Below are 144,179 nucleotides of genomic sequence, written 5' to 3' on the forward strand. Positions count from 1 at the left end.
TGGAGACAGCACAGTTGGAGAGGGTCCCGAGCACAGGAGCTTCTGTTCTCATGGAATTGGGGTGAATCAACCTCCTGGTATGTGGGTATATTCACCAGGGTGAAAAGTCTTCAAACCCCCTACAGTTGGGGTTTTACAGAGGCTTCCTCCTGTAGGCATAATCAATTACTAGTTCTGTTTCTAGCCCCTGTCCCTTCTTCTGGAAAGTGGGGGAGGGGTGGAGCTGAGAATGGCAACTTGTCATCATGGTTTGGTCTTTCTGGTGACCAGCTTCCTTGTAGGAGACCATCCAGAGTCCCCTCAATAGAATGATCCTGTAAGGTTTGTAAGACTTGTTTTGTGGTAAGACATGATCTATCCTAGAGAATGCTCCATATGAACTTGCAAAGAATGTGTATTCTGTTGCTTCTAGGTGAAATGTTCTGTGTATCTCTACTAAGTCTATCTGGTCTAATGTGTCATTTAAGGTCACAGTTTCCTTATTGATTTTCTGTCTGGATCATCTGTCATTTTCTCCCTTTAGGTCTGTTAACATTTGGTTTATAGATTTAGGTGCTTCTATGTTGAGTACATAAATATTTATAAACATTATATGCTTTTTTGGATATTATTATTTTAGATATTATTTTTTAGATATTATATATTTTTGTCTCTTCTAGAGACAAAGAAGGGCATTAAATACCGATACGGGGTCAATCCAAGAAGTCTTGGTTTTAAAGTTTATTTTGTTTGATATAATTATAACTACCCCAGGTTCTGTTGGGTTTCATTTTCATGGCCTATCTTTTCCCATCCCTCATCTTCAGTCTTTAGGTGTCCTTATATATGAATTGAGTCTCTTGTAGACAGCCTATAGATGGGTCTTGTTTTTGAACACAGTCAGCCACTCTGTGTCTTTTGATTGCAGAATTTAGTCCATTTACATTTAAAGTAATCATTGATAGGCACATGCCAGCAAATATAAATATCAACTAATGCTTGTTGTGTTCATGTCTCTCTCTCATCTATCATTCTATCTACACCAACTTACTTTCTCTTATACTACATAGTTAAAATAATTTTTAAGGTAACTCATGATACATAATATACAAAACAAAAAAAAATAAATTTGAAGTAGAAAAGAAGAAAAAAGTAAACTTTTTAATTTCTTAATATTCCTCTTTTAAATTTTGTTCTCAATATGAATAAGAGGCAGTCTGGATCAGTGAGAGATTATTTATTACTATGTCCAGAATAATAACTGTATTGCTTCCTTTGTCCCAACTCCTACCTGAGACAACACAGTGAGAGCCAAATGGGAAAATGTATTAGGGGAGCCAGGTACTCCCTATGCAAGGGCCAGAAAAAAATGGATTTTTTTTTTCCTGCCTATGTACAGGACAAAATACAGGTGTCTTTCTCTCCATTCCAGAGAAAAATCCCTTGCTTCTTAGAGACAGAATGGAAAGGATTTTGGGTTCTCACTCTAATCTTTTGGAATGTAAATACATCCCTCCAAAATCCAGCTATGCCCCCAGACTTTCAGGCTTTAGTGACCTATAGGAACCTCTCCCGTTTCCAGGCCTCATTTTCCCTTGAAATATAAATTCATATATATGGTGTAAATTAACTTCTCAAGATTTGTTCTTAAGCCAGGGAATGAAATTTCTGCAAAATTTGTTCAGAAAACTATAGATCTGCAGAAACGCAAAATAGTTACATTCCTCAGAAATATAATATTAAGGTCATAAAATGTGTATTAACCAGAAATGTAAAAGAAATTAGTGCTAGTAAAGTCCTTGAAACTGTCCTTTTAAGTAAACTCCAGAGATCTCAATTAGTTTCTGAGTTAATTAACTCTCTTTAGAGTAAAATACAGATAGAAATAGTCCTATGCATGTACACACACATAAAATGTATAAGCAGAACAAACCCATTATTTTTATTCCAAAAAAAAGTGACTGTTTTTTTTTTTTTGTTTTGTTTTACTTCCACTTGGGAAATTAAAATAGGCTTCACAGAATTAGAGACCCAAAATATTTTATTGTAAAATGGGTGAAAACTCATTAAGTTGATTTAAATGTTCTTTTAGTGATTTTACTCTTTCAGATTAAGTGCTTTTGCCCAGGGCATGTGGCTGAAGTCAGATTTCTTTATTAGGAACAGAGCATTTTAGAGCTAGCAGAGACTTTCAATATCTAACAACCCTAATGGATTCAGAGCTAATTTTAGAAAAAGATATGTCTGGCACACATATTGATTTGCAGTACTGATGAAGTTTGTGTTTCTCCAGAAATATGTACTTCCAGTTATTTTTCCATTTTCCTATCCACCCAAATGAGATTTCTAAAACCTTGAATTATAATGCTTGACAGGTGATAGATGGTTGATACTCACCTTTATTAGAATCGATGTGGTATCCTGAGAAGTATTGACTTTGTAGAAGATAACCTTGGTTTGGAATCTTTACTCGGCCAGTTACTACCTGTATGAAATTAGAATTCTATACAGGGGTTAAAATTGGGTTAGTCATTTATGAAATCACATACACACACACACACACACACACACACACACACACACATATTTACAGATGAGGACACAGATATCACATACTAGAGGAAGTCTGGTTACATGTTGTTGTCTTTGGAAATATAATGGAGAGGTATAAATTGCTTTAGTAGTGTGTGTGAGCAGTAAACCAGTAAATATTCAACAGATGAAAAATGATATTAGTATATAACAGTAATAAAAATTGTTTTCCCTTTGTCAATCTCAGATGGAATATCTAAGCAGTGTTTATTTTCCATACCGTCACTATCTCCCATATCAACAGGAGGGTCACTCAGGACACCTCCTGTTTCCTTAGAAAATTTCCTTAAGTGCATCTTTTGGAAAACTACATTCTTCTGCATCACTTATACTGACACAATCATTTATACAAGTTCAATGAAAAATGGTGCCCCAGAGTCCATGGAAAGAATGCCTAGGAAATTTATTAGATATTCTAAGACACGAGATTTTTTTCTAACAAAAAAGATATATTAGCTGACCCAGTGGACAAAATAAATTGTTCCAACCTGGTTTCATTGCGCTCTCTTTTTTCTCGTCTTTTCTGTTTTGTTTTGTTTTTTTTCTTTGTGTATGTGCACATGTCTATGTGCAACTGTGTGGTACTCTAATTTCGGCTGTTTGAGAGGGTTTTTCTTCAGCTGTCCATTTCAGCTCTTCTTAAGAGCCCTGGTCAGCAAAAGGCAATGTAGAGAACATCTAAGTAGAGTAAATACTTGAAACAAAACATATCTTTAGAAAAGTGATTCCTCCTTCTCTTCCCTATGCCTTCTATGTAATAAAATACTGAATTGTGGTCATGCCTGCATAATTAGTAGGATATCTATTTTAGAAGAAATAACCTGAAGCAAAGAATTTCATAGCTATATGTTTATGCTGGGTATTTATTTTCTTTGAGTTTAGTTTGCTTGGCATTACTTTTTCTCCTGAGGGTGGTCCATTGCTCTTAGAAGTAATTAAGAGCAGTTATTTTGATAAATCTCAAGTCCATGCTTAGTTTAAAATCCTTCATAAGTCTGCTTTTATTGGAATTAACCTAAAGGATTATACTCTAGCCTGTCATCAAACACACTGATCTTTCTCTTGCCTCTCTAGAGTTAGGTCTATACAGCACATAACATCTGCTCTAGGATTAAAATACATACCCATCGTCCCTATTCTCAATTGCATTGTTTTACCTGGTCATTTCTGATTTTCATTGAACCAACAAACAGAGTGACTACTGTATGTCAGACAGTTTTCCAAGCACCGGAATTAGAACAGTAGTCAAGCGGACAAAATTATCTTTAGCTGATAGTCAGGGAAGTAAACCGGGGTCAGAAAAGCAAGACCTTGTGAATCAGGATAAGACATTTGGCTTTTCTTTTCCATTTGTTGAAAAGCCATTAGAAGGTTTTAAGCCATAAAGATAAACTGATATGACTTATATTTTCAGAAAAGAAAATCATTTGGTTGCTGAATGCAAGTGACGTCTTGAGAAGGATTGGAGGGGCGGGGAGCCTAAATGCCTTTCTTCGCTTTCCCTAAATAGAAACACTGCTCTCTTACCAGGATCCAGGATCATGCCATGTTTCCAAACATGGGCTCTTGAAACTGGTTATAGGTATAACTACTGGTTTGCTGCTTCTGACTTGACAGGGTTACATAAGCATCTTATGTTACACAAACATTTCAATTTCGTCAACAAAATGGGGATTGTAATTTTACCTTTCACCAAGTGTTGATATTAGGATTAAATACTGATCCACACGAAGCTGACGCAGTTCCTGGTACACAAAAAACTTCAGCAAACAGCAGCTTCAAAAAAAACTTTATTCATAAAATCCATTGACTACTCTCTGCTTTTGTTGTGTGGACTTTGGAATATCTTAACCCCAGAGACCACAGTCCCTTCCAGCTTGATGAGCCTCTGAAAGTATTGAGCTACTCGCTTGTTCTTACCAGGTCTGAGATATCTCTCTTGGCTTGATAGACGGTCTGACTCTAAGATTAGTATGTACCAGTCATCATATTCTTGACCAAAGTCAGGGTTTTAAACTTCTGGATTCTATCAGGCCTTTGCAGCTATCTCTGCCCACCTCCCCACCTGCCGCAGTGGAAATCTACACTTAAATCCTTTGTGTGTTTAATATCAGAGACATCTTAGACAACCTTTGCTGCTATAGTATGTTTAGTGTCTAAGGGTCACATTCTCATTTCAACCATACATTTCTCAAGTCATTTTATTACAGATTGTTTATAACATTAGCTTAGGTGATGATTATCACAATTTGTATCACTACCTTTCCTCTCTAGCCCCCAAAATAAGAGTATTAACTGCTTTCTTGTGTTTGAGGTGTTATAAGTCTTAGTCTAGAAATGTGTTAATCTATAAGTCTTTGATTCCAGTATAGGCAAGTGACCTAATACAGAGAGCTCTGAAGGGATGGGTTGAATTAAATCATCTAAGAATGAGCCTCCCCAGTGAGTTGCCAGGAGTTCAACTGTCCTTCTAATTTCACTTTTTTGACCCTCCAGTATAGCCAGCCTCTTTGTGGTGGTCCATGGTCATTTAAAATTATAATACTTTGCTCTTTCCTCACATCCTGAAAGTTTGGGGAAAAGAATGACTTTTGTGAGTGCAGTTGTCATGTACGTTTGAGTTTGAGGTTAGCTAGAGATTTTCTGATGAAAAAAATTCACATTTGTTTTTACATCAAGCAATTGGCTATGATTTAAAAGTCAATATAAGTCATAAAAACAAGTTTTAGCCTTCTCTTATATCACAACCACTGTTCTGTGCATTTTATATGCATAATGAAATTTAATTCTACTATTTTTTCAGTCTCCTATACAGAGTTAGTAGAGATTGGGAAGCAAATATAATTATTTCCTTCAGAGATCCAGTATCAAATAACACTCTTGCATTATGTCTATATGTCCCTGGTCTAAAATGTTTTTGCAAATGCTAGCCCAAGATCTCAGCAACATAAATACTGTTGAATATTTATCTTTTCAATGATTCAAAACTCTTCCAAATTAAAAAAAAAAAAAAGAACAATGACATATAAAAACAATATTGCTTTAAACAGGAGTTGGTATATATTTTCTGTAAGGGTCTAGATTACATATAAGTACTTCATGGACCATATGGTATCTGATGCAACAATTACTCAGCCATTGCAGCATGAAAAGCAGACATAGAAAACACATAAACAAATGTGTGTGGCTGTGTTCCAACAAAACTTTATTTATAAAACTGGCTGTGGCCCATAGACAACAGTATTTTGACTCCTTGCTTAAAAAATGCAATGAATATTATTTTATTTCTTAATTTTGTAGAAAATCACAAACAATCTTCCCAACAGTGTGTTAGAAATTATTGCACTTGGTATCTCATACTAAATACAGCTGGGATGGTCTTTCCTTAAGGAAAATTCCCAGGGATGAAATTCCTCAGTCTGAGGTAGAAGAGTAACTCTTACCAATGTGAGTGAAACTAAAATTATTCTTCCTGGACAGAAGGTCTGACACAATCAAAACTGTTTTCTCCTTACTCTATTCTAATTCATCATCTTTAATATCTTTATCATATAAAAATAGAACCAACAATACTATTTCTATGTTTAAAATTTTTGCAACTATTACCATCAAGATAAATTGGTACCTCTTACTCTGGCAAAGAGACCTGTTCTCAATCAACTCTAACCTAGTGGATAGATTCATCTTGTGGTACAGTCCACCTTCCCAGTCCCATTTAACCGGGCCCATTGTTAAACACATCTCCACTGAGCACCCCCTTCCAGGAATCTGTCAGGTTTCAGATGTGAATTGATTTCATCTAAACTGTTTTTAAACAATTTCATTCCAACTTATAGCAATACTCAACTAGAGATTAAATCTCAATATTCCATTAATATCTAATTTTTTTGGCCCTTCTTAAAGGAGTATTAGAATTGCTCTAAGTATGTGTTATTAAGTTGAAGCAACTGAGAAATTCCAGCAAAGGAAATGGTTGAGCAAAGATGGGAGAGTCTCAAAGCATATCAACAACAAAAGAGAGCAACACAACACAACATGGGCATGCTTCCCAACTTCAGGAGAGAGAGAGACAGAAGAAATAGTTTTCTTGTGAATCCTTCTTAACAATTAGGGATAAATGAGTATGATTCTTAAAAGAAGAAACTTTGATGAAAGAAAATTTTAAAACTCTTGCATTTGTATTTCTGTTTCTAACCAGGGGCAAACAGGCCACAGGAACACCCACAAAGCACAGTGAAAAATAAAGGTTCCAACTCTGTGGTGAAATTTAAAATTGAAAGGAAATGTATTCCTTAATTTCAAACCTTGTGCAGATGCTAGTTACTTTGAGAGATTAAAATGTTTTTCTATATGTGACTACCATTAATACAAGATTTCTCTGTGATACTCAGAAGTAGAATGGAATACTGGGAACCTCATGAATTAATAGTTTAAGATAACTGGGCTTACACAAAGCTCCACCAGACACTGATTTTCTCTAAGCAGGCATATTTCTCTTTTGAGACCCACTTTTTTCATTTGTATAATGGCTAAATAATAACTACCACATATTGTCAAAACTGAGTGAGCAGGTGCCTGACAGAGTCAGTGCTCAGGTTATAAGTTTTACTTCATCACAAGGTAGTAGGGTTTATTTCAAGCCTGAATCAACATTGTATGTTCTGAGTTAAGGGATATCTGGGTGCCAGCATTTCTTCCCTTAACTTTCCCTTTGTGAGAAGACAGCCAGGATGTGGGGAGTTTCTGGCACAGGTTCGAGGGCCATACTGAGCCTCTTGCTCATGATTAATGGAGTACTGCTAGTACAGTGATCATGCTGTGCTGGAAGGTACAGTTGTGGGTGAGAATAATCTACAGAATTTGAATGGACAGACTGTAGAGATGCTATCACATTCATTCCTACCTTCAAAAGAAAGGCATAGTAGATGCCCAAGCTATTAGAAATATTAATGTAACCTCAAATCCTAGTTTTTGATGGTCTCTGAATAACTCTAGGTCACAGGTGAGTCTGGAGCTTTTAAGCAGCTTCGTACTAGCTATCCAGAGACCCAGAGAAGCTCAATTTTCAGGAAAATAAGAGTTGTGACATTTGCTTTCAGACACAATAAATATATAATTTTATAATCTATTCTATGAACTGAGTACAGCAATAAATTTATGATAAATTATTCAACTTCTTTACTGAGTCCCAAGAGTGTGCCAGGTCTGGAGTTGTTAGACCCTGCAGGAGACACATGCATACTGGCCATGGTCTCTGTCTTCAAAGGACTTACACATATTTTAGAAGATAAAATGAAATTTTACTAATAATTGCTGACTTTGCAAATGTTTGAGAGCATTAATAGGCAGACAACAATCAGCTTCAGATATGTCACTTTATTAAGATCTAGACAAGCTTACTAAATACCTCAGGGTTCACTACATTTAGTCTAAAAAAACAAGTAGAGTAAAGAAACAAAACTCCTCAAAGGTACTCATACACCTGCTTTACAGACAGTAGGGCAGAAGTAGGTAGTGTTAAGAGTCAAGGAAAAGAAGGAGCAGTGTGTGCTATGGTGGGTAATAGAAGTATCATGAAGAATGCAGTATTAGATGTGTGGATTCAGGAAGGGTGGGCAGAGGATGACCCCTCACCCCATTTGTCAAATCAGGGAATGGTGGCCTGGAATGAAGAATATGATTAAGTCACAAAGGCTGATAAGTATACTGAGTTCTGTTCAATCAACCCTAAAAGAGATGGTTCAGCTGAACCTGTAGGAAGATAAAAGGAGAGCTCCGCAGGTGTGCTGAAAAAAGGAGCAAGGGCAGCCAGACTTGAGCAGGCCAACCAACCAAATGACCTATTAGCTAAAAGTAAAGTCCCTAGTCTTCCTTAGTTGGTGGTCTTAAAATATTTTGCGAAAAGTGTCTGGATGTGACAACTTAGGTCTCCTTACATTTAGCCATCCACACTACTGGGAAATTCCCATCAGAAAGGCAAAAGGGGACAGAGTCCCAGTTATTCACTAGTAATACTCAGTTTCTTAAACAGAAAATATAAGCTTTAAGGACAATATCTTTAAGTAAACTTACCCTAAACATATTTATTAAGAGTCTACCCTGTGTGAGATACAATTCTAAACCCTGAGGATATAGCACTGAACAACAGATAAAATTTTCTATATTATTGTAGCCGAGGTAGATAGGTGAAAAAACAAGTACATAATTGAAGTCTTCCTTGATCAGGTGCTTAGTCCACAAAGACCAAGTGGGAAGGCCGATGAGGAGAGCTTAAATGTATTATATTCATGGTATGTATTTAAAATAGGGCAGGCAAAGGAGGACTTGCTGAAAAGGTGTATTTGAGGAAAGAACTAACGGAACTGAAGGATGGAGCCCTGAAATGACATCTCGTTATATTGTCTCTCGGTAGAGCAATAAGGGCAGAGTAGCTGAAGAAGGCCAGGGAGAAGAGTAAGTGATGAGGTTTGAGAGTAACAAAGCATCAGATCATGTAAGGCCTTTAAGAGCATTTCAAGGAATTGAACTTCTTCTCAGACGTTAAACCATTGAAGGATTTTACACAGAGGAAAGACATGCCATCACTTCCATTTTAAAAAAGATTTCCAACTACTTTGGGAGATAGACTATGAGAGAGGCAAGGATAGAAACAATGAAACCACTGATCAGGAGGTTGTGGCAGTCATCTGTGCAAGAGGGAGATGATTCTGGATTGGCTCAGAGTGGTATCAGTAGAGGAGAAGAGAATAGGTTAGATTTTGACTCCATGCTGAACGAAGAGCCAACAGGATGTTCTGACAGATTGTATATGGAATGTTAGAGAAAGAGAGGTGGCAAGGACAACACCATGGCCTTTGGCTTGAGTAGTTATATTGATCTATAGCATTATTATTTCCTGAGATGAGCCAGACATTTGGAGGAACACTTTTGGGGATGCAGATCAAGAGTTTTAGTATAAGTTAAATATTTAAGGCCCACTAGATATCAAAATGAATATGCCAAATAGACAATTGAAGTTATGGAAATATTTCTGGAACATATGAATTTGCAATCAACAGCATAACAAGTGTTTTTAAGACACGTGATTTGTTGAGACCGCCGAGGGAATAAATGTAGACAGAAAAGAGAGTAATTTGGAAGAGTGAGCCCTGGGACTGTCCAATGTTTAAAGGTCCGTAGTGTGAGGAGAAATTAGAGCAGAAAAGCAATAAGAAGCAGTTATTTGAGAGAGAAAACACAGGGCTAGGAGGCAAGTAAGGAAAGTGTGTCAAGAAAGAAAGGAAGGAAGGAAGGAAGAAAAAAAGAAAGTAAGAAAGGAAGGAAGGAAGAGAAAGAAAAAAAGCTCAAATAGCAAACCAAATATGACCAAGAAGTGAAATTAAAGCTGAGACTTGATGATTGAATTTAAAATCTGGAAGTCACTGGTGACATTGATGACTAATTTCAGCAGAGTAGTGGGGACAAAAGAGATTATCTTTTGATTTGGAGTGGCTCGAAGAAAGAATGAAACTAGGGAAAATGATTATAGATAATTCTTCGAGAACATTTTGCTGTAAAGGGATCAGAAAAAAAATATTGAAGCTGCTGGATGGGCATGTGAGATCAAGAGACTTACTACAATTTGTTTAAAGATGAAGAATGTTACAGTTTGTTGAGGAATGAGGAGAAAGTGTGACATAGTCTTACAGGAATATAGGACTTATGAGTGAAATGAAGAGTGCTGTCTTCTTGGGCCAGGAGAAAATCTAATTACATTGCATTTCATTTTATATCCTGTCTCCATTAAGTTTTAAGTTCATGTTTTTTAAACAATTTTGACCTTGCTAAATTTAGTGCATTTCTTAAAGCTGTTACGAATCAGAGTTGAGCTGAAGGTGAGAAATAACATCAAGCCTTCAGTGAAATTTAGTTATATGTATTATGCATAATTCATTAATTATCTCAATCTATACAGCAATCCTGTATTAAAAAAAACCTCTCATTTTTAGTTTATCATGAAGAAACCAAAACTCTAGAAATATTAAGTAATTTGTTCTATGTCACTGTCTAAGTAATGTGGATATCAGATTCCTTAGGAATCTGATTAGTTGATGGCCCCTAGGAATTGCTTTGTCGCTTTGAGTGGGAGAGCTAGGCAATTCGTTAATGACTCCTGTTGCTTTCATCACATGATGTTTGCTACTCATGTTAATTAATAAAACTGCAATTATAAATAAAAAATATGATAGTGACAAAAAATCCCAAATTTGTCATTATTTTCCCAAGTCAAAATTCCTACTTTCAATGAAGGACTTAGAAAGGGAAAGAAAAATTAGTAAGCTTGGAAACACCATTTTGATGTTTAAAAAATCCTGGAGTTCAAACAATCTAACAATCTCAATTTATAAATTAGACAGGGGTCCAGAAAATAAGTGATTTGCCTAAGGAAGTTGAATTAGTCACAGGAGAACATAGAGTTCCTGATTTTGAATCTACTGTTCTTCCTGATGCATTTAAAACACCATTAGTAGGTGGAAATTAGGTTCTAGAGAAAGAATTACAAGTTTGATAACGTAGTTTGGGAGTACTTGTTAATATTTCTTTTTTAAAAGATTTTATTTATTTATGAGAGAGAGGAGGAGAGGGAGAGACATAGCATGAACAGGGAAAGGGGAAGGCTATAGGAAGAAGCAGGCTCCCCTGTGGGGCTTAATCCCAGGACCCCAGGACCACAACCTGAGCCAAAGGCAGGTGCTCAACTGACTGAGCCACACAGGCATCCCAATAATATATTTTTTTAAAAAACCAGACAGAAAATGCTTAAGTTTATTCATCTTTCTATATGATGTTTTTCCCATTTTATTATTATTTTAAGTATTTTTTTATTCACCTTATTCTCTTCATTCTCTTGGATTTATTGCCCTTTTTTCATGTTTCTCTTCATAAAGGTGGTATAAGAATAAACATTTTGGGTCTACAGGGTGGGCTCCTTCTCAATTCTGATTTAGAATACACTCTGCATCATCTGTCATCCTTCCTGGGGTCTCCAACACTTAATACACTCTCAGTTTTCAAGTGGGTCTAGGGGATTGGAAATAAAAACATTAAGGAAAGAGAGACAGAGGAAGCTCAAGGGGGTAAGCCTGAAGAGTATCTGGACTGTCAAAAGTAGAAAGTGGGCAAGCTCTGCACAAAGCTGGGGGCTTCCAAGATATTTTGCACAAGAGCTGATCCTAGTGGTGATTTGGAATGAACACAAGAATCTACCTCAAAACCTCAAAACCTCAAAACCTCTCATGGAAACCACAATGAGAGCAGATTAGAGAACCTCCTATGCGAGGTTGCTTCACTAAATTGTAGCAAAAAAATAAGAAGAGAACAGAACACTCTCATCCATATCTAATCTTCTTTAAAATCTGCTTTTGTCTAACATTTGGACTCCATAGAGTCCCTTTGATATTGAAATCTGTTCCAGGATTCATTGTTTTTTGAAAAAAAAAAAAGTTTTGTGTACTTTAGTGATCATGTTAAGGGCAGAAAACAGGCTGGAGAGTGAGAATAACATATAGACTATACTATTGCACTATACTACGCTAGCCACTTGGTAGAGTTTGGAATTGAATATAACGTTCTTCAGGTTTGAAAGTTTGATTTTAGTGTGATTATGAGAAAGAATAAAACCTTTTATTTTCCTTCTCAATAAAATATGATAGAAGTGAGTTGGGGGAAATCAGAGAGGGAGATGAACCATGAGAGACTGTGGACTCTGCAAAACAGATGAGGGGTTTGGAGGAGAGAGGGTTTGGGGGTTGGGAGGGCCTGGTGGTGGGTATTCAGGAGGACATGTATTGCATGGAGCACTGGGTGTTGTGCATAAAAAATAAATCTTGCAACACTGAAAAAACTAAAATTAAAGAAAAAGAAAACAGAGTTAGGCAGAATTTTTCTTTTAATTTTTGCTTTCCATTTATTGATTATGTGGCTTGAGTAATTTACAAAAACTGTTCTTTGAAAATGCTTCGTTGTTTCACCTGGCTTAACCATAGATAATGTTGTATCTGTAATATTTTAGTTATGCTAGAAAGCTAGCCTAGCTGTAACTAATGCACAAAGACATAAGACAAAAGCCTCAAAACCTTATCATTTACCATGCACTATAAATAATTGAGATTGCACAATTGGTATTTTAAAAATTGTTGATTCTATTTCCCACAATTTTGGCTATAACAAAGGCAAGTTCAATATAGTTCCTGTCACCCAATTTAAAATGTTCTTTTCAGGGCACCTGGGTGGCTCAGTGGGTTAAATTGTTCTTTTCAACTGTCACAGTGAATAAAGCTTGCAAATTCCATTTGATGTGTTGATGAGTGTTTGTTTGATTTAGTAATGAATCAAATACCCTGAGGACACTCATTAGTCTTCAGTTCTCTCTTGCAATTGCCCTGAAAAGTGACAGAAATTCTACTGGTAAATGACCGTTTGGATTAACATTCTTTAAATTACATTCTAAATTTCTGGAAGCACATGAGGATGTAACCAGGCAATGACCATGCTGCAAATTATTTTATTTGCATTCAACAAATTTGTATTAAATGCGGTATCTATATGCAAGACACTACTAGGTTTGTGGTACCAGAGTAAGCAAAAACAAACAATCTTTGCTTTCTGGAGATTATAGACTGCTAGAGGAGACAGATAATCAAATAACTGAACTGGTAAGTGTATGATAAACTAACACAAGTTTTCAGAAAAAAAAAATGAAGTTTGACATAAAGTTATCTGAGCTAGGTCTTTATTTTGGAAGGAAGAGAAAGGATTTCCTGCATACAATGTCATCACTTTTAATAGATTGACATATTCAAGTTTTCTGTTTCTTCTTGTGTCAATATTGACTTTTTACATTCTTTCCAAAAATTGATGTGTTTAATGTAGTTTTCAAAATTATTGATGTACGGTTATTCATGATCTTCTTTTATGACATAAAAGATAACTATTATAGGGGCACCTGGGTGGCTCAGTGGGTTAAAGCCTCTGCCTTCAGCTCAGGTCATGATTTCAGGGTCCTAGGATTGAGCCCCACATCAGGCTCTCTGCTCAGCAGGGAGACTTCCTCCTCCTCTCTCTCTGCCTGTCTCTCTGTCTGCTTGTGATCTGTCTGTCAAATAAATAAATAAAGTCTTAAAGAAAAAAAACGTAACTATTCTATCCTTTATTATTCTATCAACTTGTTTTCTTTCATCTTTGTCAATTAAATTATTTTCAATTAAAAAAAAAGAAAGAGAGAGTTTCAGAATGAAACTTGCTCTAGACTCTGGGGTTAGGGAAGGGTTTCCTGAGAGAATGACCCTTGAACTGAAAACTGAAGAATGAGGAATTTATGTGGCTACAAAGAGGAAAGGAGAAGACTCCAAGTGGAAAACCACATTTGTCCTGAGACCCTTTGATGGGAGAAAATATGGCATGTTGGGGCAAAGAAAGGACGCCAAAGACTCTGAAGCTCAGAGAAAAAAGGAAGATGAAAAGTGGATGAAAATGGCACAGAAAAGCAATAAAAACAAAAGTCAACACTTACATAGTTCTTAAAAAATCAATACTTACCTAGCTTTTAATATGCAATAGACACTGCTTTCAGATTACTTAGACAAATTACCTCTTTTAGTCCTCACTACAAATGCTGAGTTTATCCTCATTTTGGAAAATGAGAAAATTGAGGCACAGTGAGATAAGATATCAACCCAGGTCTGTAGGTAGAAATTTCAAGTGCTGAGAATTGAACCCAGGTGGTCTGGATTTGAATGTATACTTTCATTTACTCTACTATAACCTCCTCATAATTAAAAGTTAAAATAATTATAGTTTAATTAGGTCTTACTATTCCCAGATATTGTCCAACTTCTTAAATGTATTAATATATTCATTTAATAAAAATCATTTAGCAACCTATTATTCTAGACCTTGAAAATACAGTGGAGAATAGAACTGCCAAAAATCCTCATGCAGTGATGTGAGAAACACAGGCAGAAGAAAAATTATTAAATTTCCTTATCTACTGACAAGCCCTTAAAACAGGCAGAGTGACTCTCCTCTAGGGACTCAATTACCGCCACCTTAAGGCTTTGATAAGGGCAAAGGACAATCCTATCCTGACCAGCCCCCTACCCTCAACCAGGATCCTGTAAGTCTACTTTAACAATTCCTTTGGAAACTTTATCTCTAAACCTCCAAGATAGTGTCAATCATTCCCAAGCCTTTGGCCCACTGATAAACATCTAAAGGGTCTCATGAGAAGGTTTTATTCCTGGTAATGAATAACCTTTTCCCCAGATAATAGCTAGCCTCTCAAGATCCTAGAAACCTTGCTTCCAAAATTCCTTAGAGACTTATATAATCCCTAATCCCCTCCCCAACTTACAAGTATATAATAAACCACTTCTCACATCCCCAGGGCAGCATCTCCTCTTGCCCATGTTTCCTGTCCCCATGCTTTAACAAACCACCATTTTTCACCAAAGATGTCTCAAGAATTCTTCCTTGGTCATTGGCTTTGGACCTCACCCCACCGAACCTCACCTATGTTCTAGAACTTCATCAAAAGATACATTTCAAGGAAGAGAGGCAGGCAGTTTAGATACAAAATACATATTTCACTTAGCATATTGCTAAATAAAACAAATCAATCAGAGAAGGACAATTATCATATGGTTTCACTTATATGTGGAATATAAGTAATAGAACAGAGGACAATAGAGAAAGAGAGAAAAAAACGACTAGGAAGAAATCAGAGAGGGAGACAAACACGATGAGAGACTTTTGACTCCAGGAAGCAAACTGAGGGTTGCAGACAGGAAGATGGGTGGGTAATGGGATAACTGGGTGATGGGCATTAAGGAGGGCACATGATGTGATGAACAGTGGATGTTCTACGCAACTGATGTATCATGAACTTTATATCAAAACCTAACGATGTGCTATATGTTGGCTAATTGAATTTATATAAAAAAGAAATATAAATAAATAAATGAATGAATGAATGAATGAGTAAATCACGTTCCAGATGACATCAAATTCAAGGCAACAAATGACAACAGGGGTACCAGGACGGAAGTGAGTATGTCTACTTTGCCTAGAGTTTTTGGAGAAGACCTCAAAAACATGACGATATTTGAATAGGGACCTGAAGGCAGAGAGGAAGAGAGACACGTGGCTGAAAGGAGAAGGAACAAACAACAAGCAAAACAGAATATGCGTGGCCTTTTCAATAAAGAGCAAGGACACATGGTGACAGGATCTGAGTGGGTGACAGGTGTAGGAAGTAGGAAGTATGAAGCCAGAGAGCATCGAGCTGTAGACATCACTGTTCTTCTGCTACTACTCTGAGATAGGAAGTTACTGGAAAGGTTTCAGCGAAGAATTACATAATGTGATGAGTATTAGTGAGATCATTCTGAATGATGTGTAGACAATACACTGTGAGCGACCAAGAAAAAACCAGCAAGTTCAAGTAAGAGGCTATTTTAATAAACTAGGCTAGAGAGGATAACATGCTGGATCACCAAAACAGCAGTAATGTGGTCAGAGGTGGTCAGATTCTTGATGTCTTCTGAAAACAGACAGCTGGATTTGTTGATGCATTAAATGCAAAGTGGGGGGTCGGGGGGTTGGGTGACTCAGGGGGTTAAAGCCTCTGCCTTGGGCTAAGGTCATGATCCCAGGGTCCTGGGATCAAGCTCCCATTGGACTCTTTGCTCAGTGGGGAGCCTGCTTCCTCCTCTCTCTCTGCCTGCCTCCTCCTCTCTCTCTGCCTGCCTCTCTGTCTACTTTGATCTCTGTCTGTCAAATAAATAAATAAAATCTTTAAAAAAATGCAAAGTGGGGGAAAGAGAGGAATCAAAGATGACTCCTCAGTAACTGAAAAGAGGGAGCTGTAATATCCTAAAATAAGAGACTGGAAATACCAGGTTTGAAGAGGAAGATCAGAAATCTATCTTTGTGATTGTGATTGACATGCCTATTAAATATTAAGGTGAAGATGCTGAAAGAGAGTTGTTTCTATGAGAATTCAAATTTCTATGAAATTCAAAGACATTTGGATTAGATAAAAAAAAAAAATTGGCAGCCATCATGTCACAGAGGATATTTAAACCATGACATTAGGTGAGAACTACTTTTTTTTTTTATTATTATTAACATATAATGTATTATTTGCCCTAGGGGTTCAGGTCTGTGAATCATCAGGCTTACACATTTCATAGCACTCACCATAGCACATACCCTCCCCAATGTCCATAACCCAGCCACCCTATCCCTACCCCACCACCCCCAGCAACCCTCAGTTTGTTTTGTGAGATTAAGAGTTTCTTATTGTTTGTTTCCCTCCCGATCCCATCTGTTTCATTTTATCCCTCCCTATCCCCTACGACTCCCTGCCCTGCCTCTGAAATTCCTCATATCAGGGAGATCATATGATAATTGTCTTTCTCTGAATGACTTATTTCACTTATCATGATACCCTCTAGTTCCATTCACATTGTTGCAAATGGCAAGATTTTGTTTCTTTTGATGGCTGCACAGTATTCCATGGACAAACTATGGAAAGAACCTAGGTATCCATCAACAGATGAATGGATAATCCACATCTTCTACCTCTTCATATGGAATATCTGTATTGATTATGTCCCTAGCCATCAGTACTGCCTCTTGTTCTTTTTATTGTGGAGAGTTTTTCTGCCTTGTCATTTTATCCAGGTAAGAATAGATGAATCAGAGAACAAAGTACTAAAAGGGTAGCAATGACCCCAGAAAAAATATACACTAACCAAATCAGAAGAGACCCAAAACCAGGGGGAGAAGAAAAGGGGGGGAAAAAGAAAAATGAAATATATATATATATATATTAGACTGGTGAATAAAACAGAGACACACACTTGATTTGGGGTGTATTTTGGTCTGTTAGAAGAAACTATCTCCCAAAATTTTAAAGAAAGAAAAACATATATATATATATATATATATATATATATATATATATATATATACACACACACACACACACACAAAATAAGGGTAAACATGATGAAGGGTTGGAATATGACTGTAAAGATGAAAATTTTAAAAGATTCTGAAAAAGGATTGATAAGAAGTTGATTGGAAAAAAAGGTAAAAAGAGTAAGGAATGTGATCATGCTGAGACTAGAACAAAGCTATGCACTAGATTTAGGGTACGTTTTGATCTATTAGAAGAAATTGTATCCCAAAATTTTAAAGAAAAAATAACTTATATGTATACAAGAAATAAAGTTAAATACATTGAAGGGATAAAATATGACTATAATAATGAAAATTTAAAAAGATTTTTTAAAAGGTATTGACAAGATAAAATAGTTAAAAAGCATTAAAATAGGAAAGAGAAAAATTTTAAAAATGGAATAAGAAAAAAATAAAATTAAGAACATTTAGCTTTGAAAGACTAAAGGATCATGGGGGAAAAGCCATGAATTCTATGTGTTGCTTGTCCCTAGCTCTGGAGTTCTGCAGTTCTCATTGATCAGTGAACTTGGTCTTGGCTGGATGTTCTTGCTGATCTTCTGGAGTAGGGGCCTGTTGCCTATTACTGTGATTCTCAAATGTCTTTGCCTGAGGCAGAATTGCACCACCCTTGCCAGGGGCCTAGCTAAGTAATCTGAGGGGTTTTGGTCTTGAAGCTTTTGTCTTGAGCTTTCTATAGAGCTTTGGAGTTAGTAACTATCTACAGAGGCAAGTGCTAAGAGTTGAGTGCTGGGGATCTGGAATATTTAAACACTGGAAACAGAATAAGGATCCAACAAAAGCAACTAAGAAGCAGCACTGAATAAACACAGAGTTGATCCATGGTATATTATGGACTAAACTCTTCAAAAGATTGATGTGATTGTGTCAAATGCTACTAAAAGTTTAAGTTAGTAAGAAATGAAAATTGACCACTGGATTTGGCAAGGTGCAGCTCATCAGTAGCAGTGAGGGGAAGTGTTTTGTTGAGTGAAGGATAGAAGTCTGATTGAGGCAGTTTTAAGAGCAAATGGGGAGAGAGGAACTGAAGATAAACTGTACACTCATCTCTCAAGAAGTGTGCTATAAAAAGAAGTCAAGAATGGGACAGTAGCTGGATGGAGGAGACTGTGATGTAAAAGGAGAGGTACTTTTTAAAAAGGTGGACAAAAATGACAGCATGTTTGCAAATATACAATTCAGATGATGGAGTAATGAAAGAGAACAATTGCCAGAGTGATGACATTGGAGGGTGAAGAAGGAATGGAATCCAGTATATTAATGGTGGCTAGACCTTATAGGCATGAGCAGTCCACCCATAGAAACAGGGAAGAACTGGTGTATTGGCACACATCTTGGTAGTGTGGTAGATGTGATCATGGGAGAAGGTGAGATTTCTTTCTTTTGGTGATTTCTCTGTTTCTCAATAAAGTAGAAAGCATGGTGATCAATTAAGAGTAAATATAGGGAGATTTGAGACTCGAGGAGAGAAAAGAGAATATGAAATAGTCAACTAAGAGAATTGATGAGTAAATGAAGCATGTAATGTAACATTGCCTTTCAGCACAGAGTAATTTAATACTCATACTATCCCTATGTAATACATGTTATCATGCCCAATGTCCATTTTATAGATGAGGAAACAGAAGTACAGAAATATTTGATACTTTGCCCAAAGTCACAGAGTTAAAAACCAGCAGGCAATTTATCTTTTGAGGTTTTAAAGCCAAATAAATCTTAATCTTAACACCAATGACAAACTGTTGAAGCATTTTCAATAGGCACATGACATGATCAGGTTTGTACTTTGAAAAGATCAGACTTGGAGTATAGCTAAAGAAAGTTGATAGAACTTGGACTTATCAAGATGGAGGCATAAAATCTGGAGAAAAGAGGCCAGGGTATTTTTTAGAAGGTAATATAAACATAGTGATGGGTTGATTATGAGGGATATTGATGTCGACTACTGGGTTTCAGGCTTGCAATGTGGAATGGATATTGACATCATTAATAAAGACAGAGAACAAGTTTTGCAACTTCTTGAGTTTGCAGGGGCTTTGAGCCTTCCCAATGAGGATGTTGAGTAGAGAGTTGGCTGTAAAGGTCCATAACTCAGGTGGCTAGAAGTATAAATGTGAGGCATAGTAGAGAGATGATAATGAACCCATAACTGAAGATGAGATGGACTTGCAACAAGCATAGGTATAGGATAATATCTAGAGGAACTTTAAAATTTAAAGGTTGGATAAAAGAATATATGCCCACAAGTAGCCAGAGAGCTAGGAAGATGTTAGGAAGACTGTCAAGAGAGATAAATAGGATATTTCAGGGGGGAAGTTATGGTCAACAGTGCCAAATGTTGTTAAGAGAGCAAACAACATAAAGAAACAAAATATCAATTGGATGTAGAAATTGTGAAATTATTGGCAACATTAGTCAGTTATATCAACAGAATAATGGAGGCAGATGCCAGAGTACAACGTGTCAGGGTGAGCTGGAGGGGAGAAAATTGCCACAAGAAGTAAAGATGAACTTTGTGAAAAGTTTAACTGAGAAGGCAACGAAAAATAAGGTGATGGCAAGGGCCTGTGGAATATAGTATTGAAATACTGTGGAATGTAGTAGAGAGGGTAGGATTTTTGGAAAGGGGGACACTTGAATTTATTTAAATATAAAAAGAAAGCTTCTAGTCATAGTTTTTTTTTTTCAGTTAATGAGACTACTAGAGGGATAAACAATAATGTGAGATAGGGGGCGAAAAGAGAATACTAAACACAGACAAGGGATTATATTGGCAAAGGGAGAGCTCTTCTAAAATAAAAAGAGATCCCAGACATACAGATGGGATTTTACAGGTCCTTTTCACATTTGCCTGTTAATGTTTTATTTTTTGTGTTGATTTGAAAGAGTTCTGTATTATAGGAATAGTTACTTTTCCCTTTTATTATATATGTTGCATACATTTCTGGAGTTTGTCTTTTAATTTAAATTTATATGTGATTTATGGCATAAATATGTTTTCATAAATAAGGTGGCCTGAAGATGCAAACTTATAGTTTACAAGATAAAGATAAGATAAATACATACTAGGTATATAATGTAAAACATGATAATTATAGTGAACACAGCTGTATGATATATTTAAAAATTAAGAGAGTAGATCCTAAGAGTTCTCATCACAAAGAAGATCATTTTCTTTTTCTTCTTTTTTTTTTTTGTATCTGTAGGAGATGATGGATTTTTAACTAAACTTACTGTGATATGACTTAATGTTATGAGTAAGTTAAGTCACCATGCCACTCACCTTAAACTTACACAGAGCATTATGTCAGTTAGAGCTCAATAAAACTTTGGGAGGAAATCGAGTGATTTTCCCGGTTCAGGACTCTGGGTTCTTTAATCAGGGTGGGTGTGGAGGGTGCAGATGGAATATGGGTGACTATTGTGTGTTTTTATGGCTTTTGAAAGGCCATAATGTCTCTGCCCCACAGGGCACAGGCTTTTATTTAGCTAGGAAAAAATAAGTTCTCAGTATTTCTATCTACTTTTTACCAAATTTTCTGTTATTGTTTCTACACTTGGCATTCTTCACATGCACTTTCCTCAACCAAAGATTCTATAAACTTCTTCAATATTTTTTCTAAGATATACATGATTTTTTCACTTCTGAATTTTTAGTACACCTAGAATTATATTCGTATCAGGCACGAAGTAGGGATCTCTGCCTAACCACCTCCAACACAGCACATCAGTGATGCCTTTAATTAGTACAGGATGTCCACCCTTCAGGTTTTAGCCTCAAGCACCTCACAAATGATGCAACACAAGCAAGGAACACTTCCTCGTGCTGGATCAAAACTGCCTACCTATCTGTTGGGTTCTTTAACCCTGTTGTGGAAGCAAGGGCAGGGAGCCACACACATCTTTTCTCAAGCACCTGTATCCCTTCTCCCACCAGAATTGTGCAGCATGTTTCCCAGGAGTTTGCTTTTCATGATCACACTCGTTTCTCAGATTAAAGGTATGTCTTAATCTTTTTATCAGGGTTTTCTTACTAGGCTATGAGGTAATGTCTCTTTAGTCACAAAGTTTAAGTGATAAATGATTTAAAAAAAAAAAACAACAACGTTAAAACCCATTGATGATTTTGCTGAGGACATAACATAGGACTTGGATTAGTTATGGCTAAGATTGAGATTCTATGATTCTATGAAATACTTTAGCGGTCATACTCTGATTTATGGTGAGAAGGAGGAAGGAGTGGGCATTTCTGAATATCTGCAGAGTAGAAACACTGCGCTAGCCATTTACTTCTGTGTACGTGTGTACAAGGATAAGTTATTATCTCTACTTTATAGATAAAGCGACTGAGAATAATATCTATAGATCAGAGAGAATAGATATGGTATTAATGGACATACTGATAATAAACTGGTAAAACTTTGACTCAAATAATAGCAGATTCTAAAATCATGTGGTCTTTCTTCTATATCATTCTCCAGTGAGGTAGTCAGGCCTCATGGCCAGAGGACCACCACTTGTGAAAACTACTTAGCACTGATTCAAGAGTACCTAAATTCTAATAACAAGGGAGAGACTTGCATTCAGCTAGGAGAATTAAGATTTCAAATACAAATGTACCTGGGAGATAAAATGGGTAATTTCTACTGAAACAATCCCTTCCAGTGAAAGCTTTGACAGGTGGCAGAATCCAGAAACAGGCATGAGGAGATTAAGATGAAGGTGGTAAATGCAGAACAAAGTCAAAGATGGAAGACGCTTTAAGACCTAATTTTTTTTGGCTTGTTCTCCAATTTTGCTTACATTTTCCTAATTTGGAAATATCAGTCTCACTTTCCTTACCTGTTACGTAGGGTTGCTCCTTCATAGTGATGTTGTACATGGCTGCTAATTGAGAGCAAGTCAACTCTATGAGAATAATTTTTATCCAGTTACAGTGTGTGAATGTTAATGCCAGATGTATTTTCCCCCTTAAATGTTTCCTTGTAGAAAAGGCAATCCTTGGAGTAGAAGGTCAAGAAGTGGTCTATCCTAAAAGGCTTCCCCTGAGGCAAAAGCGAGATGTTTGGCACATGCATGATTATGACATACAGGTACACACTTTGATTTAATAAAGTTGATTTATTACTTTCACAGGATAGGCAGAAAGCAACATCTGGCTCCAATCAGAAGCAAACAAGAGAGGAGTATCGAATTTTCTGAGAACTCTCACTCTTTACAGCATGCGCTTGGGTTGGTCAGGGGGCAGGTTGGGGAGGCAGCAAACTTTTGATGGATTAGGAAACAAGATGGAGTAAAATTTGGATTTTAGAGAGTTTCATATAAAATTTTCCAGTTTATGTGAGGATTTCCACTAACAGCTTTCTGGGCTGATTTAAGGCAACCTTATTTGTTCTGAGCTGGCGCCTATGGAATATAATCTCTGAGTATTTTTCTTTCCCAGTGATGTAATATGCAGGTTTACTTGCCTTACAGATTCGGCAGCAAAGTTGGGCAACTTTCATGGGAACACATCTGGCCTGTCACTTAGAAGAGTGTTTATTCAAGTGTTAAAATGCAAATATTTATAATTTTATTTTCAAAAGAAACAAATGTTTATGCAGACAACATGTAATACATATAACAAGAAACAAGCTTCAAAGTAAGGTCATTCTCAATCCCATTACTATAGAAGACATTCAAGGACTGTTCTTAGATATTTATTACCAGGCACTTGCTTTGTGGGCCTGAGCTTTCTAACTTCATCCATCGAGAATACCGACTGCCACTTTGCCCCAATACTTTTTGAGAGGGCAAACTTTACCCAATGCAACTACTTTTCTTTCCTTCACCACCAGAAGAGACAAGCCTTCCAGGTTCTCATTTGTTAGGTTCCTCAGTCACAGCAAGATGCATTTCAGCTTTCCAAATGTTCCCACTGAGATGTCTTTCCCATAGCTTAACATAATGAAAAAGCAACTCTTCATCTGCTGCCATTTGGAGATAATGTCTATTTTTCTGTAGTAATCTCCTTGCAAAAAAATGTTTTCTCTTGATCTCTAATTCCTTTATCCTTAATTACTTCTTAAACCTTGTATTCATATAATATTGCATGTTAAGTATACTTCAATTAAAAAAAAAACTTTCATTGGTTGAAGTTTGGTACTCATCGAGGAGGGCCAAACCAGCCCTCTGTCACCATTGTGCAAATCAAGACATCAATCTCATTATGAATATACAAAAGGATACTGGTCTGGGGCAGGAAATATACAAGATGTCTTGGAGTATCTTTTATACCAGAAAGTAAGGAAGTTCTCAAGCAAGCAAACAACCCAAACTTGCATTGATGGGAGGATGTCAAAAGAACATAGGAGCCAAATGAAGGAGCTCCCAATAGCCAAAGAAGGATAAATTTGAGGACAAAATTATTAATGTAGTTTTGGGCTATAATAAAATATAAGTTAATACCTATGAAGTCATAGTGGTATAAATAAATAATTAAATAAATAAATAGGAAAGAATAGACAAATCCTCCACACACAAGAATTTAAAAATTGATGTAGACAGTCTCCTTCCTAGGAGGTGAAGAATAACTCCCCACCCTTTAAGCATGGCCTGTGCGTAGACCCTTCCAAAGATTAGAATATGGAAGAGGGAACCAGTAAAATGGAGAAGAGTGTAAACTTACAGAGGAGAAAGGCAGACATGTTACCTCAGCCAGGTGATCAAGGTAACCAGTAATCATATTCAGTAATAAGTCATATTGATAGTATGTACTCTTAATATGATGTGTGAAAATGGCACCTTATTTTGTTGTTTTCTCTCAAATCCCTGTAATTCCAGGCTGGGAATTAGAAACATATGGGGAAAAAAAAACTTAGTTAAGGAGCAATCTATAAAATACTTAATCAGTACCCCTCAAAACTGTCAAGGTTGTCAAAAAATAAGGAAAGTCAGAGAAGCTGCCATAGTGTAGAGAGTCAAGACAGGAGGCATGACAACTGAATGCAATGTGTTTCCTGGACAGGATCCTAAGACAGTGAAAGGACATTAGACAAAAACAAAGAAAATCTGGATAAGTATATAATTTAATTGCTAATGTCCGTCTTGAATCATGAGTTGTGACAAGTACACTATAGTAATGTATGATGTTAACAATATGGAACCCTGAGTTGTGGAATACATGGGAATTCTCTGTATTATCTTTCCAACTTTTCTTTAACTCTAAAATGATTCTAAATAAAAACAATTTTAAAATTAAATAAAATTCTAAAATAAAACACAAAGTTAAAAATTCTGTTTATATACAAATAATATTAATGACAAGATTAACAAGAATGTCACGTTTGACAATATTAACAACTGCGTCTGAATATTAACAAATAGGAAACCCATAATCACACATTCAAATTTTACAAGGTCCCATTATACCACTGTTATTCACACACAACAGCAAGTATAGTTCATCATGTTGTAAACAGAAGTCAACCCTTTTGATCTAAGTAAGCACCTAGGTTCTTGCCTTCCCCCTGTGATTTATGTGTTTATAATGAAGTCTCAATTTTATGTTAAACTTTCAGTCCAAAAAATGCCCAAATCGATGCACAACTCACATTCAACAAACACACAACTCCCCTCTCCCTTCCTCAAAGTTGCCTCCCTTCAGAAGACCCTCCTTTCAATAGCATAGTTTAAACAAACCAGAAGACAGAGCAAATTATTACTGTTATATTATTATTCTTGGAGGGGGGGAAGAGAATGATGGGGGCAGAGAGGGAGAGAGAGAATGCTAAGCAGGCTCCATATCTGGTGCAGAGCCACACGTAGGGCTCAGTCTCGCAAGTTGAGATCATGACCTAAGCAAAGTCAACAGTGGGACACTGAACCAACTGAACCTCTCAGGCACCACCTAAGGGAAGTCTTTACTCCTCTCTTTTGTCTCCCCAATCAAAAAAAAATCATTAAATTTTGTGAATTCTAAAATGTAAATATCCTTTGAAATTTTCTACTCTCCCCTTTCCCTGCTTCCACTCCCTCGCCCAAGTGACTTATATCCCATCAACAGTCTTTAAATGTTTTTCCTGCCTGCAGTTGTGATTTTTGCTGATACATTGATCTGTAATAGGTAAGCCATCTAAAAATACTGTACCTACTTCTGTTTTTTTTGCCTAAACCTTTTTCTTCTCTTTGCTCTTAGGATGAAGTCCAAATCTTCTTGAGTGACTAACTGGTCTGTACATGATTTGGCTCCTTCCTACCTTTTCATTTTTCATATTTATTCAATTTACACTTGATTCTCCAGCCTCCTTGAATTTTTCTGAGCTTCTCAATATGTCAAGCTCCTTCCTACCTCAGGACCTTTGCTTGCTGTGTTCTTTGCCTCCTATTCCTTCCTAACGTAGTCATTGCATTTCTCCTATTATGATGTTTATTTTTTTAAAGATTTTATTTTTTTTATTCTTGAGAGACAGAGAGAAAGAGAAAGAAAGGCAGAGGGAGAAGCAGGCTCCCCACTTAGCAGGGAGCATGATGCGGTACTCAATTCCAAGACCCCAGGATCATGACCTGAGCTGAAAGCAGACAGTTAACCATCTGAGCCACCCAGGAGCCCCTATTATGATGTTTGTAATCTTCAATTACGTTTTTTTTATTTTCTTCTTTGCCAAGCTGTGGTTTTCGTAAGGGCAGTGACCTCTATCTTGTGCAAAATTGTATTTTCTATATTATCACTGTGCCTGAAATAACAGCTATTGAATACATGGGTGAACAATAAACTGAAGAAATGTGCTAGATAAATAACTAGTAACTGTGCATACTTAAATTATAAATATAATCAGAAGGTAATAAAATATAACAAAAGAAAATATTTAAAGGATATAAGTTAGGAATTCATATACAAATATGTAAACAACAAAATGAACCAAACAGAAGAAAAATATCACTTCTGATGGTCATTAAAGAAAAGTTTGTAACAATAAGTTATCATTTTATTAATGTTAATATCTAAAGCAAGAATATAAGAACCACTATAAATTTCTAGTGAAATTCTAATTTTGTGCTTCCCTTCTTCAGGGTTATCTTGCAGCATTTATTAAATATTTTTTCCATGTTGCCAACCAAGAAATGATGTCTAACTATAGCAAATACCCCAATTGAAATTTCTGATCTGGATATTGGTTAAATAAATTCACATTGTGACTTTCAGCCATAAAATATATACTACAAAGGAACTTTTATTGAAATAAGAAAATGGCCATGGTCATAATTTACTTCTGTGTGAGAAAGTAGACTATAAAATGGTACACCACAAACTGTGTGGGCAAGGGTGGAATGGCAAGGACATATGACTTGTTATCTCTGGACAAGGAGAGAATATATATATTTTAATTTCTTTTTATAACTAGAAAAAATTCCCATCAAAAATTTTAATTAAAAAGTAGCTTACAAGCAAAATCCTCCATATATTACCCTCATAAATTCAGCCTAACCTATATTTATCATTTTGCCTAGCCAGACCACTGGACTGCTGGGTAGACTGATAAAGTCTAATTTCCCCCTGTACCCACTCCACTCCCCACCCTAATACACACTAAATGAGCACACATTTAAGTCACATGATGGATACTGTTTTGCAGGAAACAGATGAAGAATTGTTGTATGAACTAAAGCTAACTAGAAAAACCTTAATACTTCACCTTTTAAGATCAAGGTAAGTTTATTATAATTCAATATCTTATAGATTTATTGGTCTGTAGTATTCCAGTTTTTGTAAAAATTGTCAATGAAATGAATTCATCATGTTATTGTTACCTATTTATAGCTGAATTCCTACTTGTCTATACAATGGAATATTATGTAGCCATCAAAAATAAAATCTTGCATTTGCAATGACATGGATGGAACTAGAGGGTATTACACTAAGTGAAATAAGTCAATCAGAGAAGGACAATTATCATATGATTTCACTAATAAGTGGAATTTGAGAAACAAGGCAGAGACTCAAAGGGCAAAGGGGAGAAAAATGAAACAAGATGAAACCAGACATTGAGGGAGACAAACCATAAGAGACTCTTAATCTCAGTAAACAAACTGAGGGTTGCTTAAGTGAAGGAAGGTGGGACGGATGTGGTGGCTGGGTGCTAAACACTGGGGAGGGTATGTGCTATGGTGAGCACTATGAATAGTGTAAGACTGATGAATCACAGACCTGTATTCCTGAAACAAATAATACATTATATGTTTTTTTAATTTTTAAATTTTTATTAACATATAATATATTACTAGCCCCAGGGGTACAGATCTGTGAATTGCCAGGTTTACACACTTCATAGCACTCACCATAGCACATACCCTCCCCAATGTCCATAACCTCACCACCCTCTTCCTACCCTCCTCCCCCCAGCAACCCTCAGTTTGTTCTGTGAGATAAGAGTCTCTTATGGTTTCCTAGAATTGTTTGTATTACTTTGGTGTTGGTTGTGATCTCTCCTCTTTCATTAATGATTTTATTTATTTGGGTCTTTTCTCTTTTCTTTTTGATAAGTCTGGCCAGGGGTTTATCAATATTATCAGTTCTTTCAAAGAACCATCTCCTAGTTTCTTTGATTTGTTCTATTGGTTTTTGATTTTCGTTTGTTTTTTTTTTTTGGTTTTGGTTTTTTTTGTTTTTTTGTTTGTTTGTTTCTATTTCATTGATTTCTGCTCTGATCTTTATTATTCCTCTTCTCCTGCTGGGTTTAGGCTTTCTTTGTTGTTCTTTCTCCAGCTCCTTTAGGTGTTGGGTTAGGTTGTGTATTTGAGACCTTTCTTGTTTCTTGAGAAAAGCTTGTATAGCTTTATATTTTCCTCTCAGGACTGCCTTTGCTGTGTCCCACAGATTTTGAACCATTTTTGGTTCAAAAAAATCAAAAAATGATTTTTGAATCATTTGTTTCCATGGATTTTTTAAATTCTTCTTTAATTTCTTGGTTGGCCCATTCATTCTTTAGAAGAATGCTCTTTAGTCTCCATGTATTTGGGTTCTTTCCAAATATCATCTTGTGATTGAGTTCTAGCTTCAGAGCATTGTTGTCTTAAAATATGCAGGGAATCATCCCAGTCTTTTGATACTGGCTGAGACCTGATTTATGACCCAGGATGTGATCTATTCTGGAGAATGTGCCATGTGCACTGTTGCTTTGGGATGGAATGTTCTGAATATATCTGTGATGTCCATCTGGTTCAGTCTGTCATTTAGGACCTTTATTTCCTTGTTGATCTTTTGCTTGTATGATCTGTCCATTTCAGTGTTAAAGTCCCCTACTATTATTGTCGATGTGTTTCTTTGATTTTGTCATTAATTGGTTTATATAGTTGGCTGCTCCCATGTTAGGTGCATAGATATTTAAAATTGTTAGGTTTTCTTGTTGGACAGACCCTTTGGGTATTATATAGTGTTCTTCCTCATCTCTTATTATAGTCTTTGGCTTGAAATCTAATTGATCTGATATAAAGATTGCCATCCCAGCTTTCTTTTGATGTCCATTAGCATGGTAAATTGTTTTCCACCCCCTTACTTTAAATCTGGAGGTGCCTTTGGGTCTAAAATGAGTTTCTTGCAGACAGCATATTAATGGGTTCTGTTTTTTTTATCTATTCTGATACTCTGTGTCTTTTGATTGGGGCATTTAGCCCATTTACATTCAAGGTAACTGTTGAGAGATATGAATTTAGTGCCATTGTATTGCCTGTAAGGTAACTACTACTGTATATTGTCTCTGTTCCTTTCTGATCTACTACTTTTAGGATCTCTGCTTAGAGGACCACTTTCAATATTTCTGGTAGAGGTGGTTTGGTGTTTACAAATTCTTTTAGTTTTTGTTTGTCCTGGGAGCTTTTTATCTCTCCTTCTATTTTCAATGATAGCCTAGCTGGATATAGTATTTTTGGCTGCATGTTTTTCTCATTTAGTGCTCTGAATATATCATGCCTGTTCTTTCTGGCCTGCCAGGCCTCTGTGGATAAGTCTACTGCCAATATAATATTTTTACTATTGTATGTTACAGACTTCTTGTCCCGGGCTGCTTTCAGGATTTTCTCTTTGTCACTAAGACTTGTAAATTTTACTGTTAGATTACAGGGTGTGGACCTATTCTTGTTGATTTTGAGGGGGTTCTCTGCACCTCCTGGATTTTGATGCTTGTTCCCTTTGACATATTAGGGAAATTCTCTACAATAATTTGCTCCAATCCCAATTATTCTAATGTTGTTTCATCTTACGGTATCACTTATCTCTTGAATTCTTCCCTCATAATCCAGTAGTTGTCTGTCCCTCTTTTGCTCAGCTTCTTTATTCTCTGTCATTTTGTCTTCTATATCACTAATTCTCTCTTCTGCCTCATTTATCCACAAGTAAGAGTCTCCATTTTTTATTGCACCTCATTAATAGCTTTTTTTATTTCAACTTGGTTAGATTTTAGTTCTTTTATTTCTCCAGAAAGGGCTTTTATTTCTCCAGACAGGGTTTCTCTGATATCTTCCATGCCTTTTCGAGCCTGGCTAGTGCCTTGAGAATCATCATTCTGAACTCTAGATCTGACGTTTTACCAATGTCTGTATTGATTAGTCCCTAGCCTTCAGTACTGTCTCTTGTTCTTTTTTCTGTGGTGAGTTTTTCCACCTTGTCATTTTATGCAGATAGGAATATATGAAGGAGTGAATAAATACTAAAAGGGTGGCAAAGACCCTAGGAGAATGTGCTTTAACCAAATCAAAAGAGACCCTAGATCATGGGGGGAAGAGAAGGTGTAAAGAGAAGTTCAAAAAAAAAAAAAGAAAAAAGAAAGAAAAGAAAAGAAAAAAGAAGAAAAATATAAAAAAGAAAAAAATACATATATATATTAGACTGGTGAATAGAAAAGGTCACCCACTTAATTTTGGGAGTATTTTGGTCTGTTAGAAGAAACTACCTCCCAAAATTTTAAAGAATGAAAAACATATGTAAGGGTAAACATAATGAAGGGATGGAATATGACTATAAAGATGAAATTTTTTTTTCAATTTCTAAAAAAAGCATTGATAAGGTAAGTTGGTTGGGAGAATAAAGAAAAAGTGGAGAGAATTTGCACAGGCTGGAGACTAGAACAAAGTCCTGTGCTAGATTTAGGGTATATTTTGATGTATTAGAAGTTGTATCCCTAATTTTTTTAGAAGAAAAAACCCTATGTGTATACAAAAAATAAAGTTAGATACAAAATATGACTATAATAATGAAGGTTCAAAAAATATTTTTTTTAATGAAAGGTATTGTTAAGATAAGCTAGTTAAAAATGTTAACAGAAAAAGGTAAAAGTTAAAAAAAATGGGCAGAAGAAAAAATAAAATTAAAAAAAAATTAATTAACTTTGCAAGAATAAAGAATCATGGGGAGAAAGCCATGAATTCCATGATTTGCTTTCTCCTCCTCTGGAATTCCAGTGTTCTCCCTGGTAAGTGAAATTGATCTTGGCAGGATTTCTTGTTGATCTTCTGCAGGAGTGGCCCGTTGTAGCGATTCTCAAGTGTCTTTGCCTGAAGCGTGATTGCATCATCCTTACCAGGGTCATGCTAAGTAACCTGCTCAGGTTCGCTTTCGTGAGCTTTTGTTCCCTGAACACTTTCTGTAGAGTTCTGGAGGATGGGAATGAAAATGGTGGCCTCCCAGTCTCTGGCCTGGAGGAGCCGAGAGCTCAGGGCACCCTAGGAGAAAAGTGCTCAATCACTCCCATCTCCCTGACCTCTGACTGTGCTCCAAGCTCACCCAGCCTGTGAGCAAGCATCTTGGTCTCTGGAATGCAGCCCCGCCTAGAGTCTCCAAATCCCATAGATCACTGCACTCTTCCAGGGGGGTCTCCCTGGATCTTGGGGTCCCTGCTCCCAGAGCAGTGGCCTGTGCCATGGATCACAACTTAAGGTAAGCCTGAGTTGAGAGCTCACTCCTTGGCTCCGTTTCCGTAGTCAGCTTCACTGCTCTAATATCTGTGAGCTCTGCAACACTCAGACACCCCTGATCCTTCTGTGACCCTGTGGGACCTGAGGCCATTCTGTCCCTACATGGGATTCACCCTGGCTTAGCCTCTGGATCAATGTCCTTCAGTGGAACAGACTTTTAAAAGTTCTGATTTTGTGCTCCATTGTTCCGCTGCTTGCCGGCAGCTGGCCCCCTCCTGCCGTGGTCTATCTTTGCGTTGCTTTGGATTTACTTCTCCACTGGTCCTACCTTTCAGAAAGTGATCAGTTTCCTGTTTCTAGAATTGCTGCTCTTCTCTTCAATATCCTGTTGGATTTGTAGGTGTTCAGAATGGTTTGATAAGCTATCTAGCTGACCTCCTGCTACCTGATCGTCTCAGCCTGCTACTTCTCTGCCATCTTGACTCCTTCCTCCAATATATTATGTGTTAATAATGAAAATTTTTAAAAATTACATATCAGTATCTTAACAACAATTATAGTGGCTCAGTTGGTTGAGTGGCTGCCTTCGGCTCAGGTCATGATCCCAGTGTCCTGGGATCGAGTCCCACATCCGGCTCCTTGCTTGGCGGGGAGCCTGCTTCTCCCTCTGCCTCTGCCTGTGCTCGCTTGCTCTCTCTCCCTCTCTCTCTCTCTGAAAAATAAATAAATAAAATCTTTAAAAAAAAAACAACAACAACAACAACAATTATAGACACTACCCTTCAGTCCTGAGTTACCCTCTGCTTGGGGTACTTAGAGCCCTTGAGCTTCATGTACTAACTCTAAGAAGAAAGTTAATATGTTACTTCTTTGTGAGTCAGTAGAACAAAGGAAATATGGCTTTTAGAATGACTGCTAAGTTGTTTAAAATAGAAATCAAACCAAGCTCTGTTGGAGAATAAACTAAAAATGAGGAAGAATTTACCTCATCAAGCTACCTTGTGTCAGCTGGGTAATTCTAATGCCTTTAATTTCTTCATTAGCTTTCTCCACAACCTCTGTTTTGTTTTTGCTGAATTTCCATTGCTTTTCTTTGGGCCATTCCTACACACAATAGTCCTGCATCCCAGCCCTGAACATTAAAATTGAGAAGAATTGTCAAATGCTAAAAAAAGTGGAAGAATATTGAAGAATTGAGACTCTGGCCTATAAGCTAAAAACAGCAACCAAAAAATATAAAACAAAGAAAGAAACATCCTTTCTTCTACTCTGGAGTTGCCTGGTGGCAAAGATGCAGAAATACAATTAATCTAATAACACAATTATTAGATTATAGATAATAGATAATTATTATTATTATATTGTTGAATGTTAGATACTAGATAATTATTATTACCTATTAATAGATAATAGATCATTAGGTAATTTATTCAGACTGCATACATTCTCAGGATGGAATAAGACTAACATCTATTGAATAATTTCTATGTGCCTTTCCTCAAAGTTCTCTCTCAATTCCCACAATACCTACACAAAGCAGATGTTGTTTTACTTCTGTTTTACTTAGGAAGAATCATAGGTTCACTGAAGTAAAAACTGTCAGGATCACAATGGTGCTGATTCCCTATAACTCAGATCTACCTGCTCTTGAAATTGCCCCATGATGCTTATGCCTCAAGTAGCCAATCTTATTATATTAGCTGTTGTTTAATCCTGTTAATCAGCTGGGAGTCATATATTATAGAATTATAGACATACGAAGCAGTTTGTTCTGACATTGATACCTCTCATGTCCAACATTACCCTGTCTCCTTAGCAACATGAAGTAAGTGAATTTAGTGCATGCCATGGAGCCTCCCAAATCTGTGAATATTATTTATTCAGATGTTTTCATATCATATGGTTAATGAACAGAAATTTTCCATGATTCATTAGCTAAGTATATCACCAAGTGCTCATCATATCACGTGCCCTCTTTAATGCCTATCACCAAGTTAACCCAGCCTCCCACCTACTTCCATATCCCCAATCCTCAATTTGTCTCTCCGGGTCCAAAGTCTCTTGAGGTCTGTCTCCCTCTCTGATTTCTTCCCATTCAGTTTTCCCTCCCTTCCCCTATTGTCCTCTGCACTATTCCTTATGTTCAGCACATGAGTAAAGCCATATGATAGTTGTCTTCTACTGATTGACTTATTTCACTCAGGATAATACTGTCCAGTTCCATCTATATCTATCTATATCTATATTTATATCTAATCTATATTATCTATCTATATCTATCGATCTATCTATATCTATCTCTACCACATCTTCCTTATCCATTCTATGCATCTGTCAACGGACATCTCCACTGTTTCCACAGCTTGGCTATTGTGGACATTGCTACTATGATACTGAGGTGAGGGTGGCCCTCTGGATCACTACCTTTGTATCTTTGGGGGGGGTAAATTCCTAGTAGTGCAATTTCTGGGTTGTAAGTAACCCTATATTTAACTTTTTGAGAAACCTCCATACTGTTTTTTTAGAGTGGCTATACCAGCTTGCATTCCCACCAACAGTGTAAAAAGGTTCCCTTTTCTCCTCACCCTCGCCAACATTTGTTGTTTCCTGTCTTGTTAATTTTAGCCATTCTGGTGTAAGGTGGTAACTCATTGTAGTTTTGATTTGTATTTCCCTGATGCCAAGTGATGTGGATTATTTTTCTTGTCTGTTGGCCATTTGGATGTCTTCTTTGGAGAAATATCTGATCATGTTTTCTGCCCATTTCTTGACTGGATTATTTGTTTTGGGGGTGTTGAGTTTGATAAGTTATTTATAGATCTTGGATACTAACCCTTTAACTGATATGTCATTTGCAAATATCTTCTCCCATCCTGTAGGATGCCTTTTAGTTTTGTTGACTGTTTTCTTGCTGTGCAGAAGCTTTTTATCTGGTGAAGTCTCAATACTTTAATTTTACTTTTGTTTCCCTTGCCTTTGGAGACATGTTTAAGAAGAAGTTGCTGTGGCCAAGGTTGAAGAGGTTGCTCCTTGTGTTCTCCTTAGGATTTTGATGGACTCCCATTTCACATTTAGATCTTTCATCCATTTTGAGTTTTTCTTTGTTCATGGTGTAAGAAAATGGTCCAGTTTGATCCTTCTGTATGTGGTTGCCCATTTTTGCCAGAACCATTTATTGAAGAGACTGTCATTTTTCCATTAGATATTCTTTTCTGCTTTGTTGAAGATTAGTTGACCACAGAGTTGAAGGTCCATTTCTGGGTTCTCTATTCTGTCCCACTGATCTATGTGTCTGTTTTTGTAGCAGTACCATACTGTCTTGATGATTACAGCTTTGTAATAGAGCCTGAGCTCCAGCATTATTATGGCATCAGCTTTGGTGTTCCTTTTCAACATTCCTCTATTTGTAGTCTTTTTCTGGTTCCACAAAAGTTTAGAATTGTTTGTTCTAGCTCTGTGAAAAATATTGATGGTATTTTGATAGAGATTGCATTGAATGTGTAGATTGCTCTGGGTAGCTTAGACATTTTAACAATATTTATTCTTCCAATCCATGAGCATGGAGTTTTTTTTCCCCATATCTTTGTGTCTCCCTTGATGTCTTTCATAAGTGTACTGTAATTTTTAGAGTACAGATCCTTTACCTCTTTAGTTAGGCTGATTCCTAGGTATCTTGTGTTTTTTGGTGCAATTATGAATGGGATAATTCCTTAATTTCTCTTTCTTCTGTCTCATTGTTAGTGTACAGAAATGCAACTAATTTTCTGTGCATTGATTTTATATCCTAACATGTTGTTGAATTCCTTTATGAGTTCTAGCAAATTTTTGGTAGAGTCTTTTGGGTTTTCCACATAGTGTATCATATCATCTGCGAAGAGTGAGAGTTTGACTTCTTGGCCAATTTGAATGCCTTTTATTTCTTTTTGTTGTCTGATTACTGAGGCTAGGACTTCTAGTACTATGTTGAACAATGGTGGTGAGAGTGGGCATCCTTGTCATGTTCCTGACCTTAGGGGAAATGCTCTGTTTTTCCCCAGTAAGAATTGTATTCCTTGTGGGCTTTTCTTAGAAGGCTTTTGTGATATTGAGGTATGCTCCCTCTGTATCTACACTGTGGAGAGTTTTAACTGTGAAAAGATTCTGTATTTTGTCAAGTGCTTTTTCGGCATCAATTGAGAGGATTATATGGTTCTTGTCCTTTCCTTTATTAACATGATGTATCATGTTGATTAATTTGCAAATGTTGAACCACTCAAGAGTGGTTCATCTCAGGAATAAATCCCACTTGGTCATGGTGAGTAATACTTTTAATGTACATTTAGATCCTACTGGTTAGTTCTTGGTGAGAATTTGGCATCCATGTTCATTAGGGATATTGGTGTGTAATATTCCTTTTTGATGGGGTTTTTGTCTGGTTTGGGGATCGAGGTAATACTGGACTTACAGAATGAGCTTAAATTTCCTTCCATTTCCATTTTTTTGAGACAGCTTCAGAAGAATAGGTATTAATTCTTCTTTAAATGTTTGGTGGAATTCTCCTGGGAAGACATTTGGCCCTGAACTCTTGTTTTGGGGTAGATTTTTTTATTATTGCTTTAATTTCCTTGCCAGTTATGGGTCTGTTCAGGTTTTCTATTTGTTCCTGGTTCAGTTTTGGTAGTTTATAAGTTTCTAGGAATACATCCATTTCTTCCAGATTGCCTAATTTGTTGGCATATATTTGCTCATAATTTGTTCTTAAAATTGTTTGTAATTCCTTGGTGTTGATCATGATCATTCCTCTTTCTTTCATGATTATATTAATTTGGGCCCTTTTTCTTTTCTATTTAATAAGTCCGGCTAGGAGTTTATCAATCTTATTAATTCTTTCAAAGATCCAGCTTCTAATTTCATTGATCTGCTTTACTCTTCTTTTCATTTCTATTTCATTGATTTATGCTCTTACCTTTATTATTATTTCTCTTCTCCTGCTAGGTTTAGGCTTTTTTTTGTTTGTTTGTTATTGTTTTTGTTTTTCTTTCTTCAGCTCCTTTAGGTGTAAGTGTAGCTTGTGTATTTGAGACTTTCTAATTTTTTTGAGAAAAGCTTGTATTATTATGTACTTCCCTCTTAAGACCACCTTTGCTGTATCCCAAAGTTTTGAACAGTGTGTTTTCATTCTCATTTGTTTCCTTGAATTTTTAAAAATTCTTTAATTTCTTTTACCTTCTTTGACTCTTTGGATTATTTGGTTTTTATTTTGTTTGCTTTGTTTTTACTTTACCTACTGGCTTTTTATCTATTTATTGGCTTTTTAGCAATATCTCTCTGCTTTAGGTTTAAGCTTTTGGTTTAGGGATTATAATATTTATTTATAGTTTTAAATATTTTTATTTATTTTATTTATTTACAGTACATGAAATACAATAATTTATTACAGTTTTACTTATTGTATCATTTTATGTAAAATGTAAAATCTTCACTATCCTATAAGTCCATTTACAACTAAACTCTTTTATATTACCTTGTCATATATATACCTCTATATACATTAGTAACTCCATAATTCATAGCAACAATTTTGGCTTTAAATGGTCATATGTATCTTAAAGAAATTCAATGAAAAATTTTTTTTTATTTACTGCATGGTTTACCATTTCCTATCCTTCTATTCTTAAAGATTCAATTTTCCATCTGCTTCCAATCCTTTCAGGCTGAAGGACTTCCTTTACCCATTTCTGGCAGAAATTTACCTTGGTTTTCTTTCATCTGAAATGATCTTTACTTTTTGTTCACTTGTGAAGATTATTTTTGCTGGGTATAAAATTATGGATTGATAGAATTTTTATTTCTTTTGGCAAAAGATGCTGACATTGTTCTTCTTTCCTTTGGCCCTTGTAGTTTATTTCTTTTTTTAAAAGATTTTATTTATTTATTTGACAGAGATCACAAGTAGGCAGAGAGTGAGATGTGGGGGGGGTGCAGGCTCCCTGCTGAGCAGAGAGCCAATGCAGGGCTCGATCCCAGGACATTGAGATCATGACCTGAGCTGAATGCAGAGGATTTAAACCACTTAGCCACCCAGGCACCCCATGACCCCTATAGTTTCTAATGAAATGTTAGTGCCAACTTGAATTTCTGTTTCCCTCTTTGTGTTATGTTATTCTCCTGCTGCTTTCAAGATTTGTCTTAGTAATTGATACTCCTCAATTTGGCAATGATAGGTATGGGTGTGATTTTTAAAATTTAATGTAATTTAATTTTTTATTGTGTTATGTTAGTCACCACAGAGTACAACATTAGTTTCTGATGTAGTGTTCCAAGATTCATTGTTTACATATAACACTCAGAGTTCCATGCAATACATGCCTTTCTTAAAACCCACCACCAGGCCCACCCATCCATCTATCCCCTCCCTTCTAAAACCCTCTGTTTCTCAGAGTCCACGGTATCTCGTGGTTCTTCTCCGCCTCTGATTTCACTTCATTTTTCCTTTCCTTCTCATAATCCATCTTATTCCTCATGTTCCACTGAAACCATATGACAATTGATTTTCTCTGCTTGACTTATTTCATTCAGCATAATTTCCTCAAGTCCCATCCATGTTGATACAAAAGTTGGATATTCATCCTTTCTGATGGCTGAGTAATATTTCATTGTGTATATGGACCACATCTTTCTTATCCATTCATCTACTGAAGGACATCTCAGCTCTTTCCACGGTTTGGCTATTGTGGGAATTGGTACTATGAACATTGGGATACATATGGCCCTTCTTTTCACTACATCTGTATCTTTGGGGCAAATACCCAATAGTGCAATTGCCAGGTCATAGGGTAGATCTATTTTTAATTTTTTGAGGAATTTCCACACTGTTTTCCAAAGTGGTTGTACCAACTTGCATTCCCACCAACAGTGTAAGAGGGTTTCCCTTTCTCCACATCCTCTCCAACATTTGCTGTTCCTTGCCTTGCTAGTTTTTGTCATTATAACTGGTGAAATATGGTATCTCAGTGTAGTTTTGATTTTAATTTCTCTGATGGCTAATGATGATGAACATTTTTTCGTGTGTTTGTTAACTATTTGTATGTCTTCTTTGGAGAAGTGTTCATGTCTTCTGTCCATTTTTTGACTTGATTATCTGTTTTTTGGGGTGTTGAGTTTGAGAAGTTCTTTATAGATCTTGGGTATCAGCCCTCTGTAGTGTAATTTGCAAACATCTTCTCCCTTTTTCAAACTTATCTTGCCTGTGTTTTACTAAACTTCTTTAAATTATAGTTTATGTCTTCCTCCAAACTGGATAAAATTTCAGTCATTACCATTTTTTTCTGCCATACACTTTCTCCTCTTGCTAGCAGTCAAATTATTAGTATTTCAGTCATTTTGATATTATCCTATATGCACCTGAAACTCTGTTCTTTTTTCTTTCTCTATCTTCTTTAGGTTGGATAATTTCTATTGATCAATCATCAAGTTTATTACTTTTTCCTTTATCAATTCCCATTTTATGTCCATGCAATGAAATTATCTATTTATGGTATTTTCAATTATAAAATTCTTAATTTGCTTTTTAAAAAAGTAATTTCTATTTTTTGTGCTGACATTTCAACTCTTTTCATGCATTTCAAGCATATTTTCTTTTACATTGTTGAGTACCTGCTTAATAAACTCATCTATTTCATCCTCTGTATTATCTTGAGGTAGATTTTTATTGATTGTCTTTTTTATTGACAATAGTTTAAATTTTCCTATTTCTTCCTATGTCTAGTAAATTTAGATTGTGTACTGAACAATTTGAATGAAATGTGGTAGAGACTTTAGATTCTGTTGTTCCTCTGAAGAGGTTTGATACTTTTATTTTATCAGGGAATTAACTTTGTTGAACTCAAATGGCAAACTCTGTCATTTGGGTGACAGCTCAAATTTCAATTCAGTTATTTTATTCTTAACAACACTTGTTTATTGAATACTTTAATGTGTGAAATATGGTCTTGAGAACTGAAAAGACACAAGTAAAAAGGAAATCAGTCCCTTCATAAAGCAGCTCACAGGTAGCCTCAAGCATAGACATGATAACATATTAGGGGAAGGCAAAGAAAAGCTGGTGGACCAATCTGGGTCTATACTCTATGTATGTTCCTTGAGCTAAGAGTCATTTTAAAGTTTAAAATATTTGGAATGAAAATAAAATCAAACTAAACAAAGAACATGTAACAATGATCATATGTGACCCACATAGCCTATAATATTTACCATTTTGATGTTTACAGAAAAAGTTTGCTGAACTCTATATTGTAGGATAAAAATGTAGTACACATGAAAATGGAGATTTTTGGAGGTATGAAATACACATATAGAAAAGAATTGAAAGGTACACCTGGAGTTAGCAAGTGTGTTTTGAGCTGGTTTTTGAAGTCCTGTAAGTTTATCATGTTGGAGGTAGGACGAAAAAGTGGCCTGGTATACTTCAAAGGGGTGAAAGAAATAATGTTAGGTTCAAGAACTCTACATAGTTTGTTATGTATCTATATATCTATTTCTGAGATACCTTGAACTCTGTGGGCTTTAACAACTATTACCCTCTAATTTATTAGAATCCTTTAGTATGTTTACTCCTACATCATTCAAGTAGTCAGTGAAATGTTAAGTCACTCTTAGATCAGGAACAACGTTACAAAACAGAGCTTTTTAAACTATATCTTTATGATTTGTCAGTTCTAAATAATTTATTATGGCTAGTTGAGCATTATTATTTTTCATCATATATTTGGTTTCAATTCTTAATATGAGTTAAACACTGTTGTCCATTCATCATCTTGGTTAGAACTTAGATTGAAAGGATCTTGCCAATGGCAAAATATTATGTGATGATAAATGTGTTAGGATTATGTAGTGTGTATGTATTTTGAGATTTCAAATAACATTAAGCATAATTTGTATTTGTCTACTAGTGCAGCATAAAAATATTAGGTCATATTAAAGTATGGAATTCCAAATGATACAATGCTCTATAAAATTTCCTAAAATTGATGTATTTTGATTTATAAAAGAAAATAAGACTATGAATTTTCACTTACAGAAAAATGGAGCAGACATTTTTCTCTATTCCTTCCACTAAGTAAAACTAAAACTTCTGGGCGTTACATATATAAAACAAGTATAAGAAGACTGAGAGATGTGGAGAAAAAGGTAGACCAGCTAGAGATTTTGTTACCCAAAGAATGACAAACACAGTGGTGAGTTTCTTGGGTTGTCATTTTGCTTCATGCACCCCAGACTAGATACTGGAGAAATCAGCAACCTGGAAATTCCCATGAACATATACAAAAAACAACCAACCAACCATACTAAAAACCTAAAAAAAATCATGCTCTATTTAGCCAAAGGACTAAGAGAGAAAAAAGCAGCTTAGAAAGACAGAAGGTTTTGAGACAATAACTGTTCTACTCTAGGGGACATGACACACACACAAAGAACCCTGTCCCCACTCCCATCCCAGCCAGAAAAGGCAGGATCAAGAGACTAAGCTTCTACCCTTGTCAGGCTATAAAGATATCCCAACTACCCTCCCTCTTCTGTGTAGTGATATCAGAGATAGCTAAATGGGAAGCCAAGACTTTTATCTTGGCTCAGTGGTAATGAAGACCCATTTTCCCCACTTAAGTGTGACTGCAGAGTATTTGTGGAACCTGATGCCATGCCCATCCAGAAAAATGGGGTATCTCTCACCTTTCCTGATGGGTTAATGTGAGAAGAGGCCGAGTAGAGAATTAGCAAGAACACCCCTTACAGTGTCAATAAATCCCTCCCCTTCTTAATCAGGATGATTTCAGCAGGAGTGAAAAGGCAGAATTTTGACCCTAACCAAGCAGTAGCAAAGAACTCCTATAGGACAAATGAAGACCCTGGATTTCTATTCCTATATGACAGTAATAAGGTGCCTCACATTAAAATGGTATAAGAGGAGATCTATAAAAACACAAGATTTAAATAAGGTCTAGGGGGTATTAATATAATATCACAATACCCAAGTTTTAATTGAAAACATTTGCCAAACCAAAAGCCAGAAATATTTCAATCTAAAAGAGAAAAAAAAAAATTAGTAGCTGCCAACACCAAAATGAAACAGATGTTTGAATTATCTGACAAAATTTTAAAGCAGCCATCACAAAAATACTTCAATGAAAAATCTCAAACATACTTGAAACAAATGAAAAAAAATAGAATGTCTCAGGAAATTAATAGAAAATCTCAAAAAATAAAGAAAATAGAAGATATAAATAAGAATCTAAAGGAAATTTTAGAACTATAAGTAAAATACATGGGGAAAAAACCTCTCAATAGATGAGCTTAAGATCAGAATGGAGAAGAGAGTAGAAATAATCAGAAATAATTGTGTAATAGAAATTACACAATCTGAATAACAAGGAAAATTTTCTGGGAAAAAAAGCACTCTCAGGAATATGTGGGAATAAAATAGAAGTTGTAAAATTGATCCCATGAGAGACTCAGAAGGAGAGGAGAGACTATGGAGCTGAAAAAGTATTCAAATGAATATTTTGATACTGAAAATTTCCAAATTTGACAAGAAAAATACTGCATACCTACACGTTCAAGAAGGTGAACACATTTGAAACAGTATAAACTCATATAATACCATTCCAAGTCTTACATATTTGATTTTATATATACAAACATATATATGAAATATATTACCCAAAGCAAACACTAAGAAATCTATACAGAGAGGTACACTGAAAAGTGTTACAGATAAATTAAAATGGATTTTAAAATGTATTTAAGCAACCCACAAGAAGGAAGGAAAAGGAAACTAAAACATGAAAAAGAAGAAACAGAAACAAAAAATTAAATAGCAGACTTAAGTCTTACTATGTTAATAATTACTTTAAATCTACATGTTCTTAATGAAAAGTGCTCTTTAGACAATGTCTTCCAGAAAATGGAAGAGGGAACACTCCCTTTCTCATTCTATAAAGCCAGCATTACTCTGATACCTAAACCAAACAAAGATACTACAAACAAAATTGAACTACAGAATATGTCCATTGTGAGTGTAAACACAAAACTTCCTAACAAAGTGTTAACAAATAAATTCAACAATGCACAAGAGTTTTACACCATAACCTATTCAACAATGCAAAAGACTGGTTCAATATTCTAAAATTAATCAATGTAATCTACCATATTAACAGTGTAAAGAAAAAAATCACATGATCATATTGATTGATGCAGAAAAAAAAAGTTTTGATAAAATTCAACGCTCATTTATTATTAGAAATTTTAGATAATTGGGACCATAATTATGGTACCCATAAGGGAATGGCCTTGACTTGATAAAGAGTATTTATAAAACCTTACAGCAAACATCATATTTATGGGTCAAAGACTGAACATATACAAATATGTGTACTCTCACCATAGCGATTCAACATATACCTGGAAGTTCTAGTCAGTGCAACTCAGGAAGAAAAAAAAAATGGAAGGCGTCGAGATTGAAAGGTAGAAGAAAAAAGTCCTTATTTGCTGATGACACAATAGTGTTTTGCTTAGAAAATTCTATGAAAGCTAACAAACAAATTAGCAAACAAACGAAAATATCTCCTAGAAAGAATAAATGGGTTCAACAAAGTCACAGAATATTTCATCATAAAAAATCAACTGTATTGCTGTACAGTCAAAATGAAGATGTGAAAACTGAAATTTAAAATACAACACCATTTGCAATTGTTCAAAAATAAATAAAAGTTACAAATATGAGAAATACATACAAACCTTGTTCTCTGAAAATGACAAAATTCTGATGAAAATCATCAAAAAGATGTAAATAGATGGGACCTAATTTGTGATAATGTACTAGAAGTAGATCTGTCATGGTAAAGAGGTTGATTCTCCAGTTGATATATAGAGTTATCACTATAGGGAGGGAGGGAGGGAGAAAGGGGGGAGGGGAGGGAGGGAGGAAGGAAGGAAGGAAGGAAGGAAGGAAGGAAGGAAAGAGGGGGAGAGAGAGAGAAAGAAAGAAAGAGAGAGAGAGAGAGAGAAAGAAAGAAAGAAAGAAAGAAAGAAAGAAAGAAAGAAAGAAAGAAAGAAAGAAAACCTCAACCTAAATCTCAAAGCTTATGCCAAATTTATACCAAAATTAACTCAAAATAGATCATGGATTTCAACATAGAACACAAAACCTTAATACTTTTAGATAAACAAGATACTATTTTCAGAATCTAGACCTAAGGCAAAAAATTCTTAGACTTGACACCAGATCATTTGGCATGAATAATGAAAGATAAAGTTGATAAACTGGTCTTCATTAAAATTGAAAGTGCTTACTCTACAAAAGTTCTGTCATGAGAATGAAAGACAAGTTACAGATTGGGAGCAGACATCTGCAAACCATAACCAACAAGGGACAATAGTCTGAAAAATAGAGAGTTCTCAAAACTCAGCCATAAAAAGTAAACAGTTCAACTGGGAAATAGGCCAAGATAGGGAGATACTTCTCACCGAAGAGAATATACGGATGACAAATAAGCTCTTGAAAAGATATATGGCATCATTAATCATTCAAGAAATGTAAATTAAAAACTGCAATGAAATATTTCATTCAATCAAAATGGCTAACACTAAAAAAAAAAAATAGTAATTACATTACCAAGTGCTGGCAAGGGATATAAAGAAACTGGATCATTAATAAATCACTGACGGGAATATAAGATGATATAGCATTCTGGAAAACAATTAAGCAATTTAAAAAAGAAACCAACATGCAGTCTCCATGAGGTAAAGCAATTGTACTACTAGGTAGTATTTCAGAAAAATGAAAACTTACATTCACACAGAAAGCTATACACAAATATTTGTAGCTCTATTCAGGATTGCCTTAAACTGGAAACAACTCAGATCTCCTTCAACAAATGAATGGTTAAACACACTAGGCTATCCATATCATGGAATGCCACTTTGCAGTGAAATGGAACAAACTGGGTGGATCACTATGACACTATGCTGAATGGGGAGAAAAAAAAAAAAACTCAAAAAATCACATACTATATAATTCCACTGATAAAACATTCTCTAAATGAAAAATTATAAATCTGGAAAACAGTATGGTTGTTTTGAATTGTTGTCAAGGATTAAGGATGTTGTTGAGGGGGGAGGGATTATAAAGAGACAGCATGAAGGAGATTCTTCTGGTAGAATCAAGATATAGAACATCTTGATTGCAGCGGTGTAACACAAATCCACACACACGATAAAATGACATGTAAACACATGCACATGCATTGTACTAGTGGGTATTTCTGGTTTTGTTATTGTACTATAATTATTTAAGATGTAGCTTCTGGGGAGACTGAGTCAAGGGTGCACAGACATCAGATTCCGCTATGTCATCTCTGTAACTACCTATGAGTCTGTACTTATTTCAAAATGAAAGTTTAAAAAATGAGATACTAGTACTTTGTATTCATGAATTGAAAAAATACAGGATCCTTTGTTTTATAAGAAAATAACGTTTTTAAATATAGTTTTTTGGGGGAAAAAAGGAAGTAATGTCCGCTATGATTCTGCCCTTGAGCTAAAATGTACATCCTGGTTGCATGCTGAACACATAACCCTGCCTACTGGGACTTAATGGGAATGAGGCAGGTTATGTTCATGGAACATGGGCATGAATGGAAATCTAGCAGTTCTGCTCTAGTTGAGCAAATTCTGATTGTTCTGCCAGCTCTTTTTGGAAGGACAAATAAGAAGGCACAGGTGGATATTTATAATTCAGATCAAATATTTCCTTGATTTTGTTTTTGCAAAAATCTATTTTTAAATACATATTTATGAGATAATTAAAGTAAGACTGTTGGATAAACAGTTATGTAGAGAGTGATGTCAATTTTAATAATGAACATAACTACATAAATGTCTGTTTGTTTTTCACATTCATATAACACAGTGTATATTTTACCTCTCAAAAGTGATTTTGAGCTCATTCCACTTAGTCAACCCAAGTAATGGTACTGATACTAGGGCTTTTTTCTACTCTGTCACCATTTCATCTCTAATAGAGTTAATATTCCACTTTTCTTCTTGCGGACTCATCAATGTTAAAATGGAATGGCTATTTTCCACATGGGGTAATTCAGATTCCAATAAGTGAATTTCACAGCACAGAACACTGTCTTCTTACTGAGCAAGAAATAGGCAACCTATTGGCAGTTGCCAAGGGATCCCTCCAGACAGCAGGACTATAAGCAATTAAACTTCTCTTCCTTAGCAACTTATAATGAAGGTGCCATTGAATGAAACGCTGACAGTCTTGGGGGAAATATAATTCCAAATCCACCCATTTCCTGGTTCTAGGAACAGGTTTGGGGCACATTAGGAAGCCTTTGATGCTAACCTACCTGCTTATGTGTTACCTCCTTGTGTGGTCACATTTACTCCAGGTAATACAATCTCCTTCTGTCACCATATTTCCTCCATCCACTTCCTTTCACCAGAGTGTTTTCCTGGTCTGACAGTGGTGTAGCCTGGCTTCTCCTTTATGTTATTGGTTTCTTATTTATAGGAAGACTGCCCTGAGGTCTTCATTTTTAGGCTTTGGAAACAAAAGCTTAGCTTTTATATTTCAAAAGCCTTGACTTTCAGGACTAATGTTTCTGTTATGAGTTTCAAAAGTCTGTTTTTCAGGATAAAATAAAATCCAATAATTTCCTCCTTTGTTCTTCTGTTCTGCTATCGCATGTACTGAGGGAGTGGAGATATACAGTCTTAGTTCTCAGTCTGAAGATACCCATAGGTTTGATACAGGAGATGTGGGAGAGAACTGATTACTCTACTGAACACTCAGAATGCCATTCCTTTACTTGTGTAGAGGATAAAACTATAAAGAATTACATGAAAATATTAACATGGGCTGTCTTTCTATGGTGAGAGTTCAGGACAATTTCATTTGTACTTTTCCATGTTTTCTAATTTTACTATTATTAACACATATTGCCTTTATCTAAATATATAGCTGTTGGGTAAATATGTGTTAGGATACATGTAGTATATGAATATATGCCTTGTACATCAAATATGTTTTGTATCTATCTATCTATCTATATATATGTATACATATTTTTTTTACCTAGGTAATGTTTTCTCTAGGTTCTTCTCAAATTGTTGCCTTGGCTAAAACTGTTAGAATATTTTTCAGTCTCTTCTAGGGTTTATCAAACCATGAAATCTGGGTAGAATTCTTTTTCATGCGAGTGGAATTGATTCTGCTTATGTGGTTTTAGTATGAGAGGAATTTGCTGATATTTGGAAGTAACCTGGAGAATTCTCTCTGCATAATTGGTTTTATTTGCTGTCTTCATAAATGAGTAAATCTCACTACCTCTCTGCCATCTTTTCCAGGGAGTTCCTAGCCTCAAATTACAGTGAAACCTACTACTCCGCAAGAGGGGAGGTGATCACCAGCTACCCTCCCACCATGGTATCTTACAGAACCCTCCTATGTCTCTTTTCTGAAATTTCCTCATGTGATCCTAAAACCCAAACTAGCTTTCTAAGAAGCTTCAGAAAATGTTATGTCAGAAATGAATCTTGTATTGAGTACTGCAGCTGAATTATCCTGGAATAGAAAACATGCCCCTACAAACTGTAAAGGAAGCTGATTACTGCCTAACAAGCAAACTGATAACTATTAATGTATTTTTCTTTACTAAACTGTATTAAACTGTACCCCAAATGGTATTAAACTTGGAGGAAGGGGAAGGCAGCATACAAAAGCAGTATAAGATACCCTGATGAGACTGTCATCAAGCTAAATGGATAAAAACCTAAAGACATGAAATAGTTTTAAAACCTCCATCTAACTGACCCTTATGTGAGTCGTATTCCCTGGCCTAGGACTTCTGAGTCACCAACATGAAGTCTTTTCAATTTCCAAATGAATTTTGTTCAATTATCATTAATATTATTCCAGTGGATACAGGTTTTACTTTTACAGTCTTCTTTCCCTTTCCAAATCATGACCTCTGTGTCCTTCTAACCAAAGATGACATTATCCTCTTTTATCAAAAGTATACTTTCTGAAACTTATTTCCTCTATGTAAGGCATGAGTCAGCTATGAAATGTAATCCTGCAATCTTTGTAAAAATAGAAATGGAAGAAAACTGAATAACGTTCTGTTATGTGAGGGAATGTTGTTGGCCTGTGAGGGTGTGAGGTTGCATGGGAAGTGCCACACATAGGCAGGATTTGAATGGATGGATATAATGGAAAAGATGATCACCCGACAGAACCTCTGTAGGCAAAACATGAAGTAGGGAGTGACAAGGATACCAACTTGACTGAAACACATCCACAGGAGAGAAAGGTTTGAGGAGGCCTGGTTGGGGAGTGAGACCTAATTCTGGCAATCATCAAAAACATTGGCATGATCTCATAGGCAACTGGAGGAAATTTATAATAACAACCCAAGAATGGTATTTGGTAGGAATTTTAGGGTGGATTAAAGGAGAAATTTATAGGGAAAATGGTCACACTTCTGAGGCTGGATTTGTCAACTAATAAGCTACTAAATTTGTGGGGGAAGAATCCATATACTGTTTAACACAATGTAATCATGCAATTAAAAGGATTCTAAAAGAGTTTCAAAATTTTACAAATGACAGGATGCAATGAATGAAAACATGAATGAGTATGTATGCAAAGTGTGACAATGAAATGCTAATATATTGTGAACATGAAATATGTATATGTTAATATTTATGTACTATGAGTATATGTATTTATTTCAATAGCCTCTTCATCTATTTTAGGATCACTGCTTTTACCAAGGATCCATCATACATGAATTTGATTCTGCTGCCAGTATCAGCACGTGTAATGGTCTGAGGTATTACACAAGTATCTCTTTTGTTTTTCACTTTCCTTAATGGATTTTCAGAGGCATTTGCTTCTCATCTTTCCAACAACCCTATAAATAAAAAAAAAAAAATAATGGGAAAAAGCTACTCTTTTTTTCGCCCTGAGTATCTGTTCTAGCCATTGTTTATATTCATTTTTGACAAAAAGATGTCTAATGCACAGCCGTAAGCAAGACACGTTTTTCAGTATATGATCAAGGGATTCAGAGTTACAAGACTGCTGGGAATCATCTAGTCTGTCCTCTCATGTTAGAGCCACTGAAATCAGAGACTTGCCTCTGAACATCCAATTTGCCGGTGATAGAATTTAAACCCAAAACCAGGCTTCCTGGCTTCTAGTCCTGTGAATTCTCACCACACATTTCATACCTTTTTAATAATCAGGAGTTAGAGTCCTTAGAAATTGCAGTTAGAAGTAAAGCCTATTTTAGTTCTCTGTAGATCTTGGACTTAAGAGTAAAGGAGGAAATGTAGGGTAGAGGATAGAAGAACAAGAAACTTCCACCTTCATATATGTACACTTTACCTGAATAGATCCCAATATATTCAAGAATAAGAAAACTTGAATGGTAAAATTTCCATATAATAGTTATTTTACTATCATATATTTTCTCTACAACTAATGCATGACGGACATAAAAAATTCACAAAATGTTTGCTAGACCTCTGAGACTTCAAAGTAAAGACTGAACTGTTAAGTTTCTGAAAATCCAGATGAGTTGACTCTTACAATATTTTTTAATTAAAGGCCTGACTGCATGCTCATGAGGACTTGGTCTCTCTATAGCTTCCATTCATAAATAGGCAAGTCAATAAAATGGAAAAGAAGAATATTGTGAGAAATAGAGATAAAATTGAATAGATTTTGAACATATATCACATTCTCATTTTCCATAGGGGATTCTTCAGGGTGTATGACCAAAGATACCTCATTGAACCAGTGAAATATTCAGATGAGGGACAACATTTGGTGTTCAGGTATAATCCAAGAATGCAGTATGCTGCCAATTATTCTTGTACAGAATTCAATTTTACCAGGACAAATGATTCAAAGGATATTAAAATCATGGAAGACCTCAAAAGAAAAGTAAGTGCTTTATTTTTAAATCACCTTAATGCTAGGGAAAATGTCTCTTATTTCTTTTTTTTTACTTCAAAACAAAAAGATGAGCCCAGTTAATGAAGAATATGTGTTACCTGAGTCTGACTCTTGTTTGAAAACTAAAATATCAAACTATTTTTTTTTAATCAACATAGAAAATGTTCATTCCCAGGGCACCTGGGTGGCTCAGTTGGTTAAGTATCTGCCTTCAGATCAGGTCATGATCCCAGAGTCCTGGCATCGACCCCTGCATCAGGGTCCTGGCTCAAGAGGGAGTCTTCCTCTTCCTCTCCCTCTGTCCCTTCCCCTGCTTGTGCTCATGCCTCTCTCTCTCAAATAAATAAATTAAATCTTAAAAAATATGAAAAAGAAAATATTCATTTTCTACAGTAACTCTGTTTGTCCAATCAATTTTAAGGAAAGGGAATATTTACAACTGTACATATAGATTTATAGCATTAGGGTTATAAGTTGTTGAAAAGAATTAAATTTACAATGTCTCGAAAACTCTCCTTTTCCCTCATCTTCACTGCCTTATTTATTTTTTTATTTTTATTTCTTTTGGTTGGGGAGGAGGTTGATGATAAGTCAGTGTCTCCTCCTTTCATCAGTCCAAATATTCTAATTGTTAATTATTAAAGATAAGTAATAGCAACTTCAATTTCTGGTGGGATGACTGCACAATGAGTGTCCTCTGTGTTTTAGGCTTTTCTGTACAACTAGTTCCTATCACCTCAAATCCACACTAGGTTTTAGCCTTTAAGATCCATGAATACCCATATTCACATATCCATGGTTCAGATTGTGTCGGAAAATTACTAGGTCCTTAACAGGTGTTTCTGATTGATTCAATCAACTAATATATAATTATTTAGTACACACACAAAACACCTTAGCTAAATCTTTGTACAATATGCCTCTGATTTATACTCAGATAATATGCATGCACCTCAATGCATAACACTAAGAGTTGAAAACAGAATTTTCCAGTATTGGTTATTTATAAAACAAAGGTCTAAAATTAGCAACTTTTATACATTTCTTTGTAAATGATACTACTGCAAGTATGAGATTGGGAGATAGGAGAGGAGTGGAAGGAATAAAGTCAGTCCTATTAACCAGTCAGTCTTATATTTTGCTTGCCGCTTAATATTTACTTTATATAGGAAAAAAAATAAAAAATATATTCATTATTCCTTATTTATAACTATTCATTTGCTTAGAGTATAACTAACACACATTGTTACATTAGTCTCAGGTATACAGAGTAATGATTCAACATCTCCATACATCATGCTACATTCAAGTGTAGCTACCATCTGTCACCATACAATGCTACCACAATGCCATTGACTCTATTTCCTATGCTATGCCTTTTATTCCATGACTTATTTATTCCATGACTAGAAGCCTGTGTCTTCCACTCCCCTTCACCCATTTTGCCCATCCTTATACCCCACCCCCGCCTGGTAACCACCAGTTTGTTCTCTGTATTTATAGGTCTGATTCTAGTTTTTGTTTGTTTATTCATTTGTTTTGAATTTTAGATTCCATATGTGTGTGAAATCATATACTATTTGTCTTCCTCAGTCTGACTTATTTCACTTACCACAACACCTTCCAGATCTACTCATACTGTTGTAAATGACAAGATTCCTTCCTTTTATATGGCTGTATAATATCCGTGTGTGTGTGTGTGTGTGTGTGTGTGTGTAATATATTTTCTTTATCCTTTCACCTACCAATAGACACTTAGGTTGCTACCTTATCTTGGTTATTATATAAATAAATATAACTTTTATTTTACCTGAAAGACTAAACAAAAAAGAGAAGGATATTCAAATATAGAATATTGTTGCAGGTTTACTAAAACCTGACACACAGGTGCACATGTTTTAAGAATATATTAGGTTTTACTTAGATAAATTCCTGGAATTATTAGTTATACTTCTGTACCTCACCTTTCCATATCAATAATATTAACATCTCTTACCATAAAAATTTTAACTTAAAACATTAAAGTGAGGAACATTAACCATATTTCATTAAATTTTTCATAAATTTCCAGAATGTCCATAAAGAAAAGTATGTTGAACTGTTCATTGTTGCTGATTATAATGTGGTAAGTTTTCAGATGAACATTTCCTTTTCATTCATGCTTATAAAACTAGCTGTGATTCTAAATAGTTGTGATTCTTAAAAAGAAGAAAAAAGTATTTTAATCAGAATTCGGGCTCAATGTTATTTTTAGCTTCCCAAAAAGATTTATATAAGAGGTGATAAGGTCTTTTGGCAGTATAGCTGACTAAGCCAAAATAGAATTCTCCTTCCTATTATGAACATGTGGAAATGATGAGCAACGTATACAAAATTGAAAATATGTGTACAATCTGTAGTTTACCTGAGGAAAACACACACACACACACACACACACACACACACACACACAGGAAATCTCCAAGTCCTACAAATAAAAAGAGAACCTCTGTCAGAACAGTAAGTAAAATTCAAAGGTTTGGTGACATGTAATATATAGAACATATTGCATAATGCCCAGAGCCACAAAGAGCTGCCCCATCTCTGAAAAGGGAACTGGAGAATCTCTTTCCACTGAAGCTGCAAAGAGAAAGGGAATATTCTGTCTCTCCTTAACAATGGGTAGGAAACATATTATTCATGAGAAAGTAGAAATCCTAAACTTGTGTCGTGCAATGATATAATGCATGATATATTTTTCTTTAGATACAGAAATGACAAGCAAAGTTTTCAACATAAAAACTGATTGAAAACTTAATAAACTGTTAAAGCTCAATACTGTTAAAGCTCAAACTGTTAATGCCCTAAAAAGACATTTTCATAATCCAAGAGAAAAGTAATTACGTAAGGAAGAGTCCACCAACATAATGGAAAATAGAATAAGCTCTCTAAGGACTGAAAATTTTCCACTTATATTTCAGATTATACACCTAACAATAAAGTAGGAAAAGTTATGCAACAAGAAATAACAGAGTTACAGGGAGAGTAGGGTTTTTTCCTTTCCCTCTAGTGGGAATGTTGGATATTTTTTCTTCAAAAGTGAGAATAAGATGGATTTGTTTTCATGGTCGATAAATTTTCCTTTGACGGATTAACTGAAATTTTTAGCCACCACAATAAGACAAAATAAATGAGATCTATATTAATTTTTTAAAAGGACACATTTTTTTCAATTTTTTAAACAAGGAGAAACTACAGCTATCAATTTTAAAAAGTGGTAAAACTTGGGCACTAAATAGGCTTACACTAAAAAGTTTATGAGAACATGATAACTCACCTTTAAAAGAGTGCTAAAATAAGCTTTCTTTATAATAATTTATTAGTAAGAAATAAGAACAACGAATTAAATTTAGTATTTACCCCAGAAGCCAGGTAAAGGTTTGTTTGATATGATTTGGGGGGCATTATCTGGACTTTTACATACATAGCTCTTACGTACGTTCCCTTAATATTGTCTTTAAATTTTTAAGTGGTGATTTTTAGAGAAGTTCCTATAGAAAATCATCTATTTTCAATTAAAAAATAGTTAATGAGTGTCTAATATGCTAGATTCTGAGTATTAACTATATATATCTGTACTTATCTGAGTAATATATGCACACATACATACATGTATATGTTAGCTGCATAAAAGGGCAACAGAAAGAACAATGTAGACTTAGTGTATTCTGGTAAGATAAAATAGAAAAACAAAGACAACTTTTAGAAAATATTTCAAAATATTTACATAGCTTGAAGACAGTATGATGAATTTTAAGCAGCTAAGTAGAATAAGGATATGGGTATATACACCCGGACATTGCAAGTTGAAAGAATAAGCAGAACACAAGTGTCTATACACTGGGGAAGACTAGCCATATAATAAAGACTTGTAAAGAATGCAAAACCCCATTCCCCTTTCTCTTCCTTATACCCATGGATGAATATCACTAAATGATGTAGTACTCTATCCCTGTGATCTCTAAGATAGGCTCAGAATCTTTCTCAACTGTGTATTCCAGGTGAGCACTACCAATTGGTCACCAAGAATTCTGGTGTGAAACCATATTTGCCATCTAAAATTTAAGGAGATGGTGGGAAAGAAAAGAAACTTCTGTACAATAAAACACGAAGAGTGATAGGTATTAGCAACTTAAGTGATAAGAAATTTCTTGAAAGACAGAATGTTCAATAGTAAAGGTAGACAAGATGATCAGGAAGATGAGGAAAAGGCGTTCAACAGCTTGGATAAGTAGGAGGATATTTATGTTCCTGTCAAAAATAGTTTTAATGGGATAGAGGCAGGTAAACCAATGAATAGTAGGTTGAGAAATGAATGGTAAATGAGAAGTGAAGAGAGTGTAATGTTAAACCTTTGAGGTTTTAGATTTTTGAGATAACAGGAGAACAAAAGAGCAAGTAATGAGGATAATTGTAGGATTCAGAAAAGCCGTGTCTCTTTTACTTTTTATTATAAAACAAGCTTGATCATTTGCATTTATCTCTACAAGATACTTTTGATATTTTTATAAAGTATCTTTTATCAAATCTAAATTGATCATCTTAAGAACAAGGTCCTAATGGCACAAATGGAAAATCCATTTGTTAAAAGGGAAAAAAAGACAATACACCAGAGTAGAGAAATCCACTTTGTCTTCTCAGCCTTTCCCTAGAGAGAAGGGGGAGACACAATTTCCTTCTAGATCACATCTCTGAGTCTAGGGTGGCCCTTGATTACATTCAATACATACATGGTTGTGACAACCATGAACATAGAAGAGCTGATAAGTGTTGCTTTATTTGCAATATAATGGTTTCTGTGGAGCTTTAATAAGTTTTCTTTCATCAGCATGATAAATATGAACTAAAGCACACTTATCAGTTGGTTTAATATGTCAACGTACTGTAATATATTGTAATGTGAAAAGGGGATAAGGTTATGAGGAAAACCTTAAAGTAGTGCAAAACTGAAGCATGTCCTTAGAAATGTATCTGCTTTTTATTATTTTATATCAAAATACTATTATCAATATACTATTTATTTTATATCAAATATATAATTCTGTATAATTTGTCCAGATTTTTACCTGACCAGAAAGAATGCCAAAAAGTTTTTTTTTCCCTTGGAAGTATCTCATAGTAAGTGAAATATTTTGTTGAGTTTTTATCCATCTCCTATTATTAATGAATGTTAACCTGGTGTTTTATTTTCCAGTATCACAGGAATAATCATCCTCATAGTAAACTGAGGAACAGAATTTGGGGAATGGCCAATTTTGTCAACATGGTAAGATCTGATACAGTTTGAATGAAGCTAAAAATGCAAATGGAAGAAATACTTTTAAGATAGATAGCTGCTGGATTTTGTGCTAATTTCAATATTGAGACAGTCCAAAATACAAAAATTCACCATGTGAACTAATTAGCCAAAATCCAATTAAAAATTCTCAGCAATAAATGAACCACAGCACTGAGGTTTGGTTTTCTAAGTAAATGACATTTAGTATTTAAGGAGGTTTCAAATAATGGTTACTAATCACAAAATTTATAAAAATATATAAAAAATTTATAAAGACTTGAATATTTACCATGCATAAATCAAATCCACTATTACATTTAAAATCACTGTTCCATAATCTAGCATTGTTGGAGAACTTGTTTCTGCTTCATTGTCAACTTCAGGCCTTTATCAAGGGTGCCTGCTCAATGGTCCTCACTCACATTCTTACCTCTTCTTCAGTAGTAATTTATTCTTATTTGTTACACAGTGATTGCTAGCTTAGTTATGGGACCCGGAGTATTTTGTTGCCCTGATCTATCCTGTCTTATGAAAGTTCTGTCATGAATGGGTCTTTGGGTACATTATTCTCACTGTGTTCTTCCTTCACTGGTAGGAGACATTGAATGTTCTGGCCTTAGGATAGCGTCCTGCCTCTCCTCCAGGGCAACAAGTTTGTTTTTTTGTTTTGTTTTGTTTTGTTTTGTTTTTATTTTCCCCATCTTTCAGCAACAATCGGTTTTCACTTGAGTTCTGGGAGCATAAAAAAAATGCCCCACTCTCAACAAGTGATATGTCATCTAGACAGCTAATCAATAAACAGTGGTTTTAAACAACACTATAGACAAAATGAAGCCAACAGGTAAATACAGAGTATTCCACCCAAGAGCAACAGAATACACCATTTATTCTCAATAGCAGATGGAATATTTCATAGTATATGTTATATAGACCACAAAGCAAATTGCAAAAATTCAAAAAGATGGAAATTATATCAAGTACAATGACAGCAAGAATACTGGAAAATGTGTAAATATGTGGAAATTAAAGAACACATTCCCAAACAACAAATGGATCAAGGAATAATGAAAGGTAAAATTTAAAAAAATCTTGATACTAACAAAAATGGAAACATATCAAAAGTTAGGAGATGCAGCAAAAGCAGTTCCAGGAGGAAAGTTTATGGTTGTAAATGCATACATACATCAATTAAAAAAAATAGCAAGTAAACAACTAACATTATACCTTAAGGAACTACAAAAAGAAAAATAAACTAAGCCATAGTTAGTACAAGGAAAGAAGTAATAATGAGATTAGAACAGAAAAAAAAAAATTTCTGAAGGCCATATAGAAGCTAAATGCTTTTGTATCTCTGGAGAATGAGTCTGGTAGATTTGAAGATGTTCCCAAGGCAACAGTTTCTCCCATCCTTCAAGCCTATACCACCAAGGGAGGTTATCTCCAATCTCCCACTCTGCACATCCAGAATGGGAGATTGGAGATTACCTCCCTTTGTAAAATTACTTATGTCCGTGTCTTTCAGAAGGTCTTACACTCTCATTTTATCCCACACTTACCCTTTAACAATTCCTTACAAATGTCTGGTGAATTCTTCTTATGTGTTATATGATGTCAACATCTCTTTTTCTCATGCTCTGCCACTGGGAGACGCTCTATCAATAGTACCATCTCTCCCCAAAGGAGGCGCTCTTTCCTTAGATTTCAAGGTACTATTGGCCCTGTTACCGCAGCTAACTTATGGTTTGATATTATACAACTTTGTAGATTCTCTAGCTTTTTCTTTTTGTCAGGGCAGCAAAAACATTCTTTCCAACTTTACACATCTTACCCAGAAGTATACTTTCTCTAAACTTTAAATTCATGTCTATGGAAATTAAAAATCCTCCCCCATATTATTCTAAAAATAGGAACAACGTGGAGAGGAATGGTTATATCTCATAGTCACCTCCGTTTTCTCCTGTTTATTTTTATTTATTGATTGATTGATTGATAAAGGTTTTTGTAAGGTTTTTTTAAAAAAATATTTTATTTATTTATTTGACAGACAAAGATCACAAGTAGGCAAAGAGACAGGCAGAGAGAGAGAGAGGAGGAAGCAGGTTCCCTGCTAACCAGAGAGCATGATGTGGGACTTGATCCCAGGACACTGGGATCATGACCTGAGCCAAAGACAGAGGCTTTAACACACTGAGCCACCCAGGCACCCCAGGTTTTTGTAAGTTTATTCATGACTTGATTCTGATCCTATTTTTCAAATAATTCTTGCAGTGTTTATAACCATCTTTCCTCCTATCAAGGTTTTTAGGCATTTTCTCCTGTTTTATTGGGACATATAATGGACATACACTGCTGTGTAAGTATAAGGCATACAGCATAATGGTTTAATTTACATAAATTGTGAAATGACTACCACAGTAGGTTCAGCTAACATCTATCTTCTCAAATAGATACTATGAAAAGAAAAGAAAAACCCAAAAGAATAAAGGAAAAATAATTCCCCTTGTGATGAAAACTCTCAATATCAACTCTTATTAACAACTTTCCTACCCATCATACAGTACGGTTAGCTGTAGTCATCAGTTGTACATCTCTAGTACTTATTTATCTTATTACTGGAAGTTTGTACCTTTTGACCACCTTCCTCCAATTTCCCTCTCTCCACACTCAATCTATGATAACCACAAGTCTGATCATTTTTCCTATGAATTTGTTTTTTAAAAATTCCATATATAAGTGAGATCATATAGTGTTTGTCTTTATTTCTGTGACTTATTTCACTTATTTCACTTAATGTAATATCCTTTAGGGTAATCTATGTTATCAAAAATGGTAGGATATCCTTGATTTTTTATGGCTAAATAATATTCCATTATATATATCTACTACAACTTCTTCCATTCATCCATTAATGGACACCTTGGCTGTATTCATGGTTTGATTATATAAGAATGCTTGCATAAACATAGGAGTGCAGTTCTCTTTTTGATATATGCTTTTATTTCCTTTGATATGTTCCCAGAAGTGGAATTTCTGGATCATATAAATAGTTAAAAATTTTTGAAGATCTTCCACATTTTTTTCCACAGTGGCTTTTCCAATTTACAGTCCCACCAACAGTGCACAAGGGTTCTCTTTTCTCTACATCCATACCAGCATTTATTGTCTCTTGTCTTTTTAGTGATGGCCATTCTAACAAGCAGAGATGATATCTTATTTTGATTTTAATTCACATTATCTTAATAACTAGTGATGTTGAAAATCTCATCATGCACTTGTTGGCCTTTCATCTATCTTTTTTGAAGAAATGTCTATTCAGTTACTTTACCCATTTTTTAATTTGAATTTTTTTTTGCCATTGAGTTAATGAGTTTATATATATTGGATATTAACCCCTTAGATAATGGCTTGTGAATATTTTTCCCTCTTCCATAAGTTCTCTTTATACTTTTTTATTGGCTTCTTTTGCTGTGCAGAAGTTTTTGTTTGATGCAATCCCACTTGATTGTTTCTTATTTTGTTGCTTGTGCTTTAGACATCATCTCCAAACATTCATTACCAAGGCCCATGTCAAGGCCCATGTTTTCTTCTGGGATTTTATGGTAAAACTCAGTTTAACTCTTCAATCCACTTTGATCCATTTTTCACTTATTCTCATCAAGGGTATTAGCCTGCAGTATTGTTTTCTAATAATACCCTTTCCTGGTTTTGCCATCAGGGTAATCCTGGGCTTGTAAAATTAGTTTGGGAATGTTTGCTCCTCTTTGAGTTTTTTGGGAAGGTTTGAGAATTATTGATAGCAATTCCTTTAATGTTTGGTATAATTCACCAGTAAATCTATCTTTCTTCATTAGGATATTGTGATCACTGATTCAATCTCCTTACAAGTAATTGGTTTGTTCAGACCTGACCTTAAGACAAATGAAAATGGAAACACACATGAGTCTTTTATTTATTTCCTCTTTAATTTCCCCTTTGATCCATTGATTGTCCAGGAGAGTGTTATATAGTTTCTATGTGTTCATGAATTTTCCAGTTTTCATCTTGTTCCTGGTTTCTAGTTCCGTGCCGTTATGTTCAGAAAAGATACTTGGTATGATTTTTTATCATTTTTGAATTTGCTAAGACTTGTTTTAAAACCTAACATATGGCCTACTCTAAAAAAAATTCTATGTGTAAATAAGAATATGTATTCTATTATTGTTGGATAGAAAGTTCTGTGTACATTTGTTAGGTCCTTTGGGTCTAGAGTATTGTTCAAATGCACTGTTTATTTATTGATTCTGTGTCTGAATGATTTATCCATTGCTCGGGGTGAAGTATTAATTTTTTTTTTAATTTCTCCTCTCAGTTCTCTAGTTTTTGATTTGTATATTTATGTTTTCCAGTATTGGGCACATAAATATTTACAGTTAAGTCTTCTTGATGTATTGACATTTTTATCATTATGTAATGATTTTTACCATTTTTTGTTTAAAATCTATTTTGATATATGTATAAATACATATACTTTGGGGGGGAGGAGGAATGGGGTTATCATTTGGTAGAAATGATTTTTTCCATCCCTTCATCTTCAGTTTATGTGTGTCTTTAGGGCTTACATATTTTTTGTATGCTTTGTGTTGCTAGATTTTGCTTTTTTAATCCCTTTACCCACCCTGTGTCTTTTGATTGGATGGTTTAATTTGTTCACATTTAAAGTAATTATTGGTAGGTAAAGACATACTATTGCCATTTTCTGAATTGTTTTCTGGTTGTTTTACAGATCCATTGTTCCCTATTTCTTATCCTGCTCTCCTTTTTTTTTTTTTTTTTTGTATTTTGATGTCTCTGATATTGGTATTCTTTGACTTCTTTATTGTATTCCTTCATCTAATTACAAGAAAATTTTCCCTTGAAGTTATCATGAGGTTTATGTAAAATATCAAACTTATCAGATCCTAATTTAAACTGATAACAATTTTTAACTTTAATAGAATTCATATATTTGACACTTCCTTTTCTCCTTACTATTGCATTACCTGCAGTTAAAATTTTACATTATTTACATTTTTTACATTATTGCAGTAAAAATTTACATTCTTTAATATTTTGTAGCTAATAACATTGTACATATTGTATTTATGGGTTTTTTCCCTATGTTCATCTTTTTAAAGGATTTTATTTGTTTATTTGACAGAGAGAGAGATGACAAGTAGGCAGAGAGGCAGGCAGAGAGAGAAGGAAAAGCAGGTTCCCTGCTGAGCAGAGAGCCTGATGTAGGGCTGGATCCCAGGACCCTGAGATCATGACCTGACCCTAAGACAGAGGTTTAACCCACTGAGCCACCCAGGCGCCCGACTCTGTTCATTTTTGAACTTTTAAATTAGAGTTGTGAGTTATACACCACTATTACCAAATTGCAGAATCTAATGATCACTATATATTTACCATTACAAGTGAGATTAATGTTATCATTTTGTGTTTTTTTATGATGTTAATGAGCAATTTTTACTTCTATTCAAAGAGGGATTTAACATTTCTCCTAAGGCAGGTCTAGTGGTAATGAACTCCCTTCCTCAATTTTTGGTTGTTCAAGAAAATTTTTATCTCTCTTTCATTTCTGAAGGACAGCTTTACCAGCCATTGTATTCTTGGTTGGCAGTTATTTTGATATTACATTATCTCTTTGCCTAAAAAGTTTCTGTTGAGAAATCTGTCTATAGGGTGAAGGGATTTAAAAAGCAAAATCCAACAATCTCTTATATGTAATGCCTCTCTTTTCTCTGCTGCTCTTAAAATTCTTTCATCTTTGATTTTTGACAATTTAATTACAAAGTATCTTAATGTAGCCCTATTAGGTTTAATCTATTTGTCTTTCAGACTTCATGGATCTAGATGTCTATTTCTTTCACCAAGTTCAGGAAGTTTTTAGCCATTATTGCTTTAAATATACTTTCTGTCACTTTTTTTTTTTCTCTTCTCCTTTTAGAATCCTCATGGTATTTTTACACTGTGTCTCATAATTCCAGTAGGCTTTCTTCACTCTTTTTCATTCTTTTTTTCATTTTGCACCTCTCACTGGGTAATGTCTACTGTCTAATTCTTTCTCCCACATGGCCAAACTTCTCTTTTTGTTCATGAATTATTTTCCCAATTTTATTTAGTTGTCTGTGTTTTCTTATAGTCTGCTAAACTTCCTTAGAGGATTATTCAAAATGGTGTCCCTGACAGTTTATAGATCTCTGTTTCTTTATGGTCAGTTATTGGAGCTTTATCAGTTTCCTTTCGTGGCGTCAAATTTACCTAATTTTTCATGATCCTTGATTATGAATTAGATTCTCTGCCCTCGTGCAGTGGGAGAAGCAGCTCTAAAACTGGAATATATCTTTGTTGTCTTAACTTAAGCTGAACTGCACTCCAAGATCCCCAGCCAAACAGCATCGCTGGCTCTGGTCTGTGAACTATGGGTGATGTCTGCCTTTCTCTTGTGCCTTTCTTGAATTTTCTGAGCTGCACAGCTTTCAGGTGTTTTACCAAACTTCAGTCAGTTGGGACAAACACCCTCTCTTCACATTGGGTGGGTTATGTCTCATCTTCCTTGCCTGGGTGGCTACTTCAGGCAACTCTCAATTTTTCAAACCAGGCTCTCCAGTTAGAAGGGACCAGAATCTACCTTCAGCCTTGGCTAAAAATTAGCCCCTTGCCTCTGTGTAACTCAGGAAGCCGTCATGCTGGAATAGGTTTCTCCCTCTATCTGAACAAGGAATATTCCTGTTAAATATTTCATTGGCCAAATAGCATAAAGCTGAGAAGCAATTACTATTAATTTATATGGCAATGTTTTTGAGCCAAAAAACAAACAAACAAAAAAACCACACACACACACACACACACACACACACACACACACAAAACAACACAACTTCTCTTAGGCTTTTCTGGTACCTTGGAACACATCTTCCTAACAAATGCACAAAAGAAACTGAGATAAAGCACTGATGCTCACAGACACACTTCAGAGCTACAGTGGCTTGGTGCTGGACAGTGTCACCTACCGGGGATGACACTGCAATGGCTCTACAATGGCTCACCACAAAGCAAACATTGAGCATCACTTTTGCTTTTTGCCTTTTCTCATAAAAGCAAAAATCCTCTTCAGATTTCTTTTGTTCAGTGAAAATGTATTCTAATGTTGGCCTTCTGTGAAAGCAAATGGCATAACACAAACTTAAAAATTAAGAAATACCTGTATTGGCTTTTTTCTGAGAGTAATCAGCTCTATCCGCTCAACTCTTGGCTCAAGCCACCACTGGTTCACACAGCTTTCAGGAATGTCATTAGCTCTTCTAGTCAGATAGAACCAGAAGATTCTCCCCACAAGGGGTGGGGCTATGTCTCAGTTCTCTTGCCTAGACTACTCTGTCTTCAATCAGAAAGGACCAGGAGCTACTCTGGCTTTGTGTGTGAATTAATCCCCCTGCCTGTGTGTAGCATGGAAGGGCTCATGCCTGGTAATGGCTCTGCTCTGAGAGTGATCTGCTCTGCTCCTCTGCCTCTCAGCCCAAGCTCCCTTTATCCTGTTTCTTATATTTTGTGATTGTCTTTATCACTACCCTAACACTGACACAAATATAAGACTCAGTCTTTCTCTTTGGGTTTCCATCACCAAAGTAAGCATAAATACAAAATTGGTGCAAATTACTGAACTTTTACTAAAGATATTCAGTTTAGATTGGGAAGTCATGCCAATCCTTTATCCTCCACAGTGCCCACACTCATTGTTTTACTTCATCCTCTCTCACTTACTTTCACAGTATCTTTACCCCTTTATCTTGGAAAGTTCAGTTTTTTTCTCTACTGTGAAGAGTGAACCAATTCTCCACAATCTCCCAAATAGTATATACAAACCCTTCCAAGCATTCCATAGATGCAACATGGTTTTTATTTTATAGGGTATGTTTTCACTAGAAGAGAGAACATTCATAGGATGATAAATGATAACTATTGTTTCCATTTGTACTTTCTCCAGTTTTATGGACCTAAAGCCCACCCATGAATGGTAGAGACTCCAAGGAGACCAGGTTAAAACAAATATATTGTTCTGTGGTACCTGACATATAAGGTCTATTACATGCTAAGGTCAGGGTTAAAAGGAATGGACATTATAGGCTCCAGAATGGATTTGAAATCATGATTTAACTAAAGGTCTAACTTCATGATTCTTTAAAGGAAGCCTAGTTCTCGGGTTTACGAAATGACTTTGTTGGGTTATTATATTGACACATGAAATTCAATATATTCATATTATGCAGGTTAAGAAAAGTAGAAAATTAACACAATGCTATTATAGCCATGATATAGCACACTTCTTAATAACTGATTGCATGCTCTACTATTATTGTGTGAATGACCTCATCATTTCTGACCTTAACTCAGTGTTCATAGTTCATTCATTCTTTCAACCTACTTTGTACTGGCTGTTAGGAATTATAAAATTTATATAACATCTTTTGCCTCAAAATCTTCATATAATATTTGCTTCAACTCTGTCTTCTTTTGTGCTGGCATCAAAGTATCTACTAACTCAGTGTTTACAAAATGGGAATGAAGTGAGAAGGTTTATGAGCTATAGCTATTTGTGCCTGTTTGAGCTGTCTCCAAAAAGATTGAGACAGCAAAGTAGTCCTAAAAAATCAAACAAAATATGGCAGCTAGGCTATTGGATTTTGAAAACCAATATCAACATTCTAATCTGCCATAGAACCAACTAATGACTAAAATAGAGAGAGAAAGAACATTCATCCCTCTGTGTGCCACTACTAATAAATTCACACGTTCTGGTCAGTTATAACATGAGTTTTACTAAATTATTTATGCTAGACACATCTTGAGCCCAGTGTCTGTAAGGTTCATCATATTCAAAGAAAATCAAATATTTTTTAAGTTAAATTTTTTGTTGGTTATGGCAATTTGCCCAGTATTCTGGACAAGTTATAATATATTGTTTCAGTATAACCATTTGTAAAATAAGACCTGCATTTTTTGTTTATGTACCTCACATGTTAAAATTACTATTTTTTTAATTATAGAGGAATATAGTAATGGTGAAGGATCCTTCTGTAGCTTGAGTCTATGAAAGTTTATTTCTACTTTGAACAGATTTATAAAACCTTGGACATTCATGTGACATTGGTTGGCCTTGAAATGTGGACAAATGGAGATAAAATAGACATAGATTCAAAAATAGAAAATACCTTATTACATTTTTCAACTTGGCAAGAAATAATCCTGAAAAAGAGGAAAAAATTTGATCATGTTATATTACTCAGGTATGTAAGTGCTCTATTTTCCTGCATACTTTAGGTGAATTATAAATAGATAATAAATAAATAAACAAACAAACAAATGAACAGCAACAAACTACTTTTTAAAACAATTTATTTTGCATAGTACACAGTGACAAAATGTTATGTCCAGCTATACATAAAATTTCCAAATCAAGTTTTAAATAATCTTTCTTTCTAATATTGATTAACACTGGAAAGTAAACATATGATACATTTACATTTCAGGTCAGGTTTGGAAATGTCACTGGATGAGAATGTACTTTTAGAATCAATTTACTTAACCAGCATCTAGCACTAACACCCTTAATTCTTCCATGCTGTGCCATTCCAATATTCCCCAAAACCTGTATTACTGGGAAAGTACCTTATTCTCTGGAAATTTTCCCTCAGTAAAGTGTCCCTATCCAATGAATAGTGCTTCAAGAGCATCTCCTCTACTATTCATGAGGGTGGATAACTAAACTGCCACAGCTTTAATATTCCTAGTAAAGTTATCTATAATGTTAGGTCATTCCTAAGAAAGGGGGGCCCATTTTGATCATTTTTCTAATTCAAAATAGCTACCACACTACTCAGCCTATTAGGACATGATAAATAATTGTGCAGCTGAACTGACCTTAACTTTGTGTTAACCATTGTCCTGTTATCCTAATAAAAGTATGAAAGTACAACTTTGGAGTAATGGAGTTTTTGAGCATTTCTTCTGGTGCCCTTATGGCTACTATATAACAATGTTACCCACCTTATCTACTTCATCTTCCTGTAATAGTGGTGTTTCTCCTATGGTCTGCAAACATGGCCTACAAATGTGTGTCTTAACATTATCTAAATGTTAACTTCCAATTTAAACTCAGAACTGTGAACCTTCCAAAGCCTACAGCTGGAAGTCAGGTCCAGCTCTCTGGCAGATTGATGAGAGTGAATCACACCTCTAAAGTAATATCACTTCTGATTTTTATCACTGAGATGGTCCACAGCACTTATCTCCAGGGAGATATGTGTACCTATCACCATAGCATTCATTGTGCACAAGATTAACCTCTTTGCCTATTTCTTGGACCTGTGTTTTAAAATAATAAATTAGTCTAGAAATATCACATGGTTATAAGCAAAAAACTTTTACTTTCATGAACATCTCTTATTCTGAGCAATAGCTTCTCACAGCAATAGTATGTCTGCAAGTAAGGAAATGAGAAAAGTGCTCCTAAATATCTAATTGCACATCATATTTGGGACTTATGTATTGAATTCCTTGAATGTCTTCTCATCTATGTTCATGTAGCACTAGAAGTGATAAAATATATGGCATTCTCATGTTGTGATTTTTGTTTCTAAGTAACCATGAGCAAGTTCAGAATCTAGATTGTGTTTGCTCTGATGCTTCATCTCCATAAGTGGTATTTTTCTAAGATCTACCAAGTCTAGGAAGACCAGAGTTCTAAATACTTCCAAGTATTACTGAGACTAAAAATGTAGGACATTTAAATAGTAAAGAAAGAAATAGAACATACCTTTTTGATCAAAAAAGCTAAAAATTGAAAGGGGCCATGTAGCCTGACCACTTTTCTCATAATTGAATCTTCTTAGTTATATATGTTCCAAGTGTGGTCTTTCAGCTCATAATCACTCTTTATTTTTTTTTTTTTTTTTTTTTTTTTTTTTTTATTTCCAGCATAACAGTAGTCATTATTTTTGCACCACACCCCGTGCTCCATGCAATCCGTGCCCTCTATAATACCCACCACCTGGTACCCCAACCTCCCACCCCCCGTCCCTTCAAAACCCTCAGATTGTTTTTCAGAGTCCATAGTCTCTCATGGTTCACCTCCCCTTCCAATTTCCCCCAAATCATAATCACTCTTTAAAGTGGTCTAACTCTAAATGTTCTTGAAAGCATATCAAATCTGGATTCCCTTAATATACATATCTACATCTATCTTTTTAGGTAATCCAGGAATAATTCATATGACAACTCTTTTAAATGTTTGATTATTGTTATCTAATCTTCTGTGAGTTTCTATGTTTGATTCAAATATTTTAAAAAACTTGAACTATAGCTAATTAATCCTAATATGTGTCTATTTACTATGTTGTATTTTTCTCTCCAAACACTTTTTTAACTTAATTATTTTAAGTGGTTATTTTAACTTAATTATTTTAAGTGGTTTTATTCAAAGCTAAGTGTAGGATAAGCCCTGTAAAATTGAACTCACATTTTATTATTTTTTTGAAAATACATTTTTTATGATTTCAACTTTAGATTGTACTGACTTTTTCAATACCTCTAATATACTACATAAGCTTAATAACAACTAAGATCATCTTCAATTCTAGAACTCTAAGGAAAAAAATGCACTTTTATGTGCAAAGGCACTAGCATTTTGAGGATTCATTGCAATCCAATCTTTGTGTTAATTAAGCCACTGCCTCAGACTGAAGAGTGTATTTGCATCTTGTTTATAGTGGGAAATGGCTCTACATACATGCACAAGGAACTTCTTATTCAGAGGGTATATGCCTGCCCTATTATTCCTCCAGTGTTGTTAAGGTAGGCTGGGTTTTATTTATTATGTAACTTAATCACAAAGTTTGAAGTTAATTTCTATTAATTGTGTGTCCCATTGAAGGGGACTAAGGTCACCTGGGTGGTTCAGTTGGTTCAGCATCCAACTCTTTATCTCAGTTCAGGTCTTGATCTCAGGGTCATGAGTTCAAGTTGCATGTTGGGCTCTGCTCTGGAGGTGGAGCCTACAAAAAGAGAAAGAAAGAAAGAAAGAAAGATAGGAAGAAGGAAAGAAAGAAAGAATGAGAGAGAGAGAGAGAAGGAAAGATTATGTATGAATTCTGCCATATATCCCCACCAATATATACTACAATGAAATTGTTGTTTCCTTTATTAAATAGGAAAATAACAGTTTTATAAAAACTATAGATGAAAAATGAAGGTAAACCAGTCTGTTCAGAGCTTTAAAAATCATATACAAATTGACTTACAAAGATTAGAAAAGTTTTTTGCATACTCTATATGTTCACTATCATTATTATCATTATCATTATTGTATCAAAACAACCTTGCGATTCATTTTCAGTAAGAGTAAGATGTTCAAACTGCTGACTTACCTATTTTATCTGGTATCTTTCCCAAATCACTAAGCTTCTAGTAGATGCTGTCCAAGTAGTCTTATCTAAGTCGTATTTAGACCTTGATATTAAAAGCTTGTAAATCACCTATTCATTAAATTGTTCCTTTTATGATTATGCCTTGATCATGGTATTTTATTAACACAAATTCTGCATAGTGGAGTCTATCTAATCTAGTATAGGCTATTGCTACTCCAGTTATGACATTACAACCCATGCAGAACACATTTTAAACTTCAAATAAGTAAAAGATGAAATAACCAAGTTAGGGGAATTTTACCTTTATAGTAATCTGGTATACCACCCCTTTTTTAAAATTAATTTTTTTGTACTTACTATAGTGGCTAAAACATGAAATAGAACTACAGACAGAGGGAACAATCAATTCTGCCTTGGATTTCAAATCACCGAACTTCTGGTTTTCTTAATAGTAGAAACTTCCTCCTCATGATTACATTACATACATTTGGGCAGTGTGAGACTGTAGTCTGAAAACATGAACCACACACATTTTTTATTTTTACCATCTTTGAATATCTGGCATATAAAAGACAAATCAATAATGTTTATTTATTAGGACATTAGTTTATAATTTTTAATTATGACTTTTAGCTATTTGTATGAATGAGCTTATAGAAATCCAGCAATGATTATTACTGTGCCACAAAAAAGAATATCAAAATGTTAGAGACACTCAAAGGTCATTTTTCCAACCTCATTATATAATTAAAGGAACTGAGGGCAGGACAGGGAGGTAACAAAGGCCACAGCCTCTCAAACAAGTACTAGTTAACCGAAGCTAGAAACCAGGTCTCAACAAATAGTTCAAAACACTATGTGCTAAAGTGCATTAACTTCTATAAATTTGTAATACACATCTTTTTTTGGCCCCAGGATCTTTTGCCTGACCTAAATGTAGTTGCAAGCAGAATTGCACATCAGCTAGGTCATAACCTTGGGATGAAGCATGATGATTACCCATGTACCTGTAATTTTGAGAGATGTGTGATGGATCGTGGTGGAAGGTAGGGTTCAAACAATGTAGAGAGTACATTTAAATATTTTGTGTGTGACTCTTAGTTAGAACTCCATATTGTAGGGATATATAGATATTATGTAAACAATTTCTAATATATTCCATAAGGTCTATTACAAAACCAGCCGTGATAGGCTGTTTCCCTTTGGGGCTAAATTTTAACAGTTGGTAGTATTGGTCCTAGTGACTCTAAAATTCCATCTGAGCATACTGCAAAAATATACAACAATTAATTAGTAAATTATACTAAGGTGCCTAGGAGAAGAATACACTCTATGTGCCTTGTTTTATCATCTTTGCTATAAACTCTAATTTATTCCAAATCTTTACTCAGATGTCTTTCTCAGCCAAGCCTTCCCCAGCCACTTGATCGAATTTTTTAATCCTGTCTCTAATCCTTTCTTCTTTGTTTTTTTCCCCATTCTTAGTATTAATCACTACCTAATATAGTCTGTGCATTACCTACTTAGCTTGCTTATTATTTTATTCCTCCAACAAAATATAAGCTTCATGAGGTCAGGTTTTTTCTGCATTCTACACTGTTTTATCACACTGTCTAGAAAAGTCCCAGACACGTACTAGGTACTGTATAAATAATTGTAGAATGAGTGAATGTCCTATATCCTCCCATCATACTGTGAATTACCACAGCCAGCTCCTAAACTTTACACATTTTTTGAGGTCCTTCACAGAGAGCACATCATGTATTTCATATAAGAAAAGTGTTTATGATGACGATCAGCACTTCTATATATTGATTAAATGAGGTAAAATAGTGAAAGCACCCAATTACAGTGCCTGCCATAAAGTAATAACTAATAACTGATACCTAATTTTGTATCATCAGCTATACAATAAGTATTATTTTTCAGGGCCCATCATTCCAAAGTAATGTTTTTAAGCCTCTAAAAGTCCATCTGTGTCCATTATGTACCAATAATGGCAAGGGAGTCAAAACAAAAGAAAGACAGAAGGAAGGTAAATTTCAGTCTTTTTAAGTATTTGCATTTTTCAGAAGGATAGTACATTTTTAGGATGTGTAAGGTATTACTAAATAAATCATTTGTTTCAACAATGTTTATAGAGAATGACTTTGTGCCAGACCCTGTGTTAATTAGTGCTTATTTAAAAAAAAAATACAGTCCCTGCATTGAGAAGCTTGTAATCTTGCACAAATGATAAACAAATATATAGATTATGTCAAGAGGAACAAACAGAAAGTGATCTAGGAGTAGCAAACACATTCAGTCTAAACTGTGGGCTTCAGGAAGGACTTTCTGGATGCTATATAGTTGTAGTATGTTCACTAGGATACTAGTGAATTCTGTGTTGGCTGTTTCAATAAAACATTTTCTATAATAAAAGCCCACTTGCTACTCTCCTATAGCAGTAAAGCAAACTAGGAGAAGTAAACGGACTTTTAGAGTTCATCATTTATATTTATTCTTTCTGAATCCTTCATTAAAGTTTCATAGCTGTTCCACCACTCTGCCCTGATAAAATTAATCTTTATTTTTAATTCATTTAAACTCTAGCATTCCTGCACTAAAATTCAGTAAATGCAACAGGATTCAGTACCTTCGACACCTGAAGGATTATAATCCAACATGCATGTTCAACATTCCGTTTTCTGATAAATCAGATAATCACCCACACTGTGGAAACAAGAAGTTGGATGAAGGAGAAGAGTGCGATTGTGGCCCTGTTCAGGTATTTGCAAATAATGTCTTTAAACTACAAAGTTTCTGCTCAGCCACAGCCTAGGCAGGGCAGTGACCATTCATCAACCAAGATATTCCTTGTAAAGTTTTAAATAATGTGTTTTTTGTCTCATTTCAAAGCAGGTCATTGGTGTAGCCTCAGTGCAAGACATCTTACCAAGTCATGAATTGTGTATAATGATCTTGCTGGAGACCCACCGTATCGCGTTTGCCTGGTTTATATAGTAGTCAGCCCTGCTTGCAAGAAAGACCCTTAGGTGTCTTTAAGTCTGATCTCATGCACAGTAGGAATTTGTTCGCCACAGTTAATCAAGCTTACTCAGTGCCTTATGAGGCTGGTCTATATCTCCAGCAGGACAGTTCATGTTACTAGAAAACTCTTGTCTTAATTGAGCATGAACCATTCTAACCTTCTACATATTTATCGGAGCTATGATCTCTGGAACATTTAGAATATGCCTTTAAGAAAAATTTTAGAGTAATTCTTAATTTGCTTTCCGCCAACATCGAAGCTATTTCTGTTAAGAGCTTATCCTACAGGTATGAGTCTTAGACAATCACTTCTAAAATTTTCATGTGTATATACATCACCAGGGGATGTTAAAATGTGAATTCTGATTCTGTAGGCCTGAAGTGAGGCTGAGATCCTTTATTTCCAGCAACCTGAAAGGATATGTTGATACTGCTGGTCGGAAAACCACATATGTAGTATGTGTAGACACTACACATACACTGTAGACACTACAAAATTCAAAACAAATCTAATAGTAAGTGAATCAGAGATTCCATGATCCAAGTGGGAACAGAGATATGTAACAAGGTTGCAACACCTAGTTTTCAAATGTCTCATATTGAATGCAAAGAGGCTCTTAACTTTGGAAATTGAGGATTTAGCTTATGCACATTCTTTAGAGAATGTTTCTACAGTTTCATTCTAATACACGAGGTACCTTATGTTATAATTTGCAGTTTCCTTTGCAATTTTAGTTTTGTTTAAGCATATAGGGCCTATTATGCTAAATTATCCTGCTCTTACTATTTAATGATGTATTAAAAACAACAAAGTTCAACCTGAAATACTCAGATGCTTGAGGAAAATGTAAAATTAGGTCTTCAGAAGTTGTATTATCTCTATTAAACCTTTACTATAGAGAAGTAGCAGGGCCCTTCCAAAGAATGGAAGTTATCAAGAAAATGGAAGGTCAGAAATGTCGGACTTTGTATGCTGCTGATGAAAATTCATTAGTGTGCTGTACTAAACAGCCAACTGGGAAGAAAACAAAATAAGGGTATCTGGGTACCTCAGTGAGTTAAGCCTCCAACTCTTGATTTCAACTCAGATCGTGATCTCAGGGTCCTGGGACAGAGTCCCACATTGGGTTCCATACTCAGCAGGAAGTATGCTTGAGATTGTCTCCCTCTCCCTCGACCCCTCTCCCTGCTCACAGGCACACATGCTTTCTCTCTCTCTTTCTCAAATAAATAAATAAATATTCAATAAATAAATAAATAAATGATAAAAAATAATAAATAAATAAATAAATAAATAATTAAGGCTGCAAGCAGTAGTCTTCATATACATGTCATAACCTAGGATCATGCATTTGGATTTAATGCTGAAAGACAAATTATAAATTATAAATTATACAGAACCATAACTTATTAAACAAGACCTTAACTACAAACAGTTTCTGATCTTTAATTTTTGATTATTGCCAGGAGTGCACCAATCCTTGCTGTGATGCAAACAAATGCATGTTGAAGTCAGGATTTAGTTGTGCAGAAGGAGAATGCTGTGAAGCTTGTCAGGTAAGGACCTGTGCCAGGACTGGGTTCTCCATTTTCAGTTTATTAAGTATACACAGGGGGACAGAATTGGCTGTCCACTGAATGATGCTACACTACTAATCCCAGGTTAGGGTTAGGCTTCCTTGTCCCTAGTAAATCCACTTCTGAGTTGTTCTGACTTCTGACTGGGCCATGCTGTGGCCTGGGAAGTAGAGAAGCAGGTATCACTTGGTCTTTTAGGAGTAGAGTTATATGATAAACATTATTCTTGTTTCTTTGTAAATCGCTGCCAACCTATTTAACCTCAGCTCATGTGTGGCATTCCAACAATAGTAAACTAGAAGGGGAAAGATTTTACTGGCATTGGAGAGTGAGAGTGACTAGTACTGGAGATATATTCCTAGGAAAGGCGATCGGAAATCCAAATGACTCTGTCCAAAGATCTGAACAGATCTTTCTTTCAACTCACAAAGGAAAGGAAGTATATCTTATTCATTTTCAAATCTTTCTAGGACTCGTTACAGTTAAATGCATATCGAGTGGCTGAATAAGAAAGCATTTCCATGCACTTTCCTCCAGCAATGAGTTAGGGTATTTTTCCAGTTCATTTGGAGAGATGTGATTTCTTGGCAGTGGAGATTCCTCATTATAAATAGAGAGGGATTCCCAGTTATATGAGTGTGCTGGAGATGGTATGTACCATCTCCAAGATAAACAGAACTCTTGCTCATTTCTCCATTTTATGTCCTTTCAGCTCTGCCCAATGCTGTTCTAATACAGATTTTCAAAAACACTGTCGTGTCATTCCTAAAATTACATAAAAGTCAACACATTTACAAATGATTATAATTCTCAGTGGAATGGATTAGAAACTCATGATCCAACCTTAAATCCTTTTTTTTTTTTTAAGATAAATTAAATGGGTCAAAATTCCTCCTACTTACTGAAACTTAACCTACCTAAATATGCTCAAGATTTATCAGTCTTTTTACTTTTCTTCAACAGATGAAAAAATCAGGGTCCATATGCAGACCGGCAAAAGATGAATGTGATTTTCCTGAAGTATGTACTGGCTACTCTTCTGCATGTCCTAACGACAAATTCCAAGTAAATGGATTTCCTTGCAAGAATGCAAAAGGCTATTGCTTCATGGGGAAATGTCCCACCCGGGATGATCAGTGCTCTCAATTTTTTGATAATGGTGAGAGACAATTACAGTGAATGGCTGACAAACATAATAGCTATAATTTCTGTTATTATCCTGTAACAATTTGGGGGCAAGATTGAAGATAATGTCATTTGTGACATTCTTCCCATATTTTACCTAGAATCACTCCAGATATTACCTTTAATATTAGTTGCTATTACCTCTAATATTAATTAACTAGCTCAATATGTGGGTTAAAGTATGTTTATTCCATTTTATATCCATATACTTCTGTAAAATATCTTTCTGATACAATAGGATAAGTTTAAAGTGATTTACTTATCTCATTCTGCCTTACCACCACATGAAAATAAAATTTCAATTAGAAAAATAAGAAATGTTATGATTTATAACATTCAAGTTTTTATTATTTTACTTCAATCATTCCATTTTGGATCCTAGAGGTGAAAGACAGTTCTGATCTCTGCTATGAGATGAATAAAAAAGGAAATAGATTTGGATACTGCAAAAACAAGGAAAACAGATTAATTCCCTGTGAAGAGAAGTAAGTACCATGTAAAGAAAAGTAAGTGCCTTCTAAGAGTGTTTTTGCAAAATCAGAACTCTCTTGTTCTGACAGCTGCTAACCTCTTTTTACTGAGGAGCTTAGGAGAAGGGGGAGTAAGGAAGCAAGCACACATTCCTGATTGTGTAACCGCACATTTAGGAGTTGAAGGCCGTGAGATATAAGGAAGAAAAATGGGAAAGAGTTAAAATTCTTAGGAAAGAAAGGGAGGAAGAGAAGCTACAAAAAACAGGAAAGAGCAGACAGGAGGAGGAAAATAGAGTGGAAAGAAAGAAAAGAACAGAGAGAAGGAAATAAGTGATGCCATAAAAAGAAAGAAAAGTAGAAGTTGAAATTGGAAGGGAGAAGTGGAAATTAGATCTGATTTTAGAAAGTATTAGCTGTGTCATTCTTGCAGATTTGTTACACTCAGAAAGCTTTTTTTTTTTTTTTTTTTTTTTTTTTCTGTGCCACAAAACAGGATTTGGACTAAAAACAACAAACAGAAAACTTGGTCAAGTTCAATTTTGTTCCTAAATACTCTAGGTGAAACTGGGCAGTCAGTTAACTTCCTCTTACTTCCAGTTGTTGCCCAATCTGTAAAATGGGTATTATAATAATATCAAACTCACTGTTTTTTTGTGAGAACTAACTGATGTTCTCTGTGCAAGAAGGAATAAGAAAGAAATCTTAACATCTTGATGAAAGTTACATGAATTAAAATTACTAATAAGAAATATTCTCCTGTAAATTTGAGCTAATATTGACTTGTGGGAATCACAAAACTATAAAGAAATACAATCCTTTTACATGTCCCAGAGTCAGGACTTTGTCTAACCTTTCACCCTGCCTCACTTGGTGCTTCTGCAGCCCGTTGATAAACCCAGGTCTAGAGAAAAGTGACCAGGCCACTTCACTGACAGTCTCATCTCTATAAAGTTTTATTTCCTGGTCCCAAACCTGAGAATATTCTCCCTTTCCTTCAGAAATATCAAGTGTGGAAAGATACACTGCAGCAGAGGGCAGCATTTATCTCTGCCTGGTAAAGAAAAGATTGACCACCTTAAGAAGGCTTCAAAGCTGAATGTCACCACTGAGTGCAAAACTTTTATTTTATACAAAAATTCTAAAGATTTGGGCCTGGTTGCTCCTGGAACAAAATGTGGAGATGGATTGGTAAGATGAAAGTCCTTTGTTATACTAAAACTTCTTGGTTCAGCCACTTTAAAGCATTATTTTCTATAATTGGTTCCTGAGGGCCTATATATGGCCTATATAAACAGAAACAAATGGGCAACTTTTTTTTTTTAATTGAGCAAAGTAGTAATAACACTATAATGAATATTCATTTTGTTTAACCTCTGTTATACAAAATGATATGTGAATGTTATAAGTGTTTTTAATTATATCTTACAGTGAAATTATAGACATAATTTTTAAAATTAATTTGACTATGAAATAGCCATATGTTCTTCAATTGTTTTATTCATTCAGCCATATTTTGGGGGCACATACTATGATGCCAGTGGCCATAAGGGAAACAAATGATGTAAATATGAGTGTACCTGAGAATTTCATAAATTAAATTACATATATTATGATCCAACACAAGTGCTTTCATAGTTCATTGGTGACCAATGAACTTTTGAGTCCAAAGGAAGAAGTGATTGCCTTTAGTTGGAGAACATGAATGGCATCTTATGACGCCATTAAATTAATGACATTTCAGCTTTGACATGACAAACATTTTTCAAGGCAGAAAAAATAACAAAAGACTTTTTAGAAAGAAAAACCTATATAACATGCAAAGGTACAAAATGTATGGCATAGTCAGGAAACTGATCATTTCAGTGTGATTGGAGCTTTGAGTAAAATGTCAGAAAATGAAGTTTTCTAAAATAAGGCCAGATCAGAAGAAGTTTATCATTCCAAGATGAAAACTTTAGGACACGTACTAAAAATAACAGCCAACTCATCAAGGTTTATTAACACAAGAATATATGGAAAACATAATACTTTTCAAAAATCAGCTATTGTGAAATAATATAGTTTCTGTCTGTGATATAGGTCCTCTCCTCCCATACCATCACCCACAAACGTTACAGTTTCATTCATATAACGTGATCGAGAAATGAATTGAAAAACAAAATTCAGAATGAAAAAAGGGAATTAGAATTTACTTATTTAATGGATATCTATATTTTAAATCCATACACTTAACTATCAGTTTCCCATTAAAATAGTTAAATATGAAAATGATGAAGAATCTATATTTGTGAAATTTTAGGTATGTGTACAACCACATCCTAGAAAGTTCAAGGACTTTCAGTTAAAGAGTGTATGACACATCAGGTTAAAGAAAATATCAAACAATTTTCTGTTCACACCAGGTAAGAAAAATCATCCAAAAATACAAGCAGAAGTATGACTTACCCTTCATAGAACCCCATAATGAGTGGTAGGGGTTGAACAAAGGAATTTGTAGGGAAGCAGTTTTTCTGCATCTTGATCGTATTAGCATGTTGAGACCATATGTCACCACATCGAGTGCCTATTCTTTCAAGAGTAATCTTTTTTTTTTAAGATTTTATTTATTTATTGGACAGACAGAGATCACAAGCAGGCAGAGAGGCAGGTGGCAAGAGAGAGGGGGAAGCAGGCTCCCTGCTGAGCAGAGAGCCCAACGCGGGGCTCAATCCTAGGACCCTGGGATCATGACCTGAGCCAAAGGCAGAGGCTTAACCCACTGAGCCACCCAGGTGCCCCCAAAAGTAATCTTAATATAGAAGTGTACCAATCACAATGGTGCCAGTTATTGGGTAAATTCATAAATGAGGGAATTCATGGAAACAAATGCCAGTTTACAGAGGTATCACAAAGATACCTCTTTTGGTATGGACTTTTCATCTCATTTTTACAATGATGTACTTATAGACTTTTCATCTCATTGTTATAATGATACTGTTTTGGGATATGAATAAATTAAAATGAATAAAAACATTCAAGTTTCTCATAATTGTTTTTCTTTCCAGGTAAATTTTGATTTGGCATAGAAAATGAGGGCAAACATATCCTATTGCCCTTGCATGACTTTTTTCCTTAGCAACATAAGTAGGAAAAATAAATCAAAAGGAAAACAGTGAGAAAAGATGAAAAGGGAAGGATAATACATTGGAAAGGAAGAAGAATAGAGGTGAAGGGGGGAAAAAAGGGAGAATACTAGTTAGTCCTCTCGGGCACAAAATAATTGCTGCAACATGCCTCTGTAGTTTTATCTTTATTAAACACATAAAAATGGCAAAATAACAATAAGAAACATTTCAATGTTTCCTTTGGTTGAGACTGAAGTATATGAAAAGAGATTTACATGGGCTTAAACAGCATAATTCCAGTGTTCATTTGATCATGTATATATGAAAATCCATTCTCTAAGAATAATCAAAGAGAACAAATAACAACAAAAGAATTTAACAGTGTGAACAATGGAGATTAATCTGAGGACTCATAGACAATAAAAGCCTATGAAACAGACATTCATCAAAAAAGAGAGAAATCATTTAGGAAAGATGTTTAATTTATATTTTAATCAGATTTAAAAGGATATTAAATCTATAAAAATGGTATTATTTGAAAATCACAAGCACTGCCTTTAAATTACAAAATAAATCATAATTACTGATTTACATATAATTTGAGCAGTAAACCATGAAGTGTAGTAAGCCACAAAATATAGTAAATTAGAAGCTAAACTTCTTAACACATGAGAATGAGATTCAGGAATTCTAAAGAAGAAAATGAATAAAAACAGGAAAAATAGTCCTAATAAATTTGATACAATTTTTTAAGGATTTATTTATTTATTTCTTTATTTGCGAGAAAGAGCAAGTAAGGGAGAACATGAGAGGGTAGAAGGTCAGAGGGAGAAGCAGACTCCCTGCAGAGCTGGGAGCCTGATGCAGGACTCAATTCTGGGATCCTGGGATCATGACCTGAGCTGATGGCAGTCGCTTAACTGACTGAGCCACCCAGGCGCCTAATCTGATACAGTTTTGTTTTTTTTTTTAAAGATTTTATTTATTTATTTGACAGAGAGAAATTACAAGTACACTGAGAGGCAGGCAGAGAGAGAGAGAGAAGGAAGCAGGCTCCCCGCTGAGCAGAGAGCCCGATGCGGGACTCGATCCCAGGACTCTGAGATCATGACCTGAGCCGAAGGCAGCGGCTTAACCCACTGAGCCACCCAGGCGCCCCTAATCTGATACAGTTTTAATAGAAATCCCAGATAAAGAAAACATAATATAGGTAAAAGTATAATTAAAGGTATAATAAAAAAATATCCCTGGGGCGCCTACTCAACGGGGAGCCTGCTTCCTCCTCTCTCTCTGCCTGCCCCTCTGCCTACTTGTGATCTCTGTCAAATGAATAAATAAAAATCTTAAAAAAAAAAAAAAACCCTGAACTGAAGAATGTATAAAATAAAAACTCAACTTAGTAAGAAAAATTCACAGAAAGATGAGCATAAGACTAACGTTCACAGCATGAAGTTAACAATAAAGAAAATGTTCTATAAGCACCAAAGAAGGCAAGTATCAGTTTTCAACAACAACAATGACAACAAAGTTATCAGGTTATCATTTTATTTATCTTCAAAAAGAAATGCCATAAGATAATGCAGCAAAATCTATGGACCTTTGGAGAATGGAAGTATTGGGACCCAAAACTGTACATACAGCCAAATTATTATTCAGTTAGTAGAGCAATAGAATGACATACTCACACACTTTATAACGTAAAAAAAACTACAGTAAATTAGACAGCATTTATTTGCAATGATGTGGATGGAACTAGACGGTACTATGCTAAGCGAAACAAGTCTATCAGAGAAAGACAATTATCATGTGATCTCACTGATAGGAAGAACTTGAGAAACAAGACAGAGGATCATAGGGGAAGGGAGGGGGAAATGAAATAAGATGAAACCAGAAAGGGAGACAACCCTTAAGAGACTCTTAATCTCAGGAAACAAACTGAGGGTTGCTGGAGGGGAGGGGAGTGGAAAGGATGGGGTGGCTAGATGATGGACATTGGGGAGGATATATACTATAGTGGTGCTGTGAATTGTTTAAGACTGATGAATCACAGACCTGTACCCTTAAAACAAATAATACATTATAGTTTAATAAAAGAGATAAATAAATATGAAAAAAATAGTCAAGAAAGTACTCTGATCAACTGGAAAATGAATTAAACTAAAAAGTTAAATGAGAAGGTAGAATATTAAGGAAATAGTTGCAAGCAAGAAAATCTATACTAATTTTGAGTAAATTCTAGTAATTTATATTATTATTGTGTTTATTATAAGAGTTTTTTTTAATTTATTTTTTTTAAATTTTTTATTTTTTATAAACATATATTTTTATCCCCAGGGGTACAGGTCTGTGAATCACCAGGTTTACACACTTCACAGCACTCACCAAAGCACATACCCTCCCCAATGTCCATAATCCCACCCCCTTCTCCAAAACCCCCTCCCCCCAGCAACCCTCAGTTTGTTTTGTGACATTATGAGTCACTTATGGTTTGTCTCCCTCCCAATCCCATCTTGTTTCATTGATTCTTCTCCTACCCACTTAAGCCCCCATGTTGCATCACCACTTACTCATATCAGGGAGATCATATGATAGCTGTCTTTCTCTGCTTGACTTATTTCGCTAAGCATGATACGCTCTAGTTCCATCCATGTTGTCGCAAATGGCAAGATTTCATTTCTTTTGATGGCTGCATAGTATTCCATTGTGTATATATACCACATCTTCTTGATCCATTCATCTGTTGATGGACATCTAGGTTCTTTCCACAGTTTGGCTATTGTGGACATTGCTGCTATAAACATTCGGGTGCACGTGCCCCTTTGGATCACTACGTTTGTATCTTTAGGGTAAATACCCAGTAGTGCAATTGCTGGGTCATAGGGAAGTTCTATTTTCAACATTTTGAGGAACCTCCATGCTGTTTTCCAGAGTGGCTGCACCAGCTTGCATTCCCACCAACAGTGTAGGAGGGTTCCCCTTTCTCCGCATCCTCGCCAGCATCTGTCATTTCCTGACTTGTTTATTTTAGCCATTCTGACTGGTGTGAGGTGATATCTCATTGTGTTTTTTTTTTTTTTAAAGATTTTTATTTATTTATTTGACAGAGGGAGAGATCACAAGTAGGCAGAGAGGCAGGCAGAGAGAGAGGAGGAAGCAGGCTCCCTGCTGAGCAGAGAGCTCAATGTGGGACTCGATCACAGGACCTGAGATCATGACCTGAGCCAAAGGCAGTGGCTTAACCCACTGAGCCACCCAGGTACCCCTCATTGTGGTTTTGATTTGTATTTCCCTGATGCCGAGTGATATGGAGCACTTTTTCATGTGTCTGTTGGCCATCTGGATGTCTTCTTTGCAGAAATGTCTGTTCATGTCCTCTGCCCATTTCTGGATTGGACTATTTGTTCTTTGGGTGTTGAGTTTGCTAAGTTCTTTATAGATTCTGGACACTAGTCCTTTATCTGATATGTCGTTTGCAAATATCTTCTCCCATTCTGTCAGTTGTCTTTTGATTTTGTTAACTGTTTCCTTTGCTGTGCAAAAGCTTTTGATCTTGATGAAATCCCAATAGTTCATTTTTGCCCTTGCTTCCCTTGCCTTTTGCGTTGTTCCTAGGAAGATGTTGCTGCGGCAGAGGTCAAAGAGGTTGCTGCCTGTGTTCTCCTCAAGGATTTTGATGGATTCCTTTCGCACATTCAGGTCCTTCATCCATTTTGAGTCTATTTTTGTGTGTGGTGTAAGGAAATGGTCCAATTTCATTTTTCTGCATGTGGCTGTCCCATTTTCGAGCACCATTTATTGAAGAGGCTGTCTTTTTTCCATTGGACATTCTTTCCTGCTTTGTCGAAGATTAGTTGACTGTAGAGTTGAGGGTCTATTTCAGGGCTCTCTATTCTGTTCCATTGATCTATGTGTCTGTTTTTGTGCCAGTACCATGCTGTCTTGATGATGACAGCTTTGTAATAGAGCTTGAAGTCCGGAATTGTGATGCCACCAACGTTGGCTTTCTTTTTTAATATCCCTTTGGCTATTCGAGGTCTTTTCTGGTTCCATATAAATTTTAGAATTATGTGTTCCATTTCTTTGAAAAAGATGGATGGTACTTTGATAGGAATTATATTAAATGTGTTGATTGCTTTAGGTAGCATAGACATTTTCACAATATTTATTCTTCCAATCCAGGAGCATGGAACATTTTTCCATTTCTTTGTGTCTTCCTCAATTTCTTTCATGAGTACTTTATAGTTTTCTGAGTATAGATTCTGTGCCTCTTTGGTTAGGTTTATTCCTAGGTATCTTATGGTTTGGGGTGCAATTGTAAATGGGATTGACTCCTTAATTTCTCTTTCTTCTGTCTTGCTGTTGGTGTAGAGAAATGCAACTGATTTCTGTGCATTGATTTTATATCCTGACACTTTACTGAATTCCTGTATAAGTTCTAGCAGTTTTGGAGTGGAGTCTTTTGGGTTTTCCACATATAGTATCATATCATCTACGAAGAGTGATAATTTCACTTCTTCTTTGCCGATTTGGATGCCTTTAATTTCCTTTTGTTGTCTGATTGCTGAGGCTAGGACCTCTAGTACTATGTTGAATAGCAGTGGTGATAATGGACATCCCTGCCGTGTTCCTGACCTTAGCGGAAAAGCTTTCAGTTTTTCTCCATTGAGAATGATATTTGCGGTGGGTTTTTCATAGATGGCTTTGATGATATTGAGGTATGTGCCCTCTATCCCTACACTTTGAAGAGTTTTGATCAGGAAGGGATGCTGTACTTTGTCAAATGCTTTTTCAGCATCTATTGAGAGTATCATATGGTTGTTGTTCTTTCTTTTATTGATGTGTTGTATTACATTGACTGATTTGCGGATGTTGAACCAACCTTGCAGCCCTGGAATAAATCCCACTTGGTCGTGGTGAATAATCCTTTTAATGTACTGTTGAATCCTATTGGCTAGTATTTTGTTGAGTATTTTCGCATCTGTGTTCATCAAGGATATTGGTCTATAGCTCTTTTTTTTTGATGGGATCCTTGTCTGGTTTTGGAATCAAGGTGATGCTGGCCTCATAAAATGAGTTTGGAAGTTTTCCTTCCATTTCTATTTTTTTGGAACAGTTTCAGGAGAATAGGAATTAGTTCTTCTTTAAATGTTTGGTAGAATTCCCCCGGGAAGCCGTCTGGCCCTGGGCTTTTGTTTGTTTGGAGATTTTTAATGACTGTTTCAATCTCCTTACTGGTTATGGGTCTGTTCAGGCTTTCTATTTCTTCCTGGTTCAGTTGTGGTAGTTTGTATGTTTCTAGGAATGCATCCATTTCTTCCAGATGGTCAAATTTATTGGCGTAGAGTTGCTCATAGTATGTTCTTATAATAGTTTGTATTTCTTTGGTGTTAGTTGTGATCTCTCCTCTTTCATTCATGATTTTATTTATTTGGGTCCTTTCTCTTTTCTTTTTGATAAGTCGGGCCAGGGGTTTATCAATTTTATTAATTCTTTCAAAGAACCAGCTCCTAGTTTCGTTGATTTGTTCTATTGTTTTTTTGGTTTCTATTTCATTGATTTCTGCTCTGATCTTTGTGATTTCTCTTCTCCTGCTGGGCTTAGGGTTTCTTTCTTGTTCTTTCTCCAGCTCCTTTAGGTGTAGGGTAAGGTTGTGTACCTGAGACCTTTCTTGTTTCTTGAGAAAGGCTTGAACCGCTCTATATTTTCCTCTCAGGACTGCCTTTGTTTTGTCCCACAGATTTTGAACCGTTGTATTTTCATTATCATTTGTTTCCATGATTTTTTTCAATTCTTCTTTAATTTCCCGGTTGACCCATTCATTCTTTAGAAGGATGCTGTTTAGTCTCCATGTTTTTGGGTTCTTTTCAAACTTCCTTTTGTGGTTGAGTTCTAGCTTTAGAGCATTGTGGTCTGAAAATATGCAGGGAATGATCCCAATCTTTTGATGCCGGTTGAGTCCTGATTTAGGACCGAGGATGTGATCTATTCTGGAGAATGTTCCATGTGCACTAGAGAAGAATGTGTATTCTGTTGCTTTGGGATGAAATGTTCTGAATATATCTGTGATGTCCATCTGGTCCAGTGTGTCATTTAAGGCCTTTATTTCCTTGTTGATCTTTTGCTTGGATGATCTGTCCATTCAGTGAGGGGAGTGTTAAAGTCCCCTACTATTATTGTATTATTGTTGATGCGTTTCTTTGATTTTGTTATTAATTGGTTTATATAGTTGGCTGCTCCCACGTTGGGGGCATAGATATTTAAAATTGTTAAATCTTCTTGTTGGACAGACCCTTTGAGTATGATATAGTGTCCTTCCTCATCTCTTATTATAGTCTTTGGCTTAAAATCTAATTGATCTGATATAAGGATTGCCACTCCTGCTTTCTTCTGATGTCCATTAGCATGGTAAATTCTTTTCCACCCCCTCACTTTAAATCTGGAGATGTCTTCGGGCTTAAAATGAGTTTCTTGGAGGCAACATATAGATGGGTTTTGTTTTTTATCCATTCTGATACCCTGTGTCTTTTGACAGGAGCATTTAGCCCATTAACATTCAGGGTAACTATTGAGAGATATGAATTTAGTGCCATTGTATTGCCTGTAAGGTGACTTTTACTGTATATAGTCTCTGTTCCTTTCTGATCTACCACTTGTAGGCTCTCTCTTTGCTTAGAGGACTCCTTTCAATATTTCCCGTAGAGCTGGTTTGGTGTTTGCAAATTCTTTCAGATTTTGTTTGTCCTGGAAGCTTTTAATCTCTCCTTCTATTTTCAATGATAGCCTAGCTGGATATAGTATTCTTGGCTGCATGTTTTTCTCGTTTAGTGCTCTGAAAATATCATGCCAGCTCTTTCTGGCCTGCCAGGTCTCTGTGGATAAGTCAGCTGCGAATCTAATATTTTTACCATTGTATGTTACAGACTTCTTTCCCCTGGCTGCTTTCAGGATTTTCTCTTTGTCACTGAGACTTGTAAATTTTACTTTTAGGTGACAGGGTGTGGGCCTATTCTTATTGATTTTGAGGGGCGTTCTCTGAACCTCCTGAATTTTGATGCTCATTCCCTTTGCCATGTTGGGGAAATTCTCCCCAATAATTCTCTCCAGTATACCTTCTGCTCCCCTCTCTCTTTCTTCTTCTTCTGGAATCCCAATTATTCTAATGTTGTTTCGTCTTATGGTGTCACTTATCTCTCGAATTCTCCCCTCGTGGTCCAGTAGCTGTTTGTCCCTCTTTTGGTCAGCTTCTTTATTATCTGTCATTTGGTCTTCTATATCACCAATTCTTTCTTCTGCCTCACTTATCCTAGCAGTGAGAGCCTCCATTTTTTATTGCACCTCATTAATAGCTTTTTTTATTTCAACTTGGTTAGATTTTAGTTCTTTTATTTCTCCAGAAAGGGCTTTTATATCTCTCGAGAGGGTTTCTCTAATATCTTCCATGCCTTTTTCGAGCCCGGCTAGAACCTTGAGAATTGTCATTCTGAACTCTAGATCTGACATATTACCAATGTCTGTATTGATTAGGTCCCTAGCCTTCGGTACTGCCTCTTGTTCTTTTCTTTTGTGTTGAATTTTTCCTTCTTGTCATTTTGTCCAGATAAGAGTATATGAAGGAGCAAGTAAAATACTAAAAGGGTGGCAACACCCCCAGGAAAATATGCTTTAACCAAATTAGAAGAGATCCCAAATCATGAGGGGGGAGAAAGGGGATAAAAAGAGGTTCAAAAAGGAAGAAAGAAAAAAAAAGAAAAAAGAAAAAAAAGAGAAAAGAATTAAAAAAAAGAAAACAAATACGAAAAATATCAAAAAGAAAAAATATATATATTAGATAAACTGGTTAATAAACGTTAAAAAAGAAAAAGATAAAAGTTAAAAAAAAATTTTACCAGAAGGCGAGAAAAAAAAACAAAAAACGAAAAAGAAAAAAATTAAATTAACTGCAAGACTAAAAAAAATCACAGGGAAAAAGCCATGAGTTCCATGCTTTGCTTTCTCCTCCTCTGGAATTGTGCTGCTCTCCTTGGTATTGAAACCGCACTCCTTGGTAGGTGAACTTGGTCTCGGCTGGATTTCTTGTTGATCTTCTGGGGGAGGGGCCTGTTGTAGTGATTCTCAAGTGTCTTTGCCCTAGGCGGAATTGCACCGCCCTTAGCAGGGGCCGGGGTGAGTAATCCGCTCGAGTTTGCTTTCAGGAGCTTTTGTTCCCTGAGCGCTTTCCGTAGAGTTCCGGAGGACGGGAATACAAATGGCGGCCTCCTGGTCTCCGACCCCGAGGAGCCGAGAGCCCAGGGCCCCACTCCTCAGTGCGCCCTCAGGGAACAGCGCCCAGTTACTCCTGTCTGCCTGACCTCCGGCCGCGCTCCGAGCTCACCGAGCCTGCGACCAGTTCAAGGTAACACCGAGCTGTGAGCTTACTGTCGGCTCTGTCTCTGTAGCCGGCTTTCCCGTTCCAATACCCGCAAGCTCTGCGACACTCAGACACCCCCGATCCTTCTGTGACCCTGCGGGACCTGAGGCCACGCTTACCCCGCGTGGGCTTCGCCCCGGTTTAGCCTCTGGAGCGATGTCCCTCAGCGGAACAGACTTTTAAAAGTCCTGATTTTGTGCGCCATTGCTCCGCCGCTTGCCGGGAGCCGGCCCCTCCCCCCGGGGTCTATCTTCCCGTCACTTTGGATTCACTTCTCCGTCGGTCCTACCTTTCAGAAAGTGGTTGTTTTTCTGTTTCCAGAATTGCTGTTCTTCTTCTCTTCCATCTGCCGATGGATTTTCAGGTGTTTGCAATCTTTAGATAAGCTATCTAGCTGATCTCCGGCTAGCTGAAGTAGTCTCAGCCTGCTACTTCTCCGCCATCTTGACTCCTCCCCTCTATTATAAGAGTTTAAAGACATTGAATCCTGAATAATAATGATCTTTATAAATTTCAATTTTCTAAAACAAACATATGAATTAAGAAGAAGAAAAATAAAAAATGTGACAAATGTCTTATCCTACATAAGAAGAAGCTAACGTTTATTTAATCTTAAAATGATAAAATAATTTAGATTTAAATATTTTAATGTATGCTGAATCAATGTTTAGAAAACAAAACATATAGCTTTCAAATAATTGGAGAAAAAATAATAAAGATAACAAGGATAAGCTAAAATGCCTAACATTTAAAATCATATAAAAAGATGAAAAGAGTAAAATTAAACATATCTTATCATAATAAATATAAATGGATTAAAATTTCCCTATTTAAAATGTTAAAGTAATTTTTGAATTGGTGGCCAGAAAGAATTTTCAGGGAATTGCATCAGGAAGATGGTGAAATGGGAGGTGTCCCAGTAATATCTCCCCACAGCAACAATAATTTGGTAGCAAGCCATGGAAAAAGTACCTTTGTCAGAACTTTAAAATCCATGGAGGATCTTGTAAAACATTGGTGCTGTCAAAGACCAAAGATTTGTTTTGAGAAAGCAGGCCCATGCCTAGATGATGAGCTTATTGACCATAGTCCTGGCTAGACCCATAAACACCCATATCTCCTGTTGCTTGGGAACAGCCCCATTTGGCTTTGCTACCACCAACAACAACATCTGCCTAGTAACCTACTGGAAGACACATCTATCCATATCCCTGGAGGCAGACCTGCAGATCTTGGTCCAAACACAGATCCTAAAGTGGCTGTGAAACTTCATTCTATTCCTTCCTTCCCAAGTGCAGTTCTAGACAATCTTCCTGCCCACAGAATTTCCAGGAAACATGTTGGTCCATGCACCCAGAGGCACCTTGCTCAATGACTCAACAGAAGCCAAGGACCCAATAAGAGATACACCCATTCATGCACCTAGAAACAAGGCAGCCATCTGACTCAGATGCTCTGGTAGACCCTTGTTACAGTGCCAGTCCACTTGACCAAGGTCACAGAGACAGTCCTGTCTCAGTTCCCAGGTACTATGCAGAATCCACATTTACCCAAATCCCTATTCACAGACCAGTAAACTGCAAATCCTACTATAGACCAGATGATAGCCACATAACCTGGTCCTAGTCTCACTCAACTGTAATCCTGGAAGCAATCACGCCAGCCCAAGGGATACAACAGGAGGCTTTTACCCAACAAAATCAATCTGTAAAACCTGGAAAAGATGTCTGCTCCTTGAAATGCACAGACACCAATGCAGTAGTACATAGATCACAAAGATTCAGGCAAACATAATATCATCTGAAGAGAACTCATAAAGCTCTAGCAACTGATCCCAAAGAAATGGAGATGTAAGATTTTCTTGACAAAGAATTCAAAGTAATCATTTTAAAGAAGTTCAAAAGGATGCAAGGGTACACAAATAGATGACTAAATGGAATCAAGAAAGCAAAGTGTGAAAAACATAAGTTTAACAAAGAAATAAAACCATAAAAAAAGTGAAACAGAAATACTGGAGCTAAAAAATACATTATAGAAATGAAAAAATCAATGGAAAGCTTCAACAGCAGACTGGATCATTACGAAGAAAAAAGTCAGCAATCTTAAAAATAAGTCACTTGAAATTGGAAAGTTGGAGAAACAAAAGAAAAAAGAATAAAAACTAGTGAAGAAAGCATATGGAACCTATATGACACCAATGACAAAAAATGAATGTATGCATTATGTATGTCCCAGAAGGAGAAGAGAAAGAGAAAGAGAGGGGAATAAAGATTATTTTTAAAATAATGGCTGAAAATTTGCCAAATACTGGGAAGGATATCTACATTTAGATTCTGAAAGCTCAAAAGACCCCACGAGAGACTAGTCCAAAGAGTATCCAGAGATACATTATAAACCAACCATCAAAAGTCAAAGACAGAAAGAGAACTTAGAAAACAAGAGAAAAGCAATTCATCATATAAGAAGGCATATTATAAAACTATTAATAAACTTCTCAGTAGAAGTCTCACAGGCCAAAAGAGAGTGGGATAATGTACTCAAAGTACAAAACAAAACAAACAAATAAATATACAAAACAAAGAAAGCCCTGTTAAGGGTGCTATATCCAACACAGCTATGTTTCAGAAATGAAAGAGAATCAAAGACGTTCTTAAATAAAAGCTGAAGGAGTTCAACAAAACTATACCTGCCTTATAAACAGTGTTAAAGGGAACACTTCAGATTGAAAGGGAGGATGCTGAGTAACAGCATGAAACATTTGTACTATAATAGTCATTAGTAAAGGTAAATAGTCAAATTCAAAATGCTTTAATACTGTGAAGATAGTGTATAAATGTATTTTAATTCTAATATAAAAGTTAAAAGACAAAAATTATTAAAAAAAACTATAGCTATAATAATTTGATACTGGGTACACAATATAAAGACAAGCAAAATGTGATATCAACAGCATGAAATATGGAGGGAAGAGAAGTAAAAGTATGCCAATGATTTAAAAAAAAATCTCTAGTAGATACACAAAAGATAAAGAGAAAAAAACATCAAAATATACCACTGCAAAAAATCAGCAAAGAACAAAAGAAGAGAGGAGGAGGGAAGAAAGGATCAAAGACACTATAAAGCACTCAGAAAACAATTAACAATGAAAACAGTAAGTTTTTAACTATCAATAATTACATTCAATCTAGATTTATCTATTCAAATGACACAGACTGGTTGTTGGTTTAAAAAACAACATCAACAACCAGTATCCAACAATATATGGCCTACAAAATACTCATGGTATGTTTAAGGACACAGGCTTAAAGTTAAGGATAAAAAATATTGCATGAAAAGGGCAACAGAGAACAGTGTGGCCATATTTGTATCAGAAAAAATATATTTTCAATCATAAGTGTCACACAAAAAAAACAAAAATGATCACCATATGATGATAATGGGCTCAATTCATCAAGAGGATATAACAGTTCTAAGTATATATGATATGCACCTAACATTGGAGGATCTAAATATATAAAGAAAATATATACAGAAAATATAAACAGGAAGGATAAATACAATACAATAGTATGAGACTTTGATGCCCCACTTTCAACAATTTCAGAATCTAAATGTAGATATCCTTCCCAGTATTTGGCAAATTTTCAGCCATTATTTTTAAAATAATCTTTATTCCCTTTCTCTTTCTCTTTCTCTTTCTCTTCTCCTTCTGGGATACATTCTTTTTTTGTCATTGGTGTCATATAGGTTCCATATGCTTTCTTCACTAGTTTTTATTCTTTTTTCTTTTGTTTCTCCAACTTTCTAATTTTCAACACAGAAAATCGAAAAGAATACAATGTGCTTGAATAACTCTACAGACCAAAAGGACCTAACAGATATATACAGAATATTTCATTCAGCAATCATAGAATGCACATTTTTCTCAAGTGTATTTGGACTATTCTCTGGGATAGATCATATGTTGGCCTACAAAACAGTCTCAACATATTTAAGAAGACTGAAATAATATCAGACATTTTTTCTGACCACAGTGGTAGGAAATTAGAAATCAAAACAGGAGGAAATTTGGAAAATTCACAAATATTTAGAAAATGAAAAATAGATTTCTGAAAAACAAGTGAATAAAGAAGAGATTGACAGGGCAGTCAAAAAATATCCAAGACAAAGGAAAGTGGAAACACTACATAGCAAACTTATGAAATGCAGCAAAACCAGTTCGAAGAGGGAAGTATATAATAATAAAGCCTGCATTAAGAAAAAAGAAAAATTTTAAATAAACAGCCTAATATTATGCTTCAAGGAACTAGAAAAAGAAGAAGAAACTAAGCCCAAAGTTAGGAGAAGTAAGGAAATAAAGATTTTTAGAGCAGAAATAAATGAAACAAGAAAGACAACAGGAAAATTTAAGGAAATTGTTTTAATTTTTAGAAGGTAAACAGAATTGAAAAACTTTTTTTTTTAAATATTTTATTTACTTTATATGACAGAGATCACAAGTAGGCAGAGAGGCAGGCAGAGAGAGAGGGAGGAGGAAGCAGGCTCCCTGCTGAGCAGAGAGCCCGATGCGGGGCTCGATCCCAGAAGCCCGATTCGGGGCTCGATCCCAGGAGCCTGAGATCATGACCCAAGCTGAAGACAGAGGCTTTAACCCACTGAGCCACCCAGGCGACCCCAGTATTGACAAACTTTTAAGTAGACTAACCAAGAAACAAAAGGGGATGATTCAAAAAAAATTATAAATGACAGGAGAATTACAACTGATATCACAGAAATAAAAGTATTATAAGCGAATACTATGAATAATTATTCAAGTTGAATATTTGAAAGAAATGGATAAATTCTGAGAAGCATACAATGTACCAAGACTAAATGATGAAGAAATAGAACATCTGAACAAATAGGAAATCAGAATAATAATTAATAATTTTCCAACAAAGAAAAGCCCAGGTTTGGATGTTTTGTATGTGACAACAAAAGCACAGGCCAAAAGGCAAAAATAAATAAGTGAGACTATATCAAAGTAAAGATTTCTTCAGCAAAGGCTGCAATCAAGAAAATGAAAAAGTAATCAAGGGAATGTGAAAATTATTTGCAGGCCACATATATCTGATAAAGGATTAACAGATAAAAGTTAAAAGTAGTTCATATAACCAATAGCAATAAAACCCCAAATAGTCCAATTCAAAAAAATAAATGAGCAAAGGACTTGTTTGGTTATTTATACAAATGACCAACAAGTATATGAAAAGGAGTTCATCATCATTAACATTCAAGGGAATGAAAATCAAAGCCACTATGAGGTATTACCCCATACCGTCTAGTTTGGTTATTATCAAAAAATAACAAATAAAAATGTGGGAGAGGATGTGGGGTACTCTTTTTTGAGTACCCTTGTGCACTGTTGATGGGGATATAAATTGGCATAGCCATTATAGAAACTGTATGGTGGTTCCCTAAAAAATTAAAGATAGAACTACCCTATGCTCCAGGAATCTCATTTTTGGACACAGAACCTAAAGAAGTTGAAATCAGATCTTGAAGAGGTATCTGTGCTTCCATGCTCATTGCACCTTTATTTACAATATTTACAAGAGCCAAGATATGGGAACAATCTAAACGTCCTTTGACAGGTAAAAAGATAATTAAAATATGTAATATATAATATTATTTAGTTTTTTAAAAAAAGAAAATTATGTCAGTGGCAACAATATGGACGAACTTGGAGGACATTTCATGCATGCTAACAAAAATAAACGAGTCACAAAAAAGTAAATACTATATGATCTCACTTATATGTGGAAACTAAAAAAAGAAAAGTAAAAGTCACAATCAGAGAGTTGAATGATGGCTGCTAGGTGGGGGAAATGAGGAGATGTTGGTCAAAGAGTATAAACTATGTTCTCAGTAAATTCTGAGGAGCTAGCGTAGATCTTGGTGGCTATAGTTAGATACTGTAATATATACTTAAAACTTTCTAAGAGAGTAAACTTTAAGTGTTCCAACCACAAAAAAGTAACTGTTTAAGGTAATGGATGTGTTCATTAGGTTGTTTTACATTTCGCAATGTATAACAAAACATCATAATATGTACTCTAAAGTATATAATTTTTATTTGTCTATTATACCTCAATAGAGTTGGAAAAGCATTTCCTTTTATGTGCTTTTTAGAAGAAGTGGGTAAGAATAAAAATAAAAGGTAGAAATTAAATAATGAATGAAGATAAGCCAGGTAATAATTATAAGCAACAAAAATAACAATAATTTGGTTATAAAATGTACAAAAAATAAAAAGCAAAATTTAAAATAGATTTAATAAGCATAAATAAAATTAATTGATACAGCAAGCATGGAATATTATCAAATCAACATAAAATAATACAAATGATAAAAGAAATTGTTGTACCTATGGTTATAGAATCTTTGATAGATTAATATTTGAAAAATTAGGAAGGATATAGACATTTTTATTAGGAGTTTGCATGGAACAGTATTTGAATGTATACTATATTCATTTCAAATATCTGACAAACATATATGGAAGATTTCTTCTACAAAAGATTCTATATGTGGTCATTTACAGAAGAAAAAATCATGTAAATTCTAAAAGTAAGTTATTAATTCATATGGGTAACTTCATTTCCAGGTGTGCAGCAATGGTGAATGTGTGGAACTTGAAAAGGTCTACAACTCAACCAATTGCTCTTCTCAATGTGACGAAAAAGCTGTAAGATTTGACTCCTTTTTAAATTAATGTCTTGACAGTTGTTTATTTACATAGGACTTCATTGCTGGGCATGGTGTTTGTGTTTGTTTGTGTGTGTGTGAGTGCATGTGTGTGGTGATTTTTAAATCAAATATATTTTTGGAATCCATTTTTTCATGTATCTTCCATAAAATTGATCTAAAGACCCAAACCAGTATTACACATAGATATTGCCTATATTGTATATATATATTTTATCATTGGACTGGTAATCTAGAAATCCAGTAACTTATGTACCTATGAAGTTTAAACCTAATGTTTAAAGTTGGATTTACCATGTCACTTATAGTTAAATTATACCAATGTCAACACTAACCTAAAGCTTTTCACAAAACAACAAAAAATTATGTATATATGTACATTATATACATTTATATATATATTTAAAATATATAGACATATAATATACATATATATTATAGAGAAAGAGAGAGTTGGAAAAGAATTTCTTTTTTCCTATCTTATATTTCCTATTGGATATATATATACACACACATAAATGTACATATAATTACATATAATATATATACATATAAAATATATATAAATATACATATATATTTTATGTATTTATATACATATCTCTCTCTTCTCAATTATATTTATATATATATATATCCTCAATTAACACTGCCCAGTACTATGTGTAACTCTAGCAGGGCTGTTCCTTTAATAAGATTGAGGCCTTCTAGAAAGAGAAGTCAAACCGTCTTGTTTATCTGGTTTGGAATCATTTTCATGCCCAAAGGCCATCTTCAAAAGTGGTTATTTCTTGTAATTTTGTGTGCTTATTTTTTACCAAAGGTTGATTCTGATATACAGTTTAGATAATTAATCAGTAAAAGAATGAATGTATGTGTGAGTGCATCTGTGTGTGTGATATAAAACTAAGCAAAGTGAGATGCAATACACACACACATAATTTGATAAAATTATGACTGATTGCTCTTCCAGGTGGATGACCATGAACTTGAGTGCCAATGTGAGGAAGAACAGAAACATGTGGATTGGGGAAAAAACTTAAATATTACCTGTGAGCATCCTAGGATATAATACCTTGCATATATCAAAAGACAATAACAAAGCTTTCCACCTTATTTTTGAAATCTAATATGTATATGTTGTATTTCTGTGTGGATTTGCATGGTATTTTAGTTATTTCACATATTTAAATGTCCAAATTTGAATTTACAACAATTACCTTTTAGAATTAATATATCTTCTTCTAGTTAAATTTGGGATAGATCTTCTAAGAGCCCATAACACAACAAGGCCTTTTCTATAGTCAGTTAATAATAACTGACAGTCATAACATTTCCTACTGATTGTGGTTTTAAACATAATGGACTCTTGGGTGGACTGTCAATGGCTAGTACATATAATAATTTCTGTAATGCCTTGGTCTTTTGCTTTACATTTTTTTTTTTAAAAATGGAGTTGGGAGGAATTAAAGTCCTTAAGGAAGGGAGAAGCTGGATTATAACAGCTCAGTTAATATTCCACCGTCCTAAAGTTGATGTCCTGGCTAAAACTTGTTTTTTAATATTGCAGATATATCCATCCTGGTGGTTGTGCTTGTCCTGGTTATTATTGGTGTTGGGGTAGTTGTATTATTAATTCATCACCAAAAATGTATTAAGTTGAAGCGAATTCTGAGGTATGTATTTTCTATGTGTTGTAATGGGACCATTACTGGGAAGATATAAGCTTTGTCACCACAGATGATGAAACTCTAGGTGGGAGAAGTATAAGCCTCTTACTAAGGACAAAGTAAGAGTAACAGTAAATTGAAAAACTAACATTTTTATGTTCTCATCTCCAAATGCTTATCCCAATGGGTCCCAAACTTCACTGCACATTGGAATCATAGAGATTTCTAAAAAGAATTCTAATTTTAGTTCCTACCTCAGATTTGTTCCAGAGTGTAACCTGAGTATCAATCTTTTAGAAATCTCCTAGATGATTAAATATTAACCACAGACTAATCCTATCACTTATGTCAATATCCAATTTCCTTCTTGACAGCCCACTTAGAGATACATTGGGAATGGAGAATAAAGGATACTTTGGTGATGAGCAGCAGACAAGAACTGAGCCAATTTTCCCTGATATTCATCCCCTTCATGTAAGCAAGTGTCATTTGCAATAGTTAATAAATCGACTTAAAAAGCAGTTGCATGTGTATTTGAAGTGGAACTAGCCCTAAGCTAAGTGACAAGAAAACAACAGTTTAACATAATTCCACACCAATGGAGCCTTCAGTCTACGTGTGGGGAAGGAAAGGATGACAGGACAAAAGCAAACCAAGACTCTATTTCAGAGCAGCATATATTAGTTCAACAAAATATTGATTTGTGCACTATTGGAAAAATTCACATACACAAATTTATTTTGGGACATAAAACAAGTCTATTTTTTTTTTTAAGATTTTATTTATCTATTTGAGAGACAGCGCCAGCAGGGAGAAGGGACAAAGGGAGAGGGAGAAGCAGACCCTCCACTGAGCAGGAAGCCAGATGCCAGGCTCAATTCCAGGACCCTGAGATTATGACCTGAGTTGAAAGCAGACCCTTAAATGACTGAGCCACCCAGGAACCTGGGGACATAAAACAAGTCTTAACAAATTTAAAAGAATTGAGGTCATACAAAATATGCTTTCAAAATAAAATTTTATTAAAAATCAGTAACAAAGGGGGGGGCGCCTGTGTGGCTCAGTGGGTTAAAGCCTCTGCCTTCGGCTCAGGTCAGAATCCCAGTGTCCTGGGATCGAGCCCCACATCGGGCTGTCTGCTCCGCAGAAAGCCTGCTTCCTCCTCTCTCTCTCTCTGCCTGCCTCTCTACCTACTTGTGATCTCTGTCTGTCAAATAAATAAATAAAAATCTTGAAAAAAAAAAAAATCAGTAACAAAGGGCGCCTGGGTGGCTCAGTGAGTTAAAGCCTCTGCCTTCGGCTCAGGTCATGATGCCAGGGTCCTGGGATAAAGCCCTGCATCAGGCTCTCTGCTCAGCGGGGAGCCTGCTTCCCTTCCTCTTTTTCTGCCTGCCTCTCTGCTTACTGGTGATCTCTGTCAGATGAATAAATAAAATATTTTTTTAAAAAATCAGTAACAAATATATTGGGAAAATCCCCAATTGAAAATTAAAAACAAATTCTAAAAACACTTGGGTCAAATAAAAACCTTAAAAAGGAGAACAGAAAATACTTTAAAGGAAAAGGAAACAAAACCTACCAGAACTTGTGGGAAGTAGTGAAATCAGTAATTAAAGGAAAGTTTATAGCACTAAATGCTTATGTTAGAAAAGAAGTAAGGTATGAGAGCAATGATATCAGTTTTCATTTTAAGAAGCCAAAAAACAAGGAAAAAGAAGAAGAAGAATAGCAAAGCTCCATGCAAGTGGAGGACAGGGAAATAACAAGTACTGGGTACCAATGAAATTGAAAACAAAGCAAAACAATAATCACATAAGAAAACAATAAAAGCAAAAGCTATTTTCTAGAAATTAATGGATCTTATAAACTTCCAGTCAGACTGAGCAGAAGAATGTAAGTGAGTCAGCATGACTATCAGGAATCATAAAGGTGAAATCTCAGGAGAGTATACCTTATTAAATTAACAATATTTTGCATATGGAGATTAATTTGGAAACTTCTTATTTTAATATATTATATTAAATAACTCTTATTTAATATATTTAATAGTAATTAAATAGTAAATTTTTTGAAAGTTGTTAATCACCAAAGCTTATTCACAAAAAGATAGATAAACTGAATAGCTCTGTATATAACAGAGAAAAGTGACTTTGTAGTCAAAACCTTTCCACGAAAAAATGGTGAATTCTACCAAACATATAATGTTGAAATAATATTAGTTCTATATAAACTTTTCCAACCTTGGGGGAAATTGGTACAAAGTATTAAAAATGATCATACATATACCCTATGACCCAGCAGCCCCATGGGAAAACATTCACAATTGTGGTCCAATAGCATATTTTCAAAAAGTGAACACAATAAAAATGTCTAATCACAGTAAAAGGCATGAACAAAATGCTATATACTCATACAATGGAACATTACAGAGAAAGAGTAATAAATGAACTACTGATCTTTACCACATGAATAAATCTCACAAACACACTGTTCAGAAGATGTCAAGTCCAAATATTTATATTTATATCAAGTTGAAGAACTGTCAAAGCTAATCTATGGTATTAGAAGACAGGGTAGTGATTACCACAGGGAAGAGAGAATCTTCTGAGAAAAAGATAAAGTTTTATTTTTTGATTCTGGGCAACTTGAGCAACTTTCATTGCTCATTTGTGAAAATCCATCCTCTACACTTAGTATTTGTGCATTTCTTTGTGCATATTTTACAGGAAAGGAAAAAAGTTGGTTGAAATAACCGTTTTAGCAATATATGAAGATGTCAACAATCTTGCAGAAGTCCCCATAGTTAGTGGCTTGTTAACTGCCTTTAACAACAGCTATGATTTCTAGTGCATTCAGCTCATTGAAAAAAACTGTGAGTGTCCAAATTAAGAAGCTACAAATTCATTCCCTTAAAAAAAAATTAACTATTGAGGAAATCATTATTGATAAGACAATACTGATGAAATTACCCTTTGCGACTATCTTGAAGGAGGGACTATAAGCCTTAAATTCAGAGGTTAAGTATTAGCTGACCATTATTACATGAAAATGCCAATGAAAATATGATAATACTAGTATTTTAAATTAGCATTTGATGTTGTTGTTGTTAGTGGTGGTCTGGTTACACAGCTCCAAAGGTTTTGAATGCTTTTCCCCAACTCCACCTGTCCCATAAGCCCTGTGTTTCTTCATAATAATGCAGAACATGGTCCCACTCCACCCCCAGAAACACACAAATGAGAGTATACCAGAAATGCCTGTACTCAAGTATTTAAGGATGGTTAATTAATCTTTCTCTGGTTGTGGGATGATTTATTATTTTTATTTGTTTATATTTTTTATTATGCCAGTGATGACACCAAGATGATAAAGCAAGTCTTAATTGTCCACTGGAATAGATGGAAAATATTGTGTGATAATTTTTTAAGCTTACACGTAGATTTCGTGATGCTGATATAAGTCTTGAATATGTGCCTTGAGGTTTAATTAAGAAACTATGTAAAGGTACTTATCACAGTGCTTTCTAAATATTTAGTGCTTAATGCATGTTAACGTGCTTCATGAATTAATATGAAAAAGAGTTGTGCTCCAGGAGAGGAGTCGGGGGGGAAAAGTGCCCTGAGTCTGTGATCAATAATGAGTATTCACAGAAGTCAAGCAGAGATTCACATGGAGCTTGGGGCATATTTGTTTCCATTTCTAGATTGCAAGTTCCTTAAATGCTTTGACATTTTAGTTAAATGAGGGAACACAGAAGAGGAGCTTAATAAATATATTTTGATATATGAATAAAGTAAATTCACTATTAATGGTATATGTGCCATAATATGTTTATAAACACAGATTGTATAGGAGAATTGTAGTGTCAAATCTCACATTTAGGCTTTTTGTATTATTTGTTAGAAAATTGTATAAATAACAGTGATTTAGCTGATGCTTATTTGATACATTAGTTACCCCTCAATGGCCAGTTTTCAGCAAAATTGTGCTTTGGGAAAGGTCTTTTGATGTCCTTTCCCTCTTACATTAATAATGCTTAATTTTTTTTTCTTCTGCCACCCAGTACTTCTCCTAGGCAGGTCCTATTTCCACCAGATCATGCTTTCTAGTTATATTAATGTCCACTGGAGGCTAACAGAAAATACTTTAGAGAGGATAACCTCATCCAAGCATATCTGTATTACAACAGTAAGTTCTGGAGGTCCTCAAAGACCTTCCAGGTCCAAAATGGATGGAGCTTGTTATGGAAGTTCGGACATTAAGACAATTTGATTAAGATTTGGAGGCTGAAAGACTTGCCTTGTGCAATTTTCATCATAACTCATAAAGAAACTTGCACTCTTCTCTAATATAAGTTTGTTTTATAAGTTCTTGGACTCCTTCATTATAAGAGAATAACCTAGGGAAGAATATTGTTCCCATGTGTTTTAGTATTTGTACATTTACTAGGTTGCATCCCAGAGATAGTTAGAAAATTTATATTGAGCACTTAGGAAATAGTCATACTTGCTTGAATACTAATTGCAAGTTAATAGTATCTCTTTTCACTAGCAAATAACTGCAGAGTCCTTGGAGCAGCTTCCAACCAGTTTTTCAAGTCCACACTACATCACACTGGTATGGTCCCTTATCTTCTTTCTGTTGCTTGTACTGATCTATGGCCATTTCAATAAAAATTTTGGTGCCCCTTAACCATTTGCTGGGTCCTTGAATAAGTCCAATAATATAATAATCGCTGTCTGATTTGAGGAAGAAATAGAACAGGCCCCACTTATCAGGAGGACTGGAATTAGTTTGAGAAGCTCATGAGGAAGTCATGCTTGGTCATGCATGGTCTTTTACATAAAATATTGACATTGTGTTCATCATGAACTCTTGGGAATTAGTTTTGACATTTTTAAAACAATGCATTAACTGATTATTTATTACAATTACTGAGTTTTCTTTGGCCCCCAAATGGTGATTTTGGGATAACTGTCTCACAAACCCTACCCTATTCCCCGCCCAGGTTTTCAAGGGTCAAAACCAGTGATGGCTTCCAATGGGGCCATATCAGCCTGAGGGCTTTCCACTGACTGAAGTGTATTCCCTGATAAATATTAATAAAAGGGAAACACATGAGCCAAATTAGCATGCAGATGCCTGAGAAACTGAGTCAAAAAAGAGTTATTACAGGATCTCTAGGATCCCCTGAACTGCTAGAGTCTCTGTATCTTCAAGGTCCACAGTAGAACAATTATTCAGAGCTGGGCACTGAAATCAGCAAGATTTTTGACAATGTATTTCTTTTCAAATCAACATTTTTTATTATGCTTTCATTATTAATGGCTAAAAGAGTGTTATTAAGATAGTTTTCAGTCCGTGGTTCCACAGAATTTTCTTATAACACAGAATGATCTCAGAGTATGCCCTACAGTTGGGGTGGCGCTCAATGAGCATTTCTCCCCAATCCCCACTTAAAACCAGTCCAATCCATTTTTATATATTGTTTTTACTGGGATTTCAACAGAAATGTTTTCTCAATGAAAGCCCTAGTTCTTGAAAAATGTTTGGAAATCTCTTACTAAATGCACTGTTGGAGAGACCCACCACAAAGTTCATAAAGAAAAATGGTTTCTGCTAAGACTTCACTGGCCAGAACCATCCTCCCTTCCTCTCCATAGCAATTTACAAACTTCCTTAGATTTTTCATCTATCAGGAAGAGATAGTCTGCATGTATGTGTTTGTGTGTATATGTCTATGCGTGAGATCTGACACAACAAATTTATTTATTACAGAAACCTGCAAATAAAGATCCAAGAGGAATCGCTGATCCAAATCAAAGTGCCAAAATGGTAGGCTCCTGTGACTGATGGTACCACGCCCCCACACACATTTTTTAACTTGTCAAATTTAGCATTCTTTGTGTTCTTTACCTACTCATTGAGTAGGAACACCTTTTGTCCTTACCAGAAGAATAAGATGGTTGGAAATGTTTTCTCTGATATGCTAAGATTTCTAACAGTGATTCCACCAAGCAGGTTTCAGTCCAAGAGCTTCTGACCGGACCACAGGAGCAAGCTAGAATTTGATATTGTCAGTCTTAACACACATTAAATGCAACAAAAACAATACTTCTTTCTCAAACTTTTCTTGCCCAGGGTATGCGCACTGATGGGTTTTCATGAAGGATTCTAAAGGACATAGTAGCACTGGTCAAGAGATGGTCCATTCTTCCTGAACAGCTATTTCATGATAGCTTCATCAGCATGTCACTTACCCAATCAATAACTGACTATATCTGAGGGATGATTTCACTTTTAAATTGCTATGGATATGTTAGAAAATTTATCCAAAAAATTGTGATTTTTGTAAAAGAGAGACAAAAATGAACATTGTTTGGCTACATTTCAGAATTCATTCATCCATTCATTGATTTCTGCTGGGTTCCTCCAATGTACTGGTTAATAGGAAGCTTTCCTCCACAAAATATTCTTACAAGGGATCTTGCCCAATACACTTTCTCTATTGAGATGGAGAAGGAAGGACATTTCTAATGGTACTTCCAACTCGTAAGGATAGACCTGTCTCATACTGAAGAGTGGAGAAAGATGCTCCTTAGTGCAAGCAAACTGTTTGAATTCGTGTAATGAAAAACAAAATGATTTTCTTAATAGGCTTGTTCATCTTATAATGACTGTTTAATTAGCCATGGCTAAAGATATATGGAAAATTATGAATAAATGTAGTACAACACAATCCAGAAAAGTTACTATAATTAGAAGATAAAAATGAGTAACTGAAACATAACATGCTTATAGACTTTGGAGAAAATAACTTCTTTTTAACCATGTGTTTCCATTTAGAGCTTGAAATTGGATATCCAAAATGGCTGTGCAAGGCTACGTTGAGAATTCTGGCTGAAAGATCTTCCGAACCTTCCCTAGGTATTTGCTGCACAAACTTCTGGCAGTTTTTCAAAAGTTCTTATCAAGGAAGAAAATGTTAACAAGAAACAACTTCTTTCAGTGATATTTACCTATAGAATTTACAACCTGTAGTGTAGAATATGCTACAAAAATAATTCTTTAAAGTTTTTCCAGTGCTTTTTAGTCTAATGTAAAAATAGTCTCCTTGATCTAATGTTTTCCTAAAAAATGTCAATCTAGTTACTTAAAAAAGACTCAAAACCTCGAGGATATGAAATTACACCCCTGAGTCTAAGAAGCAAAACACTGCTTATGAAAGGTTATTTCTTTGGGAACATAAAACTACTTACCTTAATTGGAATCTGACATGATTACCACTACTTTTGGTTTAAAAGAAATTCTCTCCTGCAGAAATGCCAAGAAATTCAGTGCAGAAGTCATCTGATTCCACTAAATATTTAAAAGGTAGATAGATGGCTGTCTAGCTTATGTCCTATCAGTGAAGGAGATAGAATAATCATCATCTCAACTACAGGGTAGTTCTTAAAATTATGGGAGTAGCAAAGGAAGACATGAAGTGCTCCTGGTTAAATTCCTGGAACCTAATTCTAAACTCCCAAAGTTCTAGAATTCCTTATGAACCTGACAGAAGTCACAGAGTTATAAGAATTTCAGAAAATTAACTCTATCTGAGAAGAAATACTCACAGTTCCCGTGAAGTGTTTGTGAGATCTTTATAATACACAGATTCGAGGATTCACCATGTAATTTCTGAGCCTTCTCTATGCCTCCCCGATGATGGTATGTGGGGCAGTCCCAGGAATTATTTCAGCTGTTTCTTACACCAGTGTTTCCCAGCATGTTCTCTTGTGTTCTTTATTTTCTTTTTGTTACCTGTTAAAGCTCTATGCAATTGTTTTTTCATTTACTAAAATGAAGTTTTCAAGTATGAAATGAGAATTTTCTAATTCAATAAATAAAGGCTGCAAATCAAGGAAGAAAGCTGGTTGTTCTTGATGAAACTCTTCTTGCCATACTGACTACTGGATGGGAGGACAGCGTGAGATCAGCAAAGACAGCAGGGACTCAGTACGTTGTCCCTGGCAAGCATTTATTTATTTATTTGAGAGAGAGATTGAGAGAGTGTGCATGAACAGAGAGAGGCAGAGGTAGAGGAAAAGAGAGAATCTCAAGCAGGCTCTATGCCCAACATGGAGCCCAACATGGGGCTCAAGTCTCACAACCTTGAGATCATGACCTGAGCTGGAATCAAGAATTGAACGCTTAACGGACTGAGCCACCCAGGTGCCCCTAATAAGCGTTCATAAACATTCCTTGTTCTAATTAAAAACACTCATTTAAGAAAGAATATTGGTGGGGCACCTGGTTGGCTCAGTGGTTAATGCCTCTGCCTTCAGCTCAGGTCATGATCTCAGGGTCCTGAAATCGAGCCCCACATCGGGCTCTCTGCTCAGCAGGGAGCCTGCTTCCCCCTCTCTCTCTCTCTGCCTGCCTCTCTGCTTCCTTGTGATTTGTCTGTCAAATAAATAAATAAATAAAATCTTTAAAGAAAGAATATTGGCGATTGCATATTACAAGTAAAAGAAGCTCATTTGTTTTATGCAAATTTGTGAAAAGAAGAAATTCTGTGTCACATATACTGGCTTCATTAAAGCAAACAATAGTCCTTTGATGTCCAAAACGAAGGGACAATCATGTATTTGTATTTTGCTCAAGCAGGCGATATGTTGATGAACAATATGTATTTTGGTGATACATTATTGCCCCTATAAAAGGATCACCTTCATGATTCACTGTTTTTTTTATTGTCATATTTCTTCCAAAAAACTCACCATCCCCTTTGCCTTGGGTTCCACATTCAGCCAACTACTAATTTCTAGTGATTTTATTATTATTTTTTTAAATTTCTTCTCTCTCTCCTATTATGTCTGGTACCTCCTGAGTCCTCCTGCTTCGTTGCCTTCTGCCTAGATAATCACTCTGGATTTCTAATCTTCTCCTCTGTTCTTCAAGTAAATCCAGAAGCTTTCTGACAGTTAAGCTCCTTTTTTATTTTAGGGAGTATTCTCCATGCTTGTCCCTTTTACTTATCCAAGCCCCTGGAGACTTGACCTACACTTTTTTCAGATGCCACTACTATGTGTTCTATTTAGGGATCTTCTCCTTCCAGTACTGTCTGCAGATTAGGAAGCATCTTCATGGCTTCTCTCTACTAGTGGCTCCCTTATAGGTCCATTGCCATCTCTGTTATGGAGCCAATTATGATTTCATAGCCCTAATATTTCTGGCTCTTGTCACCTCTAAGAGTTTGAGTCTTTTCCCTTGAATGAACAGTTGCAGACAGAACTTCTGTTATGAATGCACAGACCTGCTGGACCTACAATCTGAGGATCTCTGTCTTCCTCCTCAGCTCCATGAACTTCTTGCTGTCCCACCCCACACATGGACAGAGAACCCTTTGTGATGCTGGAAATTGCGTCAATTAAGACTGAGCTTGTTACAGTTCCAGGATGCTATGATTGGGGCTAGTGGGTTACTCTCTGCAGCTGGGTCACTCTACTCTCTGCTGCGGACAGAAGTGGATTCATCTGGAAGCTTCAGAAGCTTGAGCTTAAGGGTCTATCTCATCTTACTGCCCCTTCTAAGACCTTTTATTTAATTTTGTATTAACGTTTTTTAATGATAGTGGGCTGGTTTGGGCTGGGAAATGAGATCTCAGATGATTTATCAGCAATAGTGATGATACCTAAAGGACAATTAGGACAAACATACCCCTCTATTGGGTTGAGATGGTGGTCTCAGCAAGGGCAAGGAAAGCACCAGCCAGAAATGGGATGGGGGGAGGGGCATCTTGGAATGAAAGCAGCATGGCAGGTGTGAGGAGCTCTCCACAAACCTTTGGCTGACTGGAGAAAGGCTGGCATGGGGTTGAGTCCCCAGAGAGCACCACTGAGAGGAAAATCCAAAATCCAAGAAACGAGTGAAAACGGACTGAACTTTTGACTACATTCCCCAGCCCACAGACAGATCATGACTGAGGGCCCAAGCTTTACGGGTTCACAGAATCTGAGCAAAACCTCTTTCCAAAACACTGGCCACTGAGTGAAGCAGACCCAGCGTAACCCATAGAGAAACAGTGTAAAATGCAAAAATAAGAATTTAAACCTGAGCAGAGACAATAGTGGCTGTACATCACAGGGGACAGAGGGTGGACAATATTCTGCAGTTTAAGTTTGGACAAGTCCTTTTAAAAAACACTCAGAAAAATAAATCAGAATTCCTATTTGTTGCAGTGTATTACCTAAATACTACTGTGCGAAAGAATCTCAAGTATATGTTCACGTCAGTTCTGTCAGGAAGAGCAATGATGGCGATCCAAAACCAAACCAAACCTAACCAGCATTCCCCTATACAGCATCCATTATTCTAAATATCAACCAGCCCCGCACAACCACACCGTTGCCTTTTACTTAAGGCATTTGTGCTGCCAAATGATACTAGAATTTAAAAATGCGCTTGGGATATGCTAAAATTGAGAAGTCACATTCTTTATAAAAAAAAAAAAAAAAAAAAAAAAAAGCGGTGATCACGTCCTTAACCCGGCGCAAATGCGCGGCGGGGCAGTCCGCGCCCCACAACCCATTGATGAAGTTCCTAGGACGACCACTAGGTGGCCACAGAGCAAACTAAATGTTCTGTGAGCCGGAAACCGGCTCAAAGATTTCACACTCTAGACCCTCAAAATCCTGACTTGAAATAAACTTACCAAGAAGTTTGTTAAACTCTGTTCCTGGTTATTAAAGATGCAACTCTGGGAGAATTTTGCCAGATGCCTTTTTTTCTCGCCAGGGTTGTGGGTTGGGATAGAAAACCAGAGACGGAGCCCCTGAACCAAAGGAAGCTGGGCGGAAAGCCTGTGTAGTTTGAATGGGGTATTAAATTGGGAAGATAAATCCTATTTGCTCAGTTCTGAAGTCCAATCGTCTTGAAGTTAACATTTCAACAGCGCCTCAAAAACCCAATTTCCTGAAAACCACTGTCGGGGTCTACTTCTGCTTTTGTTTTTTAATTTTATATGTTCTGTTCATTTATTTATTTAGTTTTTTGAAGGCCAGCAAATTAGCCGCTGTGGCCATGGAATCGGACAGTGTTCCCCCTTTCCCCAGGGATACGTAATGGTAATGGATAGTAAATGTCGGGAAAAGCCGCAGCCCGTGAGTCACGTATGATTTTGTGGTGGGTCATTCATGACAATTGATGTCCCCCTCTACAAATCACCACCCAAGAGTGAGAAATATTGATTAGACTCCTGAGCTTATTGGAAGCTTCCTGATCACTTTCTAGCGGAAGCTTAGGCTTTTAGGAAACTCAAGAGCCATTATGTAGGGAAGTGGCTGTCTCCTGGTCTTGACAGAATCCATTAATATCTTTCTCCAGGAAAAGCTGTAATTGTGAGCTATACCTAATGGATATTGATTGCTAAGAAAAGAAGATACATATAATCTTAAACCTCAGGGGTCTCCAGGAACAAAAGATATGGAAAAGGAGGCCTTCGTAGGATGATAGGAGTGCTAGGTGGAAAGAAACAGTACCAGAGCTGTTTTGGAGCTTAGGTAAGTCCGTTCAAAAGCCAGTGCTTTTTGCTCAAGTGTATCAGTGATTTGTTGCAAGGAGAGCAAATATAGCATTTACTGAGTACATATTATTTGTCAGGCATTATTCTAAGCACTTCATACATATTATGTTTTGGACTTAAAATAACTCCATGAGTTAATTATTAGTATCATCATTTTGTACTTTGAGAAAACCAAGGTCAAAAGTAAAATAATTTGCCAAAAGAGAGAGAGGGTAAGAAATAGCATACCCGGGGCACTTGGGTGGCTCAGTGGGTTAAAGCCTCTGCCTTCGGCTCAGGTCATGATCCCAGTGTCCTGGGATTGAGCCCCGCATCGGGCTCTCTGCTCAGCGGGGAGCCTGCTTCCTCCTCTCTCTCTGCCTGCCTCTCTGCTTACTTGTGATCTGTCTGTCAGGTAAATAAATAAAATCTTTAAAAAAAGAAAAAAAAGAAAGAAAAGAAATAGCATACCCAGGATATAACAGCCCAGGAATTCCATCTCCAGAGAGCATGCTTTTAATCACTGGCATGTTGTTTGGTGTAAATATAATTTCGATCGGGAAAAAGCCAGGCCCGTCCAACACTCTTAGTGTGTAAGGGAAATTAATATATCTCGCTCCCATTCACATTTGCCATCCACAAACTTCCCAACCTTTGCAGCGACCCCAACAATGGTGCATGGATTTACACCGCAAGGGAAGCCAGGACACATACATCTCCTGATTCAGCAGACCCTGCCTGGTTGCAACGTTGTTGTCTGTGGTAGAACTGTATTTGGGGATGCACCCAAGACGTTAGCACCTTTTGTCATTCTCCTGGCCACTCCCAAGGGGGTGCTTGTGATAAGGAATGTTTTCTATGTCTTACCACTTCTAGAAGGTTCTAGAAGACTTTTCTCAACCAGGGTTTTCAATTTAGCATGCCTGGGAAAGACATCTGTTGCTGCCTCCAGTGTCTGTACCCAGGGAAAGAAAACCCACAGAATTGGGGCGCCTAGGTGGCTCAGTAGGTTAAAGCCTCTGCCTTCAGCTCAGGTCATGATCCCAGAGTCCTGGGATCGAGCCCCACATTGGGCTCTCTGCTCAGCAGGGAGCCTGCTTCCTCCTCTCTCTCTCTGCCTGCCTCTCCGCCTACTTGTGAACTCTGTCTGTCAAATAAATAAATAAAATCTTTAAAAAAAAAAGAAAGAAAAGAAAACCCACAGAATTAATTGACTCTGGGCAGCAGCTGGTGGATCAGGGGATGGCAAGAGTCAATGAAGAGGCAGCACCACCCTCTGATGAAGCCTTCTTCCTTGTTTTAATAAACTGAAGAGCACACCTGATGAATGGTAACCTTTAACACATAGGGAAAGAGAGGTATCCATGCTACACCTGTCAGACTCCAGGCACCTGCTAGACCTTTACACATTTCTCATCAGATACCCGCTGCAAAGCTCTGTGTACTTTTTCACAGAAAAGCATTACTTTTTTTTTTTTTAATTTTACAAACAAGGAAACTAAAGATAAGAGGTGCTCAGACACACAGCTGTAAATGCTTAACCTGAAATCTGAATGTAAGCCTCAGACCAAAGCCACAGTCAGATCTCACTCCAGTTTCAAAAGTGACCTCTCACACACCAGTGTGACAGGGACATCACAGGTGACCGCCGAATTAATGACCTAGGAGTTCATTCCTGGGAGAGTCACCTTTGATCTAGAAAAGGAAATGGCTGACAAAATGCAATGGGCAGGCCTAGGTTTTTGTGATAAAAAGGAAGGTATTATTTTCATTTTCCTATAGTCTCTAGGTTTTCAAAATGATGGTTACAGGAGGAAAAAAGTGTTCAAAGGTCTACTTTCATTCCAACAAAGAGGATTCGCTGGATAGAAAAATACAAAAACTTTGGGTAAATTTTCTGGCATTTAAAGTCATTCCCACCCCATATTTAAACTATTCCTTTCTTTCATATTATCAGCATCAGCCTCTGGATATGCAGGTTGATGTTCATTACCCAGTGCTGATGAGATTTAAAAACAAACAAACAAACCCAGAAAATTGAAGTTCTGGTTCAGGTCATGCCTCTTCAAGTCTACCAGGGAAAGTGGCCGGATATTAATTTGAGCTTAGAAATGTGTCTGATGCTCTCTCTGAAGGAGGACATAATTTAATATATCATTATCTACTGCAGTCTTTAGGCTGGTGGAGAAAAGGAAAAAATAATCTCCCAAATAGCTCATTGAGCAAATTTGATACCTCGATATTGAGGCACTGCCAACCAATTCAGAAGACAAAGAAATCAATCCATTCCATCTTGTTCATGCTGCCTGGTAGCTTAACAGGTTTCCATGCTGAAAATAGCACCAGCTGGACACCTTTCGACTCATTATGCCACCTTCAGAAATGCATAATCAGACACAAGCCCAATCCAGTGTCATACGACTTCCCGAGTTTACTCGCATTTTCTTTTTTTTTTTTTCTTTTTTTCTTTTTTTTAGATTGTATTTATTTATTCGACAGAGAAGGACACACAGAGAGAGGGAACACAAGCAGGGGGAGTGGGAGAGGGAGAAGCAGCCTTCCTGCTGAGCAGGGAGCCTGATGTGGGGCTCGATGCCAGGACCCTGGGATCATGACTTGAGCTGAAGGCAGCTGCTTAATGACTGAGCCACCCAGGCACCCCTCACTTGCATTTTCAAGTGAGAGAATGCTCAGGAAGAAGCATGATAAAACGGTAAATCCACACAACATCATTTCCAGCGAAAGCTATAATGCTCTTCACTAGGACTCCTCCATGACTCTTCTAAAAGCAAACAAACAAAAACTAGAAACAGAGACCAATAGTCCTTGTAGATTTCAGAGGGGAAAAAATGGTATAAAAATAAAAAAAATACGTAACACATATGGATTGATACAGTTTGGCCTCTGCTTGTTTAATTATTCATTTTCTCCATCCCTCAACATGTACTCACTGGCACATTTACTATATTTGAGCTACTGTTCTAGGCACAGGAAGGTATATGGTGTAGAAAGCTCTGCCCTAAGAAGCCCAAGCCTCATGGAAAACACACTGGCTTCTGAATGGATGGTCCTAAAATAACATGACGAAGGCAGAGAGGAGGAAGGCAGAGGATGGGACCCATCGGGGAAAGGAAGAGGAGGTGTATATTATTTGGTAGAATGGAGACTCCTTCAGAAAGGCAAATGTTTATCAAGAACTTAACAAATGTACAGGTTGCCAAGAAGAGAACTAGGATTCCAGGGAGAATCAGCCAGTCCAAGCAGACCAGCAAGTGCAAGCACCACATCGTAGTGAGTGGTGAGAATTATAAGGTCTACAGCAATTCATGAGATGAGGACAAGATGAAGGTAGGCTGCGTGGGATCTACTGTGCCGTGTTTATCTTAAAGTTAGTGGGAATTACTTAAGGGATTTAAATGAGTGACATGATCAAACTTGTATTTGAAGGGGAAAAAGACGGTCATATTTATGAAAGCTGGATTAAAGAGAAACTAGTAGACTGACCCAGATTAGAAGACACCAAACTTCATTGATTCCAGGAATGGTAGAAACAAAGAGAAGAGGCTGGCTTCCCATAGCTTCTTTCTTACTAAGTGAGGGACCAGAGCTGAGGTAGATGGGAAAGCTGATATTGGCCAGTAGGTTTCTGTTTCATGTAGATGAAGCTCCATTGGTTCTTTCATCCAGAAAGAATGCTAAGGAGAACCAGGTGGCACTGGGGGTAATAATGTGTTAAGTTTGAGATATTGTAACTGACTCTTAAGTAAATATAGTGAAGTAATATGATAATAAGAGCAAACTGGGAAAAATTACTCATTTAAGTTTTCCTTTAAAAAAAAATGATTAGGGGACGCCTGCGTGGCTTAGTCAGTTGAATGTCTGACTCTGGATTTCGGTTCAGGTCATGCATGATCTCAGAGTCCTGGGATGGAGCCCTGCATTGGGCTCCATGATCAAAAGAGTATCCGCTCAAGGATTTCTCCACCTCTGCCCCTCCCCCACTCGCACGCACACATGCACACACACGCTCTCTCTCTCAAATAAATAAATAAGTCTTTTTTAAAAAGCGATTTAAAATTACCTATTCAAATTACTCAACTGCTATGCTAGAAGCTGATTGTCTATAGAAGAATCCTGTATCAGTAGCACAGGGTAGAATATAAAATAAGTTCATCTAATAGTGGTTTATTTTAAAAGAAATGTTACATTTTCTTAAGTAATGTAAAGAAAGCACAATGAGTTTAGGTAACTAGTGGAAAACAGTGAAAATGTCAGTAATTCTGGGAGTAGGACACCGGATTCCCCTAGCTGCTCGCCCCTGTCCATCCTCAGACACACTCCTGCCTCAGAGCTCTCCCCCAAACTCCACAGATTCTGTGACTCTCCCTGTTGAGCTCAGGACACAACTCACTCTGAGCCCCAGTAAAAGCTCTTCAAGGGAGAAAAGGCAAGGGAGAAGAGGCATTCTCCTTGAAAGTTTCTTTAAACCATTTCTATTCAACAAAATCATCCATGTCTCTGTCTTAAACCAATGCAAACATTTAATACCTTTTGTATATTTTATGTTTCCCCTGAAATCTTTAGCTATATGAGGTATGGTAACTATTGCAATGACCTTGTCTGGTCGTTCAGAATCTGTGTCAGTTCTGGCTTGGTTTTTTTTTTTTTTTTTTTTAAAGATTTTATTTATTTATTTGACAGAGAGAAATCACAAGTAGATGGAGAGGCAGGCAGAGAGAGAGAGAGGGAAGCAGGCTCCCTGCTGAGCAGAGAGCCTGATGTGGGACTCGATCCCAGGACCCTGAGATCATGACCTGAGCCGAAGGCAGCGGCTTAACCCACTGAGCCACCCAGGCGCCCTCTGGTTTGGTTTTGATTGCGTTTCCTACTCATAAGGGTCCTATGCTCCTGCCTCTTTAATGTTAGTTACATGCCACCCACAGTGAAGGCCACCTTTATTGGTTCTGGATTTTTTTTTTTTTTTTTTGTATTCCTATACATATTCTTGAACTTTGTTCTGAAAAGCTGTTAACTATTTGGAGACAATTTTCAGGTCTTGATTTTAAGATTGTTATGCAGGCCCAGAGCAGTGTTTAGTCTAGGACTTCTGATTCCTCCCTTCTGAGAAATACCGAGTACTATACCAGATGCCCTCTGAATTATGAGGCAGCTGATGGAGCTAGTGGGAGCAGGCATATTCCCAGCCTCAGAAGTGTACCATGTAATTTTCCCTTTGATTTGTGTTGTGGGCCAAATCGTGTCCCCATAAAGATCTTGTACCCCAAGCCTCCAGAATTGCAAAGAAATAAATTTCTGTTGTTTAAACAATAACCATGATGTTATTGTGGTTCAAGGAAAGTAATATAGATTTTGATTCAAGGAATTGGGGCACTGCTATAACAAAAACCTAAAATGTGTAAGAAGCTTTGGAAATAGACAATGAGGAGAGGTTGGAAGCCTTAAGATGCATGTTAGAAGCGGCACAGATTGCCTTCGAGAGACTATTGGCAGAAATATGACAGGTAAAGATATTCTGGTGAAGACCAAGAAAGAAGAGGAGAGCTGTGAAGAAAGTTTCTATTAGGGACACAGATCTCATTACCAACAGGATGTTGTTAGAAGTTTGAATGTTAAAGGTGGTTCTGGTGAGGTCTCGGAGGGAAATGACAAATATGGGATTGGAAAATAGATGAAAGGCGATTGTTGTTATATAGTTGTAGTACTTGGCTGAACTGTGTCATAGTACTTTATGGAAGGTAGAATTTGCAAGCAATGAATTTGGTTATTTGGTTACACAAAGTGTTGTAGGAGGCACCTGATTTCTCCTTGCTGCTTATAGTAAAATGCAAGAAGAGAGAGAGAAAAATTGAAGAAGAAATTGTTAAGCATAAGGGAACCAGAACTTGAAGATTTGGAAAATTCTAAGCCCATCCATATTGCAAAACTAAGAAAGAATATTCCAGAGAGAACACTAAGAACATGACTACACAATAACTTGCTAAAAGATTACCAAAGCGTGACTTATGGATTCAACCAGCCATCTCAGCAGAAGCCAGGAATAGCCATAGGTTCTACCTTCAGAAACACTGAAGGGGACAGAGATGGGATGAAAGAAAGGCAGGCCATTGGACTTCTGAGATTCTATAGGATGGACCAGTAGAGCTATCCTGGATGCAACATGTTATAGAAAAGGGAAGAATAAAGGTATCTAAATTGGAAATGAAGAAGTCAAACTCTCTCTTCGCAGATGACATGATTCTTTATATGGAAAACCCAAAAGACTCCACCCCCAAACTACTAGAACTCATACAGCAATTCAGCAATGTGGCAGGATACAAAGTCAATGTACAGAAATCAGTGGCTTTCTTATATACTAACAATGAAAATACAGAAAGGGAAATTAGAGAATCGTAGCACTAAGAACCATAAGATACCTGGGAATAAACCTAACCAAAGAGGTAAAGGATCTGTACTTGAGGAACTACAGAACACTCATGAAAGAAATTGAAGAAGACACAAAAAGATGGAAGACCATTCCATGCTCTTGGATTGGAAGAATAAACATTGTTAAAATGTCTATACTGCCTAAAGCAGTCTATACTTTTAATGCCATTCTGATCAAAATTCCACCAGTATTCTTCAAAGACCTGGAGCAAATAATCCAAAAATTTGTATGGAATCAGAAGAGACCCCGAATCGCTAAGGAAATGTTGAAAAACAAAAATAAAACTGGGGGCATCACATTACCTGATTTCAAGCTTTATTACAAAGCTGTGATCACCAAGACAGCATGGTATTGGCATAAAAACAGACACATAGACCAGTGGAACAGAGTAGAGAGCCCAGATATGGACCCTCAACTCTATGGGCAAATAATCTTCGACAAAGCAGGAAAAAATATACAGTGGAAAAAAGACAGTCTCTTCAATAAATGGTGCTGGGAAAACTGGGCAGCTATATGTGGAAGAATGAAACTCGACCATTCTCTTACACCGTACACAAAGATAAACTCAAAATGGATAAAAGACCTCAACGTGAGACAAGAATCCATCAGAATCTTAGAGGAGAACATAGGCAGTAATCTCTTCGATATCAGCCACAGCAACTTCTTTCAAGATATGTCTCCAAAGGCAAAGGAAACAAAAGCCAAAATAAACTTTTGGGACTTCATCAAAATCAAAAGCTCTGCACAGCAAAGGAAACAGTCAAAAAACAAAGAGGCAACCCATGGAATGGGAGAAGATATTTGCAAATGACAGTACAGACAAAAGGTTGATATTCAGGATCTATAATGAACTCCTCAAACTCAACACACAAGAAATAGGCAAACATATCAAAAAATGGGCAGAAGATATGAACAGACACTTCTCCCATGAAGACATACAAATGGCTATCAGACACATGAAAAAATGTTCATCATCACCAGCCCTCAGGGAGATTCAAATTAAAACCACATTAGATATCACCTTACCCCAGTTAGAATGGCCAAAATTAACAAGACAGGAAACAACATGTGTTGGAGGGGATGTGGAGAAAGGGGAACCCTCTTCCATTGTTGGTGGGAATGCAAGTTGGTGCAGCCTCTTTGGAGAACAGTGTGGAGATTCCTCAGGAAATTAAAAATAGAACTTCCCTATGACCCTGCCATTGCACTCCTGTGTATTTATCCCAAAGATACAGATGTCGTGAAAAGAAGGGCCATCTGTACCCCAATAGCAGCAATGGCCACGGTTGCCAAACTGTGGAAAGAACCAAGATGCCCAAACTGTGGAAAGAACCAAGGATGAATGGATAAGGAAGATGTGGTCCATATACACTATGGAGTATTATGACTCCATCAGAAAGGATGAATACCCAACTTTTTTAGCAACATGGACGGGACTGGAAGAGATTATGCTGAGTGAAATAAGTCAAGCAGAGAGAGTCAATTATCATAAGGTTTCACTTATTTGTGGAGCATAACAAATAGCATGGAAGACATGGGAAGTTAGGAGAAGGGAATTGGGGGAAATTGGAAGCATGAGAGTCTATGGACTCTAAAAAACAATCTGAGGGGTTTGAAGTGGCGGCGGGGTGGGAGGTTGGGGTACCAGGTGGTGGGTATTATAAAGGGCACAGATTGCATGGAGCACTGGGTGTGGTGAAAGAATAATGAATACTGTTATGCTGAAAATAAATAAAACATAAATTAAAAAAAAAAAAAGAAAAAGAAAAGGGAAGAATAATCTTGAAGGTGGTTAAGAAGTTGGTAGAGATAGTCATCTCATCAAGGACCAGAAGGCCAAGTCCTGAGAGGTCAGTGTCACTGTCCACAGTCAAAGGAATGGGGCCACAATACTTGGGTTGGTGGTTCTACAAGGCAGAGCTACTAACGAGTTGGACAAAGAGGATGGGATATGGAACCAAAAGGATTTTTCTTGAACCTTAAAATCTTATGGAATTTTCTCTGCTAAATTTCAGACTTGCTTGGAATCCATCATCCTTTTCGTTTTTCTAATTTCTCTCTTTTAGAGTTGAGATGTCTATCTTATACTTGTCCCACCATTGTATTTGGGAAGCAGCTAACTTTCTGGTTGCACAAATTCACAGCTGGAGAGGAATTTTGTCTCAGGATGAATCATACCTTTAGTTTCACCCATAGCAGATTTAGATGATATTTAGATGAAATTTTGAATATAGAGTATATATGGGAATTAGTTAAGACATTTGAGACTGTTGGGATGGAGTGGATGTATTCTGTATGAAAGAAGAACATGAATTTGGGGGTGGGGGTTGGGCAGAGGGTGCAGGGTTATAGGCTGAATCTCCCAAAAATTCACATATTGAAGCCTTAATCTATAGTGCCACAGAATTCAATTGGATTTAGAGATAAGCCTTCTAAAGTAGCAGCTAAGTGAAAATGAAGTCATTAAGGTGGGTTCTAATCCAACGTAACAGGAAAATAGGAGATGAGAGCACAGATAGGCACAGAGGGAAGACCATGAGGAGAGATCAGGAGAAGACAAGAGAAGGAAGGAGGCCTCAGAGGAAACTAACCCTGATGACACCTTAATCTTGGACCTCCAGCCTCCAGACCTGTGAGAAAATAAATTTCTGTTTTTCAAGCCACTCAGGTTGTGGTATTGGGACAGCAGCCCAGCAAGCTAATATAACCTTAGGTAGTATCCTGTCATATATGTGCTGCCCAGTGCCCTCTAGACACTCTAGGGAAACTTTTTATCTGCAGAGTTCCATTTCTGTGCAGCCCTCTCCCCTTTGGTACCATCTCCTATGCAAGAGCCCTACCACCACTCCATCTCCCCAGCCTGCCAACCTCCCACCACCCACCCCTTTATTTTTTAAAGATTTTATTTATTAATTTGAGAGAAAGAGCAAATACCAGAGAGGGGAGAGACAGAGAAAGAAGCAGACACCCCACTGAGCAAGGACCCCCCCCCCCACCCCGAATCAGGACTTGATTCCAGGACCCTGGGATCATGACCTAAGCCGAAGAAACACTGTTAACAACTGAGCCACCCAGGGTCCCCTGGGCTCCCCTTTCTTTTCGGTGCAGCCTAGAAACTGTGAGTGAGCCTGTTTTGTTTCAAGTTTCTCAACCATACTTCATTGTTTGCCATCTTGTGTCTTAAAAACTGTTGCTTCATAAATTTTAAGCTTTATGTTTTAGTGGATGTTACAGGTGGGAGGGTGAATCTGGCCAGTTTGCCCCAGTTAATCCTTGGTTCGATATAAGAGAAGAATGAAGTAGAATTAGAACTGCAACTTCTCTTTCTGGCAATGTGGTGAACTAGAAAGCTAAAGAAATGTACCTGGAGCAGAATACCAAAAAAGTTTCAGAAAACTTTATTTTTTTTTCCTAATTCATTGTTGCATTGATAAGAAATCAAAGGAGGGGTGCCTGGGTGACTCAGTGGGTTAAGCCTTTGTCTTCAGCTCAGGTCATGATCTCAGGGTCCTGGGATCAAGCTCTGCATCAAGCTTTCTGCTCAACAGGGAACCTGCTTCCCAACCAACCCCATTCCCTGCCTGCCTCTCTGCCTACTTGTGATCTCTGTCTGTCAAATAAATAAATAAAATCTTAAAAAAAAAGAAAGAAAGAAAGGATGCAAAGGAAATTTTGAGTCCAGGAACAATGAGCAATGTGAATTCAGAGATGTAAGCTAGATAAAAGCCACTTTAATGACAAGCTCAATTTTTATCTCACAGTCAGGGTCCAATGAATAGGATGTGACATTTTAGAAAATTACAAAAAAGAGTTGGGATTAGGGCATCAGAAGCAAGAGTCAGTAGAAAAAAAACAGCAGATTAAAATATCTAAATATAATTTATGTTAGAATTATCTGATTCAAAATATAAAATAAGCACATGTATTTGAAGAGTTAAAGACCAGAAAACAAGAAACAAAATAAGAAATAAGAAACAAAAGTAACCCATAGATTTAAATATATACATAAGATAATTAAAATTAAAAATTCATTGGTTGTGCTCAGCAGCATATTGGATATAACCAAAAAATCAGTGAACTTTATGATAGTTCTAAAGAAATTTTCCAGAATACAGCATAATGAGATAGGATTGGAGGAAAAAATAAAAGAATAGTGTGAAGACATAGGATGAAGTGAAAAGATCTAACCCCTATCTAGCATAGTCCCAAAGTAGAAAATTGAGAAAACAGAGGGACCATTACTCATAAAATTATGGCTAAATATTTTCCAGTAAGAGAAGAAAGAAGAAGGGGGCGGGAATCAAAACTAGAAAGTGTGACTGCCCAGATGTGAAGTACCCATCCTAGAAGTTAGAGTGAAATTTCAAATCATCAAGTGTAAAGGGGAGAATGCAAAACCTCCAGAGGGAAAATACAGGCTATAAAGAAAGATGGAAGAATCAAGGAGGCATTATAATTCTCAGTGCAGTGTAGGAGGTTAGGAGAAAAAAATGATCAAGATCTTCACACGTTGAGGGAAAAAGTTTTTCAAACCTAGGAATCTAAACTCAGCCAAACTTAACAATCGAGATGAACATAGAATAGACATTTTCACCATGTAAGTTATCCAAATTTTCCCTGTCGTTCACTTACAGGAAGGTGGCAGAGGATGTGTTCAAAATTTTAGAGAGTGAAGGAATAAAGGAGACAAAGATTTGGTAAACAAAGGAGTCAACATAATGGAAAAGCAAAGAGAATTTCCCAGACATAGGTGAAGGGGAGTCAGCTGTGCTAGTGAGCCCCCAGGGAGCAGTTCTCAGATCACAAGACCACAGACAGCTCCAAAAGCGCTGTCTCCAAGAGGAAATCAACAAAAGAGGACCTGGTTGAGAACAAGGTGTCTTTATCATTCTGAAACGTGTTTCTGGTTCTTCTGGAGCAGTGGTTCTCAAAGAGGGTGATTTTTTTCCCCCCTTAGGAAATTTTGACAATGTCTGGAGACATTTTTGGTTGTTGCAATGAGATGGGGGTACTGTTAGTATCAAGTAGGATGAGGCCAGCAACATGGCTGAACTACTTACAAAGCACAGGGCAGCCTCCTGCCCTTCGTCATCCCATCGAAGGCCCAATCTAAGACCAAAATTTCAATAGTTCCAACGTCAAAAAACCCTGTCCTGGAAAGTTTAAGACAAAAATTTTAAAGGAGGCTATTTTAATTCCATGCTGGAGAAAAAAGGACAAGGGAAAAAAATGTAATCATATATACTATGCCGGTCAAATATGAACAATATTTAAAACAATTGTGCTATAACTATTTTGGCCAGATTAGGAAACAGAAGTGGTGAGAGAAATCAGGTAAAAGAGAGATGAATCTCTCTTAGTTGGAAAGCAGCAGATAGTTCCTGAAATCAACATATGTATAAACAGAAGTATAAGTAACCTATTTAGAAACATGTAGGTAGTTGAGAGTAGAAATAACCTACAGAATTGAATGTTCAGTATGTAGCAAATGGAAACCAAGAATGGGAAAGAATGGGACAGAGGCTCTTATCTTTCACTATAAATCTTTAAATATTTGATATCTGAAACCATTTTTTTAAATTTTTTATTTTTTATAAACATATAATATATTTTTATCCCCAGGGGTACAGGTTTGTGAATCACCAGGTTTACACATTTCACAGCACTCACCAAAGCACATACCCTCCCCAATGTCCATAACCCCACCCCCTTCTCCCAACCCCCCTCCCCGCAGCAACCCTCAGTTTGTTTTGTGAGATTAAGAGCCACTTGGTGCTGGGTGGACTAGGGTGGGTTTGGGAAGTGAGAATATATTTGATGGAAAGCACAGAAAATATTTTAAATCACCTTGGTTCTCAAGGCACTTATACCAACTTGAGAATTGAAATTAATACATAAAGAAAAAAATCCCATGTTAAGGGGCAAGCACTACCCTTAAATAGATCAGGAACACAGAGTGAACTAACCCACTTGTGAGGATATAGGGGTTTGAACCTGAACGACCTTGAGAAAGACTGTCTTTCAGGCTCTAAACATTAATCATTATGGGGGCGCCTCAGTGGGCTCAGTCAGTTGAGCATCTGGCTCTTGATTTCAGCTCAGGTCGTGATCTCTGGGCTCCTTGCTCAGCAGGGGTCTTCTTGAGATTCTCTCCCTCTTCCACTGTCCCTCTCCCCCACCCCCACTCTAAAATAAATAAATGAATCTTTAAAAAGAAACACATTAATTAGTTTTTAAAGATTTTATTTATTTATTTGACAGAGAGAGGTCATAAGTAGGCAGAGAGGCAGGCAGAGAGAGCGGGGAAAGCAGACCCCCCACAGACAGCCTGATGCGGGGCTTGATCCCAGGACCCTGAGATCATGACCTGAGCCCAAGGCAGAAGTTTAACGCACTGAACCACCGAGGTGCCCTGAAACATTCATTTTTATGGGGAACAGGAAATAAAGGAGACAAGGTGACTATTAAATTTCTCTTTGTTATTCTGCATAATTTACTAGTTAAAAACCGATAGAGATTATTTTTTATAATGTAAAAAGAAATAATGTACGGTTTTAGATAGAAAAAGCACTGATGCCTGATTTGCCTCCTCCATTAGCACAGCAAATGGCAGTCTGAGTTCTAGACAGTCAGAACCAGAACAAATTATCTTCTCCTACAACAAAGGCATCACATCCTCCTTCTCTGCTAGGACAGAAGGTAGGTTAGGACATTTTCAGCCCCTAGTGTCCACCTTTCTCCTAAGCAGACAGCGACTGAGTTCTGCCCTGACTGTTACTGGAGGAGATGCCCTTAGGATGAAGATACTTGGTCACTGTTTACCTAACGGTGGCTTCTGTAATGAATAGCATGAGAGGAGCATCTTCGTTAAAAAAAAACAGACAAAAAACCTTGGAAGGATACTAATAGACTAAATAGGGAGGTTTTTACATCCAGCTGATGTAAAATGTTTGGCCTATCTTGTTTTCTCAGTTTTTCATTATTTGATTTTAAATGAGAATAGCCAGTTTCCCTGCTATATCAATGAACTACATAGCAACAGCCATTTGTAGAACACAGTTGACCTGATTTATTCATACAACAAAGCATTAACTCTAGCTCTGGATGATATTTCTCTTGAATCAATTTTCCATAGACAGGACCAAAATCATTCTCACTAAGTCCCGTCCGTGATCTAACATCCTTTGTTCTTGTCAGCCACAGTGTATACCAGGTATAGAAAATGCAATAGCTTTTCTTCCCCTGTTAAGTGCATGAACACTTGGGAATGGAGATACGTAAAAAGCAGCTTATAGCAACTCATTTACAGATACTCATCTGCATCTTTAATGTGTCATTCACTAGAAAGTTTTTGTGGTTAAAATAACCAGAACCAGCCAGTTGCTTTAATCTATCATCTACCTATCTACCTATCTATCTATCTATCTATCTCATCAGCTGATTTTATTAAATTCTCTTTTTTTTTAAAGATTTTATTTATTTATTTGACAGACAGAGATCACAAGTAGGCAGACACGCAGACAGAGAGAGAGGAAGGGAAGCAGGCCCCCTGCTGAGCAGAGAGCCCGATGTGGGACTCGATCCCAGGACCCTGAGATCATGACCTGAGCCGAAGGCAGCGGCTTAACCCACTGAGCCACCCAGGCACCCTAAATTCTCATTTTTAAAGGATGTTAAATCATTAGCAAATTTATAGTTGGGATCCACTCTGTGCCCAGCCCTTAAAGATAGTATTAAATATAAACGATAAATGTGGGAAAAGATAGTTCTTACCCTCCTATTTAGATTGTGAAAATACCTACTAATAAATAATACAGAACTGTATGTCATTCATACAGGTGATAGGGCACAGACTAGAAAGTATTATGGAACCCAAATATCCCAAGTCTCTCCATACTGTGACTCCAGTTAGAGGTGTACCTGAGTGCGGACTCTGCAGAAACGCCACCTGATTGGACTTCTGGGGCCAATATGCCAAGTGGTACATTCTTGGGCATGAGTGGACCTCTCCATGCTCCCCTTAAGCTGCCCTTGAAGACATTATCCTCATCTCAAAATGTCCTCCAGTTCCTTCTGCGAGGTCCCACAGGGGTTTTTCACATGAGGTCAACAAGCCACAGGCTTCAACCACACGCATCTGCCTGCTCCAGTGCAGGCTTGCTCATATCTGCTGTCTCGATCCTGTGACCTGCACTGTCCACACCTCTTTTCTAGGTCATTTGAAGCTTCCAGCAATCAGGGTGCTTGCACTGTGTGCTCTCCATGTGCCCCTCTGACTTGCTTTCTACCTCTGCCTTCCTTTTGGGTTTTTCCGATCAGAGACAACAGGCAGAAATTTAGGGAGAACGGCGAGCAGCAATCCTTATATTCCCCCAATCCTTCTACTTTGGCTGGTGGGGTGGAAGTTGCTGTTTTCCTCTACCAAAGTGTAGACCTCTCCTACAGAAGTCCCTCCCTGTCCCCCCACCCCCATGCCCCTTCAGACTAAGGGTGGTAAGGCTATAGCTGCTCTGATAGTCTTGGGATGCTTCACCATCCTTTTTGAGCCTCCGGAAACCCTAACCACACCTTTTTAAAGAACAGCAATGTTTCTTCCTGTTACTCCTTTCATTAGCACTCGCCAGTTACCCCACATACAGCTTCTGTGATCTGCCCAGACCCTGACGGCTACCTTTTTACAGTTCTGCTTAGTTTCATGCAGAAGTAGAGAGAATATTCATCGTCCCTGCCCTCTTTATCCCAGTGCAATTACATGGGCCCTAAAGCAGATCAGTTTATAGCCAGTTACATCAAACTGTTATGCCACATCTCATGAGCCTGGGTTCCCCACAGTCTTAGAAAACAAGCAGGAAAAGAAAGAAAGAAGAAGAAAAGGAAGGAAGGAAGGAAGGAAGGAAGGAAGGAACAGCTTCCCTCTATCTTTCTCACTAGGCCCTACTCCTATTCATAACAACCCTTCTAGGCATAAAATATAGACACAAAGACACATGGCTAGACCTGGAATGAGGGAAGGCTTGGCTTAGAGGGCACTACTTTATCCAAACAGAACATTCTCAGAACCAATCGTAAAAATGCATGTGTTTGCAGGAGGTTGGAGAGTATGGAGGTAGGGCAAGAAACTCAGAATTGCAAGGTTTGGACTGATCAGAAAAGTTTTTAATGCACAAGGTGAGAACCAATTTGAACTTGAGAGAAGAAAAAAATAGGGATACTTTAAGGAGCTTAGAGTACACTGCAGAGAAAGGTAACATTTACATAAGACTAACAAGGTAGAATAGTAATAAACTGTGGGCATCTTGTGCTGGGGAGCAAGGCAAGATGGGGTTGAATGAGAGGAGGAAGCTACTCGACAGAAGAACTAAGTAGAAAGTTGTAAATTCGATGTAGCCAGCAATAGGAAATTATTGAGGTTATAAGCTATACCATGGGAGAAATTCTGATTTAGCAATTTCAACGGATTTAACTAGATTTTGGAGCCGTGGTGGTGCTAACCACAGAATGACCATAGTGGACCTCCAGGAAGATGTGGAAACCAGTAGAAGCCAAGCTAATTTTTCCAGTAGGGCTCATGAAGAAATACTGAAATCTTTAGTTAAGGGATCTTATAGAGAGTTATGATGCTTTTCTAAATCTTTGTTCAGCAGAGGAGGAAATGACAGATAAATAGGCCTTTAACACAGTTCTGCACTTGGAAACTGCAAAGCTGTCAAAGCGTCCAGAAACTCATGCAGAAGCAGTTGCTACACAAGAAAATTCCTTTTAATTTCCATTTCTTAAAAATGAGTCCGTAATACTTCTTCAGGCCCATGCTACATCTGTTACGATACATTGCTGGATTTGCAGTCTAGAAGAGCTGCTAATGTAGAGAAGGGCAAAGAGATGGAAGTGACCAGAATTGGCTGCAAACAAAATCCATTTGGCACGGACTCCAATAAGATCACAGGTCATAATGTGGTCCAAGCTTTCTGGTCATCTAAATGGTCTGCATATGACTTTTTTCTTTTTATTTCATAGAAATACAAAATTGGTGGAGGGGGGAATTAATATACGTTTGAACATTTAAGAGTGGTCAAACTCTGTGCTGTATGCTTTGCATTTCCTCATTTAATAACAGTTTTATTAACCCCAGAGGTGTTGGGTGGTTTGTTCAGGAACATACAGCAAAAGGTTTTAAAGTGGGATGTTCCATCTTCAACAATTAATGCCTTTCATATGCTACTCACCTAGCATAAGTGTGCAGAAATAGTCTGTTTGAATGTGTATATGCTCAAACCAATAGATCTGAGTTTTCTTTCAAGAATTTCAACCGATGTGCTGCAGAGCTAAGTTCCTACCTGCTTGCAATCAGTCCTATATTTCTCTGATCTAAATCAAGACTCTAGTTAAAGGAGATCCTCTCCTTATTTCTTTCCTGACACTTTCATATGGTTTCCTTATTTATTTATTTGTGTTCCTTTATTTGTCTGTGTTTGAAAGTAAGATGGGATGTCATTTATTCATTTATATTTTTATATGGTTTAGCACCTCCTATAGGCAAGGTATTAACAAGAACTTAAAGAAAAATAAAATTGCAATCCTTTACTCAAGGAGTTTTTAGAAAGCTAGGGAATGTACAAATAGGCTGTGACCTGTAACTCGAATATTGTGTGTCTATTGAATATTGTATGTTGAAAGTAACCCTGGGAATGTTGAAGTGATAAACTGTATGTTGTGAAGGATTTGAAAGCCAGGTGTAAAGTACTTGAAATTGACCTGAGCACTGGGAAGTCATTTTAGAGTTTTTAGTATCCCTTAAATCTGTGTCTTTTCCAAATACAATTGTGAGATTATCAAAAATTCTAATATATATGTAGAATAAAAACATTGAATTTAGAACTGGAATATATTTTGAAAATCACCTTGTTCCATTCTGTCATTTGTCAGAGAGGATGTTCAAGTTCAGGGAGGTGAAAATTACTTACTTGAGTCTGAGAGGGTCTGTGTAGAATGTAGGACTTCTTTCTAAATTTAAATATCTTAGTAGATATTGAATGGAATGTCCACTTATTTAACTCACAAATCTGTATTTCACAGGATCTTTTGACCACTGATCCATTATCATATAGGCTGAGTAAACAGCTGAGTGCCCATGCTATGCTCCATGCCTAATGAGAAAAGCAATAGCAGGGCCGGCCCCTGAAGAACCTCATGAACGTGGAGGCGGCTGAAATGGGAAGGAAGACATTTGCTGATACATTTGGATTCACAGGGTGTTGGGAGAGCACAGAAATGTATTGCAGTATCTTAGTACCCAACCAGCTTTTCAAAATGCATAAAAACATTCCATGTGAAATGCCTATTAAAGACAGGTAACTTTGTTGTAAAATCCTCAAAGTCTAGAATAACTATATTAATGAAAGGGCCAGACAACACTCCCAACTGGAAGGAGGTCATGGGTGCTTTACTCCTCAGGGACGGAGTCCCCTGCTCTGCCAACAGCCAGCACTGCAGGGACCGCTGAAACTAAACTCACATTCAGGAAATGACTGAGATGGTTTCTTGCCTGCTCCGAAAGCTCAGAGCTCTTCCTTAGCAGCTGGCCTATATGCTGACCTGCATAAAATCCATCTTTCATGAAGGAATTTCATTTCCCAAATTCAAAGACTGGCTCAAGGCTATCAAGGTCATTGGGCCATTTCCCTCATGTTTTCTGGGGAGGAAAGTGACAGCCCCAAAGCCTCAGTGATCTGCTAGCTAACAAGCAGATGCTACCAGATTCCTGGGCACTTGGGGCTTGTCCAACATTGTGTCCACTGCACCATGCTTCTTTGATACCTTCTCCAATGCAATTTTCCCATTATGAATGAACTTACAATGCCCCAATATGGAACAGTGTCAAGAAGCGTTCCATCTACTCACTCAACACGATTCTGGGGCCATGTAGATTTTTATTCCAAGAGAAACAACTATGATGAAACAGAATGACCTTCATAGGGTTTCCTCTTCCTTTGTGACAACTTTGCTGGGATGTTTCTCTTGTTAGCCTGTGCCTTCTACCGAGCACTGCCCACTCTAAAGATTTAGCATTTAAAACTTAAGGAAAACTAAGATGGAAATACTGCTAGGCACTTTGTCTATGTCATCTTACTCGGCTCTCTCCAATCTCTAGGGGTGTGAGAGTGTGTGTGTGTGTGTGTGTGTGTGTGTGTGTGTAATCATCTTTATTATGTAGATTAGAAAACTGAGCTCTGAAAGGTAATCTGTCCAGGCCCTATACTTAGTAAATGGCAAAACTGAAAATAAATTCTGATCCTTCTGAACCCAAATCCATGCTCTTTGCACTGCACCAATGTACTCTCGAATGCATCAGCTCTGCTCCTAAATTAAACAGTAACAATTCCTTGCTTTCATGCCAGGTAATCATATGTGTATAGTTCTGGGTTTGGAATGAACAGAACTGTGCTTAAATTTATATAGCATTATGCATTTCCCAAATGTTTCACCTCCTATTTTATTGCTTGGTGGGTGAAGAAAAGCTTCATAAGCAATTTTTGCAAGTCATACTGGTTTAAAAAAAAAAAAAAAGAAAAAAAAAAAAAGGCAAGGCGCAGGGGCCCTGAGCGGTGATGGCTCTGGCATTGTATGGTCTCAGAAGCAGGGAAGGATTACAGTGTTTAACAGTTCCTGGGTTTTATCAATATCCTAGGTTCATCAGCCTATCAGTCTCAAGTATAAAATTGATTTAGAATTGCCGAGGCATTGAGAACTAGTCTCTAAAATACCAGGTCTCTCTGCTATTTGCAAAAGGAAAAATGTTACAAATATAGACCTGGGAGTCACGGGACCTAATATTTGTGATGTGGGAAAGTCTCATTACTGCCACTGAAGTCTCAGTGATTCTATATTACCGAATCACCATCAGCCTTAAGCCACCTAACGTTGCATAATATACTAAAAAATCCACTGGGGTGGGAGAGCAGGAGACGGTGTCGTTGTGTTACAGCCTTTCTATGCAATAGCCAACACACGGGCTGCTTTCACATCCTTTACCTTGGGCTGTCGTGATTATGCTGGTGTGAATTTACTCACACACAGCATAGACACTACTAGTCTGGTTTATACAGTGGGGGCACCGGTTGGCAACACCAATTCTCGGGAGACTCTACTCTCTTCATTCCCAGAACTGAATACTTGCGAAGGATATATTTAAGCAACACGGAGGTGCTGCAAGGTTGAACTAAGATGTGGGAGTTTTTCTTCTCAGCTCCCTCCAGCTATAGAAATAGATAGACTGCAAAAGTCTACTTAGATCAGGAGCAGAAAACAAAATAAGAAATGGCATAGCAATGAAGGAGTTCCACCAGCAGGCTGGAAAAAGTTGCAGGAACAAATTCTTCTATGAAACGCTGTGGCTGAAATCCACTGGATTACAACTAAATCTAAGCCAGGGGCTTAGAAAAATCTGAATTAGCCCCTAGTTGAGCACTGACTTTTTTTTTTTTTTTAGATTTTTTTATTTATTTATTTGACAGAGATCACAAGTAGGCAGAGAGGCAGGCGGAGAGAGAGGAAGGGAAGCAGCCCCCCCCACCCCCAAGCAGAGAGCCCAATGCAGGACTAGATTCCAGGACCCCGAGACCATGACCCGAGCCGAAGGCAGCGGCCCAACCCACTGAGCCACCCAGGTGCCCCAAGCACTGACTTTTTTGAGCAGTCTTCTAATCAAAATTTGAACTTGGGTCCATTTCCGTTACTGTAACTTGGGGGGTATGTCTCTATATCCTACTAACAACTTGTCTTGCTTTTATTTATCAGATCTAGAGCACAGTTCAGTGGCACAGAAGATATTAAAGATAGGTTTATTGAATATATTAGAATTTGATCTACTCATTGTCTGTGGCATTCCTATATCTTTATGAGACAAAATATGTGGTGGTTAAATGTATAGATTGGGCTAGAAAGCCTATATCTGAACTTTAACTACACCACTTACACATACTAACCAATATGATAATAGTACCCACCCCATAAGGTTATTGTAATACTTAATTAATATTTATCAAGCAATCAAGCAATCAAACAATCAAGACAGCACCTGTACATAGAAAATATAAGTACATGTCAGCAAACACTGTGATGTTAAAAATAACTTCATGAACTCTATGATTCCTGATTTTTATTCTCTTCCACAATATTTTGTTAAATATTTTTATGAATACTGAAATACCCAGTGAAGGGCAGGGAGAGCTGAAGGCAAAGATTAATAATCAAAGAGCAGGAATAAATATTTGACACATCCCCAGCTCCCCCAGGTTGCTGTCATGTCCCAGAGTACAAACAAATCAACACAGTTTAAGGAAGCTTTTTCATAAGATACAAGACTTTATTCATTAACTCAGGAATTTGAAAATGAAAGGTATCGTCTCATAACTGTGAAAGAGAACCAGAGGGCAGGTGTGCTACCTAATTCCCTTGTTTGAATCCATGTTGCAGTTTGCATTCTTTTTTGGCTAGAATACCCTCATCATTGGATGTTTATTATAAGCTCTGTTTTTGAGGCCATTAATTTGCTGGTGCTTCCCCATGCATACCCACTGCAATTAATTTGCTTGCACTTTCTCCTCACGCACCGTCATAAGAGTCCCGTTGGGAAGCGTTATTTCTGATTCCATATCTTACATATAACTTAGAGGTTTACCTGTCTTAATTTCACATTCCCCTGAGAAAAGAAAATTGTTTCCAAAAGAATAAGGCAATACAATTCCTATTTTTGTCTCTAAAATGGGTAATCTCCTTAGAATTAGACCTCCCTGAACACACAGGCTTGGAACACTTTCTGATATCATAATTATGAGCCCATTCCTGCCGTAGCCAAATGGCTTTGTTATAGCTCCTGGCCTATCAAGTGAAGACTCAGCTCTGGACCGAATTAGATAAAACCAAAGAAGTCTAGAGGAAATGACTACCTCCTTTAGATAGGATCAAGAATTGGTCTTACTTCCCCAAGCCCATGAACTCTTCTATCTGTAATTATTCACATTCAATCGTCAACTGAGCAGTTCTTTTGCACCAACCTCAACCATCAATTTCCAGATGTTGGTGTGGGCTTCTCTCTCTATTTGCTGATTGGCATTCCAGCTCCCGACAGCATTGGAAATTGCAGGTAAAGCCCGACTGAACTAGATAGGACTCTGACATACAACTTAAGTCTCATTGATATTTAATCTGGGGACTGGAACTGTCTTCTCTGCAACATTTGTTGGTTTCTATTTTGTTTACACTGGATAGACCACATGATGCTGATTTTGTTTGACGTGGTATACATCCATTATCTAGAAGTTCTCCTTATTTGCACCATCCATGAGAGCAGACTCCCTTGTGTATAAATGGTAGCTCAGATCAAGAAATAATTAATGTTGCTTGTGGAGAATCTCATTAAGGCTTATTTGTGTTCTCAGAGACTAGGGCTACATTTGGTTTTGTTAGTTCTGACCTAACCTATGTGTACTTACTCTGCAACCCCCTCACTGAGAAGCTAAAGATGCTTTATCAGGCCCCATCGCAGACCCTCTTGTAGCCATGCTTCATTAAAAATTAGAATTTACACACACACACACACACACATTAGAATCACACATGTACACATATATATGTAAGTACAGGTAGAGATATATGTATACACATATAAAATCTAGGTTATTAAGAGATATTTTCTCATGTATTCATATACTCAATCCACTTATAAGTCATTTGTTCATTTACTCATTCACTAAAAATTACTTGAGCAACTACAATATGCCAAACATTGGAAACAGGGGAAGAATCAAAGATTAAGGAGACATGTCCAATACAAGAAGAAAACAAAATTTTTAATAATTTTATGTCTTAAAATATCAAAGGTACAGTTTATAAAAATTTAGAAGTTCCCACCAAATAAGCCCTAGGGCCAACTGCCAAACCAATGAAGTCTCCCAAATGTTTAAGTAACTGCTTCAATTCTACACTAATTCTTCCAATGAGTAGCAAGATGAAGACTTTCACCCATTATATTTTATAAAATGAGAATGACCCTGATGCCAAAACCAGAAAAAGAACATTTCCAAATGGAAAATTACAGGTCAATCAAGAATATGGTTGAAAAAGTCAAAAGCAAAATAGGTTCAAAGAAAATAAATTCAGGTATAAAGAGGATAATACATCACAATCAAGTTGGGCTTATTCCAGAAAGAAAAGTATGGTTTTACATTAAAATTTAATCAATACAAATCACCACACTAACAAACTAAAGAAGAAAAATTATACAACCATTTTGATATATACAGAATGTCATTGGATAAAATGTAACATCCATCTTTGACAAAAATTCTTAGTAACATAGTAATATAAGGATGCTTACTTAACCTGGTTTCAAGCAGCTAAAACACCTACAGCAAAATTTATATTTAATGGTTGAGAATATGAAGCTTTGCCTCTGCAATGAGAAATGAGACAAGGACCCATCCAACTGCTACTTGTATTCAACATTGTGTCAGAAGTCTTAGCTTGTACACTAAGGCTTGTAAAAGGAAAAGAAACATGAAGAATGTATACTGAATGTATACTGAATTTCTGAATGTATACTATATTTTATATATATGTATATGTATTATATATGTATACTATATATTTAGTTAGGTATTATTAAAAGATAAAAACATGGTCTCTGCAGTTAAGGTCCCTGCTACTTAATGTGGAGACTACAAAGTTATAAATACGACATGATCTTTCCCTGACCCACTTACCCACCTTCATCCTACTAATACTTTCCCACGGGCAGATGAGGTCAGAATCTATCGCTGTAGCCCCAACATTGCTACTCTTCTGTCAACCAAACTTTATCCAACGTGATCACTTTAACACTTTCTCACCGCATCCCACAATATGATTTTCTGTGCCTCTACAATCACTTGAGTCCATTCTCTCCTCCTGCCCTGACCATTCGCATTCTGCTTGACACCCTCATGCCTTTCCCTGGACGGTTGCAGCAGCCGCCTTATTGGTATTTACAAAGGCATTTTATACCATCGTAAATCTTCTTCAAGACCATACAAATAATGGTGCCACTCTTTTGCTTTAAAGAACTGTCTCTTAATTCCTTACTAAATGAAATCAAAGTTCCTGAGCTGTATGGTCTCACTATGCATATTTTGCTTTCTTTGCTTATAATATTCCCTCTGCCAAAAATGTCTTTCTTACCATTTTCGGAGACCTAAGTCTGTGCGTCCTACAATGTCCAATCAAACATCACTTTTTCATGATTTTTTTTCTATTTCCTTCCTGTTGCAACTCTTCGCTCCTTTCAAAGACCATCACTTTACTTTTGTATCTCTTGCATGCATCTATCAATTTTTACCTTACACCAAGGGCTTAACTTATGTCAAAATGTTAAATGTGTAATCAAATAATGAATTTGTTTTTTTTTTTTTCCAGGTTTTCAACCAGTAACCCCTTCTTTTTTTTTTTATTTATTTTTATTTCCAGCATAACAGTATTCATTATTTTTGCACCACACCCCGTGCTCCATGCAATCCGTGCCCTCTATAATACCCACCACCTGGTACCCCAACCTCCCACCCCCCGTCCCTTCAAAACCCTCAGATTGTTTTTCAGAGTCCATAGTCTCTCATGGTTCACCTCCCCTTCCAATTTCCCCCAACTCCCTTCTCCACTCTAAGTCCCCATGTCCTCCATGCTATTTGTTATGCTCCACAAATAAGTGAAACCATATGGATGAATACCCAACTTTTGTAGCAACATGGACGGGACTGAATGAATTTGTTTTTTAGAGATTTTATTTATCTGACAGAGAGAGAGAAAGAGCACAAGCAGGGTGAGCAGCAGGCGGAGGGAGAGGGAGAAGTAGGATCCTCGCTGAGCAGGGAGTCTGACATTGTGGTGCTCAGTCCAAAAACCCTGGGATCCATGACCTGAGCTGAAGGCAGATGCTTGCCTAAATGAGCCACCCCAGCACCCCCAAAAAATGACTTTAAATTCCACCTTTGCCACTTACGAGCTAAGTGATTTGGGGCAAGTCCTTTAATTTGAGCCTCAATTTTCTCTTTTGTCAAAATATGGGAGAGGCATAAGACTTTCTAGGACCCATAGCAATATAAACCTCATCATAAAATAAAAAACCTTTCAGGTCTCGAGGGAACTTTGGAGCCAAACAAAAGTCTCTGTGAGGTGACCTCTAACATCACTTCAAGTTTCATGAACATCTCCACGTTTCAAAGATATTTATAGACAATTTGTCCACCCTCTGCAGGACAGCAACCTCGTGGAATATAGAGCTTGTGATTTACTGGTGTTTACTCCTTTAGCATAAGGACAACACCTTACATGATATGCTTGCTCAGGAAATATTTGTTCTGTAAGCAAATCACACAAAAGAACTATATTGACAGAGTGGTGTCTTACATAGTGGCCGGTGAGTAAGGAATTTGATTGAGAATAACCAAAGATGCTCTAATCGATGATAAAATCAGGATCTAAACCCAAGAGGCATGTTTTAGAGGCTAAGACAATAATACCGTGATGGCTCATCCAATCACAGACAAAATGGCGAATAGAATTCCACTTATCATCTAGTTCAAGCACATCATTTTATGGGGGAGCTCTCCCCAGTGCTGAAATGCTTTTCCCACTTAATATGGTGAGAAAGCTACAGCTAGAAGGAAGGTTTCCTCTCTTCTCTAGAGACCTCTTCAGTGTGTCACACTGTGTACTCCAGGGAGCTCTGTTGCTAGGCAACCATGAGCCCTTTCAACCACTTAAGTTTAAAAGCATCTTATAAAATTTCTCTGCTTGACATACTTGAATGATAGTGGGGTTTACCAGTGGGAAAGAACAAGCCTGAAAATGGCCAGTGGAGAGCTTGGGGCAGCTACCCAATCCATTTCTCCAACTGGAAAATGGTACTGTCCTGCCTGCTGGGAATAATGAGCAGGATAATGGCGTTAGGGCATCAAAGAAGCAGAGCCCACACAAGCCCCGGGAATGATGATTGAAACGCTCACATGTCTTTTAAGGGCAGTGGATATTAATCTCTGTATGTCCTTTTACAGTACCGATTTTACACAAAATTACATTTTTTGATTGTTTGCTTTAGCAGGTTTTTCACTTGGGAACTTCTGCACTTAATCTGATTTTTATAGTAACTTGAAGTAGCATCGAGGCCTTTCTCTCTCACCTGATATGTCACTTCTCCCTGAAAAAAAATGGTCCTGGGGGTTCTTTCTGACCAACTGCTGAACTCTGCTTTTCTTGGTTTCTTCGGCTGCTTGACGGAAGTTGCAAATGGGAGCCAAAGCTGACTTCTATAACTAAATTCAGCATTGCTGCTCGTATTTCTCTGCAATGCACCACAAACCTTTTCTAAGCAAAGCTAGCCCTAATCCTGGTAATGCTTTCATGCCTGTATTTCTGAAGGTATGATATATTTCATTTTGGAATATGGAGCATGTATTTGAGAGGGTGCAGTCTGTTCACTTCGAAGGCCTGATATGATCGCAGATTGTGTCCAATTGCTCTCCTGACAACTCTTTTGTCTCATAAGCAAATTTCAGATAGATACAGTTTACCTCACTAAAAACTGATAGTTACTGGTTTTTTTAAAGATCTTAATCCAATCTTATGAATGATTCACCTGTTACATTATAGGCGATACATGAGCTGTCAGTGTTGTTGTGCTTAAAAATATCTGAATATTGCCAAGTGCCATACACATTTTACTGAGAGTAATTATTAAATCATTTATAATAAAGCATGTTAGAATTACAACTTACAATCATTCGTTTTAATGTAGTACTTTTCAGAATCTAAAATGCTTGACTTTGATGTTTATAATGCCCCTGTGAGGTGGCCATCACTGTGTGATATCAGCATTTCTCCAGTTTTTAATGCAGATGAGGAACTGAGACTCAGAGAAGTAACCTGACTTCCCAAAAGCATTCCACAGAGAAGCCAGCACCTGAACCCAAGACTTGTAACATCAACTCTTCTACTCTACCACCAATAACTCTCTTTGTCAAGTGTCCAGAACTCATGCTTATTGAGCTATTTATCCCATCCTGTACTTGGTAGAAAAAAATAATAATTCTAATTATCTGATACTAATACCAGAAGTAGCTAATGCTTTTGGAAGCAATGCTCTATCCCGTGGGCACCACAATCATCCCCATTTTTACTGATGAGAAAACTCAGGCACAGATAAGTTAAGGAACTTGCCAGATATCACACTTGAGAGGGGAAGTGAAGATACAAACCTGGGCTGCTTGGTGACTCCTGAACACCCCTGCATTTGAGGTAACGGGTATAAGGCAGCTATCTCTAGGTATGGTGGTAACTCTGTAAGCTCAAAAGTTCACTTGGGGACCCATCCTGTGAGTCCCAAGAGTTCATCACCACAGTATTAACTCACTGCAAATTTCCAACAAAGCACTTCTGGGCCTATGCAAGAAGCAGCATTGGAAGCTATCAAGACCATGAATCTAAATAAGGAGACCCAAGACTGGAGGTCTGAGAACAGAGCTGCAGACAGTGGGAGAGCAGAGAGAGGGCTCTTCACCAAACTGTTGATTGAGACACTTGTCAGCTCTAACTTAAGCCTCCATCCTTTTCTTTTCTAGTAAATATTTAAATAAAACATGGCAAGGGTGATCACACATCTAGGTTTGCCCGAGTCTTTGATGTATTATGTCTGTGGTTCCGGCATAATTATTGACAGTACTGCTTTCACTCTCAAAACCTCCACATCTGGGTAGCAGATTATGTGGTAAGGAACTCTTCTTAGTTTGTGAACTACCAAGATCTGTGACTTAGTGGAAAAATACTGTATCTGTTATAAAATTGACTTGAGTGTGGTTTGTTATCAATGATGGAAGTCATCTCAGGGCCATACCTTTCATTTGCAAAACAGGGATACCAAAATAAATCCTGCACATTTATTAAGAGGATTAAGTGATACAAAAACATTGACTCTCAATAAAAGTTTGTACCCATTCTGCACTTCTAGTATCACTTATTTATTTCTTTTTTTAATTTGAGCACAGTGGACATGCAATTTTACATTAGTTTTATGTGTACAGCTTAGTGATTTGACAAGTTTATACCTTATGCTGTGCTCACCACAAGGGTAGCTTCCATCTGTCCATTACATCATTATTACAATATTGTTGACTATATTCTTTATGCTTGACGTTTAGTTCCATGACTTAATTATTCCCTAATGGGATGCCTGTATCTCTGTCTCTAGTATTACTTACATAATATTGAACTGTGTGCTGAAAGTTACACCTTTCCATATATGCTACTTCTCTTCCAAATTAGAAAATTCCCTCAGTGGTCTAGATCAGATGTGAAATCACTGGATGTCCCAAGCACTCAATTTGCTTCCTTGTATTTGCTCTTTGTGTAATAAATATTGATAGCTATTGATAGTAGATTTGTCTATTATTTGATCTTACGGAAATACATAAGCACCTACAAAGCACAATAGTATCATCCATGTTAATGTTCAAAAGGCAGCCAGCTCAATCCCTTCATTTCATGGAAGAAAACATCAACAGTTAAGGAAGAATGGATTTTACTCCCTTGAACATAAGCATGCCCCTCTTGATGGTCATATTTCTCTAATCTCAAAAGGGCACCTCTTAGAGAGCAACTGTAAAAATATTTGACACATGTGCATGATGCATTGCAGTCAGAAGCATTTTCCCATTCATTATCTCTCACCAACCTGTACCTCGAATCAACACTATTTTCATTTCAGTCATGAGAAAATAGTGCATACCCCATTCAGGAAGGTTGTCATAGAGCAGGGAGTTTCAGGTGAATTAGATTTTTTAAAGAAACATTGCATTGTATCTTAGGAAGGCATCCACATGGTTTAGCCACAGAGAAAATCAGTTCCAAGTCAAAGGTTGCATGAAAATATATTTGCAGAGATCTTTGTAGCCTAATGAGCTGTTATGTGCAGGATCCTGGGGCTTTTGCCACATGGACTGAGGGAGACTAAAACACAGTGACAGCGTGAGGCACACAAGCCAGAGCCCTGCTCGAAAAACTGACTTTGCTACAGAGGTCAGCCAAAGACATTGCCAGGCAGTTCCAAGCACAGCAAAATAGGGAAATGGGCCTCAATGAAGAGTTTCAGAGTGGTCAGTGCTGAGGAACAGATTCAGGAAGGGAGGACAAAGTGTGGGGAAATCAAAGAGGAAGGAAATCCTGATTGCACAGTTCTTGGCCATCAAGTAAACTATTGTTACTAATTCTAGGAAATTTCCTCTTTGGGGCAAATTCAAGATCGAGCCCGTAGAGGTGACAGGAGTTATCCTTCTAATAATACTCACTACACTTGTAGTAATGTCGTATTAAATATCTATCACCTCAATCAACTGTAAACTCCATGAAGGAAGGGGGATCTCACCCTGTTCCTGTTCTGATCCAGCACCTAGGGACACATTGCAGTTGTTCAATAAATATTTGTTGCAAAAAGAATGGACAACCTATACAGAACAATAGGATCTTAATCATGGAGATTTGGTAGGATATAAGAAAAAAGAAGAACCAGGCAGAAAAATCTCTAAAATGGAAATCAAGTTGGGATCCTATAAGCCAGACTGAAATTCTGTCTGTGGTGGGGACTCACTTCCACTTACAAGATCCAAGGTTAACCTGGCAGAAAAGGAGACTTCATGGGACCACTGAAATGTGGACTGGAGCATATGACTCGATCTCAAGTCAGACCAGAGGGGAGCAACTGCCATTTATGGCCCCAGTTCTTGTTAGAGCTGGCTCAGGGAACACAGGCTGGCAGCCAGTGGGTCTAGCACTGGAGAGTCACCAAGACTTTAGGGTAATTGTCCTTGCATTAGGTCATTTTAAATAGACACCCTGACAGCCTCAGGAAAGTCTACATATTGGCTTCATGCTGTATTGTAATTTGATGGAAAGTGGGATATTGATTTTTAAAATAAAAGCAAGAAGTACTTGGAAAGATTTTGATCACTTCCATTAACTTTATTAAGACTATAACAAATTAGCCATCTATTAAAGCTAGAACAATTGTGTAGAGAAGATAGAGTCCTACATTAACTTTGTTTTGGTCCCTGGTCTGCCTCTCACTGGGCAAGTGCAATATACTACCTGACTATACTTCTAAAGTTTTCTCTGTTCTAGCTTAATATTTTTTTTTAACTCTTTGGTTATAATATAAGTGGCTCTACTTAGAAAAGACCATTGGCATGGCTTTGTGGTAAATAAGATTTCAGGAAATTTCCAAATTATTCAATATGCATTTAGATATGTTAACAACATTTTCTTCATTTCCCATTTGAATATCTGTTCCTATAAACAGAATAAGGTAGCATTTAAGGATAATTCAGACTCGGCTATGAGTCATGTTGGGGTAAGTGCAGCATGCAGTAAAGTTGAGACTTGGTCAGATCAAAATCAGTGGAACTGATGCTGGTACATTAACTCTACATCCTAGCACTTAGGCAAGGGTGAAATAGAGTTAATGTTCTCAGGAAAAAGATCGAAGAATGGATGGAAGAATGAAAAGTGAATGAATTAACTGATCTTGAAGAGTGTATTTGCTCCTGGTTGTTCAGGAATCAAATGTAATGCCCAAGAAGATCATGACAAATGGTTCTGACTAGTGATAACACAGAATCTAGGTCAAGCGTGGGACTTATGACATAGTTCTCATAGTCTGAGAAGATAGCACAGCTCAGTCTAAAGGAAAGGCAGGTGTCAACACCAATGTCTAGATCATTATAAAGTGACCTACACCTGAGGTCAAGACCCTCACCTCATAATGAAGCTGAGGAGTTGAGCAGGAAGACAAGACACAGCCTATGGAACAGAGAGGTCTACATTTCGGAGGTAAAGCTGAAAGCTCTACCCCTCATGACATTCAGATGCTCAAGGGTCATCAGAGTTGAAGCACATCAGTGAAAACAAATGTCATTCAAAATCCATTAATTCTCAAGTCAGATGACACCAATGTACTTCTTTCTGTCTTAATAGGGATTGACTAGAGACTTAGAAGGAAATTAAGCCACAAGTTAAGACCTTCAATATCTCATAGCTAAGCAGGAATAAGTAAAGTAGGAAGTGATCCCAGAAAGCTCCTGTTAAGTACAAAATTTACTTTCTCAACATCCAGAAAGAATAAATATCACCCAAAGTAAAGGAGAGATGGTAAAGAAGATGGCAAAGTAGGTGGCTCTATGCACCTTCCTTTAATCCCTGCAACCATTTTGTGAACTAGGCTCCATTTCTCCCAGTTTTACAGATAAGGAGCTGAAGCCCATGGCATTTAAATAGCTTATCCAAAATTACAATACAGAAAGTGATGGAGCTGGGTGTCAAATCTGGATCTTTTCTAAGCTCATTACACCTTTGGCAACCTTAAGACTGAGCAAATAGGTCTGTGAACAGAAGAAGGAGGAGGAGGAGGGGGAGGAGGAAGGAGAGACAGGGGAGGAGGAGAAGGGGGAGGAGGGGGAGAGGGAGGAGGGTGAAAGGGAGGAAAATGGAAGGGGAAGGAGAAGAAGAAGATCCAGGTCTTCTTTTCTAGAGTGAAATGTCCTCATTCTGTTAACTATTAAGATGTGTAGTCCTTTTTGGATTCTTACTCTCGAGATCTAACTCAAATCACCACCATATTAATCAATCTTCAGATATATATTGTGCCAGGATCTGAAGGATTGGCAAAACACAATAACTCCTAAATCTTGACTTCATAGAATTTACAATATAATAGACAACATAAATAAATATTAGATAACAATATACTACATCCTAGTACAGAACTGTCATGGAATAGGACAGAAGAACAAATGTGAGGGCTCAGATTTACTAGAATTGCTTTAAATAGAAGAAATGAGATTTTATTTTTGCCTAAAGGATCCATGAAATTAGGAAGGTATTCCTGTAAGAAGAAGAGCATGTGCTCATAGAAAACTATACGAATCCTCTATCCCTCAATCCCTTTAATGCTGTGTTCCAATCCCTTAGCTGTGCTCATCATTTTCTTCCACATACTTATATTTTGACTCCCCTCTCCAGCACTTAAATCCGACACTAACTCCCAAATTGACAAAGATGAATGGGTGAGGAGGTCCATGGAAAATATTGGCTACTTCAGAATCCACACCACATACAGCAGAGTCTCGATTTATGGTTCTCTTTGCTCTTTTTTTTATTTTTCAAGGACTGATATTTTGCTAGCATGCAAATAGAGATATTATGATTCAGCAAAAGCAAAATTACAATTTCTTTTTAAATCAAATTGACCATTAGTATAGTTATACATTTTTGAATGGAAATAAGAGGCATTTGCTTCTTCAATTTAACCATATTTTATAATCATAGAATATCTTTAGTATAAGAGTTAGCTGCAACACTGCATTATGTCGGATTTATAAACACAAGGGTTAAAGTATTGGAAACATTCTAAAGCTACTTGGAAAGTGAAGAGCCAATGAAATACTCTTCTGATGAGGTAATGCCATTTGCTTGAGCTTCATTGGCTGAATCTAAAATTCCTGTTTCCAGGAGTTGGAGGACAAGTTTCTCTGCAACCAGAAAGAACTGGATAGTCTCCAGTTGCTTATGTAAGATATTTTATGATCACTCAATAAAAGCAGGTCCCTCCTCAACTTGCCAATAGCCTCCTCTGACTTATTTCCCAGGAACACTCATATATAAAGTAGACTGCAGGAGTTGCTGCTGGTTCCAAAAGAAAACCTACATAAAGAGATTAATAAATACAGAGTTAAATGATCATTGGCTATGTCTGTGTGCTATGGTGTAAAGAATATTGCACTTGAAGTTTGGAGAGTTCTTCATCCTGGCTCTGGCGTAATCACCTTTGCAACTTTGTGCTGCCACTTACTACTTCCAGAATTCAGTTTCTTCCTCTTCTTCTTTCTTTCTTTTTTTTTTTTTTTAAACTTTGGATTTCTTATCCAGCCATGATAATTGTGGCAGTCCAGCCTATTTCATAGAATTTTTGTGAGCAATGACATCTGATGAGATACTGCACATGCAATGCCAATGTGTACCTCAACCTCCAAAGTTGCCTATTATTTTAAGAAAGACAACATTGACAAGTTTCTTCTTTTTGAGGCCATGTTAGCACTCTTTATAAGCAAGCACAGGAAGCACATTGGCTAGATGTGGTACTTGCATATGCTGAAGAATCTCAGAGGCTAAGAAAGCAGTTTGTGATTTAATGCTTGGGAGAAAGACACAGGCTTTCTTTGGGCACAAGTTCTATACAAGCCAAACTGCCATGAGGTTTAATTAATTAGAATATTGTTCTTATCTTTGTGAAATATAGATAGGTCATCTTGACATTGGGAGATGTAATTTCCCTCTCCAAAGCCACTAGGCTTTGATGAAAACAACCCACTTTATGTTACCAGGTCAAACCATCCAGGCATACAAACCACTCCATAGACACACCTACAGCTTTCAGTCCTCCGCTATCTTGGAAAGAAAAAGGTGCACTTAGGTAGTGTACTTAAAGGCACAACTCTTGGTAGCTTTACAACCCAGCTCCCACCTTTCAGAATCAACTCTGCTGCCATCTTAGTTAATGGTAATCTCATTCTTTGTGTTGCTCAGACAAAATACCAAAGAGTCGTCCTTGTTTCCTTTTTTCTCTGTCCACTCAGTCATGAATCTACCAACAAACCCTCTAGGCCTACCATCAAAATATGTCAACACCTCAGCCCCCTTGTATTGCTTTTTTTGCTACAGCTCCAGTTGAATTTTCTGTCATCTTCCCCCAAATCATAACAAGAAACTCTTTTTTTTTTTTTAAGATTTTATTTATTTATTTGACACAGAGAGATCACAAGTAGGCAGAGAGGCAGAGGAGAAAGCAGTCTCCCTGCTGAGCAGAGAGCCCAATGCAGGACTCGATCCCAGGACCCTGAGATCATGACCTCAGCTGAACGAAGGCAGCTGCTTAACCCACTGAGCCACCCAGGCGCCCCTAATAACAAGAAACTCTTAACTACTCTCCCTGCTCAGACCTTTGCTCATACAGTGTATTGTCCACACACAATATGAAGGATTCTTTTAAAATAGTAAGTCAGCTATGTCATTCTGCTCCGATCCCTCCAGTGGTCCCATGAAAATAAAAGCTAGAGACTTTACAATCTGCTGGACTCACCACCACCTGTCTACCTGCCTCTTCTCTTACTATTGCTTCCTTCTACTGTTTTAATTCATTCAACCTTCCCACCTCACCTTTGCACTGGGGGTTTTTTCTGTATGGGATTCCCCTCCAACTAATCCTTTCTCTCTCCTTCTCTTTCTGTCTTTCTTTCTCTTTCTGTCTGTCCATCTCTCTCACTGTCTCTCAGTGTGTGTGTCTTTTTTCAGATTTTCCCCCTATGATTACCTTTTGAGAAGCCTTCTCAGACTACTCCATATAAAATAGCATCTTCTATACAAACTGTGTCTCTTTTAATTGTTGTATTTTTCTCTACATTTCTTATCATTATCTGGTAGACTTTATATTTTCTTATTTATTGTCTGTCATTCTCTTGCACTACAAAATAAACTTCACGAGGATAAGAACCTGGTCTGAATTTTTCTCCTGTATTCTCAGCATCTAGCCATAGGTGTTAAAAAATATTTAACCAAATATCTATGAAAGGTGCTGTTTTAATATCTCATTTGATGTAGGCATGAAGTATTTTAATATTTAAAGAAAACCAAAGTATAATTATGAAAGGTTAAGATTGATTTGAAAAATATTGTAATTTATATGTTCCCAGAAGAGACTTCTGACATTCAGTCAGTGTCAAAATCATTACAGGGGTGCCTGGGTAGCTCAGTGGTTAAGCATTTGCCTTTGGCTCGGGTCATGATCCCAGGGTCCTGGATTGAACCCCGCATCAGGTTCACTGCTCTGCGGGAAACCTCTTTCTCCCTTTTCCATTCCCCCTGCTTGTGTTCCCTTTCTTGCTATCTCTCTGTCAAATAAATAAATAAAATCTTTAAAAAAAAATCATTACAATAAGTATGCAGCTGCTTAAGGACATCATGTTGGTTATGGAAATAAGAGAAAGCAGCATACAATGAATGCTTACATTACTTGGATATGGGTGATTTTCTTTCTTTAGCATATTTATCTCAATTAGAGAATTTCAGTGGTCAAAAATCATTTAGACGTACTTACTCTTCAGCAGTCTCTCTCTCTCTTTTTTTTTTTTAAGATTTTACTTATTTATTTGACAGACAGAGATCACAAGTAGGCAGAGAGACAGGCAGAGAGAGAGAGGAAGGGAAGCAGGCTTCCTGCTGAGCAGAGAGCCCTATGTGGGGTTCAATCCCAGGACCCTGGGATCATGACCTGAGCCAAAGGCAGAGGCTTTAACCCACTGAGCTGCCCAGGTGCCCCCCTTCAGCATTCTTTATAAAACCAGTCCTTCACATGTTTAAGTGTGAATACATGTATGTGCTGATGAGATAATTAAAAATGTTATCTATGATCCTAAATATGGACAAATTCGGACATATGAGTTAGTTATTCTCTGGACATAAGTTAACCATCCTGTAGGCTAAGAAGAATGTATTTAGTTAAACTCAGTTATGTAGAAAAACACGGTCTGGAAGGATCAGCATACCTCTCAGAAATCTTCATTTATGTGCAGACGGTAGAGGAGTCCACATGACATATGTTAAAGAGAAAGAAGATTATTGCAATAGATGTCCAGACTATGACGATAGGGGAGAGAGATCAGACTCAACTCTGAATACAAAAAAGACAGGGAGGGACTTCAGCCCAAGAGAAGAGTGAGCAGGTCAGGCAATGACAAAGTGCTAAGAGGAGACATAAAGGGTAAGGAGACTCTTGCTAAATGACTTAGCAGGATTCCTGTTGAAGGCAGGCCAAGGGCTTATACATCAAACATGGGGGATAAGGAATTTGATCAGATACTGTGGGTGATCAAATATCAAGAGTAAGGAGATTATTGCTAAACCAACTTAGCAGGATTCTTGCTAAAGCTGAAGTAGGCAGGCCAAGGACAAGGCCAAGGATAAGTTCTACTGGGGTGGGGAGGGAGGAGAGAAGGGGACTTTCAGAGGAGCCTGGCTAAAATATGGTCAAGGGGAGAGTTTTTGTCATATAAAGGATCACCTTAAGAACCCATGTGAATTCCCTTTGTCTATAAATATCAATAGTTCAGTAAGAATCACCCATTATTTAATGTGACAATATGCATCCACTGACCTTGCTGTAGGCACTGTGCTAAATACGGAGGAAATCAATTTGAATATGATTCCATCATGATTTGGGAGTTTCTATTCTAATGGGAGACCAAGGTGTTAAGTTAATAATTACAATGTAAAACAACAAATGCTTTCATAAAGTGATAGAGAATGTACTATGGGTCTACGGCCATACCACCCTGAATGCGCCCGATCTCGTCTGATCTCGGAAGCTAAGCAGGGTCGGGCCTGGTTAGTACTTGGATGGGAGAATGTACTATGGAACACAGGGGTAGAGATGGAATTCATGCTAAGTAAGAGAGAAAAGAGCAGGAGTTAAGTAGGGCTTCTCAGAGGCATTTATTTATTTATTTATTTATTTATTTGGTCTTGAAGGAAAAGTAAGGATTTACAAGTTAAAAAAAAAAAAGATAAGGGAAGGTCTTTCAAGGCAAAAGCAACAACACTTAAACAAGTTACAGAAATAAAACATCAAATATTACGGTTCCCTGAGAAACATAGCACAACCCTGGCAGTCTGGAAGGGAATGGAAATACAGGAGACTCTAGTCACCTAGAGCCAGATTGTGAAGGACATTGTGCTTTAATATTTAATCTTCCATGTACTTGGACTTGACCTTTGAGGGGGTGGAATGAGCATCAGATGTGTAGTTTAGAGAATTCTCTCTGGCACAGGTAGAAGAGTGTGGATTGGAATTGGGACAGACCAAATGCGAGTCAATTAATTTGGTTGTCTCCAGAGTTGAGAAAAAAAAAAAATGATGAAGGTTTCAGGGTGGGCTAATGAGTCTGGACAGGAAACGACAGCTTTTAGAGGAGGCAGAGTTCCATTAGGAACGCCGTGTTCATCACAAGGAAAAGGTAGTACTTAATAATGACTTCTAGATTCCTGGCTCTGGTGTTGATGAAGACAGCGGTGGAATTAACAAATATAAGGAGCACAAAAAGAAATAGCAGGAGTTTTCTGGGATATAGTAAGGTTTGATTTGACTATATTGAACTTCAGGTGCTTGAGAGCTCTCATATCTAGATATCCAGTATGCAGATCTGTGTGGGTCTGCAGCAGAGGAGGGAGAAGCTGAGACAAGAATTTACAGACCACTGTGGCAGAAATGGTCGTTAAACACTGGTGAAGGAAAGGGTATATAGGAAGAGCATTGTAGGGGGCAATCAAAAATGTAACTCTGGATATACTAATATTTAAGAAAAAGTATTCTGTGTCCAATAAAAAAACAAGGTTTATATTATATATAAACCCAACTATTCTTATGTGCATTATGTTAATGAGAAAAGCCTTATGTTGAGAACACATTGATAGGTTTGGACAAGCAAACTTGGGATATGCAGATTTACTGAATTACTCGGCAAATTGAAAGGAGAAGAACTGAAATTCTTTAGAGAAAAAAATAGGGGGAGGGCCGCCTGGGTGGCTCAGTGTGTTAAGCCTCTGCCTTTAGCTCAGGTCATGATCTCGGGGTCCTGAGATCGAGCCCCGCATCGGGCTCTCTGCTCAGTGGGGAGCCTGCTTTCCCCTCTCTCTCTGAGTGCCTCTCTGCCTACTTGTGATCTCTCTCTGTCCAATAAATAAATAAAATCTTTAAAAAAAAAAAAAGAAAAGGAAAGAAAAAAATGGGGAGAAAGAGAACAAAAAAGAAAGGCTAGATGCTTAGCAAGATCAGAGACACCCAGGTAGGAACATTAGGAGAGAAATTTGCCATAAAGAGATTTGAACTTCCATGCTCAGCTTCTATGAAAACTTCAGTAAGTCCACAGTTCACTGATATCTTTTTGCCTGTGGATTCAGTGGCATAGAGGGCAGGAGCGGGGAGAGTGGGGGGAGAGGGGGTAGTCAGTTCTCAAAGATCTATTGATTTCCACTTTGCCTACTTAGTGCAATTAAAAGATAATGTACAAGATAGAGGACGCCATAGGAGACTAGACAATTAGAACTGACAAGAAAAAGAAATGTGTGGAGGGCTCCCTGTTTCCTGCAGAGATAGGAAGTTTCCAGGTGACCTTTGTGTCACATAGTTTAGAAGTATATAAATGATGCATATGAATGAAATATATTTTACATAGCTGGCTATGTGATCTTAGGCAAAGTGCTAATATTTACCTATATAGTAACTCATTTATATATGTCCCCTATATTCATATCTCAAATTCAAATTCAAAATGATAACCTTATTGGGATGCTTAGCTTGAACCATTATATGTGTCTATATATTTAACCACCTTTCCACATTCATTATTATGTATATATGCAAAATGTTGCTTCATTGTACATCCCAAAATAATACAAGAATAGTATATGCACTCTTTTTAAAGCTACATATCAATCTCTGATTTTAGAAAATGACAAGTTTAATTTTTTGACGGTTTTGTGATGAGGCAAAACCTGCAAGACAGATAAGAGAAGCTTAAAAATGCTTCCATGGTACAAAAAGGTAAAGAAAGCAGAAAGGCTTTTCTATAAAATACAAAGTCACACCAGCCAAGCAGACCTTATGTGCATTCGATTCGGCAGGCAGCCTGGTGTCAAGTTTTCATGTGGCCCGATGAGAGCTCTTATCCATGCTGCAGATACTGCAGAGATGTGGGTGTGGTTTCTAATACAGAAGCAGACTCTCTATGAATATTCATAGACACACTCTAGCTAAAACGTTCTAATGGTTTTCTCAGAACAGTTAAAATAGCAACAGTAAATTTTGAGCTTTACCAGAAACAATTAGTTAAGGAAAGATGCTGACTTCTTTGAAAATGAAAGCATACAGCCCCTCACTGCCAAGCCTTATTGACCATAGAACAAATCCTCTGATCAGCCTCCTCTGAGTTATGGGGGCACGAGCACGTGACTTGAAATGACTTGGTAAGAAACAAGCAGCACAATTCAGACAGCTACAAAATAACGGAATCACATTCTTTCTTAAAATAGTGTCTGTAATCGGATATTTTTAGATCCCTAGGGAGAGTTCCAAAACTCAGATGGCCTCAAACTTACTTTACATAGTATTTATTTTGACCTAAAGTGTCATTTTTCCCCCCTAATCATGAGCTGATCTTTGTACAAATTGGGGAAAATTCAAAGCTGTGTAAGGAAAGACAAAATGCTTTAAATCTCCAATTCAAAATTATAAATACTGTTAATACAATAGACTATTATTTGTCACAGATATATCCTCCACCCCACCCCGACAACACAGATCTTTTTACATCTACATAGTAGATTCAGAAGTCCTGAATGCCATAGAGTTAGCATCACACCGATGTAGCCTTTACAGACTGGCTTGTTTCACTTAGTAAGATGCATCTAAGGTTACTCCACATCTTTTCACCCTTGATACCTAATTTCTTTTTAGTACTGAATAATATTCCATTGTCTGGATTGTTCACTTATCCATTTACCTACTGAAGAACATCTTGGTTGCCACGAAGTTTTGGCAGTTGTGAATAAAGCTGCT

General features: G+C 36.7%; 1 protein-coding gene across 1 annotated transcript; it reads left to right on the forward strand.

Annotated features, from left to right (window-relative positions):
- The first annotated feature begins 18,877 nt into the window (after positions 1-18,877).
- Positions 18,878-104,611, forward strand: ADAM7 (ADAM metallopeptidase domain 7). The gene is made up of 23 exons (XM_032332059.1): positions 18,878-18,962; positions 21,533-21,595; positions 22,585-22,688; positions 27,210-27,283; positions 46,879-46,957; positions 48,289-48,365; positions 49,294-49,483; positions 51,567-51,620; positions 54,729-54,800; positions 63,951-64,120; positions 66,602-66,686; positions 68,174-68,304; positions 69,851-70,025; positions 71,756-71,845; positions 72,830-73,025; positions 73,434-73,536; positions 74,523-74,712; positions 91,682-91,762; positions 92,756-92,834; positions 93,353-93,458; positions 93,827-93,926; positions 99,231-99,287; positions 104,483-104,611. Exons 1-23 carry the CDS (start codon positions 18,878-18,880, stop codon positions 104,609-104,611), a joined length of 2,490 nt encoding a protein of 829 aa, XP_032187950.1.
- Positions 104,612-144,179: the final 39,568 nt, after the last annotated feature.

This window comes from Mustela erminea, chromosome 2 (genome assembly GCF_009829155.1).
Source record: "Mustela erminea isolate mMusErm1 chromosome 2, mMusErm1.Pri, whole genome shotgun sequence".
NCBI classification, from domain to species: Eukaryota; Metazoa; Chordata; class Mammalia; order Carnivora; family Mustelidae; genus Mustela; species Mustela erminea.

Excerpts from the sequence above, each read along its gene's own strand:
- ADAM7 (XM_032332059.1), top strand. The coding sequence starts at position 18,878 with ATGAGCAGTCCACCCATAGAAACAGGGAAGAACTGGTGTATTGGCACA. Across the intron at positions 49,484-51,566 it reads TGGAAGACCTCAAAAGAAAA|AATGTCCATAAAGAAAAGTA; the intron begins GTAAGTGCTTTA and ends ATAAATTTCCAG. Across the intron at positions 66,687-68,173 it reads ATTCCTCCAGTGTTGTTAAG|GATCTTTTGCCTGACCTAAA; the intron begins GTAGGCTGGGTT and ends TTTTGGCCCCAG.